The 137,459-nt window shown below is 42.3% G+C and overlaps 1 protein-coding gene across 2 annotated transcripts; it reads right to left on the reverse strand.

Moving 5' to 3' along the window:
• Nucleotides 1-48,339: 48,339 nt before the first annotated feature.
• On the reverse strand, nt 48,340-121,653 carry KLHL3 (kelch like family member 3). 2 transcript variants are annotated; one of them, XM_054977240.1, is made up of 15 exons: nt 121,591-121,653; nt 97,019-97,132; nt 84,834-84,940; nt 78,537-78,658; nt 75,157-75,319; nt 70,897-71,006; nt 67,899-68,015; nt 65,842-65,991; nt 63,032-63,149; nt 62,113-62,310; nt 61,124-61,225; nt 57,270-57,398; nt 54,726-54,866; nt 54,029-54,172; nt 48,340-53,194 (listed from the first exon to the last, which is right to left on the reverse strand). In XM_054977240.1, the coding sequence occupies exons 2-15, from the start codon at nt 97,054-97,056 to the stop codon at nt 53,166-53,168; spliced, it is 1,668 nt and encodes a 555-aa protein (XP_054833215.1). In that variant the 5' UTR covers nt 97,057-97,132; nt 121,591-121,653; the 3' UTR covers nt 48,340-53,165. The 2 variants fall into 2 exon arrangements, with proteins under 2 accessions (XP_054833215.1, XP_054833214.1); XM_054977239.1 differs by lacking the exon at nt 121,591-121,653 and adding an exon at nt 121,335-121,482.
• Between the last annotated feature and the right edge of the window lie 15,806 nt (nt 121,654-137,459).

Raw genomic sequence — 137,459 nt, forward strand, 5'->3', positions numbered from 1 at the left:
TTAAAATGATTTGGGCCATGCAGGAGTGGGTTGGTAAATGATTTATGTGGTTCACTGGAGAGAAATGGAAGGTGATGATTTAAGGCTATGGTGTTTGTCACAGGATTGGTTTAGCAAAAATCTACAGGTGAAAAGGACAAAAGTCATTACATGCTGTTTTCAAAATGCACAGATGTAGCCATTGCTTTGCTATCTAATGCCCCTCTTCTCCTTTTTTAGAGCAAGCAATATGTCATCAATAAAGCATTTGAGCTACTATATTTGCACATCCTAAGGTGTAGTTTCCCTACTGAAAAACGTGTGTGTGTGTGTGTGTATGTGCGTCCGTGCATGTGTTGCCTACAGGGCAGAGATCTTTCTGCCTGTACATGGATATTTACTGTTCAGGATGTGAGCTACTCTGGATCCAGGCCTACCCAGTCTCTATACCCAAAACAGAATACGCAGTCCTACCAATACCACACATGTTATAACATGAACACTGTTTTGTCTGTGGAAACTATACCAGGGATGCCAAAGGGAATAATGTGATAGAGCAGAAGACTGGCTTGCCTTATAAAACCCCCTCAAGCCTGTAGCTGATATCTGGAGTGTGAGGTAGCTTGACAGAGACTAGACGGCTTTTTTCTTTTTGTTTAAAGGAATGTAAATGAAATAGTAGGTGATATTTCAATTATCCTTTTGCCATGGTCAGACTGGAACCTGGTGAGGTTTAGACTGTTGAGGCCTTTGAATCTCAGTCAGAGGAAAAAAGAAACTTATAGCCTGCCCTAATTCATTGGAGGAATGGTGGGATAAAAATGTGATAGACAGAGCTGCAATATGTGCAAATGGCCAGGTGCCTTTATCCTTCCCTGGAGCCTTCCTGTTTCTCAGTTTACTAAGAAGCTGAAGAAAATGAAGCAGGTGGGCCATCACCTCAAGCTTAAGCAGAGAAAAACTTGGAGCATGTAAAATATGTGGATGATTTTCAGTTGCTGCAGCCTGAGAATGTGAACAGATGCAATCTACTACCAGCTGGATCAAGAAAGTGGTAAACACCTTCTGAATTACAGGAGTGTAAAGTCCCTGCCACCTTGAGGTTTTCTACTATCCGGGTGGATTCCCTTGTTTGCTTAGAGTAACCTTGAGGAATGCAGCAGAGCAATTGCCCTGAGAAAAACTTTCTCTAGATTCAAACGATTATACTTCGACTGCAAATATCCCCTTTGGGGGCAAAGTGTTGATTAGATGGTGGCAGTGCAACCACCAAGAAGTCAAAGGGGCACTAATTACCTTAACCTGTTTCAGTCTGGCCTCAGGCCCGTTTTTGGAATAGAAAGTGACTTGTTCATCCTGATAATTTTCTCTAGCAGAGATACTGTCTGCAGCCATGTTGATTCTCCTGGTTCTCTTGGCAGCCTTCAGTGCCATCAACAATTCTATGCCCCTGCACTGGCTAGCTAAGATGGCGATGCATGCCACTGCACTCTGATCATACCTAGTGGGACGATTCCAGAGGGCTGCTGTTGCTGCTTAACTTTATGTCATTTGTGCTGCAGCATCCTATATCCCCCATATTGTTTATCACCTACATGAAATTCTTGAGTGATGCGTCATCTAGTGCCATCAGTATGAACATGACATCTAGTTCCATCCAGCCAATCTGGAAGGGCCAAGGGCTCCCCACAGGACAGGGGCTGTTTCAACCTTGGGGACAGCAGGGTCTTGGTTTGGCAGCTGGCCTTCCACCAGTGTCTCAGAGTCTCTCTACACATGACATCTTACACAAGAATGCTCAAGTGTAGGGAGACGCAATGCTAGCTGGAAGCGTAGTTTTAAAAGAAAGAGCCAAACACTCTGTCAATTTCACCTCTTTACAGAGCAGGCAAGGATCACTCCTCAGATGGTTTGTTAATTTCCTCTTCACCTCCCCAAAGGCTTTGACAATTTCACCTCCCCTATGGAGAGGCAAAGAGGAAATTAACAAACCTTCTGAGGAACAATGGTCTGTCCCCAGATAATTAAAAGGGAGATCAAGGAGTTTGAGAAGATAAAAGGGAAACTGTCGTACAAGACCCGATCTAACTGGTTAGTGGCATATACTATATATGCTGGAGTAATTATGCAAGTGCAGCCTGCTAGAGGCCCAGCTTTAAGGAAATACATAGACAAAATTCATAGCATGTTTGCAGAATATGCTGGCCCAGCAAGGCATGATGTTCAGGATGTGAGCTACTCTGGATCCAGGCCTTCCCAGTGTTACCCAAATTGCTATACACGTGGAGGAGGCCCTGTAACAAGCAAAGGCATCCCCTTGCTGGCCCAATACAAGCATGTGTATTGCAAGGTATTTAAAACAATATTTTGGGATCTTTAACCAATGTTTACCAAGGTTCAGATCTAATCACTAGGGGAAATGAGCACTCTTAAAATGAAAAGGATTTTAAAGAGAGATTTCAAAGCAGCAAACTAAAAACCTTTTCCTAGCAGCTACCTGTTTAAAAGGGAAGGGGGGGCTGAGAGCATATTGACCATCCTGTAGAATATAGACATCCTGTAGAGTCCTGATGTGAAGGGCAGAAGAGTAGGGTGTAGAGACAGAGACCAGCTTGTGTCTCCAAGGAACCTGTACTACACGGGGGCAGTAGCTGGAAAAACTGCTGCAAAGTATAGGGGATTCAGCGGTGGAGAGTGCTCTCAAGTCAGAGATGATTTATGGCAACTCCTGGTGGGATTTTCATGGCAAGAGATTAACAGAGGTGGTTTGCCATTGCCTGCTTCTGCAACCCTGGTCTTCGTTGTAGGTCTCCCATCCAATTACTAACCAAGGCTGACCCTGCTTAGCTTCTGAGATCTGATGAGATCAGGCTTATCTGGGCTATTCAGGTCAGGGAATTGGGGATTCATGGGCTATATTTATAGTACAGATGTTCATAATCTAGACTGTGCTAGTTATAAGATGGGGGCAATGATAAGTGAATAAAAGACTGAAGTGACAGATGTCTGTCTCTGGGAAGAAGATGTGTCTTTGATAATGCATGATATTGAAAAGGGAAGTTTTCCTGGTTTACATAAAAAGTAAAAATCCTTCCTGGAGAAGGTTTGGAGAAACAGAGCCCTAAGGCTGGGTGAATAACAAGATTAAAGAGAGGGCAGAAATCTTCCTGTACAGTCACAAAGATAAGGGGAGGAACTAGCTGGAGCCAGTCTATTGCTCATTGTCTTGGAGACCAGGGTTATTCATTACAGTCAAATTATTCAGGGAGGAGGCTCCAAAGTCCTTGGGGAGAATGGCTGTCTGGCTTAATCAGCATGAGGTGGGCTTTAGGTCTGCAGGTCTGCAGGTCTGCATTTCGCTGCTGCTGTTTAACAACTCTCTGTCTCTTCATTGTCCTTGGCTGGCTTGCTGCTGCTTAATGGGCTAGCTTAACTCAGCAGAGCACATTCTCCATTTTCTAGATCTTAGCCCATTTTAGAACCTAAGGGGAGGCCCAAAATGCCCCCCCTTAAGACAAGGGTCCAGGGGCTTCACAAGGATAGGGAGAATCAAAAGTTATGGGCTCAGTGTACAGATCCTGCATAGAATCATAGGGTTAGAAGATACCTCTAGGGTCATCTAGTCCAACCCCTGCACAATGCAGGAAATTCACAACTACCCCTCTCCCGACTGCCCCTGTGACCTCTGCCCAGAAGATGGCAAAACACTTCCAAGATTCCTAGCTAACTGGCCTGTGGAAAATTGCCACCTGACCCCAAGGAGGCGATCGGCACCACTCTGGGCATATAAAAAGGGCCACAAGAACTAAGCACTGATATAACCATTTCTGCCCTCTCCCTCATGATCTGCCCAGGTTCACAGAATCAGCATTGCTGTCAGATGGCCAACTAGCCTCTGCTTAAAAACCTCCAAAATAGGAGAGCTCACCACCTCCTGGGAAAGCCTGTTCCACTGAGGGACCGCTCTAACTGTCAGGAGCAATAGCTTGAGCGATAGATGGGTGATATGTGAACACTGACACCTGCTTTCCAAAGATCTGAGTGAAGCCTCACAGAGTCCTGTAGATAAACAATGGGTTCAAGCCCACCTTGTCTGTTGGTGCTTCAATGGGGGAGGTAGATATTGTGAATAGCAACACGACTTTTGATGTCTGGCAGCCCCCATCCAAGTTCCATAAGCTTCAAAATTTAAGGGCTTCTAGGGAGGTGCAGGGGATTGAGGTGGGTCCAGGAAGAAAGGCACCTGTGATTTAGGGCTTAGTAAGAATTCCAACACCAATTAAACTGGTTTCCCTGTTACACTTATTGCAGCTTATCCCAATTGGATTGATGTATTGTATTGGACCTTTTCTGAAGGTTTTAGGATCCTATTTAATGGAATAAGGATGCATTGTATGGCCTAGAAACTTAAACTAGTTGCAGGCTTGGAACAGGTAGTTAAGAGTAACTTAGCTAAGGAGATTAAGGAAGATGGGGTGGCTGGCCCCTTTAAGGAGCTGCCTGTGTCAACTTTATTGGTTTCCCCATTGGGAATTGTCCCTAAGAAGGCCCCAGGTGAATATAGGCCAACTCACCATTTATCATCTCAAGAGGTAGATCAGTCAATTATGGTATCCCTGAAGAATTGGCCATGGTTAAGTACACTTCTTTTGATAATTCAGTTCAGATGGTGCAATGTTGTTGTAAAGGGATCGTATTGGGCAAGTGTGACATTAAGTCCACTTTCCATTTATTTCTGATCCAGCCTGAGGTCTTTGATCTTCTTGGTTTTGTTTTTGAAGGGGAATTTCATGTTGATAAAGCCTTACCAATGGGATGCTCAATGTCTTACACTGCCTTTGAGTGATTTAATACATTCCTAAAGTGGACAATCAGAGGTCAGGCACATCTAGGGTGGTTCATTGCCTCAATGACTACCTATTTTCTGGAAGAGTACATTCAAACAAATGTGAACACATTATGAGGCATTTTCTTTTCTCAGCATTGAAACTGATACTGAACAACAGCTTTTTATGTTACCAGGTGAGAAGGTAAGATAATTACTGGAGTTAGTTGAAAAGGCAGGGAGGAACCAAAGGAAGACCCCGTGTGACCTTCAAAGTCTCATAGGACACTTGAACTTTGCCTGCAGAGTGGCTGGCCCAGGTAGGGTTTTTGTGAAACAGTGTTGTGATGCACTAAAGGGGATATCCCTTCCCCATAACCACATATGAGTCTTAGGGTCTATGAAGGCTGATTTGTTCATATGATAAGAGTATTTAGTAGGCTATAATGAAGTTTCCTTTTGGAGACAGGATAAGCACCTTGGGATTTGGAGTTTTTTTCCAGGGTAGATGGGGAAAGACTTCTCAAACTGCCCTTTCATGGCTTACCAGTCAGGAGAGTTGGGATTGGGTGCCCCGGGGCTGGAGCTTCATCTATTCAAACCCTAGAGTTTGCCAGTACAGAGGAAGAATGATGGAATAATACACTCTTCTTGACAATACATTAGCATGCAGGCCATGAAAAGCATTTGGTGGATTAAGGCTGCCTCACACTTGAAGCTAGGGTGGGTTTACCCATTAACATTAGCATGCTGTGACAGCCTGTTAGGTAGATGACTACACCAATCATTATGTATTAATAAGAGTCAGATCAGTTTCATAAATGAATCCCTGCCGGACCCGATTTTGTGAGTGGCATCTTTATTTTGGAGGTGACGGGACAGTAGCAGCTCCTGCCCTCAGCAGCTTAGGAGCTGCTTTTGCCTCATCTCCTTTCCAAATAAGGAAGATGCTAAACTTGTTTTGGGGGACAGGCTGGGAGGCTGGGCTTCCTGCCAATCAAGGGTGAAGAGCAAGCAAGCCTTATAAGTTTTCTTCCCCCCTGTAACAGCACATGCACATGCATTCAGAGCTGCCCACCCATCCCAGTGTTTTGGCAAGGAAGAAGTAGCTGGTCACTTAGGGCCCAAGCGGGAAATTTTTGGAGCCTTTCAGCTTGGCCAAAAAAGGATTCTTTTTTGTCTGCTTTGCCACTTTGCTGAGGCAGGGTGTTTCTAATTAGGCCTCTGATTGGTTGGAAAAGTGAACGTTTTTCCTTAAGGGACCATGGTGAGCACCCTGAAGCATCTTATGATGTGGGGAGGCTTCCCAAATTGACCTCTCAGGGCTTGCCAGTCAGGGGGGTTAGGAAGGGGTACCCTTGGGGCTGCACCCAGGGCTTTTTTTCTGGGAAAAGAGGTGGTGGAACTCAGGACCACACAATGACGTCACTTTGGGTCAGCTGGAACAAGGGGGAGTTTTTTAAAGTTTAAATCACCCTTGGCGAAAATGGTCACATGGCCGGCGGCACCACCCCAATCTCCAGGGGGAGATCAGGGGGCGGGGCCACCAGCCATGTGACCATTTTCAAGAGGTGTCAGAACTCCATTCCACCGCGTTCCTGCTGAAAAAAAGCTCTGGCTGCACCTATTTGAACCCTAATGTTTGCCAGCATAGGGGGAGGGTGTGGAGTAACAGCCTCTCTCAGCATACATTAGTATGCAGACCATGAAAAGTAATTGGTAGATTAAGGCCACTTCATTCTTGGAACCAGGGTGGGCTTGCCTGTTAATGTTGGCATGCCTCTGACAGCTTGTTAGGTAGGTGCCTGCACTGAAGTTTGGGTATTAATAAAGGTCAGATCAATTTAATAAATAAATTTAAGTAGAACCCAATTTTGTGTGTGGTGTCTGGGGGTGGGAAATTTAGTATGGGTTGGATGCTATAAGTTTGTTCAGCTAGTGCCAGCACATTTCTCCAGTGCAAGGAGCATCCCAGTAGTATAAAAGGCTCTTTTGCTGGCACATGACGCTCTTGTGTCGGCAGAGCATTCCTTGTAACAGTGCTATGTACTGGCACTAGTTAAAAGAGATAGCAGAATTATTTGTTCATGATTATTAAGAGCTAGCATACAAATATATACAACAAAAATGTATGGAGCATCTCAATGAAAGTGAATTATACCATAGACTATACAGGATCACAATGGTCTAATGAAGAATCTCATAAATCAATTAAGTCATTTACCTTTGATCAAATACAAATTAAACTTGGTGCCATGCTGGCAGAAAAAGGTAAGAGAGACTTACAGTGAAATCCTAAGCAAAGTTACTCCAGTCTAAGCCCATTGATTTCAATTGGCTTAGACTGGAGTAACTCTGCTTATGATTTCACTATTAAAGGCATTGTTGATCTTATGATTTTGTATCTGAATAAAATGTTTACTAGTCCATATTATTGTAACAGAAATGCAACACTTCCAGAAAATACTGGATTTCTATATTGCATCGGTCAGTTTCTGCAAATTCAGATAAATCTAAAGATTTCCAGAGAAGGAATATGTTGGAAGATTCATAGTCCAATCCTATAAAAGCTCTTTAGCTGATAAGAAGCAAACAGAATTTAGTGTATGGGTGTGTGTGCTTTGGCTAGAACAGCTAAAAGCATCATCCTAAACTGGGCAAGTGGTACAAAGCTGTCAGTTTACCAATCCAGGCAATTTTTCAATCTATGTAATAACCCTCCGTACCCACCCACCCCCAAATATACAAAAGTGCATGCAATACTCTGCAGCAGTCATCAGAAATGAGTTGTTCTTATTATTAAAATAGCTAGAGGGATGATAGTAGATAAGAGAGTTCTAATTACAAAAATTGCTTTGTAGAGAAAATGTATTCTCTTACGTATGTAAAGGCTTGTGGCAGCAGAAGAAATAATTAACACTGTTACTGATTTTTGTAATATGTGTGTGTGTGATTACCATGTCAAAATGAGAGGAGGGAGAATAGGCAAGCATGGAATGCTCTTGAACTTCCTGCAATGGACCAACATGGTAAATACCATTTTGGCGGGGGTGGGGACCATATTTTCTACAAAATGTTCTTGAGTTCCATTTGTAACCTTTTTTTATACAACCCAACTCTGTATTGATGTTTGGATTTAAGACGCTGGCCTCTCTATGGCAGCAGGGAGAAGTCTAGAGTTTTCATCCATGTGTCAGGCTATGGGTGATAGGTTATGGTAGACAGGTCCCTGTACCATTGCAACAAGAAGTCCAAGCTCTTGGTTAAATGGTTTTATTCAGAAATCCAATCACTTCCATATATATATATATATATATATATATATATATATATATATATATCCATAGAATTACTCAGAGGCAGGAAAGCATCTAAGCAGTACATGCTTCCTTGATAGGAATAGAAACTTGAAGAATGTACAGCTCTAAATATCCAATCATTTCCCCCCCCCTCCCACTTAGACCACAGGTTTCCACAGGAAAGGGTCTGGGAATTTCTTCTAGAGTTTATACATCAGCCTAGACAGGACAAAAGGCATAAGAGTAAACTGTAACATTTCAGACAGTACAACATCACTTCTGTGAGCTTCAAAGAAAAGAGATAAGACAGCTGTGTTCTCAGCTAGACATGGGCATGAACAGAAAAAAAATGAACATGGTGTTCGTTGTTCGTTGCCATCCATGAACAACGAACAACAAATATTGATGAACATGACCTGTTCACGAACATGTTTGTTGTTCATTGTTCATGGGAGCTGGCAAGCTCTCCTCAATCCATCAAGATCCCTACCGCACCACTCCCAGAAACCCTACCTGAGCAGACAGCAGGAAATGTACCAATAATAAATACTAACTTGAAGAGGTAGATCTCTATCCCACCACACACAAAGAAAATTCAAGCTCCAATGCACTCTCCCTGTCTCTCTCTCAAAATGCCAACCATAAATGTCTCTCCCTCTTCACTGTCTGCAAAATCAGAGCTGGGAGCCCCCTCCCCCTGGTCTTTGCTTCCTTGTAACAAATTTGGAGCTCCACACTTGAAAGGAAGACCTGCCTATCAAGCTAAATTGGGCTTTGATTGGGGTTTCCAGGGCAACAACAGGAGTTCAGGCAGAGTTCAGGCAGTCCCTGCCTCCGGGTGCCAAGGGAATTGATTGCAGGTGCCAAACTGTCTGGCTTGATGAACAGCAACGAACGAGGCTTGCAATGACCACCTGTTCGTTTAGAGTTTGTTTAGAATGGGGCCTCACGAACAGCTTGTTCGCGAACAGCTGATTGGAATGTTCGTGGCTTTTTTTAGTTCGTGTTGCTGTTCGTGCCCATCTCTATTTTCAGCTTCTCAGGCTGCTTGAGAAATGAAAGTGATGGTTAGAGCATTTGCAAAATGAAATTAAAGTACAGCATTAGCAATGGTTCACCACGTAGAACAATGACATGGATATAGGGGTACAGACATGACACCATGTAAAACTTCTCACAGATAGAAAAATAGCACATTAGAGAGAATTTTTCTAGTTCAGCCTTCTCTGAAATGCCAACTCTCTGGATGTGCAGGGAGTTATTTTATTGAGAGGAAATCAATTATACATGAGATTCTCCAAGTGATAGAATGAAGATGTAAAGTTCAGGAAAAGCTGTGCCACATTCTACTGCATGTGTAGGTGGCTTTTGTCCCACTAGTAGCATAGCGGCTAAGTAGTCAGGTTACAAATCAGCACTCTGCTGGTTCAAAACTCACTACTGGCTTGAGCTCAGCAGTTGGCCTTGGGTAAGCCGTTCCTCTCAGAGTTTCTATACACAAGACACAGTACACAAGGATGCTCAAGTGAAGCGAAGCACAGTGTTGCCCGGGAAGCCGAGTTCTTGAAAAGACAGATCTACAGAGCAAATATCGCTGCTCAGAGGGTTTGTTTATTTCCACTCCACCTCCCAGAAGGGGAGGTGAAATTGACAGAGCTGATGCTGGACACGAAACTTTAAGATCTATATATATCTTAGTGAAATACCTCTGGCTTCTGGGTGAGGAGGACTGTTCTCTGGAATGACGGGGGAGGGATGCCTCCCTCAGCACAAGATGGCTCACCCCCGGCCCACTACATTAATCAACCCATCGTGGGCTTCCTTCTTTCACTTTCTAATGGCTTTGGTAAGCCCCTTAGGAAAAGCTGGAAGAAAGGTGCTGTTCCTTCTCTGCTTCTCTCCTGCCGGGGCAGGAGATTAGGGAGCATTCAGGAGTAACTTATCTGCCTCCAGGGATTTGGAGCAGGTGAGGTCCCCCTTCCCTGTTTTTCAGAGCTAGTCCACATGCGGCTGTGGCCTGAAGAGGAGGGAAAATTGACAGAGCCTTCAGGGAGGCGAAGAGGAAATAAACAAACCCTCTGAGGAGTGATCTTGCAGTGTTTGCTCTAAAGAGGTGCAAATGACAGAGCCTTCTAATTTGTCTTTTTACACTACAATTCCCAGCTAACATTGTGTCTCCCTTCACGTCAGCATCCTTGTGTACTGTGTCTCATGTATAGAGACTCTCAGCCTCAGCTGTATTGTAGGGATAATAACAACACTGATTAGTGCTCTGAGTATGGCCCCAATCTGTCTAGAAGAGCAGGATAGAAACACAGTTATTGTTTGTTGTTGTTGTTACTTGCCAAAGCCTGAATTCAACCTATGGCAGAACAGACATCACATAACCATTGTACTACAGGCTGAAAGGCTGGAAATTGGCCCATAATTAGCTTTAATCCAATAAATTAGTTCACTTGGTCTAAAAAGGAACAAGAGCCTGTGGTCCACAATCATTTGATCAACATATTTAACCTTTAGCTAATTTAGTTCAATTGATTTCAATAGTATCAGAGTGGTTTTGATGCATATAATCCAACTGTACTGATTTTTGAATCACATTGTAAAACACTACTAATCACATGCTACAAAATAGGAGGATGACCAGTAAAACAAAGCATAAATCCATCATCAGATCCATTAACATGATGAATAATTCCACTCTACCACAGGTCAAAACCTCCCAGCAAGACATTTTGATCACCAACATTTCAAAACCTATCTTTTCCAAGGAGCAGGGCAAGTTAAACATCAAACAAAATAAAATTTAAAAGTGAAATCATTAACAGCCTTGAACAGATGAGAGTAAGGGCCTTTTGAATCACTGAATAAAATATCATGATTGTGTAATTCAAGGGATTTGAGAACCCCATGTAAACCTACAAACACAAGTAAGACTTGGTCTGTCTTCCTACTGAGACGATGGGTGGGCTCGGTCCCTGCTAGAAAAATGGAAGAGAAAGAACCACTTCATATGCAGATTGGCAATTCTTAATTTATTCCTTGAATAATTTTTTTTTAGTGCTTGATTTTTTTACTCTAGATTAGACATGGGCACAAACCAAAAAAATTTAACGAACCAGCGGTTCGCGGTTCAGTGCAGACAACAATCCCGAGATCGCAAACCGCAACAAACATTTTCCGTTGCTGAATCTGTTTGTGGTTCGCGGTTCGTGGGGCACGGAATGGCCCCCATGGCACTTAGAGAACCCATATTCCTGGGGAGTCTTTTGCAGTCTCTCCTACAGCCATCACCCAAGATTGGACAAGATTGCAAAAGGGATCTTGGAGTTATACCCTCTTCAATCCAAGGCCCCCAGGAAATTCCCACTTGACACAATTAGAGCCACCGGTTGACGTTGGCCCGGTGTACAGAAGGTGGGTGTTGACAGAGGCCACCGGGCCTGGCGGCCACGGGGATACAGCAACAAGCCACCTCCCCTTTAGTGGGTGAGGGGTCTGGCTGCTCGCTGGCGGCACCCCCCCCCCCCATGTGCCCAGCCACCAGGCCAATGAGGAGTGCGCTGGAATTCCCGGCATGGGTGGGAGAGGACATGTCTTTTGGACAGGGGCCTGATCCCCCAGCAAGCGAGGGTCTTCACCTGAGAGTCCCACTGAGGAGCAGTGCAGCAGCAGCTGACAGCACCCACCTTCCTGCCTTGCCAGAAACGATGGGAGGGAGAGAAGATGTCGTTAGGAGGGGTCGGAGTGCTCCAGAGAGGGACAGGTCGAAAAACGGTCTGTGAAGCTGGAAGATCCCAACAGCCGCGAGGCCTCCTCCGAGGATCCCACTGAGGAACTCTGCGGCAGCAGGCAGCATCAACCACCTTCTTGCCTTTGCAGAAAGGATGGAATAGGACAGGACCAGAGTGGTCGTTGGGAGGGGACTCAGTGTTCCGCAGAGGGCGAGGTGAGAAGAGGGACCATGTACTTGTGTAGGAGAGGAGGGCCAAGCCCAAGGCTTCCTGGCCGCATTGCGCAGCAGGACCAGTATGGAGGGACCCCACATCCACCCTGAAGGAGTGTGCAGACTGCTGTGGCAGAGGCTTGTCTGCTCCCCCTGTGTCACAGTGGAGTCTGTCGCCAGCATCACTCACCTTCCTGCCTTCGCGGAAAGGATGTGACTGGTCATGGTGGCATTACCCATTCCCCCCTGCTCAGAGGGGGCAGCAGGTGCCCATGGAAAGGGGGGGTACCATGTGGTGCCACGCTAACACCAGCAACAGCAGCAGAGCTGCTCCTCATGGCAGAAAGCGGCATCAGCTCGCAGCACCACACCTTCCTGCCTTCGCGGAAAGGACATGACTGGTCATAGCGGCATTGCCCATTCACCCCTGCCCAGAGGAGACAGCTGCTGCAGTTTGTAGGGGCCACTGTGACATACAATCTTATGTGCAACAGTAGTTGATTGGTCCCTCGTGGCCCAAAGCATCATACAGAACCCACCGTCCGGCCTTCACGGAAAGGGTGTGAAGGCGAGGGACCCATTCCCCCCTGCTCAGAGGGAGCAGCAAGTGCCCATGGAAAGGGGGGGTACCGTGCGGTGCCACACTAACACCAGCAACAGCAGCAGAGCTGCCCCTTGTGCCCAAAAGCAGCAGCGACAGACTTCAACCACCTTCCTGCCTTCATGGAAAGGACACATGACTGGTCATGGCATTACCCATTCCACCCATGCACAGAGAGGACAGCAGGTGCACATGGATAGGAGTGCACCATGCAGCTCAAACCTGTCAAGCTCAGCAAAAGCTTCTGAGCTGCCCCTCGGGGTCAAAAGCGGTGGCAGCAGACAGCACCCAACTTCCTGCCCTCATGGAAAGGGTGGGAGGGACCCATTCCCCCCTGCTCAGAGGGGACACCAGGTACCATGGAAGGGGGGGTACCATATGGTGCCACTCTCACATTGGCAACAGCAGCAGAGCTGTTCCTCGTGCCCTAAAACAGCAGCGGCAGACCTCAACCACCTTCCTGCCTTCGCAGAAAGGACGGGATGGGAAAGACAGGAGAGGTTGGGAGGCATCTGAGCAGATCCAGAGAGGGAGAGGTGTGAAGAGGGAACGGGAACTTGTCTGGGAGAGGAGGGCAAAGGGTCACCAGCCATGGAAGCAGCCCCAAGAACTGAGGGAGGCTTGAGCCCGCTGTGGACAAGCTGGGCCGGCTACAACCCCAGGGTGGCTCAGAGCCCGGGTAGGTCCAGGTCCACAGGAGGGTGCCCCAGTAGGTTGAGGTTCACCTTGATGAATGTCAACATGTCCACCAGGTCCGGGTGCAGATGTGCACGGCAGGGACAGAGGAGGTCTCCCAGGTGGGAGAACACCCTCTTGCTCTGCACACTGGTGGGAGGGCAGGACAGGATGTTGGTGGCGATGATGGACAGGTACGGCCGTCAGTGTTCCTTGCCCAATACTGCAACAGATTGGAATGGGGGGGGGTTGGTGGGCTCAGAAAGGTACTCGCGCACCATGGCCCCTGCCGAGTCCTCCACTGAGAGGGACGCGCCCACCGTGCAGCAGCCAACCATGCAGCTCTTCCCTAGCATGGCTCTTCCCTAGCATGGCTCTCTTCCCACCTCCTCACCGTCACCCTCCTCCTCCTCCATCGCCTGCCCCTCGCCGCTGCCCAGTTCCTTCTCTCCTGCCCTCTGTCTCTGGAAATGGAGCACTGCTCTGCAGAGCTCCTTTTTCCAGTGCTGCATCTGACCCACCTGCGTGGCGATGCTGCCCTTGATGCGAGAGTCACAGAGGGAGGCCAATTGGTATGGCGCCTTGCAGCGTAGAGGATGCAGGCGTTCAGCAACGCAGGCCTGGATCCTCCAGACAGAGTCCTGGACCTTGGGGAGCAGCTCTTGCCTTGCTGGAGCTCCTGGGCCAGAAACTGGTTGACGCCATGGATCAGAGTGAGGACCTTACCCAGGCTGGCCTGGTAGGAGCACAAGAGCTCTGTGGCATCCTTGAAGGGTTTCAGGATCCGGGACATCTGGGCAAGGACTCTCCAGTCCATGGAGCTGAGGCTCAACTCCTCTCCCCTCCTTGGCACATCCGAAGAGGACAGGATGTCTTGCAATGGGCCCTTCTGCTCCACCAGACGACATATCATGTCATAGGTGGAGTTCCAGAGGGTGGGCAGGTCCGGGAAAAGTTGGTGCTTGGGGTCCCCTCCCTCCCCCTGCCTCTGGAACAGCTCACGGAAAGAGTTTATGCTGCAGGAGAAGTGGGAAGCGATGCGATGACAAATGTCCAGCAGATTGCACGTCTGCAAGGTTCCCTCATCCCAGCTGTCCCTCGGCTTGCTCCCCAGCCAGAGCATGTCCCACATCATGAGGTGCAGCTTGTGCGCCATGCACACCAGGCCCAGGAGGGATGCCTCTTTCAGGGCTGCCAACATGTTGGCTCCTGCGTCCATCACCATGAAGCCATGGACAAACGCTTCCACCCTGGACGTCCACTCCCTCAGAGCCACCTTGATGGTGGTGGCGATGTTCTTCCCAGTGTGGACCTGAAGAAGAACCACCCTGTAGCCCGGGGTCAAGCTGGGCACCTTTTTACGGCTGCCAGATCTTGGCCTGGGGAGGTGGAGGTCCTCTGGTTGCCACCAGTGGGCGGTGATGGCAAGGTACCCGTGATGGCAGCCGCTCCACAGGTTGGCCGCGAAGTGTACTGTTCTGCCTTGGGTGGCCGACAGGTCTCTGCGCACCATGTCTCACACTGCCTCGTACAGGGTGGGCACGACTTGACACCCAACGGTGCGCTGTGATGGCATGGAGAACCATGGGGCAAAGTGCTGGAGCAGCAGTTGGAAGCCCACGCCCTCCACGACCGATAGGGGGAAGCCTTGCAGGGCAATAGTCTGCGCCACCACACGAATGCCCGCCTCCTGAGCCCTTGACCTCACCCTTTTCAGCGGTGCCACCCCTGACTGCGATGGAACAACTTCCCCCAAGGCGGCCTGCCTGACCCTTCCGCTCCCACCAGCCGCACCCTTGAGGCAAGGCTTCTTGCTCAGGGCACATTCCAGACACCTTCCCATCGAGCCCGGATCAGACGAGCTGGTGGCCCTCGGTCTCCCCCCAATGGATGTTATGCTGGCCGAGGGCGGAGACCACAGTCTCGGGTAGTGCCTCTTCAGGTGCCGAGTCAGGGCCGTCGATGACAGGTGCTTCGGGCCATTGCCCCTGCGCACCAGGCCCTCACACACACAGCACCGCACCACACGGGGGTCAGTAAGAAGGGACCAAAAGTGCCTCCAAACTTTGAGGTTGAACCGTGGCCCACTAATGGTTCCAGGGGAGAGAGGACGAAGGGTTGCTGCTGGATGTGCCACAGAGCTGGCAATGGAAGATGGAGTGCTGGGTGGACTGCAGGCAAGGACAGCACCACCGGTAGTTTGGGATGGGGATGGGCTGGGTGTTTCCTCAAACTCCAACCATTCCTCCAAGGATCCCTCGGCCTCCTCCTCCCCAAAAATGTTCAGGAGTTCCTCTTCCACCGCCGGCAAGAGCTCTTCGGCCTCCTCCACAGCTGCAACTGGTGGTTTTTGGGGAGCAGGAGTCTCTGCTGCTCCAGAGTCCTGCACAGCACCGCTTCCCGTGCTGCAACTGGTACAATCTCTGCACTTCCCCCCACAACCACTCTTGTCCCCCACCCAAAGCCTCATTGTGCCAGCAAACAACAATTGAGGAGAAGAAAGGAGATGACACTGTGAACCCTCAGCCGAGGTGCCCACTGAGCTTGGCCCCAGGGCCTGACAGCAGCCCTGGCACCAGAGGGAGGGAGGGACTAGAGCCCTAGCCCACCACTCCCACAGACCTGAACAGATCAGGCACTAATGTGAGCCCTCAGCTGAGGTACCCACCGAGCTTGGCCCCAGGGCCTGGCAGCAGCCCAAGCACCAGAGGGAAGGAGGGACTAGAGCCCTAGCCCACCACTCCCAAAGACCTGACCCGATCAGGCACTGATCAATAATCAATATGAGTCCTCAGCCAAGGTGCCCACTGAGCTTGGCCCCAGAGCCAGGCAGCAGCCCTGGAACCAGAGGAGATAGATCCCTATCCACCAAATCCAAGCTAAATTATACTCTCAGTCTCTCTCCCCAAAGGTTAGCAAGTGGCAAGCAAGAGCTCTGTCCCACTCCACTGCTCTCTGAAAGTGAAACCCAGCCTGGGAGCTCACGGCAATTTATAAGCACAGGTCCCATTGAGCAATGCAGAGGTCTGTGTTTGGCCATCAGAGCTGCCTATCAGGGTTTGCAGGGATGAGATTCGAGTGCCCATGGCTACAGAACACCCTCTTCCCCCTCCCTCCCCTGGGTGTCTTCTCCCAACTTGTAACTGCTTTGCAGCTCCGTAGTTGGAAGGAAGACCTGCCGATCAAGGTAAGCTGGGCTTCCATTTGGGTTTCCAGGGCGACAGAAGGAGCGCAGACAGAGTTCAGGCATTCCTCCGGCTCCGTTGCCAGGGGAATTGATTGCTGGCACCTGACTGTCTGCCTTCCCGAACCGCAGCTGAACACACCAAACCAGGCCTCTCCCGAACGCTGGTTCATTGGCCATGGATGATCACAAACTGCCAGATTGTGATCGCCATTTTTGTGGGGTTTTGAAGTTCATGATGCGGTTCGTGCCCATCTCTACTCTAGATCATGCATCCTTGGCAGTGAGGCTGCTTTGCAGTTGCTTACAGAGTTTACAGGATGGAAAAAAACACTACACATGGGGATGGCTAGGAAGTCCTGGAGGCAGGCCGAAGACTGGCAGTGGCTGCTCTGACTTGGCAGATGTGAGAATCCGAGACCGATGCGGAGTGGTCAGTGGCTTGGAAGAAGGCTCCTTTTGTCACTTGGCTACAGACACTGCAGCTTTTTGCACAAAGTTCAAAAATGAGAAAAATTTGGCCTCTGTGTTGGGAAGCAATTGAGTTGATGAACTTAGGACCCCTGGCCCTGCGAGGGGTTCTCTACATCCTGTTTGCAACGTTTGGCTGCCAGGTCCACGTTTTGTGCCTTTCGGATGTGCCAGTAGAGGTCTCCAGACGGAGTGTAGCTCTGCATGAAGTAGTGGCCTTCGTAGGGGTGCTCCTGTATGCCTTCTTTGCTGCACAGGACATCCAAAAGAAAAACAGAGTGAGAAATTAGCACTTTTAGAATTGATCTCCCTCTTGGAAAAAACTGATTTTCCAGACATCTTTGTTCTAGTCAGTTTTACATCCACTGAAGTTTCCAAAACAACCATGTTACCAACTAAAGTGAGCATTCCAAGAACTAAGCCAAAGTGAGATCACTAGATCAAAGTCAAGCTTTTGGAAGTACTGCTCTGATTCCCTTTGCAGAACTTTTAAGAGTTATCTTAATCAGATGAGCAGGCCTTGGAAGGCTGAGCTGTTCACAAGACCAAAATTTGGACATGATGGAAGAAGAACGATTGCTGTGTAAAACTCCATCACTTCTCCTCCTAGCTCCACCAGTACCAGTATGAATGACAGCTTCCTCTGCCCTTACTGCCTTTATTGGCTGCTGCCGCTTGCAGGGATGGGTGCTCAAACCACATGTTTTATATTACTAGATTTTACCAGGGGAGGATGATAATGCTGGCTTTGGTACTAGGTATGCATCTTCAGCAATGTCTAGTTTCAGCCTAACTGTATAGGTTTAGGGAAGTTCGTTGATTAATTCCTAACAGCTTCTCTCTACTAACCAAGAACTACTTTATAATTTAAAATTCCATTTTAATCTACCGGTCAGGCTTAGGACTTAATAACATGAACTATATGAAATGTTTTTACTTTTTGCAAGCATTTATGAATATGATCTGAATGAATGCAAATATTAAAATATCTTCCCCAATCTTCTTGTGTTTACCCTCTATTATGGATGAAGTACAAGATACACAGGTGCCAGTGACTTTAGGATCAGAGAAGTAGTTGAAGTCTTTAATTTTAGCTGCTTTCAGATGTCATGAACAAACAGATTTTTTGTGATAGGCACAAACCAGGTTTGTTGCTGTGCTTGCATGCTCCCGTCTTCTCCTCCCACACATTGAGCATGATTGGAGATCTCCTGCATTCAGAAGCCTTCAATCAAAATACAGTTTGCTTTGACATCCAAATGTGGGTTCCTGACAAACTGGTGTTTTTCTTTTAAGCCACCAGATTCTGGTTTGTGAGGAAATAAAACAAACCCATTTGTAGTAACACTGGCTTTCAGATGAAGTTGGATTGAAGGCTTCAGGTATTCTCTGTAAATGAAGAAAGGGAGCACATGTGCATGGAACAAGCCACAATTGCATCTATCATGGACACACCTGTGTTTGTTCTGAGTGCAGCCTTAAGTGTACAATATTGGGTGCAGAATTTAGCTTCCTATCTCAATTTAATTCTTTTAAACATGCACTATTTTCCAGTCCTTATGGAATGCTATATTGGGTTGTGTGTACAGGCAATATGCCTAGTGAAATCTCAGAAAGTAAGGTGGCCAAAGAAATAGGTTTTCAGGGCCTTATCTTTCTGCTCCTTCATTCAATAAGCCAAAACTGAATAAATTATGCAAAATAATGAAATCCAATGAATTAAGTTTACATTATGTGTTAACCAAATGGCTACCCAAGTTTGTTCCCTGACCTCTAGAGGCATCCTCCAAGTATGTCCAGAATGCAAACCAACACAACACTACTGAGTGAACTATTGTACTAGGTTCTTTCCTGTGTATACCAGGATCCACACACTACTTACAAAGGAAAGGAAGATCTCATAACTCTCTTAAATGGCAAATTTCTTTTAGGGAATTAACATCATCAGACAAACTTCAAAAGAACTCTTGACCTTCTCTGGTATAAAAATGTTTACTAACTCAAGATAGATATATACAGGAACAACAATGAGAGCAATAAATAACCAACAACCATTACAACAAACACAGAACAAGAAGACCAATCTACAGTTTTCCATTCACCAGGTAGAGAGAATTTCCACTTCTGACCTCTAAGATCTAACATGAGGCATAGTCAAAATAACATACAGCATCAACAAAATGGTTACTAAGGCAAAGAGTAATAAAAATACCACTAGAAAAAATGTAAGCAAAGTAATATAAAACCACTAGAAAAATATAAGAAAAAATAGGAATGGTGACCTGCAGGCTTTTGAAAGCTAGGGTAAGTCCTTTTCCACCATATACTAAACAGATGAGCTCAAATTGTTATTTATGTCACGTGGGTGTTTCTGTCCTTAATGTGTAAATGTGGATGCAAAATAAAACCATATAACCTGTCCTGAGCAGATGACAATTGGGTGGACTTCTCTATTTTTACTGATGGTAATTCAAATATGGTAGGAGAAAGTAAAAAAGAAAATTCAGCATGGTAGGTGCCACACGCCCTAACCTGGATAAACCCACAGAGTTCAGCTTTTTGTAACAAGATGTTTTGCGGTTATATAACAATATTTTACCTTTTAAAAAAAAATCAGAGTACTCAGAATTTAGTTTGTGAACCAAAGCTCTTTGTTACAGCTCACTGGCTTTTTAAAAAATCCCAAGATGTCGTTATCAATCTGATTAGAGGCAGCTAACATTTGGACCCAAATACACATTACGCTGCAGCTACTATTGATACCCTGATGGTCCCCGCTCTATTTCAAAGTACTACCTGAAGGGGGTGCTTTTTGGTGGAAGTGGTTATGCTTAACCTTTCTGGTGTATGTTATATGCCATCAGGACACTTCTGACTTATGGTGACTCTAGGAATGAATGCCCTCCAAAATGTCATATCGTTAACAGCCTTGCTCAGGTCTTGCAAACTGGAGGCTGTGGCTTCGTTTATTGAGTCAATCCATCTCATGTTTGGTCTTTCTCTGTTCCTACTGCCTTCCAATTTTCCTAGCATTATTTTTCCAGTGTCTTGTCATACCAAAGTACAATAGCATTAGCTTTGTCGTATTAGCTTCCAGAGAGAATCCAGGCTTGATTTGATCTAGAACCCACTTAGCTGTCTTTTTGGGACTCCATGGTATCTGTCAAACTCTCCTCCACCACTGCATTTCAAATGAATCAATTTTCCTCCTCTCTACTTTCTTCATTGTCTCGCTTTCACATCCATACATAGTAATGGGGATACCATAGTATGAATTATCTTGATGTCAGTCCACAGAAAGACATCCTTATGCTTAAGGATCTTTTCTAGTTCCCTCATAGCTGATCTTCGAGGTCTCAATCTTCTTCTGCTTTCTTGGTTGCAGTCTCCCTTTTGGTTTATGATTGAGCCAAAGAATAGAAAATCCTGAACAATTTTGATTTCTTCATTGTCAGCCTTAAAGTTGCATAACTCTTCAGCAGTCATTACTTTTGTCTTCTGATGTTCACCGGTAATCCTGCTTTTACACTTTCTCCTTTAACATTCATCAGTAGTCGTTTCAAGACTTTATTGTTTTCTGCCAGTAATATGCTGTCATTTGCATATGTCAAATTGTTAATGTGCACTCCATTTTCAACAAGATCTAATCCAGCTCTCGTTATGATATGTTCTGCACATAGGTTGAACAGATAGGGTGATAATATGCATCATTGTCTGAAACCTTTGCCAATTAGAAACCATTCTGTTTCCCCAAATTCTGTCCTAACGGTAGCCTCTTGTCCAGAATGCAGATTGTGCATCAGCACAATCAAATGTAGCACATCCATTTCTTTTAAAATTTTCATGATCCACACAGTCAAAGGTTTTACTTTCCTTCTCTAGTACTTTTACCCTTAAATGCCCTCCCCCAGTTGCTTTTACTTAAATAACCATTTCGGAGGGATGGAGGTAGGAAGTTTCAGAATAAAAGCAACTGGTAATGGAAAATTAAAACATCTTCCCAGTTCCTTCTTAGATGAAACTTCCTCCCTGCTAAGTATCCTTAGCAATAGAGAGGGGGACATTGAGGAATCACTGTATCTGACTGTAGAATAATGAACATTTTGGCCTCAAGCTTATTTTTGATCAAGATATTCCAGAGGCAATATCCCAAAAATTATTTTGTGATAACAAATGGCCGCATAACCATAATATTCAAGTTGTGGCTCACATGCAAGTTTGTTCAGACAATATTAAGCAAGCATACATGGCAGGCACATAAAAGTAGATTTTCTCAGTGTTTCATATACAAATACAAATAAACAGGTTAAATGTTAGCGTGTGTACAACTAATTTGCAGAAATCGTGCATCCTCAGCATAGAGAACAGAAATCAGGCTAAGAATCTAGCTGCATAAAACAGGAGGGAAAATACACTTTTCTAATGGTTTATATTTCTAAAATACTACATTATGCAGTTAAGAAATAATGAGACAAAGGAGAATGAAACTGGAAGCAAATCTTTTACCGAGAAACCTGGATGAAGGAAGGGCTAAATTCCTGGAGGTATGTATAGTGAGCTTCTTAAGAAAACATGAAGGATGGGTAGAACTGCATCACTGTCTCTTCAAGAACAAAAACCAGAGTTTGGCATATTGAAACCAGACTCCTAAATGTTAACGATTTCAGTTCTCGACCACCATTGTGGCTTCCCCACCTGGATGGCATATCATTGTGATCCGTGATGTAGTCTTGTCCAGAACCAAACACATCTCTTTTTAAGACTTGCAAATACTGTCTAAAAATGAATCAGCCCCAACAATGCAAATTACAGATATAACATTGAAGCACAGCAGGTTAGCCACTAATTAATGTCAATTGCCTGTGATTCTGTAGTTCATGATGTATTTCAGGAATGGTCCTTGATGCAGAGTGCCTTGCCTACTGCTGTTAGGACAATAGTAACTCTAACTCAGTGGTTCGCAACCTTTTTGAGTATTAGTACCCCTTTTTAATGTCAAATAGTTTCACTGACCCCCACAGGATAGTAGTTGTACTGTTAGTATCTGCTGCTTGAGAAAATGCATAATGACAAAAAGCTTCTATGATTTCAGTAATGCTTTTAAAGAGATTTTATTTATTTAAAACATCTGTATGCTGCCTTTCAACCCAAATAGAATCCCCAAGGTAATGAACATTTTAAAAGTTTAAAAAACATTTTAAACAATTTCAATTTAAAATAACATTTATAATATTATTAAAATAATTCAGTAAACACATACACACAAACAACACCAGGAGGAGAGCCAACAACAGTACCAAGAGTAAGCCAAATGAAAGTCTTTGTCCACTGGCAGAAGAGGGGGACAGACAAATCTTCTTGGGGAGGGAGTTTCATAATTTTGGTGCCCCAACTGAGAAGGCCTTTTCTCAGGTTGCCACCAGTCTAGCTGAAGCAGGGTTTCCAAAGGTGACCAGAGTAAACAGGTAGGTCCATATGGGAGAAAGTGGTCCTTAAGACATGCTGTCACCAGGCCATATAGAGCTTTAAAGGTCAATACCAGCACCTTGAATTGGGCTCAGAAGCAAATTGGAGGCCAGCATAGATGGAACAAGATGGGAGTGATATGGTCTAGTCATCATTCTGGCTGCAGCATTCTGTATCAACAGAAGCTTCTGGGCAGTCTTCAAGGGCAGCCCCATGCAGATTACATTGCAGTAATGTTACCACAGCATTTACTGCAGTGGCCAGAGCTTTCCTACCTAGGAAGGGCTTAGCTAGCTAACCAGCTGAAGCTTGTGAAAGGCACCCCTGGTAACCACAGACATATGGTCATCCAAAAAGAGGCCTGAGTCCAGCAGGATCCCCAAGCTATAAACCTGCTGCTTTGGGAGTGTGCAATTATTTATTTATTATTTATTTATTTTATTTGACTTATATCCTGCCCTCCCCACGAATGGGCTCAGGGCAGCTCACATCATAATTAAAACACAATAAATTAATAGTCAACTTTAAAAACAGATTTAAAGTTAATAGTCAACTTTAAAAACAGATTAAAATACTCTGGCACCATTATATATAGGCAACATCCCATCTATAACAGGAGATAACCCATTTCATGAGTCAGACCTTACCCCCACCAGTAACACTTCCATTTTGTTGGGATTACGTTTTGGCTTTTTAGTCCTTCTCATTCCAGAACTTCCTCCAGGCACCTGTTCACAGTTTCCATGGCCTCCATGAGATCTGCTGGTAGTGTGAGATAGAGCTCTATATCATCTGCATATTGTTGGGGGTCAGGGCCACCATGGAGGCAAGCCCAGGTAGGGGGAGGAAGAAACTTGCATGCTGGATGGGCTTCTTCCAATAATTCCTCCCCCACCCCCGGGTTCCTGGCCCACAGTTTAGGAACCATTGCTCTGATTTTTTCATAACCAACTATTATCATATGCAAATATGAGGGGGAGAAAAATCTCATAAGCAATATGTGATTAAATAGTTAAAAGCAAAATAACTGAGAAACAAGGAAAACTGTACCTGAACTATTCACTCCTCCTGCCCCCTTGATTGAATGACGCAGCTATTGTGTGCTGATGCCATCTTGTGGTGAACAGGTCAGAAGCAGGAGACACCTACTGCCATCAAGCAGGAAAGGACTGGATCTATTCCTACCCTGTGCCCTATGAGAAGTTAAGGATATCAGCTGACTGATAAATTTAATCAAAAATGACCAGCTAATATTTTAACCTGGTCAGATATTCCATAGAGCCAATAATGTCCATGTGTTTTTAATTGAATCATAGCGACATCTGATAGCAAAGTTAGTATGAAGGGCCCTTGCTCTCCATCTCTACAGAATTCCATGTATATGCATGCACATGTAGGTATACACTTCATATACACTTCATTTAGGTACAAGCATTTTATATCATGCAGTACAGCCAAAGCCACATTTTTAAAAATTTCATATACATTGCAAGTTTTATTTAACTTATTTTTAAACACAATTTGCAGTCACTTAATTCCAAGACAACTCTGACCTGGATAGCCCAGGCAAGTCTGTCCTTGCCACATCGCAGAAGCTAAACAGGTTCTGCCTTGGTTAGTTATTGGATGGAAGACCTCCAATGAAGACCATAGTTGCAGAGGCAGACAATAGCAAACCACCTCTGTTAGTCTCTTGCCATGAAAACTCCACCAGGCAATCTCCACCACCACCAATTCCAAGATAAAAGCACAAATAATTCCTCAATAATTTTGTTATCTCATTATCAGAACATTGTTAGCTACTCCTCTGTGTCTCTGGGAGATTTCTTCTTCTTGCCTCCTGGCTTCCAAAGGGGAAGGATGTATTTCTCAGAGCCTCCTGCCATGAAGGCCTCATCCACAGACCCATCTGCAGCCTCACCACTGGACTATTCTGGCTATGGTATTTATAAGGAAAGTGACTCTTTAGATTAGGACTCTTTCTTTCTAATCCAAGATATTGCCACGAATGGAATCTACCTCAATAAACTGTAAATTCTATCTTTCTACAGTTTGATTGCCTGAGGATTAATTACTGCATGTTTAGAAAAATGCTTCTGACTAAGTAATGAAATATAACTATTTCTAATAGTAATATCTCTCCACCATTCTATTATCTGTAGCTGTGATGTAGCTTTTGCTTCTCTGCCTGGTATATTGGCCTGTCCATGCATCTGGTTGACTACAGTATGCTGGACTAGATGGACCAGTGATGCAGTCTTATGTTCTTATCAAAAGATAAAAACTTACTGATGGTAAGATCCAAACAAGATAAATATTCCAGTTCATTCCATCGAATGCCAATTTCAGTCCAGCCATTCCTGCTGAACAAAAATAGGACAATCTTGCAATATTTCCAGAAGATGCTGAGGTTTCAAGACCGTTAAAGACTGTAATCTTGAATCCATGGCCATTGCTTTCATTTAAAAGCTATTGTTCTGATAGCTGCGCTGTATGTTTACCTTTTAGGCCACATAAGATGAAACAAGTCCAGTATATTTATCCCACTGGGGCAAATAGCTGAGGGAGAGAGAAGGATGTTGGGAGAAGGGAAGGTGGGAAGGGCCACCTCAGTGACATAGTTCCATTTACAGAAGTTTCAATATAGCCCTCTGTCAACTACCCCAAGATGAAACAGAATAATTTCATGTCACCTACAACTTACTGCAACCTTGGATTAATCCCTTTATGGTAAAATCATTTCAGGATGAAATGAGTCATCTCAGATTCACTTATAAAGTAAGAAAGACCAAAATCTCCTGAAAGATACCTGCTTTGCCGGTTTGTATCCTGGCAGCAGGTTTGTATCCTGGCTGCCCAGTAGTAGCAGCATAGAACAGATTGCACAGAATGCCAACTAATGGCATGAAATGTGACACAATTTCCTTTCTCCCAGAATGCCTCATTTATGATCTGCAACTAGGACAATGATGCCCACAGAAAGTCACTGACAGTGCTGTGCTTCATTGCTTTCCACTTCTGATTTACTGTCATTGGCAATCATTCCAATGTGACTAAACTCTGCACATTACTAGTGAAGCAGAACCACCAGCACACATGGTGTGCCTTGCCTTTGGCTCCTTACATGGCAGATATTGTGACAGTTGCTTCATTCACAAAGGAAGTCAAGACAAAGATAAATGAGGAAAACTCAACCACTGCAGCAGCAATCTTTCCTTCTCATCTACTCTTCCAGAAGGATATTTATTGGAAGTCAGAGAGAAGAAAAGGGCCCATTTTCATACATAATTCCTTTTTAGATACAGTCTATACCTATAGAGGGGGAGAAAGTTAGGTTAATATTTTCTTCATAAGGATTTAAATCAGCAGTGTTTTTATTAATTGCTTCTGGATACCTTTTATTGCATATAAATTTTAAAATGCCACGGTGGGAATTTCAGTCCTCCAACAGACCAGCTATAGCTGCACTTGAAATTCTTGATAATCAGCCTCCAGGCATACCACTCATTTTGCTACTTATACCTTCATTATCAGTTGACTCATTAATCATACCCTTCGCTCGTACAACTGGGTGAGTAGCCAAGGCAGCACACAAAAGAAAAAAAGACAAGAAATCTATTTTCTTCAAACACTGAATTATAAAAGGAACCTCCTTCCATCACTAGGACTCTTTAAAAACATTATTTAAAAGTTTTAAAACCATTGTTTCATTACTTTTAGGGGCTTCATTAAACCCAACTCCATGTGCAATGTTTGTTGTGAGTACAAAGCATCATTAGTGGGGTAGGAAAGGAAGCTTTTATGTAAATGATCCGAATTCAAAACAAATGTTGTGAAGAAGCATATGCAATAATATCACTCACCTGTAAACCTGACAGACCTACACTGCAGCAGACTCAAAATAATAATGACTGCCAGTCAGTATGAATAAGTACCTTAGAGCTGAAGCAAGCACTTAGATTCCACACCTGTCAACCTGAATTTTATTCACATTCATGCACTGAGAAGTCCTAAAACTTGAGCAGATGATGGGGAATAATTACTATAGAAAGCTTCGAACAGCCCAACCCTATGTATGGTTACTCAGAGGTAATGTCCGCTAATTTCTTCTCACAGTATAAGATTGCAGACTAAAATGTCAAGAACTACAGCAAAAGCATGCAGCAGGACTATTTATTTAGCAAATATATATATTTTACATATCAAAGGGAATTCATGTTTTTTGACCTGGAAGTACTAATCACACGTTAGGAAGGGCCTTTTGCAGTTATAAAGTAAGGATACATTCTGCACATGCTTAGAGGTGTTACTTTTCTCAGCTTCCAGTGCTGAAATCTAGTTGATAATTAGAGATGGGCACGAACAGCAATATAAAAAAAAAAGCCACGAACAGCCCAATTGCTGTTCACGAACAAACTGTTCATGAGGCCCCATTCTAAACGAACTGGTGGTTGTTGCAAGCCTCGTTCGTTGCTGTTTGTTTCTGTTCCTCAAGCCAGACAGTCTGGCACCTGCAATCAATTCCCTTGGCAACTTAGGCAGGGATTGTCTGAACTCTGTCTCTGAACTCCTGCTGTTGCCCTGGAAACCCCAATCTAAGCCCAATTTAGCTTGATAGGCAGGTCTTCCTTTCAAGTGTGGAGTTCCAAATTTGTTACAAGGGAGAAAAGAGCAGGGGGGAGGGGGGCTCCCAGCTCTGGCTTAGTTTGCAGACAGTGGAGAGGGAGAGAGTTGCTGTTGGCATTTTGAAAGAGTGCATTGGAGCTTAAATTTTCTTTGTGTGTGGTGGGATAGGGATCTACCCCTTCAAGTTCCAGGGCTGCAGCCAGGCTCTGGGGCCAAGCTGTTATTTATTATTGGTACCTTTCCTGGTGCCTGCTCAGGTCAGATTTCTGGGAGTGGTACAGTAGGGATCTTGACTTGGATGATGGCTGGAGGAGAGCCTGCGGACCCCCATGAACAGCCAACCACGAACATGTTCATGAACAGGGCCATGTTCGTGGTTGTTCATGAGTTCCTGTTCGTGGATGGCAATGAACAACGAACATCATGTTCAGGTTTTTTTTCTGTTCATGCCCATCTCTATTGATAATTTCACTCAGAGCTTGTGTAAAGAAAAAAACCCACTGGTCCAGGAGACTCAATAAAATCAGGGATTACATTTCCAATCCTTAAAGAACACCCCTGAGCACTCTTGGGGTGGCGTGACAAAGTCACTCCTAGGAAGTGACATTGTCATGCCACCCCAGGAGCGTGCCTGGGAGCCCCATTCCTGCAACTTGCTCCCCAGCAAGGTGAGTGGGGGGGGCAGATGATGGATGTGGGACTACCCCCACAGGGTGACTTAGGATCCCAACTTAGTTCAGAGACTGGGGAAAATAAACCTCTAGCTTTGTTGGACATTAACTGAGAGTCAGGCTTTCAAGGAAGAAATCCTTCCCCTCTGCACTGCTGAGTCTCCATTAAAGTTACAAAGGTAGCTGGAACAAACCAGTATGGGAATGGGTTCAGGTTGAAGCCAAGGATGAGGCCCCACCTGGAGTATTGTGTGTAATTCTGGAGGCTTCGTTTAAAAAAAGATGGGGACAAATTGGAATGGGTGCAGAGGAGAGCAACCAGGATGATCAGGTGCCTGGAGACCAAGCCCTTCAAGGAAAGATTGAGGGAGGGACTTGTGAATGTTCAATTTGGAGAAGAGGAAGCTGAAGGAAAACACAATTGCTTTCTTTAACTATTTCAAAGACTGTCACTTAGGAGAGGGAAGAGAGCTGTTTCTATTGGCAACAGAGGATAGGACTCAAAACAATGGGTTTAAACTACAAGAGGAAAGATGCCAAACTGAATATTATAGGAAAAAAATTCTTCATGTTAAGAGTAATTCAGCAGTGGAATCATCTACCTAGGGTAGGTTCCCCCTCATTGGTAGTCTTCAAGGAGTGGCTGGACACATACTTGTCAGGGATGCTTTAGGCTGTTCCTGCATTGGGCAGGGGGTTGGTTGGACTAGATTATTTGTAAGACCCTTTCCAACTCTTTGATTCTATGATCAAAGCAACACCATATATTTATAAGGAATATTTTCTTTATCATAAGCGTGCATAAAAGGATATGTTTTGGGAGGTGTGTAAAAAGATAGATAAAACACAAAAGATCTAACTAAATCTAACACTTAACATACCCGGAAACATTTCTTGCCATTCTAAGGCATAATGGTAAGTGTAACACAGAATTTTTAGTCAGCCTCAAAGTTTCAAGGTCTGAGGCATCAAACCAAAGATACAGTCCAAGGATGAGATGACACCCACAAGGTACCTCAAATAGACCCCCTCCCCCCCAAAAAAGGACAGAGGAAGAAGCAAGAACTGCCTTTCCCAATTTATTCCAATTGCCTACCAACCTAGGACGATAACCAATCAGTGTCCCAGAACTGAATGTGAGGTTGTCATTTTGCAGTTATGCCAAGCCCACATGACATTACCATGAGCACCTACCATGGTCTCCTGGGAACCGCAGCTGGGTCAAACAAGTTTAAATGGTTGGAATGTTTGGTCTTGCCTTTAACCTTGCAGGTTTCAGCAAGAGCACCTGTGCCACAAGCAAGCTTCTATGGATTCACTCTCACAATGACATCAATTACCCACAATTCATACAGACTCTGATCCATTCCTTTTCAGCTTGATCCTGAATTCTTTGCCTGTGGATTAGACATGGACTCTTAAGCTTCCTTACTTTTTCCAGACACCTGCCTGGCCCAGAACTTTTATCAGGAAAAATGAGTTAGCAGATGTGTCAAATAGCATTTTCCATCAACATGTTTTACAGCAGCTTTGCTTTATGGCATTTTTATGGCAGTTGATTCAGCAAGAAACAAACTTATTTTCATTCCACTTCATCTCAAGCCCAAAGATAAAGTGGAATATAGGTAAGTGTTTTATAATTTCTTCAGTTGACAATTTGCCCTGGATCTTCCAGATCATTCTCACGAAACAAATAATACCTACTTCAACATAGAAGTGTCTGCCTGGTTCTTACAGAACAATAGTACCTCTGCCTTGACTGTTCTAAGGCACCAAGAGAGGATGCTACCCCATGCCTCTCATTCCAGACTTCTACTGGGCATTTATCTACAAGCTGTAAGGCAAAAACAGAATGCCACTGGCTGCCACAGGTGCTCAAGGGCATGAGTGGCAGGAAGAGACAGAGCATGGCATATCACCTCTTTTGGTGGGTCAAAGCGATAAACAGCATCCTTTGGACAAGGATGCAGCAGCCCTAAAGAAAATGCCTGCCTGTCCATGTGCAGCTGAGCCTGCAATTTAAGTCTTGAAGTACATGAAGTTTCTCTTTCTTTATATGATGTAGAGGATATTTCCTATTCAGACTCTATATCCATTTCAAGCCTCCATATTTGCTGCAGCAGACTTAGTAAAATAATGCTACAGGAGGCTGAAGAATGAAATAAACCGCTTAACACTGCAGAACTCATTTTACAAACTTGCTACTCACATACTACTGGCCGTACATTTAATACCCAGTGTGTGTTCTCTAAAACCCCTCTCATAACACATTTTGGTTCCCATTTTTATTGCACCTGTTAACAAGGAAGAAAATACCAGCTAGGCTCCAGAATAATGTTGCTTAAAGCATAGAGATATAAGGAAAGGTGAGCAGTGGACAGTACTATGCGTTGTAATTTCTTTCGGTTCTGTAAAGTAGTTTTAAAAATCTAGCATTAAACCGTTTTTAGTTATTTATGTAAAGCAATTACTAGTGGCTTTTCAGTTCCTTTAGGAAACCAGATGTCGTGCATGTATAAGGCATGATTTTAAAAATAATCTAAAATAATTTTTCCCAGCATTTGTTTTCACTTACTTAAGCTTAAAGAAAGTAGGAGAGCTGGATGGTTCAGGTTACATTCTATTTAAATTTGATTTTTTTAAAAATATTGAGTTTACAGTGACAAATTATGCTAAAGCTTCAAATTGTCCCTCACATATCTCCCAGTATTAACCATGCTGAACCAGTGAAGTCTCTAGCAGAAACAGAATTTCAGCAGTATTACTGTTAAATTCCAAGTTTCTGGACCACTTCTCCATGCTGAGTCCACTGAGTTCTCTCAAAGCCCATATAATTTTATTTCCAAATCATGCCATCTTCCAAAACTATGCAATATCTTGCCAATTTTCATCAGCCCCTCCTAAAATTACTGTCCCCCGCCCAGCCCTGTTTCCATATGGTGTCACCTCCAATTTGCAAATTAACAGTTCTGCCAGGACAAATGTCAGAATTTAATACAAGTAATTCCCTTTTTTTACAGATGATTATAAACAGGAGACGTATAAATACTTCACAACTCACATAATGGAAGGACAGGCTCGAAAGGAGCTAACGGTTCATTCTCTCAAAAGCCGCATTAGTGGCACTCAGCAGGATAGATAGTTATTTAAAAGATTAATATTCACATCTGCAGACTATGAAGATGTCATTATCACACCGTTTCTTTCCCCTGTGGTGCCTCCATCTTTCTGTTGACTCTGTTGGCAATTCTCCGTTTTTCAGCTGCTTGTTTTCATTTCTGCAGAAACGCACACACGCATACGCACACATCTCTCTAGCAAGCACCACTTCATATAAACGGAGGCCATTAAGCTAATCTCCTGCTCATCATGGAGCCCTTTCCAGTTTGATAGCCTTTATTATTGTTATATGATATCATCAAGTATATTATGTATTTTTAATCAGATTGGTTATTTTTGTTAAACATCCTAAGCCAAATTTGAGGACTGGGGGGGTGGGAACCTATGACAACTTTTTCTGGTGACTGGTTTTCCAATTCTGAAACATTCCAGATGTCTTAGGGGCAAATGAGTGAATGCTGAACAAATTGTTAGTGGTCACACTTGCCCTCAAAATATTAAAAAGGCTTATGAATATGGCTATGCCATAAGCCCCTTCTCTAAATGTGTTTCAGACACAAAATACTGCCCAAGCAGGCAGAAATATGGAAGCCAGATCCCACCCTGGAGGTGGAATGTTCTTAGCATGTGAGAGGACAGGCAAGGCCCGCTCTCAGCCCCCACGCCCCAGAAACGTGCAAAGATTAAGTCAAAGTGTCCTCCCGGAGTTCATCGCAACACACCCTACTGATTTTCCCTTATCCACTCTCCTATTCACAAGAGACTCAGGGAGCTGAAAGCCTCACCCACCCATACTTTGCAGATCATCAATCATCACTGAGAACTTTTACTTCTGCTCGGAAAGACTTTATCAAACCTTTCTAGTTTATTATCTCACCCTGGAGACAGCTTCCCAATCTTTTGCCTGGGGTGAACCACCATTAAGTCTTTGTTTTGTGACAGAAGATGCAATCTTGCCCCTGGGTATGTTCCACAGTATAATTGGACTACCCTTCCACCATAGTTGTATGCATGCTCTCAGATCCAGCATCCACCCTTGAACTTCCATTCGAGCTCTTCCACCTTGGTGTGCTGGTCACTCAGTACTCTCTCCAGTGCTCTCTCCCTCTCCCAGATGCCCTGTTCTGGATGGTAGCTATCACCTAAATCCCTCAAACTCTATCAAATTTTCATCACTGCTTTCTAGCCAGTTTGGTGTAGAGGTTAAGAGCAGCAGGATTCTAATCTGGAGAACCAAGTTTGATTCCCCAGTCCTCCACTTGTAGCCAGCTGGGTGTCCTTGGGTCAGCCACAGCTTGTCCAGAGCTCTCTCAGCCCCACCCACCTCACAGAATGATTGTTGTGGGGATAAATAACATATTGAGCCTTTTAGGGATCAGCAGGCTGTAAATAACTTAAAATAACTTTTTCTATCATTCTAATCCTTTAGAAATTGCCAGGGGTTGGATTTGAGGGCCAAAACCTCACAAGATGCAGGGGATCTCTATTCGGACCCCAGTATATGTGTTGTAGTTGAAAAAAAGGGCCACTGTGGGTCAAGGCCATGATGCTGGAAAGGGGTTTCTTCCCCCCCACCCCCCATTAGAAATGCCCTTCCCCATCTGCTTTTAGCTGTAGGATATAAATAAAAGCCTGCGCTTGGAGTATTTTAATGACTTTTCAAAGATTATTATTGATTTTATGGTTTAGTGATTAATTCACTGTGTTTTATGAATGTTGTTAGCCGCCCTGAGCCCATTTGTGGGGATTGTCCTGAAGGGCAGTATATAAATCAAATGTTATTGTTATTATAATATAGTTAGCTTTGAATGTGTGCTGTGTGTGTTTTTGTGTGCTGTTGATTTTTATTATTTTCAATTAAAAAAACCTTTTGATTCAAACCTTTGTCTGGTTATTAGAAGAATTCTCTAGCCGGGATAATCCTCGTATACATAGGTGGAGATCCCGAAGTTACCCCCTTTCACTGCCTCTCCTTGCACACTAATTCCCACAATTTGCCAGGAGACCTCATTGGGTAACAAGATCACCTAGAGTTTATTAAACTTTAAATTTCAGCCATGTGGAGCTCTCATGGAGAGTAGAGTATGACACACAGAGAATGTTATTCTTTCCGTGTGCTGTTTTGCCATCTGAATCTCCATTTGCCTTAAGGCTGGTCTTATATAAGTTCCTATATTGTTCTCTCTGTGCTGCCAGGAGGTCGAAGTAATGTGGAGAAAAGGATTAAGTCCATCCTCCTTCCTTCCCACCATGGCATGGCCTTAAACCAAATGGCTACAATTAAAGGTTGAAAACTGAAGCCGGTGGAAGATCCATTCACAAATCTCCAGCCATCATGTCTAGTTTGGCCCTCACCACACAATCCTTTTGTTTAACAATATTTATATTCCATTTACCTTTTTTCTCCATTTTCATGGACAATAGACAGCAGGCCTGAATCCCATGCTTCTACCATTTGTGAGACAAGTAGAAATATAAGTAAAGTTTGAGGAAGCTTCACCTGTTGAACCTCTTTGTGCCACTATTAAACAAGTAATTAAACAAGTGCCACTAGTAAACAAGTCTTGCCAAGAAAAGGTAAGAAAATTAATTTCAACAGCCACAGAAGACATCGCCTATCTTCAGAAGATGGCCACATTCCAAACTGAACCCGTCTTTTGACCATTTGATGCCTAACGGGGCAGATGGTCCAGATCAGAGTTTCTCCCATTGCAGTGATAGAAAACTGCACTGTTGTATATTGTCCTGCTTCAAAGCTGTTAAAGGACCAGCAGTTCCACCCATATGATTGCCCTTTCTCTGGTTTGTGTAAAGCCAGCCATCCTTGAGAAGGGGACAGCTGGTTTTGTTACTCCTAGTTCCAAATACCACAAGAATTTCTGGTTTCTTACATAGCCTGAGAGGCTTTATATTCACTATGCTAATCGCTTTAAAGAAAATCCCTCCCAAGACCAGAACCATTAAGAAAGTCGTTTTGCGCTTCTAAGCTACATTATAGGATGTTCAGCCTTCAATGCTGGCCAACTAATATTACGCACTATAGAGTACTTTGGATATAGAATAGCACTGCAGAGGCATAATGTTGCTCCCAGCAACAGAAGTGTTTCCAGGAAATTGGGATTGCAATGCAATGTTATCAAATGATTACTGCTGTTGCTCTTCTTCATGGGTGAGCAGTGGGTTGAAACAGATACCCAAGGTCCCAATTTCCAGCAGCCCAAGGGAAAAGAACAAAACTGTAGGAAAATCTACTCTGAACACCCTTGAGCCACAGAATAAAAAGAGGAGGCTATAGGAATCTTTTCTTGGCTGCTCTGCAATCATTACTTCATTCATACTTTCTAGGTCACCTCAGCTATCAAATCTGAGTGTGATAAAAAAAAATAGTGCAGCCTATCCAAAAATCATCTGAGGTTCCCTCACAGGATTTAAAGGGGTGCCTAAGAAAAGGATGGAAACATTTGAAATAACTCTTATGATACAAGACATTAAACAACTTTATTCTACGCTCTCATTGTTAATGGATCTGCTATAATGGAGTTTTAAGTTCCTTTTGACCTTTATCTTAGTAGAAACAATACTAACTTTCTTTGAACAGGTTGAGGAGACCATATTATTGGAAACAGAGGTTAGGAATAAATGTACAATTCTCATAATAGGACAAAGTAAGCAGTGGGGTCTCCCAAGAATCTGTCTTAAGACTGGTACTAATTAAGTAGCTTAGAGGAGATCTGGAAAGGGGGAGGGTAGTAGCTGAGTGGCTATGTTTTTTCAGATAACATCAAATTATTCAAGATAGTGAAAACTAAAGAGACTGTGAAGAGTTCCAAGGGGATTTCTCCAAAATGGGTGAGTGGGCAACAGAATGGTAAGTAAAGTTCAAAGCAGGCAAGTGTAAAGTGATGGACATCGTGGTTTTAAAAAATTCTTTATATATACTGCGATAATAGAAACTGATCAGGAAAGATATCTTGGGGTCATAGTAGACTGTTTAATGAGAACATTGACTCAGTATGTGGCAGGTGTGAAAAAGGCAATTTTATGCTTGGGATTATTAGGGAAAAGATTGAAAATAAAATGACCAGTAGCATAATGCCCTTGTGTACATGTGTGATGCAGCTCTGTGTGGAATGCTGTGTACCACTCTAGTCACCCCATTTAAAATTTTATTGGAGAACTGGAAAAGGTACAGAAAAGGGCAAGCAGGGTTATTAAACAGTTTAGCCTTTCATTGTAGAAAAAGTACTCAAAGAGTTTGAGACTTTTTAGCTTAGAATGGAGTGGAACATGAATGAACTTTCTAATTTATGGGAAAGGATAGGGAACGTTTCCTCCCTCTCTCATAATACTAGAACCTGAGGGCACTAGTAAAGTTGACAGGCAGTAGATTCAGGACAGATTAAAAAAATACTTTTTCACACAATTAGATTATGAATTTACTGTCACAAGATGTTCTAATCATCTGTAGTTTATATGACTTTAGAAGGAAAGTGAACACATTCATGGAAGAGGGCTGTTCACTATTAGCTATGATAGCTAAATGGAACATCCATGTTCAGAGGCAGTACTCCTCTGAACTCCATCTCTTGCGGGGAGACAACAAAGTGAAGCTTTGGGGTCCATGGTTTGCTTATGGACCTTCTGGGGCATCTAGTGGTTAAACTGGGCATCTAGTATTTAAACTGGGAGGCCTGGAATCAAATCTCCATTCAGTCTGGAAGCTCACTGGGTAGCCTTGGGCCACTCACTCTCTCTCAGCCTAACCTACTTCACAGGATTGTTATGATGATAAATGTTTCTTGTAGCAAAAGGCTGAACTGATTGTGAAAAAAGTTGCAATACAGGCCAGCTTCAGAATTAATATGTGGTCTGTGGGGGTGTGAAATGAAACAAATGAGCCAGAAATACACCTGGAAATTGCTGTTTCATTTCATTATAGTAGCTTTCAGAATGGTGAACCAAATCCAAGAAACCAAATTATAACAACACCCTCCCACAAAAAAAATTGTGCGTTTTGTTTCAGCTCTACCTTGCAGTGGTGGCAGTAGCAGCAGGCAGGCAGGCACTGGGCTTGCATGGCAGTGTCTTGTCTTCCTTAATGGCATTCACCAATCAGATCCCTAGGGAAGAGGGCCCTTACGTTATTAACTAACTCTCTTGGTGGAAAGGGAGAATATGCACAATGCACATGAGTGTATCTTTCTTTCCGTGGCTACCTGGGCAATGGCACTGTCTCCCTGCCAATCTCCTTGCAAGAGGAGACCCACCCTGCCTATCTGCTTTGGAAACTCATAGGCTGCGATTCTAAAGTCACTTCTCTATTGAATAACAAACGTTTTTACAGCTGTGGACCTAGCATCTTTAAGCTAGCATATGGTTATCTGGAAAGGCACTAAAGTACCAGTAATCAGTTAGAGGACACATTATATACTTTATCTCTTGAGCTCAGATCACAAACTCTGAGTTTATTAGTTTATCTAACCACACTGTCCATTTGATTTATCTTGTACCTAGAGACTCCATGTCCCTTGGCAGGACAGAGCATGAAATGGCAACCTCTGGTGTCACATGTGACAAGCATTTTGCAGAATAAAAAATGTTACAAAGAAAGTGAAATGTGTTATAATAAACTGGCTACATGAATACAACCCCCTCCTCCCAGATCTCTCCAGAAGAGTCACATTTACACTCTGTTCATGAGATCTAATACCTCATCTTAATATGCGTTGTCTTGCTCAGAGCAATGGCCAAGTTGTTGGAAGGCTGTCTGTGCATGGCTGTGAGAGGATGTTTGTTTTGCCTTTTTCATATAAACATTGATGCAGCATCTAATCAACATAAAACAGGCATATAAACCCCCAAAAGCACAAAAATAGACACAAAAGGATCCTAGGGATCACAAAAAATTACCCATCAAATCCCAGAAACTCCCCCTTAGCGCTGTTCTCGTGAAGCTCATTTGCCACAGACTACATGCTCCTTGGTCTTAAGATGTTATCAGGTTTGTCTGGGACATACAACATTCTGAACCTGCAGGGTAAACACTCCCCTCTTACTTGCTAGTATGTAGTCAGGGGGCATTTTTTTCTGGAGAACGATTTGCCTGAGGGATATGAGTTCCTTGGAGAGGTTGTCAAGGCTTTTACTTCTCTAAGACTCAGGGCCAAGCTACAAGTGACGAATGACACTTGAATGGCAAGTGGATCGAGTGGAGAGCAAGTGGAGGGCAAGTGAACAGGGAGGAATACACTTGCTGTTCAAGTGTCATTCGTCGTCACTTGTAGTTTGGCCCTCAGACTAAGTGTGGGCTTTAGGAAGGTGCTGGTCGATAGATACAACAGGGAGGACTGCAGCGACACAGCAGGTACCGGACCAACCAGCTGGCAAGTGTTTATAGGCCTTTCTCCCACACATGAACTAATGGCCATCTAAAGCAGTAAACCCATAAGTGCATCAAGGCCTCATCCTCCACTGGATATAGTCTCCTGTGATGTGATAATATGGAGTGCAGTTTAGAATCCAAGTGCCCTCCCTCCAAGCTCCTTCCATCTTAAATTCAACTTCACATTTACTTATGCCCACCATGTGAGTGGAACTTCTGTATGGCCAGCAATATTGTCCTTGTTTGGAGGAGGCCAACCAAGAGTATTCAGTGAGATTTGCCTGGATGTCCTGCCAAGTTTCAGCTCCTTTAAAAGTAGAACAGAAAGGAGTTTGCATAGTAATACTGTTCATGGAGCATGGGACCCCACTGGCAGCATGTATGGGACTGTGGCTATAAATGTAGCAGTCAGAAACATTTAAATCCTCTCTTGTTTGGTTCATATATGAAAGAAAGACATTGTCTCTAGCGTGTCTGTCCCCCTTGGAGTGAAGGGCACAAGAACTGTAAGCAAAGCACAATGATGAGGAGTCCCATGTCACTGATGTAAGACCAGCCTCTGCAACCTTAGAGGAAATTGAGAAATCTTTATGCTAGTTGGTCAGAGTTCTGTAGACAGATGCCTCACTGATGGGGCCTCAGCTGGTACTGATGAGGAGCTGTTGCTGACAGCTTCTCTTACAGACAGGAGGCTCCTGTCTGCACAGCAACTGGTGCCAAGGGAAAATGCTGTAGATCTGGAATGGGCCCAACTTTGCAATGCAATGTGTGGACACAGAAGTCATAGCTTTGCACTTTGATGGCAGTATGTGCGGTTAGAAGGGTTAGGAACAGTCCCTTCAATCTGGCCTCAAGTGCAGACTTTCTCTGGTGCCATTTGATAAGGACACAATGTCCAGGTTGGATGAGGTGGCAAGTGCCCAGCCAGAACTTTGGGGAAGGCAGCCTGGACCTTTGAGTGGAAAGTCTGTAAAATGCCAGACAGGGCAGTACTGTACCATGGAAGAATCTGACACAGTTAGAGAAGTGGGCTCTGGGACGGTTGCCAGAATGCACACAGTGGAACCGCTGCTACTACGATTTAATTGCAGAGAATGTGTTGAGGCTCTTTAATGGACTTGTCAAAAACACTTGTGAATTCCCGCATTTCTTTCCTGAAGCCATGAGTGTTATGTCTGGGTGCCTGAGGTTACAAAAGTTTCATCCCCTCTCCAGCTCCAGCCCCTTCCTCATTTTAAGGCTGTATTCCTAGGTACCCATCTCCAGAGGTTAAAAGGAATGTTTTAGCTGTGAATGTTTTAGGCTCTACTGACCTTCTTAGCCCACGGCAATAAAAAAGGAATCTGCTGCCGCCTAACTGCATTCCACTGGGTCCTAAAATGTTCTACAACTTCAAGATAGTAAACAGCCATATAATAGAAACAGCAGTCCTAGCAACACTGTCGGGCAGCAGCCCGTTGGGAAAATGCCTGGTTGCCTAATAGGCCTATTCACGGGAGGTAAATATCCTAATGAAAATAATGTTTCCTGATGATTAAAAACCCCAATGAAATAATGTGTATTGTTGATAACAAACACAATTAATAACTACAATGAATTAGACCCACAAGTTAGCTTGTTACTCTAAAAAAACAAGGCCTAAATACCCCCAAGTTAAGGATCCAGGATGCTAACTCTGCTCAAGGTAGATTCTTTTGTTAGCACCCACAGGCTATGTTCTTATCCAAAAGCTCCCACAACATTTCAGTATACATGCCCTAAGTCTTCCCACTACAAAGGGGCTTACTAGGACAGAATAGTGTGACCGTGGGCAAAAGGTATGGGAGAGAGAGTACTTGGTGGCTTTTGTGGAACCAGCATAAAAAGAATCATAAGCGGCCTGTATGTAAAGTGGTCCTCCTCCTTCCTTCCAGCTTTTTTCATGGCTACAATAGAAAGTTTTCTATTTTGCCACATAGTGGAGCAGTTAAAAACATTCCAAGGTTGACTCTCTCTCCAGAAATGATAAAAGATGAGCAAACACCCCCTCCTCTCTTGAAAGATACATGTTTGGCACTGTGTAGATCTTGGCGTTGGAAAAGGAGTCGGTTTTAAACCAAATAAGGCAAAGGATGCAATTTAGCAATATGATAGGCTACACAATGCTTGCAGAAATCTCACGAGAATAATTGTGTGAAGTGAACGAAACCAGTCAGTGGGTATATAGGTGGCCAAGTGTATGGGAAAACCAATAATTAACCACTGTAAAGTGATGTTCTTAGTGATGTAAGCAAAAGGTATAAAAGATCAGGTATTTCTTTGTCTTACTAGAACATATGGAGGCCTGCTTTGAGGTCGTGTTCTCTATATTGCAATATATAAATCAACTTTTCCAGCCCTTGTTTGTCTCATTCCTTTGTTTCAAATTGGGTCGGGGCAAAGGTGCACAGTTCTTTGTAACACTTAGAAGGTCATGTACTCCTAACTGGGAATGAAAATGTTAACAGCAGGACTTTTGTTCCTATTTAACCAGCTGAAAAACTGGAATACATACACTGGTGTTGACATACAATTGTCAGCTCTGGGTTAAAAAATTCCTGGAGATTAGGGTGGGTCGGTGCGTGGAGCCTGGGGAGGGCCCTCAGCATGGTATAATGACTCAGAGTTAAGCTAGAAGAGACGAATTACATGAGGAGGAGCACGTGAAAGGAGTCACAATGTTAGCTGGGGAGCTGAGTTTTAAACGAGATCTGAAGGCTTTGTTAATTTCCCCTCTCTACAGAGCCAGGGAGATCCCTGCTCAGAGGGTTTGTTTATTTCCTCCTAGCCTCTTAGAAAGGGAGCTGAAACTGACAGAGCCTTGGGAGGCAGAGAGGAAATTAACAAACCCTCCCAGCTGTGATCTCCCTCACTCTGTAGAAAGGGGAAATTGACAAAGCCTTCTGATCTCTTTTGAAACTCAGCTCCCCAGCTAATATTGCGACTCCCTTCACATGCTCCTCCTCTTGTAATCCATCTCTTGTAGCTTGGCTCATAGAATCCACGTTCCAAAGCAGCCATTTTCTCCAGGGCCACTGAACTCAGTTGCCTGGAGATCAGTGGTCATTCCAGGAGATCTCCAGCCACCACCTGGAGGTTAGCAAGCCTAGCACTGCTTCAGGGAGGGGCTGTGGCTCCATTTTGCATTCCACTGTTTTGCACAGAGAAGGTCCTAGGTTCAGTCCCTAGTACCTCCAGTTAAAAGGACCAGGCAACAAGTGATATGACCTGAGACCCTGGAGAGCCACTGCCAGTCAAAGTAGACAATACTGACCTTGATGGACTCATGGTCTGATTCAATATAAGACAGCTTTGTGTGTGCACAGATGTGTGTTCTTATATAAGTCATACTATAAGTTAACAAAGTATCCAGCGTTAGAACCAGTTGGGAGAAACTCTCCCAAAAAATTGGTCTTTGTAAAAATGATAATTCTAGTGCACGCCACTGTTATTATGCTAACCCACAATTAGAGGCTATCATTCAAATTTCTACAAATATGAAATGGTATTTTGAAAAAGAAGCTTTAATCACAACAGCTGTTCATCATGGTATTGTTCCATTGGACTATAGTGACATCCAGTGTCTGATTTTAGATGGCAGTTTGCAAGGCCAAATCCTCTTATCCTTATTTTAGTGTCAATCATTCTTTTCCTGCCACTTATAAACAAGAGAATGAGGAGGATTCTCTTTGTAGGAATTATTAGACTTTTAGATTGATTGCCTTCTAATTAAGTGACATGGAACATTCATTTATCCACCATTAGTTCTTGCTATATGCCCCCCCAAACTAGAAATTTCATTAGATACAAAATATACAGGCATGACAGGGCAAAGCATTGAAAGTGACACCTGGGGGAAATGAAGGGGAAAGACCTGAGGGAAAGCATAGTGCTCTTTGGAAGACCTAACAAAAAATTAAATTCCAAAATGAAAATTACATAGCTGTCAAATTAAACATTTTTTAAACTGAAGCAACAGTCACAGCTTCGGTTTGATGAAAGAAATAAAGCTAACATTAAATTGGAAGCTAATACCATCACCATTATTGACAGTTTAGGATAAATATAAGAGTAAATTAAATTTCTGTATACCTACATTTTCTTCAGTGGTTAAAATCAAACTGTATTTACTCTTTAGATCGCTTTGCTAAATGGGAACTACAGAACTTTTCTGTCACAAGATTTGGTGGTTCATAATAAATGCACTATCCACAAGGAAGCCAGAAGGCTAGTCTTGTGACTTTCTGAGATTATCCCAAACAATGGCTCAGGATAATCCTCAAAATCCATTCTTAAACATTCAAGAAAACTCTAAAAGCATCTCATAGGACAATCAAGTCTCCCTTTCTGAGTTAAGTAACAAAAGATAGGGGCATCTCCTGTGGTTGATTAACCCCAACTCCAGAGGGACTATAAGTATTGAAACCCCTACCCTTCTTCTCAAATAACATGACCAGAATGCCCACAAAAATAAGATTTAATGGACCCCAGTCCCCTCAAATCAGCTAAATTTTCCCCAAAGATCAACCACCTCAACTACATTACAAAACCAGAGCGACAAGACCACACTCACACTCCAAAATCAGGCTCCTCTTTCTACTTTCTCTAGTCCTTATTCAATCTCCCTCTGGGAATTTCACTCCCAGCCACTCACTCCATAACTCTCTCCTTCCTGCCTAGATGACCACCAAACAGCCACCCATCTCTGTCTCTCCCTCCACTTTCCTACCCAGTGGAGGTTCCATCCTCCATGGCCTCTCCTTTAATACTTATCTCCATCCTCCAGCTGACTCACTCCTGCTCTTCATCCCTGAAACTCCCCCAGGAGTTGTTCATGAAGATGCTTTAAGAAAGGGATAATGACTTTACACTGATTTTTAATTAATATTTTATTTTATTAAAACAGAAAAAGGGGATACAGAAAAAAGAGAGCTAAAGGAAGGGGACAAGAAAAATAAATACAAAGCTGTGTGCTAATAGGATTATCAAAGTACAGAGTACAAAAATCTTAACCTTTAAAAGTATTAGCATAATTGGAATTGTTTTATGTATATATTTTCAAATAACACATGCAGAATTCAAACCTATTTCTATTCCTTATCTTTAAAAAAATTAAAATCATTATTCCATTATTACCCCTACCTTATCATTACCTTTTTGTAACAATAAAAACAGTGTTTCATACCTGTAACTGTTGTTCATCTAGGTCTTCCGTGCAGGCACACATGGGACTGCGCACGCGCAGGCCTTCTGACTTCGGTGATTTTTATAGCTCAGAACCACTAGGGGGCATCCCCACCTCCTAACGTGCATGCGCAGCTGTCCTTTCCCACCGAAAAACGGCTCCTAAGAGGCGGGGCGCCCCCGACGTACCCTCAGTCCTCTTTCGCCGCCGACTACAAGGTAAGTACCAAGAGAATTAGCGGGGAAGGAGGGAGGGTATGTGTGACTGCACGGAAGACCAAGATGAACAACAGTTACAGGTATGAAACACTGTTTTTCATCTGCGGTCTTCCTGTGCAGACCCACATGGGAGATTACAAAGCTTAAATACCTGGGTGGTAGGCACAGATGCATCATCACAGGAAGATTGATTGTAGGACGGCTGTACCCACTATCATTTCCTTCCTGTCTAGGACTTCCAGAGCGTAATGCCTGACAAATGTGTTCGCAGAAGCCCAAGTCACAGCTTTACAGATGTCTTGTACAGGGACACCCCTCAGGAGCGCTGATGATGATGCTTGAGACCTGGTGGAGTGAGCATGTATCTCCAAGGGACAAGGTAAGTTAGCACATTTATAACTTAACAGAATAACTTGCGCTACCCAGCGAGCCAAAGTTTGAGGATTGGCTCCTATCCCCTTCTTTGGACCAGCAAAACAAACAAAAAGGTGGGAATCTTTCCGAAAGGGCTTCACCCTATCCAAATAAAAGAGGAGAGCCCTGCGAACATCTAGGGCATGAAGGGATCTCTCTGCCTCTGAAGAGTAATCCTTGAAAAACACAGGTAAAGAAATTTCTTGTGATAGGTGGAATTTGGATACCACTTTGGGTAAAAACTCTATCTTTGTTCTTAGGACCACCTTATCAGGGTGAACACTCAAATAAGGAGGATCACATGAAAGAGCTGCCAACTCGCCCACCCTCCTGCCAGACGTGACAGCCACTAAAAACACTACCTTAAATGAAAGTAAATTCAGAGGGCAAGTAGCTAAAGGTTCAAAGGGCTTGGAAAGAAGCTTGGTCAACACTAGCGGCAACGACCATTGAGGTACTAACACCTGCATTGGGGGAAACAAGTTGTTGAGCCCCTTCAGAAACAGTTTGGATGTGTAATGGGAAAACACAGTCCTTCGACCAACTGGGGGATGGAAGGCAGAAATCGCAGCCATATAAATTTTAACAGAAGAATTTGACAATCCAGATTGTTTAAGCCCCCACAAAAAATCCAGAACCTCGGAGAAGGAGGAGGTCAGAGGGACAACCCCCCGACCCTCGCACCACTCCCTAAACTTGTTCCACTTCAGGGAGTACGACTGCCTAGTGGACAAATGATGGGAGTTCTGGAGTACATGCATTACTCCCTCAGAGAAACCCCGTCCTGAAGAATCAGCCACGCCGTCAGTCTGAGTGTATGTACTCTGTGATGAAGCACCCCCCCCCCCCGGAAAGACAGTAGATCCGGTTGATCTGGGAATTGGTGCATCCGGCTGTGGAGTCTCAGAAGTGCATGAAACCACAGCTGTCGTGGCCAGTAAGGGGTTATCAGAATGGCTGACGTTCTGTCCATCTGGATCTTGGAGATTACCCTGGCTAACGGGGAATGGGGGAAACATATAAAGAAGGCGACCGGACCAAGTTAACTAAAATGCATCCTTGACTCTATACAGATTTTCTATTTTCTTGTTTGTGGCAGGAGTAGAGGCAGGTTTCAGGTTTAATCCTGAAAGGAGTTCCATGAAGCCTTCGATCATGGGGAAGGCAATAGTTGGAGTCGATCCAGAATACATGTGTTTTAGGATCCTTATCCTGGTTCTGAAGAAGCCACCTCAATGTCTAGCGCCTTCGCCATTCTTTGAAAAAGTTCATTGTAGGTGCGAAAATCCTCAGTCGGAGAAGCTTCCTCCGATGGACCAATCACTCCATCAGGCGAAGGAGGGGAGTCATAAGGCCTCTCATAGGGAGTATAAGTGTCATAGTCGGTATCCGAGAAACTGGGGGTCCGTCTAGATTCCCCTGGGGAGCTAGCACGTATAGAAGGTGAGTGAGAGCGTCTCTTGGTTCCATGGTCGGAACCATAGGATCCCTCCCTGTAATAACAATGTCTGGCCGAGTAAGGGCTGTATCTGTCAGCGCGGCGTGATCTCGAACGACCTCTGTCTGTGCGAGAGGAGCGTGAAGACCATGAGTCACGAGAAGGTGGGCGAGGTACTCCCGATGGAGTCGGGGGCTTCTCAATCATAATCACATCTGATTCTCGGGATCTCTCGGATGCCGGGGTTCTCCTAGGGGAAGCTGCGTTCCCAGACTCACGGTGACTCTTTGTAGGTGGATCGGATCCAGAAGCACCATGCTGACTGTGCTGAGGGGTGATAACACTCTCAAGTACTTGTCTGTCTGACTTGGAAGACTGATGCTTCTTCTTTTTCTTCTTCTTTCCCAGACTCACCCCTGGCGGATCCGAAGAGCACTTCGGCTCCGAAGATTTTCGCGAGGTGCTGCGTCGGTCCGACTGCGATCCACTCTGAGGGGTTCTCGGCTCCGATGAGGCCACGGAACTCTCCCTCCTAGACCAATCACCCGACAAGGAGCCTGGTGGTTCTGAAGCAGGTCTCGACCCCGAGATTGGATCCGACGAGATAGGAGCAGTCAGATCCGAGGAGCTCCGAACCAACGTGACCGGACTTGGCGGTCTCGGATCGGTATGTGCAAGAGACTGGCGGGAGCGCGGCAACTTCTCCGAATATTTTGAAGCTGGAGTAGCAGGTTTTCTATGTGGGGGGGATTTACCCATTACAAGTGGGTCAGTTACCGCCATCGTGCGTCGCCATAAATAAGCTTGAAGTCTACCCAACCTTTCTGCCCTGGCCTTCGGAGTGAAGGTGCGGCAGTACTTACATGCCTGTGGGTTGTGGGTTTCCCCCAGACAGTACAGGCATTCGGAATGACCGTCCGATTTTGTCATCTTTCGATCACAAGAGGAACACCTCTTAAATAACGCTTTATCCGACATCTTCCAGATCACGATAAAATGCTTTCAGAAGAGCAGAGCTAGCAAGAACCTCTCAAGTCAGTGGCAAAAGAGGAACTGAGGGTACGTCGGGGGCGCCCCGCCTCTTAGGAGCCATTTTTCAGCGGGAAAGGACGGCCACACATGCATGTTAGGAGGCGGGGACGCCCCCTAGTGGTTCTGAGCTATAAAAATCTCCGAGGTCGGCAGGCCTGCGCATGCGCAGTCCCATGTGGGACCGCACAGGAAGACCACAGATGAACAATGCTGATATCCTAATGCAACGAATTATTGTAACCTTTAAGAGTGTTGGAATATTAGGATTATTAAAGATATATATATTTCAAATAAATAGCACGTGCGGAATTCAAACCTATATCTACTCCTTATCTTAGAAAATAAGTCTTTATTGCCCCTATTTGTCATTATCTTTTACTTATATATTTCTTAACAATAACAACGCTGGCTCTTTACGAGTATTTCAAAATTATCTATCCTATATTTTACTCTACCAGTTATCTTTATTCAACTAATTATCTTACACTCAAATTAAGAAAAATATTAACGTGTAATTATATTCAAATTTAAAGGACTAAAATATTTTTATCAGTTTTATCTATTGTAAGCAAAATAATTTCCCATTTCTCTTCAAATTCTTTAATTGGCCTTCCGTTTATATAACTCATCAGTTTTGCCATCACTGCATATTCTGACATTTTGTATTTCCAAATTTCCTTGGTTGGACATTCTTCTTTCCATTTGCTTGCCGTTACCACTCTTACCTCCTAAACAGTTTATGTAGTGTTCTGGCAACATTATCGGGTATTATTCCAACAACATAGTCTAAGGTTTCATAGCAAAATCAATTTTTAAAATCTCTGAATTTTACACTATTTATTGTATACATTTCCTGTTTTCACTGCACTGTTTTCTAATTTCTGAAACTCATTTTTTTTGTATTTCTTATGTCATGTCTTATACTGTTCCTTCCTATTGCATTGCTAAGCTTTGTAATCCTCCTTGAGGCAAACTATAAAGTATATAAGTAAGATATCCCTTCCAAACACATTTATACAAAGGTTCAAATATCCCATACCTGGTTTAGGCGTGCACTTGTGAAGGTGCACACAAGAATCTCCTTATTCTGCATTGGTACAATGTTAGGAAGAAAAGGTGTCAGATGGATTTTGCAAAAATGGATATAGATGAAGTGCAGAGTTGGAACGGCTTTATGAATTATGAGGATTCATTTTTAGTGGAAGTTTGAATGTACTAAGTGGTTCTTTCTGGAAATATTTATTTATACTAACTTTGAAAAAATAAATTTTAAAAATCTTCACTGGGATGAAGCAAACAACTTACCTGCTGTTCCATTCTACAGAAGATTAAAAATATTCATTTTCTTCCTTCATACATTTTACTTTTCATACTTAGAAATTAATGTGCAGCGCAACTAAGTATATTAATACACTCTTAGTGCCTAAGGAAACAGAGCACATTGTTACTGTTTAGGCCATTACTCTCAATCGGCATTAAACACATGCTTAACCCTCTTCCTGAAATCTATGGTCTTGAAAGTGCATGCTTTGGGTGGGAAGTGCATATCTTTTTCCTGCCTCATAGGCAGCTCTTGAAAACAAAAGATTATCCCCAGCTAATTTACTACTTGGTATATTTGGTTCTTGGAATTTTGTGATGGCTATTGCTTGTGAAATAATCTTGTTGATTAACAGATGTTGGCTCCTTCTGTGTTCACACATCTTTCCAGCCACAGTCAGGGAAAGTAACACGGTTTATACTCACCATAATGTGGTTCCCATGCATTGTACTTTATACTGTTCCACCAGAGTGAATGGCAGTTATTTTCCTAACTGGGGGAAAGTACAAATATGCCCTCAGGAATTAATTCCTAGGGAAAACCCAATTTAAAGCCCATACAGGACTTTAAATAAAGGTCAGTGCCAACACCTTACAATGGGCCCAAAAGCAAATTGGAAGCCAGTATAGACAGAACAAGACTGGAGTGATATGGTTGGTCTCTATTACCCATTCCAGTCAACACTCAGACTGCAGCACTCTGTACCAATTGCAGTTTCTAGTCTTCACAGGCAGCCCCACATAGAACACATTGCAGTAATCTAATCTAGATGTTACCCGGCATGTACCATAGATGCAAGATCTTTCCCACCCAGGAAGGGCTGCAGCTGCTAACTAGTTCTCATAGCCACTACCACCCCAACAGCACCCCCAAGCTATGGACCTGCTCCTTTAGGGGGAGTACAACCCCATCCAGAACAAGAGATATCCCCATTCCTTGATCAAACCTTCCCCCCACCAGTATAGCTGCTGTTTTGTAGGGATTAAGTTTCATCTTGTTAGCCCTCATCCACCCCAAAACAGACTCCAAGCACCTGTTTAGTTTCCATAACTTTCCTAGGTTCTGCTGTAAAGGTGAGAGAGTGCTGAGTGTCAACATATTGGTGACAACTCAACCCAACACTCCGGTGACCTCTCCCCGTGGCTTTATAGCTTTTTCAGCTATAATTGAAATCTTGAAAAAGTTTTTAATGAAGTCTAATTCTAAACTTTGCTGCTGAAACAGGGAACAGAAGTGCCACAAACAAGTTTGTCCCACGGCAGAAAATAGCTATTAATGGGCTAACCTATAGATGGTATGCATACTGTGACCCCAAAAATATAACTACTCCAACCTCATGCACCCTTATTTGAAAGTAAATCCCGCGAAGGAAAATAGGATTTGATCAGGCTGTAAACTTACTTGGATATTAGTATGTTGATTTAATTGATACATGGACCAAAACTACATTTATTCATTTTTATCTCAGTCTATTTTATTTTTTCAAATTGTGTATCCAAGGAGAACTTTTTTACAATCTTGTTAGTCTTAAAACATATTTTATACAATATATTTACAAATAAAACTTCTTAGCATTAATTGCCACTCTACCGCAAAATAAAATAATTTATTATCTTAACAAAAAGATGTATTACTGCATTTTTATTCCCGCACTATGTTTTGAGCAATGCAATATTCTGAAAGTTACAATCCTTATAGGACTCACAGGTAACCCCCTTTAATTATTAAACCAAACCAGTAAATGGCATGACAGTGGAAAAGAATGGTCATGTTCAAAATAGTACTATTTTTTAAATAAAAATTTCACATCATATCCTGATGTTTCAAATAAAGCAACTTGTATTAACTTCTATTTGCCTGTGGGGTAATGAAAAAAATCCAGTATACTTTACGATAAATGTAGCTGTTTGGTTGGCCTCCTAAACAATAGAATGTACAAATACAAATAGTGCAAAAAAGAAAAACTCCCCTTCCCCTGCCCTCTGTTGTGCAATGCTACCTCTTGTCACAGTCGTATACGTATGACCTAGGATCCAGTTGAGCCAAGTGGACTGAAAATTAGCCTTCCTCAAGCCAATTTAAACGAGAAATTCAAACAACAGTAAGCAGTTAATTCTAATGCTTAAAAATACTAGAGCAACAAAAATAGCTTCATTTCCATTTTTTAAAATATAAATATATTGATATGTTTCCAAATACACCTGTACATTGGAACCTGTTCATAAAACCTGTTTGGGCTGTGATCAAAAAGAGCATGCGCACACAAATATCTCCTTTGCATAAGCTAATCACACAGAACTACTACCATCCCCTCTAAGCTGCTCATCAAACCCCGCCAAGGTCAAAAAGCAGATTAGTGATTTACTATGAGAAATTGAAAGGGAAGCCTGAGAAAAATGTTATATTACATATTTGCCATTGGCAGTTTACCTTTGCTCTTGGGTCGAATACCCCACCTGCATTCTGAATGCAGAGAAATTAAGAGTGCATTTTGCAGAGTACTGTGATGGAATCTTGTGTGCTATTTTAAACAGAACACTGAGATAGAAAGCTAATAAAAGAAAATAAATAAGCTTCTGAAAATGAAGGTCTGTGAACCATTTGGATGTACGTGTGCAGCATGGACATACAAGGAGACCTTTGGATACAGTTTTAGGTTTACCCCTTAGGTGTAGGGAATGAAGGTCCTCCTATCTGAACCAAACAAGCCATCCTTTGGAAATTGAAGAACCTACAACTGCCCAGCAATTCCATCAAAGAATATTTGTAGAACTTCAGCCTATGACATCACAAAGGCATATTCTAAGGAAACTGATAAAAATGCTGACAGGATCACCAAACCTAACCCCATTATAAGATGAGCCTCTCTCAGCAGCATTTAGTGTCAAAGCACAATTCTGTTCAGAAATAAAAGACAGAAATTGACTATACACAATAATCATTATTTGGTACTTGAGCTGAACAACCAGCCAAGACATAGATCAACATAAATAATTGATTTAAATTAGATTTTTTTAAAAATTCCAGCAATTCATGATACTATTAAGAGGTAATGGTGCACTGTTAATATTGAGTCCTGCAGCGTTCTTTTAATGAACTGAAGAGGAACTAAAGGATTTCCCCACCTCTTTTTCATGCAAAAATATACAAGCCACCATACACAAATGGCTGATGAGAATTGGGCCTGTGGTGTAAGGATTAGACACTAATCATAATGCCACCAAATAAAAAGGAGATCCAAAACCTCTTTATAATTACCTTACAAAAATAGCTACATTAACATTTGTTAGCTCTAAAGCTATATTTTCAAGCCCTATTAAAAGGCAATTTTTGAAAGGATCTGGCTCAGATGCTTAGAATCAGCATAGTAAAAATATTAAAAATGCACACACAATGTAAGTTATTTTGAAAGCGCTTTAAGGGGCTATTGCAGCTGGTTGGGTGTGTAGCAGTTATTAATATTGCATAGCTGAAAAATGAGGTCACTTGACTTGCATTAGCCCTGCAAGTTTACACATGGGAAGAGTGACATACACCATTTGCTAGTGATATGTGGTTCTAAGCCAAGAACAAAACCATTTAGAGGAGTCCTGACTGTTTATGAACAGACAGCACATTATGTGCTTTTCCAAATTCAATGTGGTGCTGTTATAGAATAAAAGCAAAGACATTCTTAGCACCTCCAATAATCACTATATAGTAGTCCACAGAGTATATCAAGTTAGCTCCAAAATGCACTGCCTGTCAAAGCTGCAATAGGATTGGAATATAGCTTGATGGCCAGGGAAACAGGCAGTTCATTCACTGTCAGTGTATGTTCATCTACATCATCAAATGAAAGGAGGATGGTCTCTTGATGTGTAAATGATTCCAGGGGAACTATTATTGGGGTGGATGTCTCATATTGCCAGTCTACACATTATATTGTCCACATGGAGATCAGTCAAAACACTGATCCTCAGCTATAATTGAAATCTAGACTGAATGTGGGCATGAAACGGAGAACCTCCACACCATCAGACATTCCTGTTGTATGGAATTTGATCCTGGTCTAGAATGCTGAAGAGATGGGAACTGTGGCAGATTTCTGAGGAAGCAGAGTGGAATGTACCATTTCCAATTGCAGATTTGGAACCACCTTTTTGAATGACCCTTAGGTAAAAAGCTTGCTAAATGTATAAATTGGCACATTACAAAGAATGAAATAGCATAACATATCATTTTTATTTATGTGCCAATTCTATCACTTTATCCAGTCATCTCATTTCCTGTTTGTGTAGGCTGAGCTTCATACATGGAGACTGAATGAAGTAGGGTGTGAAAACCTATCTTTAGAAAAGATTATTCGTCTCCTCCCATTCTGCAGAAGCAAGACATTGTAAGAACTGATATTTTTCTCTGAAAAATACAGTTAGCAGACAAGCATCAGGCTCAAATGCAATTTAAAGAGAACATGTAATTTCTATATGGCCCATGCTTAAGAGTATATTTTGAAATATGGTATTTGTGCTTGTGTAGAACAGGTATCATAAAACGTATTACTGCTATTTTAAATCAATCTTTAAAAAAAATCTAATTAATGGATATAAGCCCTTTAAAAATAATCTAGTTGCATCTTTGCATCACTTTTTAAAAGCTACCAGATATATTTTCTTCCTCATTGTTTATATCTGACAAAGATTTTAAGAGAAAAGCTATCTGTATCAGAAATAACTTCAGTGCTCTAATTAAAAAATCTCTCTTGCACATATGGGGAATGGAGGAAGACAAAAGGAATAGAATACTTTTCCTCTTCATTTTTTCACTGAACTTTTTTTGTTGGCTTTATATATGGCAAAAGTAACAACATTAAAACTTTTCAGTGAACAATGATTTCCAGTTTGTTTATTGTTTTAAATATAAAAAAGACTATGGAAGATTTTTTTGATGTGCATGAAGAGATTTAACTGGATGTAGATTTTCTTTTTTTTAAGAAATCTTTTTTCTTTTAAAAAAGAAATGATTAAAAGCTCAAGTAGTTTCTTTACACATATATAATAATGCAAGCTTGGGGAAAAAATAAAGGGGCCACTGCTATAAAAAGTTGTACTAAAAACATCCATATGGTGGAAGCATTAAGACACTTAAAAGCTTCCAGTATAATCTTGGGTAGCTGATATTTGGCCAAATATGCATGAGGTACGTGAGGGTCAATGGATTCCGTTGGTTCAACTTAATTTGGATTTATGATTATTTTCCAGACAGGCTGATGGCCATCCAGCTTGATATTCTGAAGTCCTATTTGCTCAAAGAGACCCCTGAATTTTGGCACACAATGATGACCTCAGCACTTGCCAGGGCTTAGACGCCTCAGTGCTTGATGTAGCTTTCAGAGCCGGGTAGGAATGCCAAACCTGCCACAGAATTCTGGTGCTTCTGGAATTGGTGGCAAACTTGGCTGACATTTCAAAACATACTCTTTCATGGTTTCTAAAAGTCCTTGAAAAACAGATGGACTTTGGATTTTCTGAATTGCTGGTAGAAGGCAAGAGACATAAGATTATGACTTTGAACCATCAGCCTTGAGCAAAATTTATTCTGAAATGGTCAGAAACTCTTCTGAGCACAGTATCCTAGTGGGGTTACTGGTCTTTGGGAAGCTGAAGTATGCTTTCACCCCAGAAAAAGACACTGCCGGGCTTACCTGACCCTATAATACAAAATAGATTTCACTAATGCAGTTCTGTGACGAGGATGAAAAGTCACTCAAGGTACACCTTCAGTGCACTAACTCATACATTTACAGCAGTTGGTATGTGTACACAGGAGGACAAATACAATAAACTGTAAAAGCCAGAGCTTCCAATCTATTTCTTCCAGGTTCTTTTGCTCAGTATTTTAAATTCCAGTCTCAGTAGTAGTTTTCTCTAGCAGGTGTAATAAGTAAATAGAAAATGCTTTCTAAAATGTGTAAGTGTGTATGCAGACTTCAGTAGTGAAGTATTCCAATATACTGTTTCTCCCAGTCCTGGGAAATTCAGTTCAGACTCAGTTCAGGATCCTGGCTGTACATAAAACAGCTGACTGCATCAATAAAAATAAGCAACACCTTATTTTCAGGAACATGTTCACAGCAGGGCTTTCACATTGCTGCACTGCCCACCACTGAGCAAAGGTTGAAGGTCTTAGCATATACTTGTAATGCCATCAAGTGCAATATCAATGTGCTGGTTAAAAGTCAAGTATCAGTATCTTCCAAAAGCCACCAACTAGTCAGGCTTTCATTTCTTTCCCCTGCACTCACTTGAACGTGTGTCACAATGGTTTGTGGATCACTGCAACACCTGCAAGACAATAAAATGTACATTAAGAAACCACATTTACCCTTGAGGAGCTACCTTTGGGAACATTTCACTGTGGACCCATTGCTCTTTATGACAGGTTGTATGTTTTATTTTTGCACCTGCCCCCAGACAGTACATTTTAGGAACATCTGAAACATCACTGCAACTAGGAGACCTGTATTATTTGATGGCTATGGCTGTGTATGATTCATAACTGTTAATGATCTGGAGTGTCTAAAAGTGAACATCCCTTTATTTGGTTATATGCTTTTCATTGTATTCTTTCTTGTTTGTGCCTCTGTAGCTATTCCTTTGTTCAACTATTTAGTAGTAGTAAAACCCCATTAGGAAAGCTGAGTGTCGAGTCTTTAATTCCCCACAAACTGTGTTATAGTAATAGGGAGACAGGCCATCGCTTGTCTTCTGCACCCGCTTCCATTCTCTCACCGAGCTCTTCTTGGCATTCAGCTACAGTGAGGGTCAGCGCCACTCACCAGACCCTGGTATATACAGGAACAGACACCGGTTTATATGTTGTTAACCCTTTTGGTGCCAGTTTGCACTCTGGACATGCTCAGAGGGATGTCTCATAGAGACAGAGGGGGTGGATGCAGGTAGCTATTCAGGTAACAACATAACTTCTGTAAGATTTCTGCTTGTCATGCAGCACTCTGTTAAAAGCAAACAACCTCTTCACCAGTCTGGCTTCACTCATAAGAACAGTTATTAAACAGAGACAAACCCAACCAATAACTACAGACACATACCAGTCATAGAACCTTAAGGAGTTATCTGCTCACATTCTGTTCTGACCTGGTTCAATTTACTGCTTACCTGCATAACTTCTTCCAGTGCTCATGTTGGTTGGTAATAATGTCCATTTATCAGTCACAGGATTATAGTATTCTACTGATGCCAAATTGCAAGAACCATCATCTCCTCCCACCACATAGAGAAGTCCATTGACTGCACACACTCCTATGAATGAAAAAAGTCATTTTAATTCTAGCATTCACGGTCACCTTTCTCAAAGCTATAAAAAATATTATTGATTTTATTATTTATTCTGATGACATGATTTGGTTTTTCTATTGCTGTTGCAGATTTCAGAATGTGAGGGCAAGGCTGAAGAGATGGGCAGGGGGGCACAATAAAAGAAGGGGGGGTAAGAGTCAGGCAACTATACAAAGTACAAAGAAGTCCCTGGTGGCTAAAAACCTTGTGAAATAATTGGTTTCTAAGCCCAAATCTGCACTATATTACAGTATTTTCTATGTGATTCTAAAGCCTAAAGACATGTTATTTTTTTTAAAAGGGTAAGATTCCCTGGAAATCACATTATATGCTAGATTCTAGAGTCCTTGTTGCCAGTTCAGGTACAGATAAGTAAAATACAGAAATTCTTATTTGTTATTCAGACACTATTTCTCCTACTTACAGATCCCTTCAAACCTCCTTGTCATTTGTCAAAGCACAAAAATCTAAATGCTCCTTAAAATGGCAGGTAAAATTGAGACATAATGGCAACTACCTGCATTTCTTCTACACATATTCATGTCGGCCACTTGTTTCCAAGTATTTGTTCCAGGATCATATACTTCCACACTTTTCCTCACCAGAGGACCATCATGTCCTCCTGTAGCATACAACTGTCCACTAAGGACACCGACACCTGTAAAGCAGAGCACACCATTAATCAAGCCTTCATGGCCTAGGCCATTCTCATGAGGCAATGTCAGACAATGCCCTTAGTATAGATTTCAGTTACATATTCAGAGAAATTCTTTTTCTAGGTCAATCTTTTGGCTGACGCACTGAAACAAAAACTCACAGAAGGGCACAAAGTCTTAACATAAAAGGAACACTGCTACCCACATATACAAGTATTAAGACACAGTCCTGTGGGTGTTTATTGGCCTGGAATTTGAGAACATTCACACATCACCATATTACTGACCTTTAATACATTAGGGGGACCAGGGCCGATTCCAGATGACTAACCTTAAGTCGCTTCATGCCGCCCTCTTCCGGATCGCGACGGGGAAAATGCGAAATATCGCGTTTCCTCGCGCGAGTTTTGCGCGACGACGCGCAAAACTCGCGCGAGGAAACGCGATATTTCGCATTTTCCCCATCGCGATCCGGAAGAGGGCGGCATGAAGCGACTTAAGGTTAGTCATCTGGAATCGGCCCAGGTTTCATGACAACAGAGCCAAACTGACTGAACGTACCCCATGGCCATAGAAATCACATACTTCAGAAGCACAACTTGCTGCATTCTCTGCAGAATCTAAAGCTAACCAGCAGAAGGTGGCTTTGGACACAACCACATTATACAGTTTGCCAAGCACACAACTACTTCCTAGTTTGGTTGGTGATGCAAAATCATCACAGCTGAAAGGGAATTTGTGAAAGGAGGATGCAAATACTGGCTTGAATCCACTAGAGATCTCCATGGGTGAAAGGGATTTCTATCCACAACGTGGGACTTCGCCCTCTCCCACTGCTGCATTCTGAAGTCCCGTTTAAATTCTGGGGGGGGGGGTGTCAGAGATCTATCCCCCCTTCCACTCATGGAAATTCTCCAAAGGATCCAAGCCACTGTCTGTGTAATAACCTGCTTTGGATGTCTTCAGCATCCAAATGAACACTAACAGAAGTGAACACTCGTTGGGTGGGCATTGTGGAATTGTCATATACAAAGCCACGCTGAGAGAGTTCTTCCACCAACCATGATCAAGACAAAGCTGAAGAGAAAGCTCTCTATTTTAGTTCATAACCTCTAGATGTTCTTTTCAATTCTGTTTTTCAGTATAACAAAGAGTGAGCTGCACAGGGTGACATCGATCTGGCCCTATGACATGACACTTTCCATACACCGGGGCTGTGGGGGTGCGCTGATGCTGGGAACCATGGGGGGAAGTGTAAGGAAGCATGTAAACAGCCAACATCAATAATGAACAGGAAAAGGAATACACTGACAACAACTGTCTCCTCAGCACCCTTACAGGTATCCTGGGTATTGGCATAAACAATCCTTCTTCCCTCAGTAGCTGCATAATCAATCCTTAGGAGCAGCATCACCATCAAGCTGCAGCCAGAATTCCATCCCATTCACTGTATGGAATCCATAACCAGGATATTTCCTATTCTCACCACAATACAGACCATGCCTGAGGATTAGTGTTGCCAACCTCTAGGTGGGCCCTGGAATTACAACTGATCTCCAGGCAACAGAGTTCATCACCCTGGAGAAAATGGCAGCTTCAAGGGTAGACTCAATGGCATTATACACCTAGCTGAGGTCCCTCCCCAAACTCCTCCCTCCCTGGGTTCCACCCCCAAATCTCCAGGCATTTCACAACCCAGAGTTGACACCCCTAGTGAGGATCCAGAAATACCACTAACACCAGTGACCAGTGTGCATCTAAAAGTCTACAGAGAGATATTCCTGGCATGGGTTGTTTGGATGGGAAAGTTCTACTTGCTCATTTGCTGTCTTGCTGTGCAGTTTTCAAAGGCACAAGCATCCAGCAATCCTATTCCTCTCTTTTATTCAGAACTCTTGTTATGGCTATTGTTGGATAAAAGCTTTGCCTTTTATCCAACTATGAATAGTGGAATGAGTGGCTTCAAGTGCCCGGCTGGAAGGAGTGTGTGAGGTGTGTTCTTTGTTCATTGTAGCACTGTGATTGTAGTGTGCTGTTTCTGATTTTATAACTGTAAGACACTGTGAGTCCTGCAGTGCAGAAGAAAATTATTTCATATAAGTAAGTGGACATTTAATATTGGTCTTGCATCAATATTTTAAGAAATATACATTATGTATAGCGCACAACATTCCCTGCAACTTGACTCCAAGAAGAATTGGTACAGCATGCATTAATTCAAATTTACAGCATGCGTTAATCTCCGCAAGAAAGATGGCAAGAAAGGTAGAACACAAAGAGGTATTTTCTAGTGACTTGAAGCCTATTGATTTCTGAAATAAATGTATACTGTTCGGAGATTTAGTGATGACAAAAGCTGGATGTGCACAAACGGGGGGGGGGGGGGTTGTTGCACTGTAAAATACCTGCACCGCTGCGCCGAGTACTCATATCTGACACATAGTTCCACTCATTTGTAGCTGGGTTATACTGTTCCACTGTACTAAGGCACTGACGTGATGCTCCATCATAACCCCCAACAGCATACAGTTTCCCTAGAGGAAATGAACATGCACCACAGCATATAAACAGGAGCACTTAGAGAACATACATAGAAACATAGTATTTTACAACACATATTTCATCACTGTTGATTTGCACCACTGCAATGAGTCAAAGTGTTCATTGATGATTACCAATACAGGAAAGTTTGTATAAGAGATGCACAGATCAATAAACAAATTGAGAAGATTTTGCTCATTTCTTTTCAAGAAGCCCTAACTAATAGAGAATGTTGCTCCAAATTTTTCCCCTCACAATATGAGAACACATGCTTCTCTCCAATCTATTCCAGATCTTTTAAAGACCTCACTATATCTAATTATCATGTTGTCCCAGAACCTTACCTGATTATACTAAGACATACATACAACATGGCACTAGGGAAACAGCCATACTAGGAGATCTTTGGGGGAAATTACTTGGCTGAGCCTATCATTACCTAAGAATAGTTAGGATTTCTCTGCAGACAGAGCGATATGGGATTTTAAGGACACTGAGGGATGTTTACAGAATGAAGAAAAAGTACCCAGGTTCCTGAAGCAGGGAGACATCTTGAACACTTTCCCCCTGCCCAGCCACCCCCACCCAAAGGTGAAATATTCATGTTGCACTAAATGGAGGTGTTCCTTGTTCCCTTCATGCTACTGTAGCAACTGAAGCTACAGTAGGTCATATCATCAGGCTTCATGACCCCACAGTCTGAGGCCACAGCAACGCATATATTATTTATGATTTATGTTCCCGAAATGTTGCTATTATTGTTGGATCAGAGGAATGCTTGCAGTAAGACTTTTGATAAGGTCCCACATGATATTTTGTTGACAAACTGGTAAGTGTGGTTTGGATGCTGCTACTGTTATGTGGATTTGTAAGTGCTTGTCAATTGTTTCTCATCACCTTGGAGAGGAGTGGCAAGCAGAGTACCACAGGGATCTGTCCTGGGCCCTGTGATGTTCAACATGTTTATATATGACTTGGGTCCCTTTCACACTGCCATTTTAACTGAATTGTTATCTGGGGCTGTGGGGGGGGGCAGTAATTTCAAACTATTTGTGGCCGTTTCAAACAGCACTGTTTTTTCTGGCACTGGAAGTGGCTCTCACTCCCCTCTCCCTTTTACTTTGACAATAAAAGATGAAACAAAAATATCACTATAGTATTGTAATGAGAAGAGTAGTGGGTTCTGTGAATTCCCAGATTTCATTTTTAAAAAGAAAGTCTCTTGCCCCTTCTCCTGCAGAAATAGAAGGAAGGGGAGGCAATAGAGACTAGAAATTCAGAGAACCTGCTACATCTATTGCTACTATCCTACAGCTCTAATCATTATCCATTTAAAAATTAGATTGTGCTGCAAATGGGTAAGAAAATCAGAAGTGCACAGACACTTCAGAACAGAAGGGTTTTTTAAAAAAAGTTTGCTCAACCCTGCATTGCAAATGGGACAAAAGCAGCTTTGTCTGAAAAGGTTTTTTAAAAATCCATTAATAACTGACATCCAAACTGGTTATGTCTGAAATGGCACAAGAAATCCAGTACCAACCGACAGTCAAAATGGCTGGGTGAAAATGATCTTGGATGAAGGAATAGAGGGAATGCTCATTAAATGTGCAGATGATATTAAATTGGAAGGGGAAGACAGAATTAAGATTCAGGATTATCTTGACAGGCTGGAAAACTGGGCTAAAACTAACAAATGAATTTAATCAGAGGTAAACTAAAAGTTCTGGGTTTAGGTAGGAAAAATCAAAGGGATAATTATAGGATGGGAGCATTACATGTGAAAACATTCTTGGGGTATTAGTAGACCACATGCCGAACATGAATCAGCAGTGCGATGCAGCAGTTAAAAAATTGAATATGATTTTGGGCTACATCAAAAAAACTATAGTGTCCAGATCACATGAAATAATGGTATCACTTTAGTCAGGTTAGACCTCACTTGGAGTATGGTATCCAGTTTGGGACACCACGCATAAAGGATGTTAACAAGCTGGAATGTATCCAAAGGAGGGCTCCAAAGATAGTGAAAGGTCTGGAGAGCAAGTCCTGTGAGGAAAGTTTGAAGGAACTGGGTATGCTTAGCTTGGAGAGAAACAACCAAGAGGTAACCACAACCATCTTCAAATATTTGAAAGGATTTTACATAGAGGATGGAAAGGAGTTGTTTCCTACCACCATTTGCCAAAGGTATACCATCCCGGATGACCAGTTGGGGTATCAGCCGACAGCCTCCCACTTAAAGAGTGGATCTACAAGTCAGATGCAGTGATGGGTCGGCTATCAATATTAAAATCTAAGGCAGCTCCTTGGTATAAACTAATCAAATTTGACCATTTAAGATCTCCCTACCTAGCCAGTATTTCTCATTACAACCTCAGAGTGTCTTTCACTGCTCTGCACTTCCAGATGACGCAGACAGCTCTTTTGGCAGGGCGTTATTCTCACACCCCTATGGAACATCGCGCCTGCGTTTGTGGGTTACCTACAGTGAAGAACTTTTCCCACTACCTACTTTACTGTCCATTACATAGTGTACCCAGAGCTAAATTTTTGGCCAGAATCCTATCAGCGATTATCTGACACTGATAATCATGTGTCCTATAGAGTCTCATAGAGCCAAGCTACAAGTGACGCCTGACACAGGTTGGACACTTGTCAGCTTCCCTCAAGTTTTGATGGGAAATGTAGGCATCCTACTCTTGCAGCTGTAATGGAGAGCCAAGCTGTAAAACCAGGATGCCTACATTTCCCATCAAAACTTGAGGGAAGCTGACAAGTGTCCAACATGTATCAGGCGTCACTTGTAGCTTGGCTCTCAGTTTGCACTCACAGCCAAAAAAATAAGATCTAAGGTGGTACTGAATGAGGCTGTTTTGTGACTTCTGGGATAGCTTGGCATACTGCATTGTTTTAATTAATTTTAGTAACCTACACAAACTGTGATAATGGTTTTAATTATTTATTAGTCGATGTTTGGTGAATTGTGATGGCCTATGGCTATAGACAATAAACTCTTTTGACTGAGTTGTTTCCTGTTGCTCTAGAAACAACTGGAATCGTTGGACCAGAACCCATACGTTTAAATTAAACCAAAAAAATTTCAGCTAAACATAAGGGAGAACTGTCTGATAGTTAAAATAGTTAATCAGTGGAACTGGTTTTCTTGAGAGTTCGTGGGCTCTCCTTCATGGATATTTTTAAATACAGACTAGATAGCTATCTGTCAACAATGCAGATTCTATGATTCAGTATAAACTAAGGCAGATTGCAAGAGGAAGGGCAGGAAGGAATGAGCCAGTACTCTGATCTTGTGGCCATTTCCTATATCCCCAGGGTAATGCTGATCGCCACTTTGGTGTCAAGAAGAAATTTTCCTCCAGGCCAGATTGTCCAGGGATCCTGGAGGTTTTTTGCCTTCCTCTGGGCATAGGGCAGTGATGGCTGGGGACATCCCGCGGGGTGGGGGCGTACTGTGCATTTCCATTATACAGGGAGTGGGACTAGATGACCTTTGGGGTTCCTTCCAGCTCTATGATTATACAAAAAGCTGCCTCAGTAATCAATGAGTGTAGCCAACTTTAGCTCAAAAAACCCAAATTTCTTTACAGAATACTTAGTTTCACCGGACTATTTTAAGATGCTGGATTTGCTGTTTTTTAGATGTAACTTTACACCTAATAAAGCTGCTGTGGCTGAAATAGAAGTCTGCTGTTCTTACCTTCCACGACTCCAACTCCAACGCTGCTCCTTCTTGTATTCATGGGTGCCACAAAGAACCACTCATTTGTTTTATAGTTGTAGGCCTCCACAGATGCCAGCCCTATTTTCAAAATGATAACAAAAAGGGGTTTCTGGTTCAGCAGTTGTCCTTTTTATCACAGGCACAGGCATCTTGTCTTAATGGCCCCTTTCCTTCCAAAGAAAAGACAAAACCAAAACAGGCAGACATGTAGCCAGGAAGCTGTCTATCTGAATACTAGGGGCACCCTGGCTTGGTCTGCTGGCTAGTGCCAATAGGCTTACATTGTGGAATCCACACCTGGGAACTGCATCCCAGTTCTTCTCTCAATTTTCTCCAAAATAATGGGTTTTAAAAGCAGCACTTTATAAAGAAGATTGGCTTCTAAAAGCAACAATAACAGATGCAGTTTTCCTGGGTAAATACTGTAGTTCGGTAACACTTCAGGTGAACAAAAATGGAAGTCATGTGTACAAAAAGACAAACACTTCTTCTGAAAGATGGTGCTTACAGTGCTAAAGTGTCCTTTAAACAAACTATATTATATAACAACAACAACATTTGATTTACATATCGCCCTTCGGGACAACTTAACACCCACTCAGAGTGGTTTACAAAGTATGTTATTATTATCCTCACGACAATAACCCTGTGAGGTGGGTGGGGCTAAGAGAGCTGTGACTGACCCAAGGTCACCCAGTTGGCTTCAAGCAGAGGAGTGGGGAATCAAACCCGGTTTTCCAGATTAGACTCCTGCCACTGTTCTTAACCACTACACCAAACTACTTCTGCTGCACACACTTTCCAAAGAGAATATAATTAAAGTAAGACAGAACATAACAAGAAAGCTGTGCAGAGGGCCAGTTTTTCACAACACAGGGAGGTTTGAAATTCAGTAGGGGGAGCTTAGCAAAGACCCACAGGCCTTAGTAAAGTGCTTCAAGGATCAGGACTGCTCAGAAGCCTACCTGTGCTTCCATCAAATCCACCAACAGCATAAAGAAGCTCATTTAGCACTGCAGCTCCTAGAGTGCTTCGTCTTTCTTGCATGCTGGCTATTGACGTCCACTGATCTTTCACGCCATCATATACATCTACTGTTCGGACTCGTAAAGAGCCATTAAAACCTCCCACAGCATAGACTTTACCTGCCATGAATACAACTCCTGTTAAAAAATGAATGGAGAGAGATTTTAGACCAGTTGTGTTTGAAAAGTCTCTCTATCACATTAATTGAGCTTTGGGTGTTTGCAGCCATAAGGAGGCCACCAAAGAATGCTCCATCACAGAAACAGCTTCATGTGGATGCTGTAATCCTCAATCAGTCTATCAAAAAGACTATCATAATACTACAACAGCACTTTCCTGAAGGCTGCTGTCATGGATTCTTCTAATCCAGGAGAAAAAAAATAAGCTTTCAAATGTGATGGCCTGTATACTGAGTGACTATAATGCAGAAAGCCAAAAAGTAATGTGGAACCTAACTGACGGAGCAGAAGGATTTCATAGCAGAGGGGTTTTGGGGGGGAGGGGGGTTGTCGTATATTACACTGAAGAATATCCAGATCTGTCACTCAATAAGGAGCCACTACCAAAGACAACTCCCAGTTTACATTAGCAAGTTATACAGATGTTTCGTTTTTGCATTCATATTGTACATTTTAAGTTACAAACTGAAAACATCTTACAGGTTCCCTTTTTAAAAATGTGTGAAATGGTCCTCAGTGACTACTGAAAATATGTCCATAGACATATTCTAACCATCTCTACTATTTTACATTATGTAGCCTAAATATAGTATTTCATGAAATAGAACATATCAAATGAACCCCATGTAATACATCTTTGGAGATTCTGACTGAGGTCATCGAAGAACAAAAAGGTTACCTGCTCTACATCTCCGAGAAGGAAGCTCAGCTACCTGATCCCATCTTTCCTCTTCAAAGTCATAACACTCCACGCTCCGAATGGCTTTGGGCGCTTGCCCACCCACTACAATCATGACCTTGGTTGAAGGGAAAAAACATTACAGGATAAAAGAAACAAGTACAACCAACAGCAAGCTGGCATTTGGAAAAGAGAAGCCCTCATCTCCCAAAGCTAGCAGACCACACACAGCAAAAACAGAACTCACCCATGAAAAAGCATTTTCTTTTAGAAGCATGGGATATTAGCATGTGTGTAGAATTAAACTTGGAGGAAAACCAAAAAATTGCTGGATAAAACAGCCTTTCGGCACAGACTATGCACTCTAGCTTTCACTGATTATCTAGCATTCTTTGCAAAGGTAATTAGTTCAGATCCCAAAAGAGCTACATTTTCACTAAAATGTGTGATAACATCCTAGAAGTATATGGAACCTCTAAGAACAATAGAAGCACTAGCTATGCTTAAAATCAGGAGAGACTTGTGTTAACATAGGGAGATTAGAATGAAACAAAGATAATGAGGGGGGAAATCAATCCAACAAGCTAACAGGTCTCACATTCACTTATTTTCATGTGTGTATAAAACTTAACTACCTTGAAAATGCCAAGGCCATCAAAGCCCACATCTATCTGCCGCCACAAAGCTCCTTTATAACATGGATGTCCTAGACATTCACTGAGTTAGTCCCCCAGGATAGACACCATTACACAAAGTTTTGAAGATATTCAGGATCTCTAAGCAGGGATGTAACAGCAAAAGCTAACAGGCTTTAGAGTACTCACTCCTTTTTGCTTCCTTTCCACCATTCAGGCCACACAATGCCTCCGACGATGCAAATATCATGGTGGAGACAAATTCATAGCACACAGGACAATTTCAATGGATTCTGAATAGCTGCTAACAGAAAAACTCAGATGGAAAAGCGTTTGCTTGAATCCATCACAGCGCTTTTGTGAAGCGAAGGACTTCCACCTGCAGAACACAACTTTTTTTCTCGCCTGCGCCCTCATTTAGAAACCCTAAATACCCTCCAAAATACTGCTCCCAGGAGGACTGCAGTGGGGAGGGGGAGGCAAGGCAGTTGTACTCCGCTTATGGATATCCTTCTCTCTGTGGAAACGCCCTGGTGGATCCAAGCCAGCAGGTGTCCGAGTTGGAAATCTTTTGGTATGGCATTACTAGAATAGTTTCTGTGGCTACAAAACTATTTGTATGCTAACAAATCTAATCTTCTGCAGGTCAGTTTCATACATTCCCTAATTTGAAAGGTCTATACGCCTGTCCATTTACCATCTATGTGACTTCTGGCACAGTTCAGACACTTAACCTGCTCAAAAATCCTGTTCCTGTTTTATAACATGTTAGATACTTATATTTACTGTTAAAAGATTAGAGATAATATGATAACTGGGTCTTTGGAGTCTTCTACGATTATTCCTATTTCCTAATTACTCTCTCTAGAGCATAAATTAGTGTTTAAACCAAAGTCTTTTATTTACCTATGATGATTTCCTAGCCCCATTACAATGAAAATCCAAATATATAATTTTAGGTGGCTTGGATCAAATAAATGAAAGAAGGAGGGAAGACTGGTACAAAAATGTCTTTTTATAATGATATATAGTAATGGTTATCTATCTTTTCACTCATATCATCTGTCCTTTTCTTATGTTTTGTTTCTGGAATGATTAAGGGATTAACATCCTTGGCTAAAATTTAAGGGATGGGAAATGTGATCTAAGATGAAGTAAACATAATATATACAAAAGAAAAAATGTAAGAAATGAGATAAGAAATAGAGTAAGTGGGGAAAAAAACAAAGAATTTAAATGATTGGAGAGTTTAAAGGGAAGGTTGAGGGTATAAGGGGCGACAGCCGGATATGCAGTGTCTTTCTTTATTTATGGATTGATAGTCATATTGGAAAAAAGAACATTTCCCCCTTGTTTGGAAGTATTGATTATACATGATGATCTTGCACGTGAATCTGTTACTGAAATGGTTTTTTTGTAACTCCCTTCCCCATTACAAAAAATCTAATAAAAAATAATTTATTTAAAAAAATTATTAAAATCCTGTTGTGGTTATAGAGGAGCATATGGAAGCTCTCTCCCCAGCATGCTCATAACACAAAGTACAGTGTGGGTGGTCCATAGAGCTACTCAAAAGGCCAAGCTACAAGTGACAAATGACACTTGAACGGCAAGTGAACAGAGACTCACATGTATTCCTCCCTGTTCACTTGCGCTCCACTGGAGGAATACATGTGAGTCTGTTCACTTGCCGTTCAAGTGTCATTCGTCACTTGTAACCTGGCCCTCACACACAGAAGGCCAACTTGCATTTCTCCCTCTCACCTTAGGGAGGCAGGCATCATACAATTTGGGGGCTCTCCAGCAAAACCTCCTTGGAGAACATCTGCCTCACTGCATTACATTAGGAGCATAGTGGAATGGCATGCATGTGTCCACTCCTCAACCACATCTAAACTGGACCACAATGTCCAATGAGATGGTATGACTGTACATTACATTACAACTCATGCAAGTTCAATTACTTGCAACTCATCTACCACAAAAAGAAGGCAGGGCAGGAGCTATCAGGCAGTACTGGCACACGAAGGCACACATAACCATCTGATGCAGATTTTATACAGGCAGTGGTGTACAGGAATATGGACCGCACTCTGCTAAATATACTGCATTTCTAAGTTTGGGAAATGTACAAACTGTGCCAGGTCTTCCCTCTTTCAAAAAGACTTAGCTTACCTTCGGCAGACTGATGGGTGTCCTTGGTTTTGTTCTAGGATTCTTTATCAGTTGCCTTTGATCCAGAGGAAGTAAGTGATATTTCATGGCCTCAATAAGGAAGTCTTTACACGTATTATTATTCTTGATTAAAGCTTCTTCTTCAACTGTCTGAAAATGTTTTTTAAAAATCAGTACAACAGCTGTCTTTCACTAGTAAAAATAAGTTGTTGGGAGTTTTGAAAGCTCAACAGATGAGTTTAATGTTATGAACGTTTTTTGATGTGGCAGAATTCATAAAGTCTGTGCCACTTTGTCCAGATGACTTCATCACGCCATCTTCATATTTCATTCAGGAGAATAATATTGAAACAGGACAATGATGTTGGCAGCAGACACGACAACTTGATATAGTCAAAACATTTTATTGTACACAAAAACAGCAATTCAATGTTAAAATGCTTATGATAACTGTATTTATTAAAAAAATTAACATAAGGTGCATAATATGTGTAACAACAGATTATTCAGTACTGGATCTTATAGTCTGGGAAACCAATGTTTATTGGAGAAGTATGTTTATATACAGAGGGGCATGAACATACATCAACGTGTTTAATTTATTCTGTCTCTCAGCCAAGGACTTACAATAAAATAGATAAAATAGATAAAAAGTTAATTACAATATCCATTAATAACAATAACTAACATAATATAGTCCAATAGGTAGTAATAACACAAATGGGTCAAAGAACTAGCAGGATGGAAGAGGGAAATTAAAAACAACAATAAACCATATACAAATACAACAAAACTAGCTAACTCAAAGCCTGAGGGAATTAAAATGTCCGGATTCCCAATGCTCGAGAAGCTGGATGCTAAGTGACTATCTGTGGGTTGGAAATTTCATAGTCAAGCTGCCCCTACAGAAAAGGCCTCTCTAACAACTGCCTACCTCTCCTCTGAAGGGGGAAGGGATACATTGAGCAAGGCGTCTATGGAAGAGCTTAATGTTCCACACTGACTCTTAGAGAGTCAAACATGAAGACCTCAGTCAAGAGCAATGGGAAACAGCTCCACAAATACACATTTCTTTCCTGCTCTAAAGTAAGTAATGTAAAAGCATGTGGTGCCTTCCACGTGAACTAAGGGTTGGACCCTTACTAAATTTTCTGCTCATGCAAGGCAATTCTATCAGGGGAACAGAACATTCCTGTCTTCTCCACCTCTGCTGCACCCCACTAATCTCAAAACATTTATTCTGGTGGACAAGTGACTCTCAGGAACAGCATGAGAGGCAAACTGGGGGTCTGCAGCAAGAAGAGGGAATGAAAAGAAATTACCACACCCCTTATGCTTGCAGAAAATTTAATCCAGAACCAACCCTATGGCTAGAATTAATTTGAGCAGACAGTTCCAAACATTATACTTTGGCTAACCAAACAATGCATGGGCTTCAAAAGCAATGGCCATTGGGGTTTCTCTGTCAGCAGCTGCAATGACAAATTATCCCAACCTGTTTTTTAAGCTCTGGGGATTCAAAATACAGTCATGGGGGAAAATTGTACTGTGCATGCAAATGCTACATGCACAACTTTTTGGGTCATGGCCATCTTCCATACACTTGGAGAACTTTCCTTCTGGAACACACTCCCACAGATGTACCAGTGAAACAAGCTCCAAAAAGTGTGACTCCTAAAGACAAATTTCCAAAATTCCTATATCATTTGGACGTTTCATTTCTCACTGGCTACTATGTACAAGTTCAACCCAAGTTCTACCAACCTGTGCTTTCAAATTAAAAAAGGGTTCAAAATATGTCTGCCTAGTACAATGGCGTACATAGAGACAACAGTTGTCCACTGTTCTCTTGATTAAAATCCATTAATAGCTGGCAAGCCGCAACGAAGAGGGCCAGCATTTATATACCCTATTGCATTGTTTATCGAAATGTGCTTGATATTGACTGTACTAATCTCACACTGTGTAATCTGTCTTGAGTCTCAGTGAGAAAGGCAGACTATAAATGACATAAGTAAATAAAATACACATTTTATAGCGTTTTGAAGCTCACTAACCTGTACAAGGTAATCTCTAGGCAAGAGGGGGAGACGAACATGCTCCATCAGCTTTGCCATGTGTTCCAAGCGGGACTCTTTCTCATAATTTATCCAAGAAATGACAGATTCAAACACCTGAACAGAGAGAGAACACAACTAAGTGCAGGGACTTGAACTCACTATGCTGAAGCCAACATAACAAACAGTTTAGCAAACTATGTAATAGGTATGCAGAAAGCAAGGAAAAGAAGAAGATACAAAGGTATCTTAAAAGGAATCTAATTAGTATATTTATGCCAAATGGGTGCTAGGATGCAAATATATATCACTTCAGTTAGCACTTTTATAGCTTCAAATTATACATGAACTTTAAAAATGCAAATGGGGAGATTTTCTGCCCACTCCCCACCAAAAAAACCCCCTGCTTCTAATTAGTTTCATTTTTCTCCACAGTATCAAGCACTAATTTATTATTTTTTAGCACAGTTATATGCTACTCTTCTCCTGTAGCACAGTAGGACTCAAAAAGGTTAATAAACTTCAAAGTCATAGACAATCAAAAATAATATAATCACCCAAAATTTATATACAACAAAAGATCTTTTGCTTCCATCTCTACTATAAAATTCAAAAATGGGGGTATACTATAACAGAGCAAAAAAACCCCAACATGCTACAGACACAACTGATTTCTAAAAAACTGGCAAGCAGCAGACTAAGTTGGCAGCAGCCTCGCCTTTCCCAGGACCAAGAAGCAGGTCTCTGTGTCTTCTTTAGGCGGCAAGTGGTTGTAGCTCTGCAGTGGAATGAAGAGCTGGCAATCTGAAGGCCAAGTCCTCTTTTTTGTATGTTGAAGGAACCATCAAACTTTGTAGTGAATGCGACAAATCTGATCTAGGCTGAGTACAATCGCAGACGCACAGATAGCTACTATCTGCTAGCCAGGGGTCATTTCGTAGAAAAAGAGCTGGAGGAACTCATTAGTATAACTCATTAGCATATGCCATGCCTCTTGCCATCACTGGAAGTGTGTCATTAGTATAACTGATTTGCATATGCACCACCCCCTGACATCACCTATTCTGGCTGTTTTGGACCCAGTCCTGGTTCATTCAGGGCCGAAATTGGGCCCAAAATGGCAAAAAGGGGTTGAAAATGGATGAAAAGGGGCCCAAAATGGTCAGGATCGGGCCGCTGATGAGCGGGAGAGTGATCCGCCACTTGTCAGAGGCCCGATCTAGGCCATTTTAGCCCCGATCCAGGCCGAAACGGGCCCAAAATGGCTGAGAGTCAGGTGGGCGGGGCCACCTGACATGTGACCTCTTTGGGGAACTGCCAGAACTGCGTTCCTATGCGTTCCCCCTCGAAATGAGCCCTGCTGCTAGCACAATTGCTTTGAATAAGGAATGATACTTATAGAGCTCCAGACTGAAAATACATCACCCAAGGTTGCCAAGTTTGCCCACGACATTTTCAAGAGAAGAGGTGCTCTGTTTATTGAGCAAGTAGTGAAACGCAAGGAGTCAGCTGGGACTTAAACAGCCACTGCACTTGTTCACAGAAACACTTCAGTGCTTTTCAAAAACCATACCATCTAACCAGTGTAAATTAGTGATGGGACATTAAATTTAAAGTGGCACTAACTGCATTCTAATCAAGCTTGTGGTATTTTCTTCAAGAGGTTAATTAATTGCTCATTTACTGTGTTTTAAATTGTGCACTTTGACTTGTATGCCTTCTTCGTATCTCCAGCTTCATTAGTAGTTATTAAGATGTGTTCTTTTTCCTATTATACAAATTGCTTAGGTGTTTTAGGTGGGGCATTCTTTAATCTGCATTAAATCTTTCTCGGATATAATTGTTTTTTTTTAATTATTTGGCAGACAGATACTTTATCTCATTTACATTTTATATATTTTTCAGAAATTCCTACTATGTTCTTTACACCCAGGCACAAAAGCGATCATACCGTGTTTCAAAGAAATAAAAACAAACAAGTCAGACAATGACAATATTATGATTTTGTCTTTTCATCTGTAATACACAAATAAAACCTTCAAAGGAAAGTAATGGAAGCTTTAAAATAGAGGAGAATGTTGTAAACCATTTTGTTTCCCGTGTGGAGAAAATTGGGTTATAAATGAAGTAAATAAGCATTTGTCTAATGCATTTGGTTTCATCTTCTTCCTATCCATGACCTCTCTTAAATGTCTGACAATGCCGTCCTAAACAAAGTTACTTTCTTCTAAGCCCCCTAACTTCAAAGAACTTAGATGGGCATTTTCTCTGTAATTGCAAGTTCTAAGGAACATTTTTTTTTAGCTTTTTAAATAGTCTTTGTAGCAGTTTAAGAATGGGAAAAAGTTTTAGAAGTACACTTGGCAGTAATACTCAGCCAGTCTGGCTGAAACACCTATGTGCAGGGCAGAATGATCATGGTTTCCCAGAACATGTCCATACCATAAATTACACGTGTAAATCATTCTGTACGGAGATATTCCATAACGGTTTTCCTTACAGAAGCGCTTTCTGTGCAGCAGGAATAAAAGGTCTGATGCAGCACTCTTCAAAACAAGAGTGATTGGGATTGGTTTCTTTGAGTAATCACACTTATGACATTTATTTTACTTCAGTTTAAATTATTACAAAACCCAGAGTGGCTCAGCATGAGATTTTTGAGCCTCTTGAGCCATGATTGTAGCAGCACACAAATCTCCTAATAAATAGTCACCTGTTTTGTTTCTATTTATTTCTGAAATAGCCATCCTTGTAAGCTTCTACAGGTTGTATTTTTAGAAACATAAAAGTTTGAAAAAGGAACCTTGAATAACAGCAACAACAAAAACAGAGAATCCTCATGGCTCTAGCTGGACACCATCTGCTGCAGAGGGTCAGCCTTTGCTTTGGCTTCCAGGCCTGCGTTGCTGGACTTGTCATCCCACACGCATACCCATGTGCTTGTCTATAATTCTCAAAACAAGGCCTTTCACGGTACAGATTGAACAGCAAACCATACCTTTTCTTCTGACGAAACTGTGAGCTTGTCACTAGATATCAAACTGCAAACTTGGTCCAAGCTAAGGCTGAGAAATTCTTCACCAAGCATCACCTCTGGAAAGTGCTGCTCTGTTCAAAACAATCAGAAGTTAAGAAAAGAGAGATGATACTGAAATTCATGATTTTAATCAAAGAGAAAAGTTAGTAACAATCAACTGTGACCGTTGAACTACCAGCACAAAGTAAAAGGAGAAATCTGCCTGGTAGGAGGGCATGCCTGCAGTGAATCAGCTAGAGAGCAGGGCTTCCCAATCACGTCATCCGTATCTTTGGATTTTACAAAACACATAGTCAAAACCAGTAAGAATTCCTAGATGTGGGGCTGCTTTCTTCCCTGCCCTCCTCTGAAATCTACTAACTTAGAAATTCACACAGGGAAAACTCTTTCCATTTGCCACTCATTAGTCTGTGCCTCTCATCTACCCAAGAGCAAGTATGACATTCTGGTCAGTGATGGTCTAGGACTGCAAGACATGGTTTTAAATCCTCCCTCAGCTCTTAAGCTCAAAGGGTGACTGTGAGCCAGCCAGTCACACATAGTGTCTCTCTGGAGGAGGGCCAAGATTAGAAGGGGTATATGAGATAGTGACAACTAAACAGAGATATTATGGTACTGATTTTATTCCTGCATTTTTGCTGCCAGTGCCATTATGTTCCTTTTGTAAATGCTGCTGTTAAGTGTTTTCTGCATGCACACTTACCAGATTTTCTGGATGTTTGATCTGCGAGGCTCAAATCTGCTTCAGGCCTCTGTAATTCCCCACTTGAAGGAGTAGAACCAAAGTGGTGCCTGTTTTATTTTTTTCTGCACTAGAAAAACACCCCATTTCTGCTGCTGGCTTTCTGGAGAACGTATCAGTTTTGTCAGTTGATCTGCTGAGGAAACTTGCAAGGGTTTTTTTCCCCCTTAAAGGCACCAACATTGCAACTTTGTTGCTTTTAAAAAGTACAGGCACACAGAGGGAAACTTTAAAATATCTAGTGGGATTCAGGGCTCTCTGCAGAGTTTTTATGTTAGCCATATTGCAGCACTTTCCTCCCATTAGTGTGTGTGTGGGGGGGGGGTTGTATTTTAAGACACCAATGCGGGTTCCACATTGGTTACTGTTCAGTAAGTCAGGTTGTAGGGAGATGAAAGTGAGGGCAAAAGGCAGGGCCAGTGTCAGCCCTCACACTAAAGAAATCTGAAGTTTGACTTTGCTGGAAAAAAATATTGGAGTATGTGCACAGGGAGAAAAGCTACAGGAAACCCAGGGAAAGATCAGTTCTGCAGCAGATGCAGCCTTTCTCTGTGCTGAACAGGGGGGGGGGGGGAGTCTGGGAAGCTGTTTGGAGCCTGAATTGGGGCATTTTGACCATGCATACAGAATTCTGGAGAGAAATCAATGCAGTATGAGGCCAGAACCGATGAAAAAGACCTTACTGTAAATCTTAGAAACATTATATCTGTGTCTACCAGCAGATGGCACTCAAAAATGGGCACAGATCTTTGTAGAACCATGAATGAGAGTGTAGCATACAGATCATCTCATCTTTGCATAAATAAATATGTGCATTCCTGATAAAACGTTCATAATTTTACTTACACACTTACACACTGGTAACAAACCCACCCTATTTGCTTCAATGCTTTATCGACAGGCAATTTTGCATTAGGTTACCTCATACATTCCTTCCAATTTCCCCCCTCACTCTCACTTTAACAGGCAGATATTTGACTCAACACAGTTAATGTACAGCCAAAGAACTGTGATAGCATTTTTTGAATGGTATTTCATTAACATTACATATGATGTTGTACTAAAAGGGCCCCACGAAAGCCAATTAAACAACAAATGCAGTTTTTGTAATTGCCCAAAAGCCAAATACAAACTAAATGCAAGAGTTGTCAAGTTAAAGATTAAACGGTCCTAACCAAAAAAAAAATATGACTTTTAAGCACCAGCCATTTTCCCCAAACCAGCTGTTCTTCTGCTAGGCAAGCGCCAAACAAGTGACTGAAAAGGTTTTCTCAGGATTTGAAGATCATTTGAGTCACACCCAAGCTTTTGTACCAGATGGTCTTATTCATTTGCTGTGTTTTAAATCCATCTTTGAGGTCTCAGAAAAGGTGAACTGAGAGTGGGTCTGAAGCGTCAGAGAAAAAGAAAATTACAAGGGGTTTTCCACTTGCCCCCTGGGTCTGCTTTACACCATGTTAAAACAAATGCATGAAACAGATGTGAACTCTAAGCAAGCATGATGACATTTAAAACAGATCTTTAGAGTTATTAGTAAGAGACGAAAAAACAAATTTGCTTCTGTCTTGAATATGAATGTCTGTTCTCCCATTCTTAATTCCTGCCTTCACTTTCCTACCTTGCCTTTCTTCTAGTAGTTTTTAACAGGGTATTGAGTTAGGATGGGTTAGGGAAGGGCAGATGATCACTGGGAAAAGATGGATTTGGAAAACAGGAGTTGATATGGTAGTTTCACAGTTGAAAAACAATACAAATTGTAAATAGAAAAGTGAACTGGTACAACAAATTATAACTCTTATGTTCTGGACTCTTTGCAGTCTGGGATCAGGCCAGGTTATGGGACGTAGATAGCTCTGGTGGCTTTAGTTGATGAGCTTGGTCTGAATATACATAAAGACTTTACATCTTTGTTGCTCTTCCTGGATCTATCTGCAGCTTTTGATACAGTAGATCATGCCATCCTGTTGAGGCATTTGGAGGCAGAAGTAGGTATCACAGGACATGCCTTGGCCTGGTTCAAATCATTATGAAATGAGCTCAAAGGGTTGCTGTTGGTGACCAGCTATAGTCAGTGTGGAAATTATCTTGCAGGCCATCACAAGGTGCAACCTTATCCCATGTTATTCAGCCTCTAGGTAAAGACTTTAGAAGAAATCATTTGTAGCTATGGAATTGATTGTCATCAATAGGCAGATGATACACTATCCAAGTTCCCTGGGGATGCTGTAGAGGCCTTGAGTTGCTGTGTGATAGCAGCACTGCCCCTACAGAAACCCTTTAATGCAGCTACAAAAAAGGCCTTCCAACTCAGGCTAGCCTGGAAGATGGCCCCCTACCCTGACACAGCCAATCTGACCACCAAGATTTATGCCCTGGTAACATCCAGATTAGACTACTGTAACTCACTCTACACAGGTCTCCGTTCAAAACCCATTTGGAGACTTCAGTTGGTACAGAACGCTGCAGCTCGATTATTATCAGGAGCTAGGCAGAGCATGCATATTACTCTCATTCTGCAGTCACGCTGCTGGCTAGTGGCTACCCATCACTTACAAGGCTCAATTCAAGTTTTTGACTACCACATCCAAAGCCTTTCATGGCCTTGGCCCCTCATATCTGCAGGATATCACCTCTCTCACTATGCTCCACCACTGCAGTTTCACCTATCTGAACAGGGTCTTCTGCTAGTTCCACGTGGCAAAAGGGCAAAATCAACAGCTGCCGGTACTTGCACTTTCTCTGTGATGGCCCCCACTTTGTGGAATGGCTGTCCTGATGAGATCAGGAAAGTTTCCACTTTCCTGGCCTTCCACAAACTATGCAAAACTGAATTATTCAAGAGAACTTTTTTACACAGGTATTCGGGCTGTGCTGTAAGGAAATGGCTCAGAGAGATTCTTGTGACTATACTGCTGGTTACTGTCTGCTGATGAAGGTATACTCCTACTGGTTAGTTTCTACATCATTTAATATGTCCTATCAAATTGCTTATGTTTTGTTTCAGTACTGTGATGGTTGTGCATTCAGATTTATGCTTGTATGCAAATTTCAGTCATATATGCCCTATGTTATTATTGAGTGTCCCAGACATTGATTGTATTAATCCTACACTGTGTGATCTGCTTTGAGTCTCAGTGAGAAAGGTGGACTATAAATAAATAAATAAAAACTGAAAGCACTTTGCAGAGCCTGTGCCTTGGTTTATTGGGACAGCAAAGGCAGTGTATAAAGTCCAGAATGGGCATTTAGAGCATTATTGCTCTATAATCATGCAAATAAAAGTATACTTGCACCCAAGTTAAAGTGAACAGTTAATTTTAAAGCATCGTATTCTTAAAGCTTTGGTTCTTTCAATAACCTGCAATTTCATCAAGTTACTTCGTTTTTCCTTCTCTCTCATTCTTTGCTTATGTTGGAGCACAAAACTACACGCCCCCCCCCCCGGCATTGATGTTTCTATATTTTGCTTCTGGGATCACCTGCATAGGCGTTGGCCTGTTGCAACAGTTCAGTGCAAGTATGTACATCTGCAAAGGCGCGGATTCCAAGGCAATTTGTGGGATGAAGTTGAGACTGAAGAAAATCACAGCAGTTTTGTCGGACATCCATTAACTGTAGTAGGCTGGCTGCTGGCAACAACACCTGAAGGGAAAAGAAAGGAAAGCAAGAGTTACCAGTTCAAGGGACAGACGGTGTTCTCTAAGCAGCTGGCTACAGCATTCTTTAAGCAGAGAACAAAACCAAAACAGTTGTTACTGATTCTGAAGCATCGCTGGACAATTAGTATGCATGACAAAAACCAAACATCATGTGAGCAGTTTTCTTTTGGATATTTCTCCTCTACTTTTCCAACAATGAGAGAATAAAAATGCCTTCAGGAAAAGAACAACAGTACACCTTATATATGTCAAAGAAAATTACCTATATCTTCAAATTTTCCAAGAAAGTGAGCAATAGCTGGTGCTTCCAAACAAGGAAGCAATACAACAGGATGCTGTCTCTGTTTGCACATTTTGATCTTTTCCCATACTCAAAAAACCAGTATTTATAATCCCGGAGTATATGATGCACAACATTTGGCCCATTACCCCTAGTGATGTCTTTTTCCAGTATTATATATAAGCCCTGGTGTTGGAGTCCACGTAAAGCTGATTAACTTTGGCCAGTCACTTTCTCTCAGCCTAACCTACTTCAGAGGCTTTCTGAGTGAATAAAATGAAGGCAGGAAGAATCATGTATGTTTTGTTGAGTTCCTTGGAGGAAAGGCAGGATAACAGATGGAGAGAGCTGTTGCTTCACTTGTCCACTTCTCTCCAGAACTTACATTACAAATTAAGTAATTTTGTATATTTGCTAATCAACTGTGGCATATTAATCCTACTCACTCAATACTCACTCAAATGTCATAAAATCATGGTCATGTTATATAATAATAACTGAACATGGAATCACTGTAGCCCTCTTGCTACAGTGACATGAACTCTGCTTGATCATAATAGTCAGCTACCTCAGAAACTCCAAATTTCCACAGCAACATTCTTCTTAATGAGCTCCACTGATACATTAGCAGGAAAAGAATAGCTATACTGGATCTACTACCAGTTCCACAACAATCTGTTTTTTATTAGACAGCAAGCTATTCACATATCTGAAGAATAAAAAATCATTATCAGTGTGTGGCATGTAGACACTCCACCCCAACGTACTGAACAAAGGCCTTGAGGAAAAAAAACAGCCTGAGGCACTGACATTCATTTCTCTGTTAGAGGACTCCTCTCCCATTCTTGTTAGAGAAAGGTAAAAAGGACCCTAATAGAAAAGGTTTATGGTCTCTAATTATTTTCTGTTCTAGATTTCATGTTGATCACTATTAATTTTGTTTTTTCCACCATGAAAAACTATTAATTTTATTCTGCAGGAAATATGACAAAAATGGTCATAATACGGCATGAGCAAGGAGGAAAGTGCGTTTGACCGCTGCCATAACCTACTGCATCCCAAGAGAACAGTAGTAAAAGTGCAACATGCCCTAGGGTGCATTCACTGAACTACTCCAACAAGAAAAAACCAACCCAGCTGGATCACACAGGAAAATTACAAATCAGTAACTTTCTACGAGAGCACTGCAACCCCAATAGGCAACAATAAAACACAGAAAATTAATTAAGCTATGGGTTTCCAAAGTTAGAACAGATCCCTAGAACAGATTAACTGAAAGTAATAATGATTGCTTGCCTTACATCAAGTATCTATGATCTACTTAAATGTCTTGTTTTCCACTAAAATGAACTCAAAAATGTAAGTGCAATTTACACCACTGCTTAGAACAAGCAGGTAATCCACTGTGGTGGCACCTCATTCCAAATCACCAGATGATGTATTGTGAGAAAAGTAATGAGAGTGGGAGAAAGCTTCAAAACCTCATCTGCCGTAACTTCCATACCTTTGAGACTGCTAAAAGATATGAAAAACTGCTGTAGATCTCTGGTCCACTGAATCAGGGCCGGCGCGCCCATTGAGCCAGGTAGGCGGTGGCCTCAGGGTGCGGGGTGCCAGAGGGAGCGCCAGAGGAGGCGCGGGGGGTGGGTGGGAGCATGCCATGGAGCTGCAGCCTCCTAGCCCTCCTGCGCCACCACCAGCACACATACCCGGCCGGGCAAAGCAGCTGCAGGCAGGCGTCTGTGGCGGCACAGGGCAACCAAGCGGGAGAGCTTGGAGGCCACCCGCACACCGTCCCAGCCGCCCGCCACAGCAGTTGGCCCAGTGGCGCGGGCGCATCCGTGATGGTGCATGTGCATGCATGCGTGCATGAGGAGTGTGTGCGTGCGCATGTGTGCATGTGCGCAGGGGCAGCCAGCCAGCTGGCCAGCTGTGAGCGCCGAAAACCCTGGTGCCACTGCTGCACTGAATTGCCCACAATGGTTGGTAGAAATTCTTCAATGTTTCTTCCCAGTCTGCTACCCAAAATCCTTTAAGAAGAGATGACAAGAATCAAACTTGGGAACTTCGGCATGGAAGCTGGTACTCAGAGTGGCAATAGCTGGGAACTGCTAAATCTCAGTATTTCCCTCAAAGGAGGAGACAATTCCCATAGGTGACATAAGCTGTTACAAGTAAAATCTGAACCAGTCAAAATAATACTATATTTTAATAGCTACAGTATTAAAGATTAATTTGAATTTCATTGCTTTTTGTTCTTCCTAATTCCTCTCAGACTCTTCCAGACAACTGAGCTTGCTTAAATAAAATTAAACTGTTTCATTCAAGTTTTACATTGTACACTTCCAAATTGCATGGGGATACTGATTGTATAGGAAAATAGATTTTATTGTTGGTATTTGATTACTCAAATGTTGTTATGAATTCTAACAGTCATTATACATTTTGATCAAATATGAATTTTATGTATGAATTAGGCCCACTCATTTTAAAGGAAAGCATTAGATATGACATGTATAGGTTCCAAAACTGTGAAGTGTAGAGATTCTAACTGTAACATCAGGGAGGGGCCATGGGTCAATGGCAGAACACACACCACGCATGCAGAAGTTCTCAAGTTCAATCCCTGACATCCCCAGTTGAGAAAAAACCCTTTGCCTGGGACCCTAGAGAGCCACTGACAGTCAAAATGCACAAGATAGAGTTATATGGGCCAATGGTCTAACCTGGAATAAGGTGGCTTCATGTGTTCAGTATCAAAGCTAGCGTTCATTTGCAGCATACCTTAAGACTTCCCCAAAACGAAAAACATATTTCAAAAGTATTTTTCAGTACATAATGATGGAGCATTGCCTTAATTTCCAAGCAAATCCATACAGACCTCTATTGATTGCCAGGTAACCTTTTAAGCTCTTCTCACCTGAACATTCTCTTCCGTGACTTCTATCTCAGCTGTATAGATGTAATCAATCAGCTTACTTAACGTCAGCCCATCAACATCTTTGATTTCAATCTTCTTTGCTTTGCTTTCAGTCATATCGCCTAGAATTCAGCAACAAAACTTATATTCATATTTTGAATTTCACTTCTCCTCTTACCTCTCCACATGCTCAGTATGAATATTCTACTCTCCCTTCTTTAAAAGATTAGCACCACCTTCAGAATAATCTAAACAAACTCCATTTTGTCAGGTCCCAAAACGGTTGGTACCACCTCCAAAGCTACATTTAAGGCCTGTTCGGCACTTGAAAGCTTCTCCACCCCAGAACTGAACAGAAATGAGAACTGCTTGCCATAGCTCATAGAACTGAACATGAGAACATGAAATATACTACATTTCAACAGTATGCTTGACAACAAGAGGTCCAGATATATATCTATTCACACACTTCCACAAAGAAAAGTAGAAAGGAGTTTTGTTCTTTTCTATATTCTTAAAAGGAGCAGAAGTGAAGAGGTGGCAAGCTTGTACTCTCTCAACAGGATCCCTTTTTGAGGAAAATTTCACCACAAAGAAAAGGAACTGATAATGGTGCTAATCTTAAGATCCAGCACATGTGTGTTATATAGTCGCATGCTCCTTCTGACCACTTGAAAGTTCCTCAGGCTCTGTTTTCTGTGAAAGCAGCCTCTGAACTAGGAGGCCTACATAAGGGGTAGTCCAGAGTGGGAATGCAATGCGGATTGCACAGCAGCCTCATGCAGACATTCCAATCGCATGGGAACTCACCGTGTGGGAAGGGAGAGCACTGCCTCCATGCAATCACAAGTGGAACTCATGGGATGAATGCACAAAGTTCCTACAGCCACACCCCCGCCCTGTGAACATTACTGGAACACTGCTGATCACAGGGAGAGGGTGTGCATGCAGGTACTTGCTCCACATGTCTGCCCCATGCAAACCCACTCAGTGATCACATGGAACCAGGGGACAGGGACAATATGCTTGTGCCCAGGGCTTCTTTTCAGTGGGAACGTGGTGGAACGGAGTTCCGGCACCTCTTGAAAATGGTCACATGGCCGGTGGCCCCACCCCCTGATCTCCAGACAGGGGAGTTTAGATTGCCCTCTGTGCCGCTGGCGCGGAGGGCATCTAAACTCCTCTCTGTCTGGAGATCAGAGGGCGGGACCACTGGCCATGTGACCATTTTGGCCGAGGGCAATTTAAACTTTAAAAAACTCCCCCCTTGTTCCAGCTGACCCAAAGTGATGTCATTGTGCAGTCCTGAGTTCCACCACTGAGTTCCACCACCTCTTTTCCCAGAAAAAAAGCCCTGCTTGTGCCCTCTTCCTCTCCATGCAGTGAGTACCCACATGATGAGGATGTCTACATAGGTCTAGGGTGTACTTTAGTCCTTTATGCTTTTTATTTGGGGGATGGTTTACAATTTTCTACATGTGAAAAAAAATAGACAGCAGCATAATGAATGTTGCAAATTCATATCATACTGAATTTTGTATTTTAAGTTCTGCCAGTAACCCTGAATACTTTTTAAGATATTGAGCTTTGCTCAATCTTGCGTTAGGATTATCTGAAGGAGCACATTCCACAGATGCTATTTTGAAGGAAAGCAGATTATGGACTTGAAATCGCTTCCCCCCTCCCCTGCCAAGCATACACACAAAGCATTTTCACGCTCTAAGTCATCATGGTTATTCTGCAGCTCTCCGGCAGCTTTTATACGTGGCTCTGTGCTTTCTGCTTGTCTAGGGAGCAGGACCTATGCCATTATTTAATGACAGCTGCCCACCCCTCACTTTAACTACTGAAAGTCCCAGCCTTTGATTTTGGAGCCTTCACAGAATATGCTGACTGCATAGTTTCCAGATGCTGGACTGCGTGAATAGAATCCGGGTTGCATGCCACTAACTGCTAGAGAAAGGATTACGTAATGCTGATAAAGTGCTCTATTTGTAATACATGCACACTGGATCTTGGACAGAAGTTCAACAGAATGGCCCATGCAGTTATTTGAATTTTTTCATGTAGCCATTATTGGTCTAACTGGGCAATGTAATACTCTAGTTTCCCTGAACATTGATTTTTTTCAGGCATTATGTATGATTCCTAAGCAGTCTGAATAAACAACAGCACATTGTAAGTACCCACTACTTACTTTCCACCCCATATTCATTCTTGGGCTTAAACTGATAAACCTCACATTGGCAGAGGAGGGGCATCTTTCTGTTCTACCATAATGGCTCCAATCCAAATTGGGCTCCCCATGGCTGATTTTAAACAAAACTAAAGACACCAGGAGATCCAATCACTGATCTTTCACTTCTCATCTAGTTAAGCCCCTGGAGACATCTGAAAGTCCTTTGTTTTGCAGCCAAAATTTTCTACGTGGTGTACTCTGGTGGATGCTAGCAAGGGCTATGTATACTATGTGTAAAAAAAGAAAAGAATAATAATCAAAATTCTGCACCGTAAAAATCCAAACCCTGCCCTCTGTATAATTTATGTGCAGATATTTGCCTGTTTTGCATAATTTAATTTGCTTCTGTTAGGCGTGACAAGGCTAAAGTACTGTATAAGGCATGGAAGCCCTGCACTACAAAATATACTGCTGAGCCTTACTCTCATCCCATGGTTGGCTTCTGAGGTTTTATCAGGCATTGCCCATATAACATCAAGCCTAAATTCATAGTTTTAAATAGCAGGAAGTTGTTCTTTAAAACAGAAAACAATGGCTAAGATGCTACAGATGCTGAGCTCAGTGTCAACACTGATCTCTACATGGAAACCCTTGTGGAAAGAGTTCGCCTCTCTCTACCTTCCCCCTTCCCTCAAAAGTCTTTACCTGTCCTGAAAATGTTCTAAGAGTCTCAAGAACAAAAAGCACAGTACAAGGTACTGTAGTGAGGTGCCAAAAGAAAAGATTTAATCCAATTCCCTCATCTTTACTGCAGCCCCTTATTGGTGCATATTGTTCCCAAAGACAGAACAAGCAGAAAAGTGCCGAGGGGAGACCTGCTCCATCAAATACTTTCACAAGCTCTTCCTCTGGTTCTAACTCAAGGTAAATGCATAACTGAGGGATACACAGACCCCTTAATAAAGGGACTTGACTGACACATAGCAGCTATGATTGCCCTCTTATTAATTGAAACATTTTGCAGTCTTATGCAAAATTCCATGGGTTGTTAATTCATGGATGCAGCAGCTTGAGGGTGGGCGTCTGAGATCACACAGTGTTTATTTTTGCTGGCTATGAGAAAGAGAGTATCAGGCAAGACTCTCAGAGCTATCTGTGTACTTGAAGCATTCATACATTAACTACATAGTTGCACTTTAGACCAACTAAGTATGAAACCTTCTTAATTCTAGTTTCATTTGGTCAGCAAATAAATCAGCACTGACCTGGCCCAGCCAAAATATCGGCCCAGGATCAATTGGCCTGGCCAAGACAATTGCAAGGCCAATCTTTTTTCCCACATCCCCTTTCCTCTTTTCAATGGAAGAGCTGTGGACAACGTTCCAGTTCCTGTTACTGTAAACAATGATATGACATAAGCTGCATCCCTTTCCAGCTATATTCATATTGGCAAGCTAAGAGGGAAATGGAAGGCTAGAGGGAAAATGTGCCATCACGTGAGGTATTGCTTGGCAATGACAAGGGCGTAATGCTTCCTGCTAATCAAGAAGCATAGAAGATGCCTGCATGGTTGCACTTAACCATTCCATTCCCTTTCCAATATAATCCTTCCTGCCACAGTCGGCATGAATGCAGCTGGAAATAAAATGGTTGTCACACGACCGCATCTTCATTTAAAGCTCCAGTGGGAGAAGAGAAGGATTAGACTCCCAGCCTCTTTTGCACTCAACACGTACTGAGAACCTAACAGTGGCATTTCTGTAGAGAATCTTACCCATAGGCTACCAGTAACTGTACAAGTGTTGCTTACATGTTATCAGGGCTTTTTTTCTGGGAAAAGAGGTGATGGAACTCAGTGGGTTGCCCTCGGCGAAAATGGTCACATGGCTGGTGGCCCCGCCCCCTGATCTCCAGAGAAGGGGAGTTTAGATTGCGCTCCGCACCGCTCGGTGGCGTGGAGGGCAATCTAAATTCCCCTCTGTCTGGAGATCAAGGGGCAGGGCCACCAGCCATGTGACCATTTTCAAGAGGTTCCGGAACTCCATTCCACCGCGTTCCCGCTGAAAAAAAGCCCTGCATGTTATCTTCATTGAGGTCAAAAAGGAAGAAGCACAGCATAACTTACGGACTAATTGCACAGTATGTTATTTAGTGAGTCAGGCCGAGGTTTTCACCTAATCCAACTCAATTTCCCCACAGTGAAATGGCAGCTGCAAGGAACTTGCTTCCCCAGGTGCTGCAGGGCCTGGTTCAGATCGAGATCCCCATGTCCTTTCTCCCCTAGCCAAAACTGGCCTAGGGCACTTTTTGTCCCGGCTTGATTTCTTAAAAATGTATTATGCAGTTTCTCTCTCTAATATTTTCACTCAAGACCAGTTTCCTACAGGTCCCTCACTGTATTATTATCGATTCTTGAATCCCATATGAGGTCTGTTTCAGGTAGGTAGGTAACCATGTTGGTCTGCAGTACAACAGCAGGACTGGAGTCCAGTGGCACCTGGAGACCAACAAGATTTTCAAGGCATGAGATTTCAAGAGCCAAAGCTCCCTTCTTCAGATACGAGGAGCATTGGAGATCCCTGAGCCTTTATATCCCAGTCATGAGATGGGAGGAGTGCAGCAAAGAAGGGAGTCAGGTTGTAAAGGTACAATGCAGCTTGATTAGAGCAGAAGTTAGCATCTGTGGTCTCTATTTAGCCCCAGGATTTTGTTACACATGATGAATTCACACCTCTACTTTGCCATGTATGTATATCTTCCTATTTGTCTAATTAAAAAAATGAATCCTGTCGTACAAAGACTAATAGATTTCCTGGCACATAAACTTTTGTGGACAAAAATTTACTACATCAAATACACATAGTGTATCTCTGTATCATATGCCATCTGGCATATGATACAGAGACAAAAAGTCATAAGCAATGGGATCAACACACAAGAGGTACAGACTGAGACATCTCTATACAAAGTCCAGTTACATTTGGGCTGCCCCTCATACTTGCTTATTTAGACTATTTCTGCACCACCTCTTCAGAGTCCTGCTCAAGGCAACTTACAATTTAAAAATGCAATAAAACACAAGCATCATAAAAACTATCCACAGAACAGAGGCAGGTCATGAAAAAGCTGGTAAGGAAAACCCCTAATTAAAAGCCTGGGTAAAAAAGATGTGTTTTAGACTGGCACCTAAAAAAGTAAAGTAGGCACTAGGCAAGCCTCAAGGGAGCAGGCATTCCAAAAGGGCAAGGTGCCACCACTGAAAAGGCCCTGTTTCTACCAAATGGCACGCTTCTGATAATATATACCAATTTCTATATATGTGCCAATCAAGAGTGTTCTTCAGGCATCTGATGAAATGGGCTCATGGATCTAGACCATGAAAGCCTAAGCCACATGGCTTTTTTGGTTTGTCTACAATAGAATCACCGTTATCTGCTCCAGAATTTGAAGCAACTGTAGTTTTTATTGTGGTTGTAGAAAAAGTATATCTTCCAGAAAAGCAAATCTTCAATAGTAAAAGATTCTGCCAGTATTCAATCATGTAGTTCAGAAAACTTACAAACACTTAAGTTTTTGTAAATTTTCTTAAGAAGGTAGGGTAGCAATTGTTGACAATTCCTTATTCCACTGAAGCTATGTCTTTTTACAAACAAGTTAATAATACTGTCTGCCCAATACTTGCGCCCAAATATGGGTTATGCTCCATGTTGATCCTTATGTTCTCTTTCAGTAGAATTCATAAAGTCTACTAGCAGCAAACACAGCGAGGCCAAGTTATATCATTCAACTTGGTGGCTTTTTACATGAGAAGAAGCAGCCTGCCATAGGGACTGAGCAAATTTCACAGCAAATGGCCAAAACCAAAGGTCTGCAAGTCCTCACTTAAATTTGCCTAACCACTCCATAACAACAGATCACCAGAAATGCTCATGGATGTCTGCTGTTACAGCAATAAACCTTATGTTTGTTCCTACTCCACAGGAATACTTCCATGCAACCAAAGGCTTCTATTTCAATTGTAATGGATGTTGTTGACTGGAAGGAAATGGAGCTGCATCTTAAAAGTTGCATCTCCCACTAGCAGCAGCACAGCACTCTTGCAGGAGGCACTGGGTTACCTGTAAACATTGCACAGAAATATGGACTGCAGGCTGCGAGGACAACACGATGGGCTTCAATTTCAACATCTTCAGCAACAATCACCACATCGCAGAGAAGCCGCTTGCTGTGGAGACACCAAAAGTTATGGTTTTAGAAAGTATTCTCACGTGGATATGTACAAGGCACGCTTAAATAGCATATTTCTGACAAAATATTCACTATCAAGGAAAGTAAGATTGTTTATAAAATTTCCTAGTTTTAAAAATGATGTCCTTGTCCTCTATAATTTTCTCAAATTAGGCAGGTAGAATCTAAAATGTAAACCCTCTTACAGAGAACAGCATGAGGGAGAGAATAAATCAGACCTTGAGATGCAAGATAATATTCTCTTTAAAAGGGAAATTTCTTTCTGCATGTAAATAATTATATAAATCAACATAGTTACTCAAACTTGCTATCACAGGACTATGAAGTAAAACCTGCAGAAAAGGAACACAAAATTCTCACTAGTAGTTTCAAAAGACAGCCAAATCCTCCTCCAATTGACTGCATTAAGGACCCTGATGGACAAGTGTACTTTAATACTGCCTCTGTAACTCTCTCAGTTGTGTGGTTTGAAAAAAAGTATATGTATTTGCATGAGTTATGACAGTATGGGTTACAAGGGGAAGACACAGGTCATTTCCGCACAGGGCTTTTTCACCAATTCTGGCCACATATTTTATTTATTTATTCAATATTTACACCATCCCTGCGAACGGGATCAGGGCTGCTTACAATATAAAATGTACATTAAAACATCATCAAAATATAAAACTAATTTAAGAAACCAAATCCAGGCTCATCTGAAAATACATGGTGGTCGCAGGTGGGGTATGGTGGTCAGAAAGGGGGACAATTTTCTGGCTCTTAACCAAAGACCTGACAGAACATCTCAATTTTACAGGCCCTGCAGAGCTCTAACAGGTCCTGCAGGGCCTGGATCTCTAATGGGAGTGCATTCCACCAGGCTAGAGCCAGAGCAGAAAAGGCCCTGGCCCTTGTCGAGGCCAGACAAACGTCCCTCAGGCTAGAGACCACCAACAGCTGGGGGACATAATGGGGGAGGCAGTCCCACAGGTATGCAGGTCCCAGTCCATAAAGGGCTTTAAACCCTACAACCAACAATCCAGAACTTGATTGGGAGCCAGTGCAACTGGCACAGCACAGGATGGATATGTGCCCTAAATGACGTCTCAGTAAGGACACGTGCTGCTGCATTCTGGACCAGTTGAACTTCAGAGGCAACCCAGTGTACAGCGAGTTACAATAGTCCAGCTGGGAGGTGACTGTTGCATGGATTACCAAAGCCAGGTCCTGGGACAAGAGATAAAGCATCAGTTGCCTGAGATACCAAAGAAGGAAAATGCAGATTTGGCAACAGCTGCGACCTGGGAATTGATTTCTCCCCAGCTTTCTGCACGCATGGTCAAAATACTCCAATTCATTCCCCAAACTCATAGATCCAGAGGAGTTAGCTGTGTTAGTCTGTAGTAGCAAAATAGAAAAGAGTCCAGTAGCACCTTTAAGACTGACCAACTTTACTGTAGCATAAGTTTGTCCTGGAGCAGGCTGTTTCTGGGTCCTAATCTGGCCTGTCGATTTGTTTGCTCACTTCAATAGGTGGGTACTGTAGCCCCAAAAACACTTGTTGTAAATCTCTTAAGTGGGAGTCCCGATCAAGAGCATTGGAGCAGATACTATTGTAATGCAAGATTTGGCTGTAGACAATCAACCGAGTGGTCCAGGATATATGGACTCTATCCTCAGGCCCTATGCCACCAGCACACCCAGCTATTTACAGGACACCACTGACTTTCTCAGGAAAATACAGTCCATTGACAACCTACCAGATGACACCATCCTAGCAACAATGGATGTGGAGGCCTTGTACACCAATATCCCACATGCAGATGGATTGCAAGCCATACGGAATATTATCCCAGACAAAACCACAGCACACCTCACCACTGAACTTTGCCACTTCGTACTCACTCACAATTACTTCAAATTTGGTGACAGCTTATATCTACAGGCTAATTGCACAGCCATGGGCACACGCATGGCACCACAATATGCTAACATATTCATGGCGGACTTGGAGCAACGCTTCCTCAGCTCCCATTCACTGACACCACTCCTGCACTTAAGATTCTTGGATGACAACTTCATCATTTGGACCCATGGGAAGGAAGCCCTTGAGAGAGTTCATCAGGGCTTCAACAACTTTCACCCTACTATCAACCTGAGCCTGGACCACTCTACACAACAGGTACACTTCCTGGACACCACTGTACAACTACATAATGGACAGATAAATACCACCTTATACCGGAAACCCACCGACCGATACTCATATCTACATGCCTCCAGCTACCACCCTAAACATACCACTCGGTCAATTGTCTACAGCCAAGCCTTATGTTACAAAAATATCTTCTCCAATGCTCTTGATTGGGATTTCCACTTAAGAGATTTACAACAAACATTTTGGGGCTACAGTACCCACCTAATGAAGTGAGGAAACAAATCGACAGGGCCAGACTAGGACCCAGAAACAGCCTGCTCCAGGACAAACCTAAAGGAACTAACAACAGAGCACCACTGGTTCTCACCTACAGTTCCCAGCTCAAACTCATCCAACGCATCATCAGTAACCTACAACCCTTTCTGGAAAATGATGCCTCACTCTCACAAGCCCTGGGTGGAAGACCTCTCCTTGCCTACAGACAGCCCCTCAACCTTAAACAACTTCTCACCTACAACCACGAATTGGCTAGCAGAGTCACCAACACAGGTACCAGACCTGCAACAGACCCAGATGCCAACTCTGCCCTCATATCTACCCAGGAAATACAATTACAGGACCCAATGGCGTCAACTACACTATCTCTGGCTCTTACAGCTGCTCATCCTCCAACGGGATATATGCCCTCATGTGCCAACAATGTCCATCTGCTCTGTACATTGGACAAACCAGCCAACCTCTGCGCAAAAGAATAAATGGACACAAATATGACATTAAAAATGGCAACATCCAGAAACCAGTGGGAGAACACTTCAATCTATTAGGACATACCATCAAGGACTTACAGGTCACTGTAGTTCAACAAAAACCTTTCAAAAACAAAATCCAACGGGAAGCTGCTGAATTGGAATTCATATGTAAATTTGACTCAGTCAGGCTTGGATTGAATAGGGACTATGAATGGCTATCTCATTATCAGAAGCAAACTGATCCCATTATCAGAAGCAAACTGATCCCATTATCAGAAGCTACTGATTGCATCTACTCCCCCCTACCCTCTCCACCTATATATCTGACCAGTTTCTTCTTACCCTCCATGTATCTGATGAAGAGAACTGTGATTCTTGAAAGCTTATGCTACAGTAAAGTTAGTTAGTTTTAAAGGTGCTACTGGACTCTAAATCCCCAACCTGTTTCCAAGACTTTTTTGCATCCTGAACAGAGAAAGGCTGCATCTGCCACAGAACTGGTCTTTTCTGTGGCTTTTCTCCCTGTGGACGTGCCCCAATGTTTTTTTTCCCCAAGCAAAGTAAAACTGGGGCTTTTTTGAAGTACAGAATGCTTTCTTCAGTGTGAGACCTGACCCTCACAATATGCTGCAATATGGCTAACATAAAAACTCTGCAGAGAGCCCTGAATCCCACTTGATATTTTAAAGTTTTCTTCGGTGCTTCCTATACTTGTTAGTCCGTTCTTTTTTTGCGTTTTTCAATTTTTTTAAAACAGCAATGTTGCAAAATTGATACCATTAAAAAAAACTTGTAAGTTTCCTCAGCTGATCAACTGAGGACAATGACAAGTCCTCAGCCTATTAACTGAGGACACTGATGTGTTCCCCAGAAAGCCTGCAGCAAAACAGGGTAATTTTTCTAGTGGAGAAAAAAATAAACAGACACCATTTTGGTTTGACCCCTCAAGTGCAGAATTTCAAAGGCTCAATGCAGATCCGATCCTTGCATACTGAATATTCAGAAAACCTGGCGTAAGTATGTATGTAGAAAACACCACAATCAGGACATCTAAAGAGCAAAGGACATTAGCAATCCAAAAATGGAGATTCCATGATACTCAGTATAACACTGCTATTTCTCGATCCAAAAACATATGCAAAACAAGGTTTATAGAGGATATCATAGGGGAGAAGAGGGCTTGGAATATTTTATTATCATTGATTAATTCTGTTTGAATCCAAAGGTCATTTTTCCACTAGTGGAAGGAGGCATAATTTTTGTTGATTCTCCCAACCTACTACAGATTACCATTTAATATACACCCCGAGGAATACATTAATATACACCCTGAGGAATACATTAATATACATTCTGAGGAACCCCCATCCCACAACATTTTAGGAGTTTAGTCTCCTGCAGCAGAAGGAGGGAGGCAAAGAAGTCGTGTTCTATTAGCAGAAAGAGATCTCTCATCCAGACCCAGACCTGCTTGGCTTCTGTATGAACCTGCAAACCTTTGCTTTGCAGATGCTTTAAGTGGATGGTGAATATTAATTAATACAATCTTAAAAGGATGGATTCTAAAATCCATTCCACTTTGCTCTAGCACACAGCATGCATGTTAAAGAAAATTTCAGGATACACGGCTATGAATTTTTTCAAAACAATGAGTAAATTGAGGAACCAAATGTTTAAACATTCCATTTTGACGGCTACTGAGCTGAAGATATTTATATCTGCAGCTCCTGTAAAAAAATTCTCCTCCACAATTAGGTGTAGGTGCCTTAATACCAGAAGCATTCCACTATTGATATTAAAATTTTCAAGTAAATGGGACCAGGAGAGGAGTTTGGTTTTTCTTTTCTTTCCCTGTTTAGCATGCTATTCAAGCAACCTATGGCAAAGCAGTATCTGTGTCAGTTTTGTCTGAGAGCTCTTCTCTCAGCAGAACCTTTCAAAAATTCTCCAGTGCTATGCATACTACTATTAAACCTTTAAGACTGTGCCACGCATGCTAACAATGGGACAGTAGTGTCCACTGCTATTTATATAACCTTTTTCTTCCCTCTGTCCCCATTTAACTTATGTTCTCACTGGTCCCCACTTGTCATTATATATAATACTGCCATAGAATATTGCTTTGGCTAAAAGTAACCCATTTAATTTAACCACAACTTAATTCTACAACAGTTCTATAGCAACAGCAGGTAGCCAAAAGCAGAAATCATCTATAAACACACTAGAGACAGCTGAGGCTTAAGGGCAGCTGTAGTCTTGTATGTTTAGAAGAACATCCTGCACAATGCAAGCCATTAGCTTCCACTAAGAGAGCTGCTCCGTCACTTTCTCCCTCCCATTATCCCTCACTGCACTCAACTTACAAAAGAAATAGTCTAATGTTATATCATCCCAATGTACCTTAAACATAACTGAAGCAACCAAGTGCTCAGGCATACAAATAATTCTATGATGACCGCCTCATGATCTGTAGCAGCGGAAGTGAAAACTCTTTCCACTTTGACCGAATGAAGAGTGAGCAGGATGCTTCACTCTTCCCCACAGAACTCAGGTGCTGTTTAGATATTACAGCAGCAGTGCTGGGCCACTGTTATGCATAATGTCCCCACAGCATTGCATTTAAAGGCTTGTCATCACATGTGGCAGAGCAAACTGCACGTCTTTACAATGGTTGTCCTTCAGGCTAGTTTGGGGACAACCATTGGATAGAAAAAAACAATGCTCAATTGGTGCCATCTATGGCAGCAACATTACGAGCAACAGCATGAGAGAAATTCATGGTGGCTTCCATGTCATTACTGTGCTATCTGAAGAGATTTTGAGCTAGGCGAACCAAAGAGTAACTGCGGAATGCTATACTTTGATCTGGGCCAAACTTTAGTGTGCACAAGTCAAATACATAGTACCACTCTGTAAATTACACTATAATACAAGTGTTTCCAAATGTTTTCAGCCTGGAGGCACATTTGGAATTTTGACACAAGGTTGTGGACACAACCATAAAATGGCCACCACAGGAGGCAGAACCACCCATACAATAGCTGCCACAAAAGGTAGAGCTACTCACAAAGTGTCAAGGAATAAGATTATGGATAACTCTGACAGTAACTCTTCAACATTTCTGGCAGATGCTCTAACTAGACACCTTTTAAAATTATTTTCTTACATGCACATGAAACAAGTATACATATAGAGCTACTACCTAAGAAACCCTCATGTGGAAATATCTGTCTTCATTTTGCAGGCTTCTGATGGACTTATGCAAAAGCAAAAGAAAAATACTTCTCCTGGCTACCAGCTTTACATGAACTCAGTCATTTTTAACCTGCAGTATTATTTGTAATAAAGACTGCTGAAAACGCCTTGCACACATGTACAGTAAGAGAGAGAGATTCTAGCCATATCTTGATAAGAGCATAAATACTTTTGGAAAAGTGAACAAAATTTGATGTAATGACATTATCATTAACTTCCACCTGAATGAGAAAAATACATTCAAATTGGGGAGATCGGATGACTTCAACTTAAGTCCCGTGAGGTACATCAAAAATTTCAACCATGTAGCCCAACTATGTTTAGTCAGAATCAAATCTCACTGTGTTTTTCGAATATCACTCTACTATTTGGGGGTGGAGCTTAGGGAAGGCAGGATTTGGGGAGGAGAAGGACCTCGGTGGGATGTAACGCCAGAGAATACACTGTCCAAAGCAGCTGTTTTCTCCAGGGGAACTGATCTCTGTGTTGTCTGGAGATCAGTTGTAACATACTCATGCATCACATTTCCAAGATGTCTATATTAGGGGTGTGTGCTTCGGGAATCCGATTCGGGTGTTTAACTCGAATCGGGCCGAATTCGGAAAAACTGAAGCAAGGCTTTCCAAAGCAATTTGGAGCAGCCAGAAGCAGTATTTTGCCAGCTGTTTGCATTTGCAAACAGCCAGCAAAGTTCTGTAGCAAATTCAAGCCCCTCATGCTTTCTTAGGGGAGGGGAGGGGGTGAGAAGGAATGAGTGACTCACTCCAACCTCCTCCTAACCCCTCCCATCTTGTAAAAACGGTGGGAAGCTTGAATAAGCTTCAGAACTTTGCTGGCTGTTTGCAACGTAATGCAATGCAATGCAAGCAGCCAGCAAAGTCTGCGGAGATTCCCGCCTAATTTACAGGTTGGGAGGAGTGAGTGAGTGCAAGGGGGAGGAGGGAGGGGGATCAAGGAAGGGAGGGGAGAGTTAAGAGTGTCCAATCCCACTGCTGCATCCTCCTTCCAGCCAATGGATTCTCTGGAAGGAGATGCAACAGGGGATTTAAATTGGAGGCTTGCCTTTTGGCCAGCCCACGATTTTCCTTGGCCTACATAGAAACTTAAGAGTATTTTCACTGGGACTCTCTGTCTCCATTGCTGGCCTGCTGGTGCTGGAGGACTTCACTGAGGAGAGGACTTCACCTGGAGGATTCCTGCCTGCTTGCCTGCCTGCCTGACCATCGCTAGACTGCAGGACTGGTGAGAGAGTCAGTGACTTACAGGGTTTTCTCTGGGGGAGATGTTTTGGGTTGTCTGGGTGGGTGTGGGGAGGGGAAGGGGAGGGATTGTTTTTAAAAAGTTGATTTTAATTAATCTTTATTTTTTGGGGGGAGGGATTCTTGCATCTTTGTTCATGTTGAAGGGTTGGGGGAGGGGTGGGGCAGGTAGGGATGGTGCGAGTGGGGGCCAGCTGATGATGAAGGCTACATCACTGCCTCACAGGTGGTTTCCAGCTCAGCCTGAAGCTGGCAGGGGGTGGGGGGGAGGAACCTCTGCAACCATGCTCCACAAATGCCATTGTGTTGTGCTTGCGGCTAGGTACTGTTCTGCTCTGTGGTGTTTCCCCACTGGCTGAACTGAAAGTCCAGCTACAGGAAATGACAATGGTTCTGCTGGACTAAGTTGCAAGAGTGTCCCCCCTGTCATTTTGGTTTGGGAGGAATGGATGCTTGCCTTCATGGTGTGCCAAGAAATAAACTGTTTTGGAAAGAAACTGTGTGTGTGCTTTTGTGATTCTGTCATGAATGGGCCCCATTCATGCCACTGAGTTGTTGTACCATAGCTGTGCATTGATTGCCAAATGACTTTGCTGTGCCTTGATGTTATATTGCAGTTGTTTTAACCTAACTTCCTTTCACAGGCTTGGGAAAACTGTTATCTCTTCTGAGACTGTCTCAGTCAGCACTGTGGCCTTGGCCACAGGTGTGAGCGCCAGACTTGTTTTGATTTACTGTCTTCATGTATTTTCCCCTGAGATTTCTGTCTGGATTTTTCCCGCCACTGATATGCTAATACGATGGGAAGGGGGAAGATCCCTTTTACCACAGGTCTTTTGCCTTTTATTTATTCCTTCCGACCTCTTGGTCAACTTAGGATCTTTTCTATGGACAATGCTTATTTTTTGGAATAAAGCCTTTCAACCCAGAACTTCAGTGGGCTTGATGTGGGGATCCAGAGGTTTGTCTACCATAGCATAAGGACCTTAGAACTGACAGATTCTCTGGTTTGAAGTAATATGTGGTACTATTGTGTGGGAGACTGTTGTGATGTCTTGTGTTGTTCCTTCATGCTGTGTAACTTAAAGCCAAGAAAGAAATACAGTGGTTTTGTGTGTTTTTGTGATACTCTGGTTTGAAGTAAGCTGAGGTACTATTGTGTGGGAGACTGTTGTGATGTGTCAGACTAGTGTGCCTTTAAAGCTCTAACTGAAAATTAAAGAATATTTTTGAACTTTATTCAATGTGTGTTTGTGTGTTATTCTCTGGTGTGAAGGTTAGTTCCCATCATAGGGAACAATGGGGAGTGGCTGGCCAGCCTGCTCTGGGGGTGGTGGGGGAACTTGGGGAGTGTGTCTGTGGTTCAGGTGTGCTTTCCCTGGGACGAGCTTGCACTCAGAAGTGTGCCCTCCACTGTGGCACCCCTGGCCTGTGCATAATTGCCCTGGGAAAGACAGTTTAAAAGTTCCCATCATAGGGAGCAATGGGGAGTGGCTGACCAGCCTGCTCAGGGGGGGGGGGCTTCCGGGTGCGCATCTTTGAGTCTGTGGGGCTGTTGGGGGGGTAGATTGAAAGGGGGATTACGTCTGTGGCCATGGATGTCACATTCCATGGGTCCCTGCTGTGGAAGTCTAGATATTCCTACAACAGAAACCAATGGAGAGTAGCTGGACAGTTACTGCAGGGGTGGTTAGTTTTTTGTGGGAGGGGGAGTTTGGTTCTGAGAGCTGCTTGGGGTGTGTGTAGTGTAGCCATGCTGTGGCTGCAGCCATTGGCAGCCACAATCTATGTGTTTCTGCTGTGTGGGAGTCTTCCCCACAGAAGAAATAAAATGGTGTGGTGGGAGAACCACTTTTGGGGGGGGGCGTAACATGGCCCTCCAAAGTGCTATCTCCCTGAAACTTGGGGAGGGCATGGTAGGACAGGTAGGAGCAGGTCACCTGAACAGTGGGTGCATTTTGTTTGCAAAATACCACCCCAAGCCACCTAGAAAGCCCCTTTGTTTTTCCCCATAGGGAATAGTGGAGAGTAGAGGAGGATAAGGGCACATTCTTTCAAAGTGCAATCTCCCTGAAACTTGGGGGAGGGTGGGAGGAGAGGTAGAATCAGGTCTCCTGAAAACTGGGTGCATTTTGCTTGCAAAATGCCACTCCAAGCCACCTAGAAAGCCCCCTTGTTTTTCCCCATAGGGAATAATGGAGAGTGGAGGAGGGGGGGCACCTTTTTGGGGAACCATAACATGGCCCCCCGAAGTCCAACCGTTCTGAAACTTGGGGGGTCGTTAGAGGAGAGTTAGAAGGTCCCCACCAAGTTTGTTTTGCTTCGTAAAGAAAATGCCGCCCGCCCCCCCCAGGCTCCCATAAAGCCAGGAGCATGTTCCCCATTGAAAACAACGGCCGAATCTTTAAGAAGCAAACCCGAATCTTCCTGAATCAGGTATCCTGATGCGGCTTGCCACTTCGGAATTCCCTTTATTCCAAATCTTTTCCCGATTTGGGTATTCCGAATCGGGAAACCCGAATCACCCTGGCCCTGCACACCCCTAGTCTATATATAAGGCTTTTGTGCAATCAAACAGAGTTGTGTATGTGTACATAAACACATACGCTTGTTTATACGAAATTACATCTCATTATGTAGCAATTATCTTTAACACATTTTCAGACCATACTCTGACAGCACTGACCCAACAGAGACAAGAAAAAAATTCACAGATTTTTAAACAATACACACTGGACAGGTGTGCCATTAGATGTAGTTCTATGGAAAGATTATATATTGTCAGCCACGTACATGTATACCTTTCTTAATCACAAAAATGAATATTAGTTCTTATAGGACAATTGTTTTTAGGTATCACATCCTGCACTTTCACTGCTTCATGTGATACAAGCTCCTACAGAAGTCTGTCCAACAAGCCCTTTCAAACAAGCCTGCTTTTTGCCAGGTGTAGACACCTATGGCAAAGGTATGTAACTTTTCATTAGCAATTACCATGCTTTGAAACTGACAGCTAGTAGATGTACTGAAAGCACCTTCATTACTACAGTTTTGTAGGGCTTGCAAAGTTGTCCCTTTTGTGGACAAGCGTTTTGGTGGACAGAGTTTTGGTGGACTTTTTTCAAAGAAATGTTCTTCTGCTTAATTGTTTGTTGTTCTATTGGCATCTCCATTTCTTTATGTTGTTCTTACATTGACTGTGCAGTTATGTTTTTATCTACAATTGACTGTAAACCTCTTTAAACCAGGCAAGGTATAAATTCAAAAATATGGACCAGTCAAGGCTTCACGATGCTTAAACACAAAATAATATCGGAATCCAACCATCATACATTTGGCAGAAGGCATGATGGCATGTTCTCCAAGCTAACGTGAACATTTTAATTGGTACGTAGGAGGGCTGACAGTCAAGCAGAATCAAGTGGCACCCTGGCAATTTTTTCTCTCTCTGCAATTAGGTGTAGGTGTAATATTCCATTATTGGTTTTTAAATAGGTTTCCCATGCTGGAAACCATGATTATGTGGAGATTTGTGCCAAGTTAAAAGAAAAGTGCATTGAAGCCATTTTATCTGAGGACAGCTTATGTTAATGAAAAAACATTTTGAAGAAACTAGTAGGAGTGAGGTTGGTGTTTTTTTATAAGCCTAGAAGCAACAGTCATTTGCAAAGGACATAAAATGCAAAAATCTCCAAACTGATCACGGTACTGTTATTTTCTATTAAATGATTTGTAAGTCATTGTGATTCATACCAAAAATGTTCACTCAGTATGGTGCAGTGGCCATGAGTGCCAGACTAAGACCTGGGAGGTTTGAATCCCCACACTGCCCATGGAAGCTTGCTGGGTGACTTTGGGCCAGTCACACTCTCAGCCTAACCTTCCTTACAGAGTTATTTGTGAAGCTAAAATGGAGGAGAAGAAAATGAAGTAAGTGGCTTTGTGTCCCCACTGAGGAGAAAGGTGGCTTACAGATTAAGTAAAATAAAAAATATATCATATGCCACTTAAACATAAACTCCAAAATGGCTCACAATAAAAAAATTTAACAGAGAACATAGCACTCATGAATGATGAATTTGAACAGTCATGGAAGTTAAAAGGTAAAACCAGATGAAACCAAGTAAGAGGCCAAAAAGGTCTAAAAATCTTAATGGAGGGGAGGGGGCTAATACAATGCAAAGAAAGTAAGCAAAAATATTCTACATAACCTGATTACACACTCTCTCTCTCTCTCTCTCTCACACACACACACACACACACCCCAGGAACTGAAAGTATTGAGAACAGCTCTAGCCCGCTGCAGATATTTTCTTTGTAACTTGCTTGCCATCCCCTCCCCCCGCCCCCCACGGCTGGCTTCTGTATCAGACCAGCAAAGTTCTCCAGTGACGGGATCATCTGAACCACAGAAATTCCTTCCACACCAACTTCAGCGGCCCCAATAAAGGGGCAATCCTGATGTGGAAAATGCCTGTGTTGTGTGGAACTTTAAATGCTACTGGAACAATCATGCCTCAAAAGGAAATGCTTTAATCGGCCTTTTGTTTCTATTTGTTAATTAAAACTCAAGCATAAATGCCAGCCAACCAGTTCCAACTAACAAATATGTGATATGTGCAAGATGGTGCAAACAGAACTCATAGAAGTACCTCCTTAATTCATTCATGACTTTGAATGCCTTTCCCATGTGACAAGGATTGATAGTCACAGTTCGCTGGTCCTTATCTCCAGCTGCCTCAGGTGGCTCAGGGCACCGCTTGATGCTGGAGACAAAAAGAGAAAGCAGTGAACATTGATCAGTTTGACTTTATTTTCAAGAACTAAAAAACAGACTGACAAAATATAACAGAACAATTCATACAAAATCACTCTCTCAATCCTGCCATCTATCTCAAATGTTCACAAGTTTTTATCTGGCATACGCAGCTGTCCATATCACATCTGAAAACTGTAATTGAAGTACGCTTTTAAGAACTATGCTGAAGTACATGCCTTCTATGCAACTATGTGAAATATGCATTAAGAATACATGAATAAGTTCTTTGCTGAGCTGAGATCAGTATCTGAAAATACTGAAAGTGGGCTTGTAAAGTCTACATGAGACCTAATATATATAATTCTACCCAATTTCAAAACATTAAGAAAAAATTACATTGTCTTGGATTTAAAATACAAAAGCATAATCACACTGGATTTACAATTGATATATTTACAGCAGCCAAAAAAATTGCTTTGTTAATTCAGGGCCTCCCTGCCAACAGGTCAGAGAGCAAGCTTACATTACAAGAAAGCAAGAACCGCTTTACAAGTATGAACCTTTGAAGTCTTCTGACTGTCATAATCCTTCATCTCCATTTCTGTGAGGGTTGCCAACTCCAGGTTGGGAAATTCCTAGAGATTTGGAGGTGGAACCTTGGGCAGGGTGGGGTTTGGGGAGGGGAAGACCCTCAGCGGGGTATAATGCCATCTAGCCCATCCTCCAAAGCAGCCACTTTCTTCCAGGGAACTGATCTCTGTGGCCTGGAGACCAGTTGTAATTCCAGGAGATCTCCAGGTCCCACCTGGAGCATGACAACTTTAACTCCTCCCACATCAGCACAGATATTGAAAACTTCTCAGTTCACAACAAGCCATAGTTTGTTGTAACTTCTGAACCACTAACTATAGTCTATTTCATGCCTATAGATCAGGATTGCAATCAGGATAAACTATGGGTATAAATTTCCACGATTTTGCTTGTTACATCCAAATGCAGCTTCTACTACGTGGATAAAAAATAGACCATCTACCCTTACCCAATATTTCAGGGCTCTATGAACTGGGCTTTGCGTTTAATCCAAAATGCACAAAGTCACTTGTACTGAAAATATTTTCTTAAACCAAAAGGCTAGTTATAGAACTAAAGGCAATACCATTCCTCCACTTAGCCCCAAAACAAATATAAAATCTTGCCAAACCAGTTCCCTCGTTAAACAAAAAATACATTGAGTGGAAGCACCATCAACTCAGCTGTATGTAAACAACTCCTCAAAGGAGAAAGCTAACCCTACCATTTCCTAAAGACAGATGCCTCTTTTAAACAAGACACCAATCAAAAAAGAAGAATTTACTCATGTGGATACATTCTTGATTGACAGTTGTCACAGTTAAATGGGTCACTTTGCCTGCACTAACAAGATCACTGTATCAAGAATCTGTGGCCTGCAGGTGTAGCAGCTGTGAGGATCTATGTGAAGCTGGGCAGGTAGCTTCATTTTCACTGAGCCTTCATTTCTAGTGCAGTAATGCTGTAAATGGAGGCAAAGTTACCCAGCTTACATGTCATTATTGTGAAAATTGACACATTGGTAAGTTTCTCCATATATCTAACGTTCAACATGGCTCCATCTGCAGACACTTAAATCCAAAGATTACTACAGATACCTAAATCCATAGGCAGACAAGACCAACGTTTCTACAAACTTGAAAAATGCCCTAGATTTGCAGAAAAAAACTGAAATCTTAAAAAAAAAATAGGGGGTTAAAACACACCCAAATAATAGAAGCAGCACCTGTAGCTTTAAGAAATGAATGCCCTCAGCGGCTGTTGCTGGGCAACCATAAAAGTATTACCATCTTTAACCTTGGTTTCTGTCAGTAAAGGGCAGGGACAGAGGTAAGGTAAGGGCCTTTTTCAGGGCTGTTTTAGCTTATGAGTGACGGTTATCGAGGCCAGGCCAGGCAGGCCAGGCACTGGGCAACATGCTACCACCCAACTTGCATGACTCATCCAGACCCAGCTACTTGCTACTGTTCAACAGCAGCCATCCCACAAAAGCCAATGTTGTGTAATGTTTAGAGAGTGTAAGCTCACTGAGTGACCTTGGGCCTGTTACACATTCTTAGCCTACCCTACCTCACAGGGTTGCTGTGAAAATAAACTGGAGAGAATAATGATATAAACTGCTTTGGGTCTCCACCGCAGAGAAAATTGGGGTATAAATGAAGTATATATAAATGACATATAAATATAGCTGAAGATGGGGGCAGATAAAGTTGGTTGGAGGGCAGGAAGGAGAGAAGGAAGCCAAGAAAGGGGAGGATAAGGGGTTTGGCAGGGGGAGACAGAGAGAAATTATGTGGCAAAGGGGATACAGAGGGAAATGAGATGCATGTCCTGGTGGATTGTCAACCATGCAACTGGGCCACAGTTTTCTCTGGTACAGGCTGACAGGGAAAAACGAGGAGGAAAATTCAAAGATGAGGGAAAGATAAAAATAAATTGGACATTGGATGAGAAGGAGAAAAGGAAGCAGGAAAAAGGGCTATGAGGATTTTCAGGGAAGGGCAAGAAGAAACAGTGAGGAAGGGGGAATGAGATGCACTGGTAAATTCTTGCAGGTCCCCCACTTGTACATACTTAACATTTTTAACAAAGATCAGAGACTTCCTGGAGAACCTCTGCTAGAACCCTTCCCAACAACCAACTACCACCAGTCTTTATTAGCATGTATCAAAAATCACATGAAATTTTAAGGGCAAAGGTTAGGTTGAAAGGATTCCAATCTATTGTTCCATCATTTTGGTTTCATTCCAACCATTTCCTACCTCCCCTTTCCCAGAAATATACGTCTGGCCCCAACACTCCTCTGGTGCTAACTCCCCCTCAATCTGATATTGTCCCCTCCCTCCAGTATTCCCCCAGCTCTTCCTTCACCATGCCCCAACTAGTGCTGTAAAATTTCTGGAAATTTTGAAGCCATAGAGAAAAATATTTTCCCTCTCTCACTCTTGAAAATAATGAAAGTTTGGGGGGAAATTTAAACATGTGTATTAAGACTCAGTTAAACTTTTAAGTTTACTGCTTTAACATAAAGCACATTATTTAAAACTATGGGATATTCTGCACAGCATTATTGCATTGGTTCTGGTCCCATACAGCTTTGGTTTATTCACACTATCTTTCACACATTCTCTAGAGCCATAAGTTTGTGCCTCACATTTATCCCAGTTCTTTTGGGATTACTTTTACCCAGATCTTTTTCCAGCAATAAAATTTAGGTCATATTTGTTCATGTGTGTAATGTTTCCTGTGCTTTTGTTGACACCTTCCAATTTCTGCTAACTGGAATGCGACTATGGGAACCCCTGCCCTGTGCTCTTTCCCTCACTTTGGTAATGAGGAATTTCTATCCCTTGTATCAGCAAATTTTCGATTTTTTTAAACACTCCCCTCATAGCAATCTCCCTATTGCTATAAAAAGGTACAAGAGCGCACACTGCTCTTTCCTTGTATTCAGCCTTCACTCTTTACCTTTGTGCTTGGCTCTCTTGATATGCGTTGACCCTTCCTTCCCTCCCCACAGAAAGGAGAATTTTTTTTCTTTGCATAGGCAAGTCTTTGATCTGAGAATGATATATTGCTGTAAGATGTACCTGTGCCATTATATCCAGCAACCCCTCCCGCTTACTATTTTTATTTTTAGTGGAATTTTGATTTGATGGGTTTGGGGGTTATTTGTTATCATTTTTTATTCTGTTGGGGACTGTTGAAAAGTGGCCTGCTTGCCCACTTCATTATTCTCTGCCCGCTAGAAACATTTACATAACTAAACATTAAGTACCATTCACTTGAAAACAACTGACTAAATGGCTGATTTACTCCTCTCAGTTTGCCTGCCATTTGTCAACAGGAAGACTTTTTAAAACCAGTCTGCAGTCCCAAATGTTCACTCTAATATTCAGATGTTCATGTGAAGTCCATTTTTTCACAGGGACAATCTCAACATGATTCCAATGCTAGCAGATTAACAGAGTTGAAAAGTAGGAATAAGTCATATGTGCAGAAAATTCGTAAGTTAGCAAACATTACTGTGGTATTTAGCATATTTAAGAACTTTAACAGTATAAATGTCTTACAGTGCAAATATACGCAATAATAAAGAGAGTGAAAGACTGGTGTATCTATGGTATCTTGCCATCTCAAAGGTAGGCAAAAATAAAAGCTGAACACAGAAATCACAGATTCCCTAGTAAAGAAAAAGTAATTTGTTTGAAAAGGAACACTATCACAGTGATAATAGACTAGCAGCAGATTTAGATATCATTAAACTTCATAACACTGAAAACAATGGACCAGTTACCAGTATATCATCTACAGCATATACACGGAGGACAAAATTAGGCATGTTTAAACAATATATGATTGAAAATATGTTGAATAGGTTTGCAGCATAACTGGAATTATCATTATCTAATGCTGCAGATTCCCTTACAAAAAACAGCTGCAAGTAATTATCACCCAAACTGTTTATCTGGTAACTGGGTTGCTTTCATTTTCCCAGCAACCACAGTGTTTGAAAGCAAAGTTTTCATAGGAAGATATATCAGTGCAGACTTAGAACTACCACTGTGGTGAGGCTTATGTGCTGCAAGACACATCTGTTAAAGTGGTGACATACAAGTTTTGTCCTTATTCAGACAAAACTTGTTTGGGGAAGTTCTATGAAAATTATTGAAGATTATGAAACGTTAGACCTGGGAGCTTGTCTTACTCTCCTCACATTGTGGAGTTCCCCCCACCCCAGTATATCTGTTAAACAAGTGGTTGTTATTGTATTTGTAAACAAGTGGTTGCGATGATGTCTACATTTTGTTAAACCAGTAGAAATGTGCCTATTGCCATATTTTAGCCACGTATACACTATATTGTTTTTTTTCCTATATATACATAAAGTAGAATTTGTAAGCAAATTTGTTGAATACAATACACATTTTTGTGTTTGTATTTTGTAACTGCTTTCTTGAGGTTTAGCCTGTGGCTGTTCCTTCATCCCATTAAACATCATTCCTGCACCTCCAATTTGTATGGTTCTCTTCCTTGCTCACTCTTAAACAGAGTGTTAAACATAAGGGCTTACAGTCTTGTCAAGACTCTTTGGGATCACCAGTACAACTCACAGCAATCAGAACCAGTTCAATTTCCAGGCATGGGTCACCAAACTGGGAGGGGGAGCTTGCATGGATTGGGAGGTGGCAAATGGTGTGACCTGCACTGGCTTACAATTTCCACCAGACCTTCACTTCTGTTGCCAGGGAACAAAACAGACTATAGAGATACTGCATCCTGCCTTGGGAGTCAGCAAAGACAGCACAGGAGAAAGAGCACCCCCATCATTACCTGTGCCACCACTGGACTGAGTACCATTAATTGAAACCCAGGTTGAATTCTTTCCCCAGGTAAGGAAAAGTACTGCCAAGTCTAAGGCAATGCCTGATTGGCTACCAAGCCAAGCCAAGGGCACCACAAAAAGCAAAAGGCTTCTTTTAAAAAGTGGGAAGGTGAACAGAAGGGAGTATATAATCTGGCAAAAGAAATATAAGTTAATAATTAGACATGTGAAGAGCAAACTACTAGAAGAATCAAGACAAGCAATAAACATTTCTTTAAGTATGTCCAGAGCAGGAAACCAGCCACAGAAGCTGTTGGGCCTTTGGATGACCAAGGAATAAAAGGACTGCTGAAGGAAGATGGGGAGATAGCAGAGAAGCTCAATAAATTCTTTGCAACTGTGTTCACTGCAGAAAGTGTGTGGCACATACCCATGCCAAGGCCATGATTTTCAGGAAGCAGGGCTGAAGAACTGAATCAAACTGAGGTGATGAGAAATGAAGGTTGAAACTTATTGGGGAAATTAAAAACCAGTAAGTTTCCAAGTCCTGATGGCATACACCTAGTGTTGCCCATTCCCCTCCTGGCAGGAGAGGGGAGGACCCAGTGCTTATCTTCTAGGTGCCCTCCTGGCACAGCACAAAGATGTCAATTCTGGTAGTGACAACATCATGCAGGCCCCAAGAGCACCTAAATCAGCCCACTGAGAATGACAGGAGTGCTCCTGGGGCCTGCGCAATGATGTCACTCCTGGGAGTGACATCGTCACGTTACACCAGGAGCACACCCCAGGATGCCTGTTCCCCCTCCTTCCCCTCCCCACCAGCTAGGTGAGTGGTGGGGGATGGGAGGCAGCAAACAGGGCATCCCCTGCCCCCGCTGGGGGACTGGCACCCCTACATACACCCAAGAGACGTTAAACAACTCAAATGTGATTTTATTGATCTGCTAACTCATATATGTAACCTATCACTAAAATCAGCCACTGTACCAGAAGATTGGAGAACACCAAATGTTATACTGTTCTTTTAAAAAAGGGTCCAGAAGGAAACCAGTAATTACAAGAGTGTTATCCTAACATCTGTCCTGGGGAAATTAAGAGAACTTATAGGTATATAAGCACACTTGTTATTATCATCATCAACAACAAAGATGGACTTATTAGGTACATAGAGGAACAAAGTCTGCTTAGGGAAAATCAGCATGGTTTAAGGCAAGTCCTACCTCACCAATCTTTTGACATTCCTTGAGAAAATGAACAAGCATGTAGACAAGGGCAATCCAGTAGACATAATTTACTTGAGCGTTCAAAAGGCTTTTGACAAGGTATCTCACCAAAGACTTAACAGTCATGGAATAAGAGGACGGGTCCTCTTACGGATAAAAATTGCTTAAACAACAGGAATCAAAGAGCAGGAATAAATGAACAGTTCTTGCAATGGCAGAAAGTAGGCAGTGAGGTCCCACAAATATTGGTATTGGGGGCAGTGTTAATTAATTTGTTTATAAATGATTTGCAACTGGGAGTGAACAGTATAGTAGCCAAGTTTACAAATGACACAAAACTATTCAGGATGGTGAAAACCAAAACTGACCAGGAAGAGCTCCTGGAGGATCTCCATAAATTAGGTGAGTTGGCTACAATGTGCCAAATGAAGTTCAATGTAGGTAAGCGTAAGGTGAAGCTTGCTGAAACAAAAAAATCCCAGCTTTAAGTGCATGTTTAAACTTGCTAAGATTGAAAGGGAAAGAGACGTTACGGTCATAGTGGATAACTCAATGAAAGTGTCAACTCAGTGTGCCACAGCAGTGAAAAGGCAAACTCTATGCTGAGGATTATTAGGAAAGGGGTTAAAAATAAAAGGGTCAATATTATAATGCCCCGGTATAGCTCTCTGCTGCTGCCTCACTTGGAATACTGTGTGCAGTTCTGGTCTCCATATCTCCAAAAGAACTGCAGAGCTGAAGAAAGTACAGAAGAGGGCAACCAAGATGACTAGGGGGTTGGAACAGTGTTCCTGTGAGGAAAGGCTGAAGAGTCTGGGACTTTTCAGTTTTGAAATGAGATAACTAAGGAAGGACATGATAGAGATTTATAAAATCATGCTTTGGGTAGAAAGGATGGACAGAGATTTTTTTCTCCCTCTCCCATAATTCTAGAACTTGACAGCTTCCAGTGAAGGTGATGGGCAGTAAATTCAGGACAGTCAAAAGGAAATACTTCTTTTCACAATGAGTGATTAAGATGAGGAATTCACTGCCAGAGGATGTAGTAATGGCCACAGGCAGAGACTGCTTTAAAAGAGGATTAGACAGAGTCATGGAGGAGAGGTATAACAGTGGCATATAGCCATGGTGACTGAAGGGAACCTCCACGTTCAGAGTCAGTGAAACTCTGAATAGATGTGCCAGGAGGCAACTTCAAGGGAAGGCCTGAGCCTCTGTGCCCTGTTCTTGGCCCTCCATAGCAACTGGTTAGCCACTGTGTGAGACAGGATGCTGGACTAGATGGACCACTGGCCTGATCCAGCAAGCCTGTTCTAATGTTCTTATTTTATCTTCACACTGAGGTAGGTAGGCTCTCTGTGACTGGCCTAAGGTCACTCTGTCAGCTTTAGTATAGAATGCATTTCAACATGATTCTCACAGATCTTAGTCTGACACTGGTCTGATCCAGTAGGGCTCTCATATTCTTAAGAAGATTCCTGGGATGACAAAATATGGTTGCTGCCAGGGCCAACACAATTTACCACTCCATACAGACTATCAAGCAGTTTTCAAAATTTTTCCTTAATATAGAAAAGGTCTTGACCGTCCAATAGCCCCTACAGTATGTCTCGACTGAAATCTCCTCCCCTCCATTTGCATTAGTATTAATGGAAGATGGCGAGAACAATACTCACAATTTGAAAACATTCCCCATCAAACAGGAAAGGATGGTCTTTGGTCAGTGGAAAACAAGACAGAGATAATGAGGGTATTTTCAATTTGAGGAGGCTAGTGGAGTTTAATATGTGAGAGGATTTTGGAAAGGGCTTGGAGTGGAGGTTGGCTGTTTGGAGCTGGTGTTCAGGCTTTTGTGGAGGTAGAAACTGGCAGCTGAAAGAGGTCCTATTGATGGGATTCTGAGGAAGGTTAGCACAGTGGAGTTGGGGTGGGAAACAGCATTTATAAAAACCTCCAGGTATGTTATTGTCCATCATTTGGGGGGGGGATCATGGGCATCTGGTGAATATGTTTTGCCCACCAACTCAATTGATGCCCTGCTCTAAAGTATGATGGAAGATTGGCACAGCAGGATGGGCACCTGGTTTTCAGAGAGAGAGAGAGTTGCTTGTATACACATTTTAAAATCAGTTTTCATTCAGCACTTCTAATGCTTTGAAAACTTAAAAAGCTTCATTTATTTCTTACTGTGAATTTTTCCTTCTGCTGCCAATATGAATATTCTTAGAACCCACACAAATACTGAATGTACCTTGCCTTGCAAGGTTTTCATTAAAGCCAATGCACAAAACACTTCTTCTTGACCCAATCTTCCCGCTGGTATTCTTAAAAGTAGCAATTTGAAAATCAACAGCTGGGCTCCATTTGTACACCGCTAGCACACAAGCCTGTCTTTCAAAAAGCCTGCCACTTTGAACGCCACAGAACCTAAAGAACTGCCAAGCCAATTTCCAGCCTTGGCTGAGGCAAAGATGCAACAGCATCATCCAGAGAGAGAGGCTGGAAAAAGGCAAGACCAGAACATGACTTTGTGCTGACATGTAGCAATCAGCCTTCTCTGTGGGTGAGTGCTTTGGGGTCACAGTAGCCTTTAATTTGTTGTTTCCCTCACCACACTATGGTGCTTTGGCACACAATTTGTAAACTATTGTAATGTTTATTTCAAAAATGCAATATGTTTTGAACTTTTTAAAGGGGATGATTGCTGCTAGTTGTGCACTCCCCACTTTTCCAAGCAGAGAGAGGTTTTAGCACAGTGCTCTCTGCTTGATTTCCTTTCATATTAGACAGTACTGACCCCCTATTGTATTTCTGTAACATTTGCTTTATCTACAAATTTAAAGGTAGAGCTTGTTGGAGGAAAAAGGCATTCCTCTACGGCAGTAGATTCATTACCCCATATCAGATCCTCAGAGAGATCCTGCATTCTCAAGGGATTTCTCCATCAGCCAACTCACAATTGTCTGTTTCTCTCTTCCTGCCATTCAAACCCTGCCCTTTCATCAAACACACTCTCTCAGGGATCATGGAGCTATCAGGATACCACTTCCCAACAATTAGTGTCCATTAAGGAACCATCCGCCAACTATTGAGCCATTAACCTAACAAAGGTATGGTCACCCAGTAGCAATGACATAATTATTGTAGAACAGGCATACGTTCCCCAGACAAGTACGGCCTTTTTTCCCCTCTGTAAACCACATATATGTACACTCTGACCTGGATAGCCCAGGTAGCCTGATCTCATCAGATCTCAGATGCTAAGCAGGAGTCAGCCTTAGACAGTAATTGGATGGTAAACCTCCAACAAATATCAGGGTTGCAAAGGCAGGCAATGGCAAACCACCTCTGTTAGTCTCTTATCATGAAAACCCTGCTAGGGGTTGCCATAAGTCAGCTATGACCTGAGGGCACTCTCCACCTTCTCTCCATATATATACGTTTAGGTCTGGTTACTACTTTACATGGTACATGGCACATTGTGCCCAGTTAGTTGCACTAGTTATCTGACAACGGTTTACCTTCCCTCTTGGGCACAGATAAAATTTGTTTGGGGAAGTAATAGATTAGCTGATAAAGGGAGGGAACATATATACCTTGAACTAAACAATATCACACTGAGAAAATTGGGGGGGGGGCTGCTAATTTGATCAGAGAAGTTTCAGAGAAAGTGGGGGTGTTAAACTTTCTCACTGCCATTTCCCCAACACAAAGTAAAACAATTTGAGGAACGGGGATGTATCTTGTGTCAAACTCGTATGTCCCTCAGAAGTAAACAGCAACTATTCGGTTTCGTTTTCTCAGCCATGCCGGACGCTCCTCTCGGCTGGTCCGGGAGGAAACGACCGGGCACCCTGACCGGGCGGCTGATCCGCAAGGATTAGCCCCCAGGACTCCCAGGGAGGGAGCCAGGGTCCGGGACGCGGCGGGAAGAACTCCCCGAAATCAATGCGGGGGGGGGAATTGCCCGTTTGTCCCTATGGAGGCCGGCAGACGTGCGTGGCGCCTCGAGTGCCGCCGGGCAACGAGAAACGGCAAATAAAAGAAACAGGCGGAAGCCCGTAAACAAGCGAATCCCTTCTGTTCTACAAGCGTTTGTGAAGGAGAGGTTGATCTGAAGAAGACTCGTTCTTCCCCTTCGTTGAGTTCCAGAATTTTGTTGGCGCCCCCCCCCCAAATGGCAGCAAAGAAGCAAAGTCCCGCTCTCGGTAAGTCAATCTCGGCTACCTTGAAGGGGGAGTCGCTCGAAGAGTTGGTGCGCAGGGCGGTGGTGGAAGCCATAAAACCCTTTGTTGACAAGCTGATCGAAACTGATCAAAGGGTGGGCTTAACTGAAAGCGAAGTGAAAACCATTAAGGCAGCAGCGGGGGGGGGCAGAGAAGTCTGCTCTGGAAAGTGCGTCACTTGTGAAGGCTACAAAAAAGGAGCTGAAGCTGGTTGAGAACCAGCTGATCGGGCTACAGATGGAACGAACGCAGACAATTTTGCGTCTCCAAAACGTGAAAGAGGAGGAAAAAGAGGATCTGTGGGAGGTGGTCTCGGAACTATTGGCGATACCCGCGAGGACGACTAAAGAAGAGGTTAAAAGCGCCATTTTGGAGGTCCGTCGGGCTTCTTCAAAATATGCAACAAAGCGACAGTTGCCTCGTGAGATCATTATTGACTTTTCATCTAAAAAGATTCGGGACACCATCCTATATAACTCATACAATGCGGATTTGGACTTTATGGGTTTGAAAGTCAAGGTTTTGAAGGACGTTCCATTTCTAGTCCGGAAACGGCGTTTTAAATATAAAAAGTTTGCAGCTCTTCTGAGGGACCATGGAATAAAGTACAAATGGTTATTCCCGGAAGGAATATGGTTCAGATATAAAGATCAGGCCTATAAGATATTATCAGAAGATCAACTAAAGGATTTTGAGAATATAAACCCAGAACTCTGCTGCACCGAGAACGAAGAAAAGGAGGAGCCGGAGGGGGGGGAGGAGGAGGAGAGCACCGCAACAGCGGTTGCACAGAGAGAACTGCGTCCGGGACCTAGAAGGGGGAGGAACGTTTAATCAGAATTTGAAAATGTTTATTCTCTGTATGATTAACCACTCCATCATTATCCTATGGAGCTATTTTTGTATTATGACAGTATGAAGGGAAACATTGAAGTGTAGTGTTTAGTGTTTGTAGTTCATTCCCCCCCCCTTTTTCTTTTTTTCTTTTTCCACCCCCCTTTGTCCCTTCCCTCTCCCCTTTCCTTGTGATAGTCTTGTGTAGTGCTGTGTAGTGTTTTGTAGTTATTTAAAAAACAAAAAAAAAGAAGTAAACAGCAACTTACAGAGATGAATTATATCAGCAAATAGCACAAGGAAAGGAAAGAATAAAATGGCCTCAACCTTTGCATCACTTCCCCAACCAAATTAGAAAATCAGCCTAACCACTTTCACTGCTACAATTGGGGGAGGGAGTAATGAAAAATCAGTCACAGATCTCCTGACACAATGCCCACTGTTGTAGCTTTCTGGAAAACATATTCCTTGGATACAAAGCAGAGTTTGATAGAACTGATAAGAACAGGGTATAGGGCCAGTTAAGACTGGGCTTGTTTGGCAATGGCAGTCATTTTGGAAAACGGCCACAAAGGTGATGTTGAATTTGAAATTATTCTTAACATGCTTAAATCATAAACAAATTAACCTCTTTCTAGGAAGTACCATTTCCAAAACTCACACAAACTTATTAGTAAAGATTTTATTCTACTTTTTTTGTAAACATTCAAATAAATGTAAAAAAATACTTGTGTGGCTAAATGAAAACATTAATGAAGCATACTTCAAAAATAGGGTTCCCAGGTCCCTACACCTTCCTGGCAGGAGGCGGGGAACTGGTACTTACTGGGATGCTCCTCTTTGCACCCACGCGATGACATCACTTCCGGAAGTAACGTTGTCACGTTGGCCGCAGAAGTACTCTTGCCAACATCAGCCCCAAATGAAGCACGGAAGCATTCCAGCGGCCAGCGTGATATCACTATCAGAAGTGACGTCATTACATCTGCCAGGAGCACATGCACCATGCCTGTTCCCAGGGTGCCTGCCAGAGGCAGGTGATCTCTGGGTGGCTGGAAACCTCCTGCCGTAAACCGCCAGAAAATTGCCCGCCAATAGCCTGGGATCCCTATTCATAAAGTAAATTTCCAATACAAGGATTCTGGAAAGTTTGATCCAAGGGACCATCTCACTAATAAGAAAGATGGTGTGACTAGAAGTACTTTTAAGTTCCAATAATACATCAACACAGGAGAAACTGTAATTTTGATGTTTCAATAATAATAATAATAATAATTATTATTCCAAGTACTTATTAATTTTGTTAATTTCTTTATAACTTGAGATTCATAAATGAATGGCTTTAGCATTGCTCTTATCTCAAAATAGCATCTGCAGGAAAAAACATACAGCAGTAACATAATTCCAAGTACAGACTGATAGTGTGATTCATCAGTGTAAAAGAAACAAAAAACTTTAAAGCACAGCAAGACTGAAAAAGGGCTTTTCCACTTATAACTTATTCCTGATTTTCTTAGCAGTCAAGCTCTCTCTTTGAATTTTACCGTTGTGGAGTCAGTTTATTGTGTTTTGCACAAAACTTAAATAATCAGGAATTTCAAGTGAGGGTGCTGTCATAATCAGTAGCATCATCAGTGACGTTAGAGTATATATAACCTCTTTTTAATTTTTTGTGCATGCTTATAGTGTTGTATTATTATATTAAATTAAGGTTTGAATTTTTTCAAAAAAAGATTAAAATGAACACATGGGGAAGTCTTTGCATGGGGAAGCCTAAAAGGGGAGCAATTCTGCCACCCATATCTAATCCCCCCACATTTAAACTGGAGAGCCCCACAAGGGCTGAGCTAGAGCTAGAGCTAGGAGGCTGAGTGACACCAGTGGGGAAACAGCCCTCTGTTGTGATGAACTTCAGAGCAAGCAGAGACTATGTGCTTTTCAAACCATGATGCTTTCTCTGATGTCAGAAGTGGTCATATCTTCCCACCCCTCAATTCCCAGAGCTTTTGCATTTTTTAAAAAAACTTGTCATTTTCATAGCATTGTTTTTTTTTAAAGTCTTTAGCCCCTTCCCTTTCAGAGATATATGGGAAAAGGCATATCTTCAGAAGGGAAGGGGCTACAGATTTATTTATTTTAAAAAAATGAAAGCTGGGAATTCAGAGAATCTGTTGCATGTATTTTTACAGCAGTAGGTCAATATAATGTAATGAAAATGATGATTTAAAAAAGATAGAAAACAAAACCAGGGCCGATTCCAGACGGGCACAAATAAAGCGAGTGCTTTCGCTTTTTCAGCGACAGCACTCGTAAAAACCCGCAATTTCCCGTCCCGGCTTACCTGCGGTCCATGGTGCTCGGTTGCGCTATATAAGTGGACGGTGTGAACGCGGTATGGCGGGTTTGCACACTTCTGGACGCTTCATCGCCGCCGAGAGGCCCTCCCCTTTCCCTCCTTCCTTTGCCGGCCGGCCGGCAACAATATTCCCTTAATTATTTTTTTTTTAAACCGGGCGCCATTTGCGCAGTTGCACGTTTGCGCACATCAAACTGCGCAAATGCACACAAATCCACAAATGCACAAAAGCGCACAAACATCGACGCTGCATGTTCACATACTTGCGCGTTTGCACATTTGCGCAAAACACGTAAAAAAAAATTTTAAAAAAAACCCAAAATGCGAACCAATTAAGGCCCCTGACGTCAACTGTGACGGGGAGGAAACAACCAATCCCGGGTACCTCAGTTGGCCGTGCGAACATCCGGAAGCGGGACGGCACGGAACGCTGCGAGACAAAGCGGATGGAGACGAAAGTGAACGTGTGGCCGGTAAGCGATTATTTCCGCAGAAAAACCGCAATTTCTGGCCATCTGGAATCGGCCCAGGATAAGGAAGCTGGGAGGAGTGGTTTGATGATGGTGAATGTCCAATCACTGAAACGTAGGAGATGGGTGGGACAAACAAAACCCAAATAAACATTATGCACAAGGAAAATAATAGATTTAAAACAGACTTCCAGAAAAAGATCAGGGTAAAAGCGGTCTTCAAAGAACCAGAAAAAAGGAGAAACAAAAAAAAACCTGAACCAAAAACAAGAGGCAAAAAAAAAGTGTGCAGAAACCAAGGGGATAAATTGAAGCAATATGAGGCCAGAACCGATGGGGGAGGGGGGCATGCAGAAATCTCCACAGAGTGATCTGAATGTTGTTGCCGATTATGGCTGTGTTGCTCAGTCTACCACGGAGTTATACTTTGTGCTTTGCCTTTTGCAGTAAATTTCAGCTACCCTATTTAACTCAAAGGAAGGCTGGTTTTTCTCCCACGTGCTGTCAAGAAAAGGAGAGGGGCAGTCTCAGATTCACATAAAAGGTACAGTTATGTACCGTAATTTTTTTAAAAAAAACTTTTTTCTATAACTTTTATGGAGATCATTTTACATTCAGGATTGTCATCCCTTCAGGTAAAAATATGAATTCAGTTCTGGTCCAAAGCACAGCATACTCACACAACACAATTTCCACACTTCTGAAGGCAGCACTGACTTTATTAGTCAAGCTGAGGAAACTATTTTCTACAAAACAGTGGAGAACCTATTGTTCTTGTTGGTGTTATAATGCAGGAAAGCATTGTACAAACAGCCCAAAGCATATAAAGAGATTGGATAGGCATGGTCCAAAGAGTCTGGAAAAAGATTTCTAGATAGTCAAAAGAAAGCGCAGATCATCCCAGGAACTGTTTCTCAGTGGGGTAGAGGGGGGAAAGGGCGCTGCTCCCAAACAGAAGGAACAGAGTACTGCCACTAAGAATTATCTGAATCTGCTCTCAGGAGTGTTAATCACTTGCCAGTCACAAAGAGGAGCACAAGCCTCTTTTTTCAGAGAGATTATTATTATTACAGAGCTAGACATATCAAATCTACTCTCTACAAACCCATGTGTGAAGCTATTTGCTGCTATATATAGTCCAGAGCATCTTGGGGCTGCTTAGCTTTGCATTTGTATCAGAACTGACTTCTTCAAGTGCTGAAACAGATAGCAACCAGTGACGGCCTTCTTGTTTGAAGAAATCTTGACCTCACCCTGGCTCAAGCGAGAGGGTGAATTGTGGTCAAAGTCTGACATGGAGAAGCACCTATCAGATTTTACAGGAAAAGCTAACACTTTACACAACAGCAGTTCAGTAGGTAGTGTCTTCTGCCTTAGTGTCTATATTCATTCATGTTTAAACACATCAGGAGATATACCAAGTTGATTTCTTGCCAAATACAGTAAAACAGGATACAGCAAACCAATGAACTTAAATGTTATTTGATGCAGGTTATCACAAAGACAGTCTGAAGAGCATGAGAGCCACAGGTGTGAGATTTAAAGTGATTCAGTCAATACAGCTGCCTGCCAACTGGCCCAACTTAAGGCTGATGAAAAAGACTGAACTGTTCAACTTTCTTGAAAACATAGCAGCAATTGCCTCTTGCAACACATGTGGAAAGCTAGTTATTTCCAATGTCATTTCAACAGGAGGAATGGTGCTCCATGCAACCATGAAGAAAGAGACTCAAAAATAGTTCTCCATGCATGAAATGCTGTTTTGTCCAGGCTGCTGTTTGAGAATCCTGTCAGAACCAATAGTTAATGCTGAATTAGAATTGAAGGATGGAATAATTTCATGAAAACATTCATCAGAACTGAAAAGAATCTTACCTCTCAATAATTTCAGGGATCATCATCAGAAACAGATTTTTAGAACAACTGACAAGAAATATTGCATTCATTCGTCTTTCACGACGTCAGCATATAGCTAAACCTGACTGGCATTATCATGTTCAATATATAATCCTTGATTAGTCTGGATTACCTTGAAGAGGAAAGAAACAGAAAAATGACTGCCAAACCAGCAGCAGAGAGAGGGGTGGGGGAAAACACCAGAAGAATAGCTGCAAAAAATAATGAGATAAGCCAGGACATGTATGTCGACGGGGGAATCACTACCATCATTACAAAAATCAAACCTGAAGAATATTCAGTTCAGCATAACTTTAAACACACAACTGTTCATGGTAGTGTCATGAAACTTGGCAAGGAGAAAATCAAGACCTCACTATTCTTTCATACATGCATTAATTGCAACACTGGGTCATTTTGGAAAGAAAAGAGAAAATCATATTGTGGGATACAGGAACAGCTTTCCAAAATTTCAAAGACACATTAATGCTCTTTCAACAGCAAATAAAAAGGACCTCAAGCAGTGTTTAGACAACAGCAAAGGGTACCCTGAACTGATGTATAACTGCAACAATGATTGCATGTCAGCAAATGAAGAGATGGAGGTAGTGCTTTCACTAGGTAGACCAACTGAATACATTCCACCAATGACTGATGCCTTGCCAAGGGCACTCCCATGAGTACCAGCCACAAGCCTACTCGTGTGGAAGGGGTAGTCACTAGTGAAGAAACAGATTTTTTTCCCTCGATCAGCATGGAGAAATCACAGAAACACAATCTGGAAACCTCATTGGATTAGTCTTCTGTGTGTTCAGGTCTCTTTCCATGAACCAGTACACTGTGGATACATGAAAGCCTGTTCTGGAAACAATTTCTGTCAAAACAACGAATTGCCAATGCACACATCAGCATTCATACATAGATCAACATTATTGATAAAATCATGGTGTGAAGTTCAAATGCATTACGATAATACACATGTGCACCTCATTACAGCTCTTAATGCTGAGATCACATTAGGGCTACTCGTTTTATTTCTTATTTCCATTTTGTTTACAATGTTCACAACAACTTATTCAAAATCCATCATCCAAGTAGCCATTTTGGAAAATGCCATTATTGTTAAAGGCATACCAACTAGAAATGATTGTGTCATTATCAGTTATACTTCCAGTTTCATAATATAACCAGAGAGAGAAACAGAGAATAAGAGAGAGAGAACACTCAATCAACCTTTATAACTGCAGGACTAATCTCTTTCTTGAGAACTTTTAATCAGTAATCTCTAATATTATTCAACCCTTGCAAGAAACAGAATTTTGAACTTAGAAATATTATTCAAATTTCTGCTTTCAGAAATTATTTTAGTTGATTTCATTGCATTTCTTTTGCTATTAAAGATGCTTAATTTTCAAATCAACAGATTTCCCTTTAGCTCCCTGGAGAAGCTGTGGTAGGAAACATGGATATATATGCCGTATCTTGGCAGCCTCTTACCAAGTGTATTATGCTTCTAAAACAATCATAAAGTGAGAGAAATGGTTAAGTAATACATGTCTTGAGTAAATTAACATGAGCTGCCACTAAGAAGCTCAACAAAAGAGTAAAGCTTCTCTTGTTTTATCATCTAGAACAAGCAAAGAATTGTTCCACATTAGAAGAATGAAGATGGAAGTAACTCTGGCAACTGATTTCTAGATATTGCTGGACTATGTATTGTCGAAGGCTTTCACGGCTGGAGAACGATGGTTGTTGTGGGTTTTCCGGGCTGTATTGCCGTGGTCTTGGCATTGTAGTTCCTGACGTTTCGCCAGCAGCTGTGGCTGGCATCTTCAGAGGTGTAGCACCAAAAGACAGAGATCTCTCAGTGTCACTGTGACACTGAGATCTCTCTGTCTTTTAGTGCTACACCTCTGAAGATGCCAGCCACAGCTGCTGGCGAAACGTCAGGAACTACAATGCCAAGACCACGGCAATACAGCCCGGAAAACCCACAACAACCATTATTGCTGGACTGTCAATAAACTTTTATTTGGGGGTTGGTTTTGTTTCTGATCAAGTTTCTCAAGGGAGAAACTTAACATACAAATCTTGGCTCCAGTACCCTCTCTGGATAAATCTATCTTAATGTATCTTAATCCCATTTATTTACCTACTATTTGTAATGGACAAAACAGAAAGATGCAAGGCACAAGCGTTGTCCAAGCAAGCTTTCCACTATGCTACAGTGAAATTATATCGGTAATCAGAAAGCTTCCTTTAAAGAACAATTAAGCACCTCCCTGATTAACTATAATCAAACAGCATAAAGCAGTAACGCTCACAAGCCTGCCTGTCCATGTCTAGCAGTATGTTACAGGGTGAAGCTATCTGCATAGAAGAAATGTGCCAGTTTCTCATAAGTGCCACATGGGACCAAGACTAGTATGGATGTAATGTGTTCCATCACTGGTGCTACTGTCTAACATGCACTACAGCAGAACAATTCCTACAATGCCCTGAAAAACCAAAAGTGTTCAGGTGATCAACACACTTTCCCCCCCTTTCCTCCCTTGGTCACTCTCACTGGCAAGATTGGTCCCTACCCTGAGGAATGTACAGGCTTTTTTTTTTGCTTACATTATCCCATCAAGCACCACCAGAGCTGAGGTAACATCATAGCTAAGAGACTGAGCTATGGAACAGGAACTCCTGGATTTGAATCTCTACCATGAACTACTAGGTAACCTCAGGCAAGCTACTCTCTCAGCTCAAAGTATAGCGAACAATTAGTGGAAGAGGAGGAGAATAATAATGGCCGACTATTCAGAGCTCCTTTAAGGAGTGCAACAATATAATGTGTCTGAAGTGGTTCAAAATAAATGCTAACTTATATTATTTATGTTATGTTAATAGCACTGCACTAAAAACAACATTTTTTTCAGAATCCTGGTTCCAGCCAACTCTGTTGCAAAGTGAAGATGCATAGAGTACTTGGGTTTCTAAAACTTCTTTCCATCTACTACCGGAAAGAAAACAAACGTATCTCTTCGGTTCATTCCACCTCCTCTTGTAATCCATTTCCTGCCTGTTCTGCCATCTATTTCCCACAAACAAGAGCAACAGGAAAAACCTGCCATGATTAGTCAGAAGTGCATCTCCTTCACAAGTATGCTCAGGATCTCAGCCTATACTTTTAAGCATCTCATAGCACAGCACAGAAGCTAACTCAGACACAGGGATCCATCTCTCTCGGAAATCAGCAGAAAATCCATTAGTCATCAAAAGTCCTCAAAATATTTCAGTCTCTCCAAGCTTTAAATCTGCTAAGGTTGTTCTTACCATCTCCCTTCTAGCACTTTTTACAATTTTAGTTTTCACAAATTCTGTGCTCATCGTTCACTGGATTTTAAGTGATGCTTAGTGAAAGTGCTGCCCATTAAATGTGATCCCCCATCCTGAAGTCCAGACACATAAAAATGTAACAAGTTTCCTTCCTTCTCACAATCACGGATCATCAGGAACAATGCAGAGACCAGAATCTCCATTCCTCACAGATTCCAAACTTTGAGCAACTCCAACCAGGGCCTTGTTTTGTATCTTTGTAAGACAAAGCTGGCTGAATCATATAGACAGCCTTCTCAGTGGTAGTGATGGCAACACACTTTCTCTGTTGTGGCCTCCACCCGCCTGACAAGGTTAGAAGGAGTCCCACTCTCCTGGCTTTCTGCAAACTATGCAAAACTGATTTTTTTCTGGGGGGCTTTTTTACACAGATAATAGGGTTGTACTGAAATGAAATGATCCAGAAAGATGCTTTGACAAAGATATAAGAACTGTGAACAATGCTGCTATGTTCTGTCTGTTCTGCATCATTTAACATCATGTTTACATGTTTATGCTTTAGGCTTGCCAGCCCCCTACCTAGGGCAGGAGATGCCCCACCTCACTTGCTGCCCCATGGCCTTGCTCACCTGGCTGGCAGTGGGGAGGACACTGGGGAGGAGAAGCATATGCATGCTCCTGCACTCTCCCATTGCACTGGAAAATGACATCATTTTCCAGCATGACTGAAGAGCTGTGGGTCCAAACAAGCAGTCTTAAATTAATCTGGCTTCAGCACGACCTGCAGTTCCCCAGTCACACTAGAAAATGTTATCATTTTCCAGTGCAACACAGGAACGTGCATGCTTCACATGTGAGAGATAAGTACCCTCCCCAATTTGGCCCCTGGGGAACCTGGCAGTCTTATTATGCTTTGTTTCCACTCCATTGCAGATTTTTGTTTGTTTTCAGATTTCTGCAATGCAAACTCTATTGCACAGTTTTTGGGATGCCCCATCCTGTTGATTGTATTTGACTTATACTATGTAATCTGTCTGGAGAAAGGTGGACTATAAATCACGTAAATAAATTAATATGGAAAGCTCTCTCTTGGATACACTGCACATATAACACTGGTACTGCACCAGCTGCGTTGGTTACCAGTGCAGTACCAGATCAGATTCAAGGTTTTGGTACTAACCTATAAAGCCCTATGTGGACTGGGACCAGCATATCTACGGGATCATCTCTCCCCTTATGAGCTCCGGAGGATGCTTCAGTCCAATGATAAACAGCTGCTACTGGTCCCTGGCCCCAGGGAGGCTCGTTTAGTGTTGACCAGAGCCAGGGCCTTTTCGGTCCTGGCTCCAACCTGGTGGAACACTCTGTCTAAAGAGATCAGGGCCCGGCCAGATTTGCTATCCTTCCACTGGGCCTATAAGACAGCTGTTCCACCAGGCATATGGTTGACGCTCTGGGCCTCCCTGCCGGCCACCTAGAGAAAGCTGTGCCCCTACAAAGGATATCTACCACCTAGCCTTTGCCATATATTTCTGGAGGTGGTTGGGTGGTGGTTGCTGGTGAAATCTGCTGCCATATGTTTTTTAAAACCTGCTGCTGTATTGCTTGTTGTGTCTGTTCTTTTTTAAATATTTAAGATGTTTTATTGGTTTTAAAGATATTGTATTTTATATTATTGTATTAATTAGAATCCGCCCTGAGCCTGCTGGTGTGGGGAGGGCGGAATACAAATCGAATAAAATAAAATAAAAATAAATAAATATTCATCCTCATCCTTGTGGGCATTTCTACAAGGTGTTTAGGAAAAACCTTCACTCTTTTTTAGATGGTCACATTTATTTTCTGCCTTTCCCTTCTTTTGTGTTTTTAATATCTGTATTGAGGATTTTTTAATTTGATTGTTAATGTTATTCAGTTTAAGTGTTGCTCCATGATATAGTACATTCTTACCCTCTTGGAAGGTAAAATAAAAAAAGATCCCATCGAGTTCAATAGGACTAATTTCCAAGTGTAAGCACACTGAATTGCAGCTTTAAAGTAAAACTGGAAGCAGAGCTCCTTCAAATTACCTGACAGTAACCAATATCACAATCGCATGTGTCTACTTCATCCATGTGTAGCAAAGCCTTAAAGGGTTTTTTTTTCCCTTACAGCATTTTGGTTCACAATGTGAAAAGGAAATGTTCAGCATTTCCTGTTTTCAAGATAACAAAACTGTTGGGAGTTTGTTTTGGTCATTGTTTCAAACAGTTTGCGACCTAACACAATGAAGTCACAAGCCGCTTAAGAAAAAAGAAATGTACTTTGTCTAACAAAACACTGATGTGACCTCCAACCACAGTGTACTTGTAAAGATGATAAAATCACCTTAGCTGAGCATCACAGAAATTGCAAGTAAACAATGCAATTTAAAAAGCAAGGTTCCATTACAATGTATCAATACTATAATTATCACTGTTTGCCTCATCATCTGCCATAAGTTTCAGGTCACTGGGGGTTTTTTTCTTGCTTTAAAGGATGCATATGTAAAATCTTCACAATGGACCTGTAAATGTTTTACATTCTTGTTAGTTAAAGTGCTTGGGAATTGCCAGCATGTGGCAGTTAAGATTTAAAAGATCTGAAATAAACACCAGAAACTGGATATAAGAGAGGGTGGAAACTGTATTTTGTAATGTTCTAACACATGCCAGTTTACCACTGAGCTACAAACATACATTCACTACCTAACTGTAACAGATTTCTAGAAAGTGATGGGGACTATCATGGGGCAACAGTGCATCGTGTGATCAATACTGCAATGACTTGATCATATCAAATCCTACTATGTTACCTTACAAGGAATGATTTGGCCATACTTATCCATATATAATTTCATCTAGTATGGGCTACTGCAACATGCTCTATGTGAAGAAGCTCCTAGCAATTCAGAAGTTTCAGCTTGTGCAAAATGCCACAGTAAAGTGGCTTGCAGGTACAAGTTTATTATGCCAATTTTAAAAGCGCTGCCTTGGTTCCCAATTTTCTTCTGAGCACAATTCAACAAGCTGGTTAAAACCTCTAAAGCCCTAAAGGGTCTCAGGCCTAGGTATCTGAAAGACCATTCTCTGTAGGAATGTGTGTGCCAATTAAGAGCTTCATCCAGCTCACTAGCTGGAGCTCTTTGAGTGGGCTTCACAAACAGAGTTGTTGATTTTTTTCCCTATGATGGTGCCCAGATTATGGAACTCCCTCCCCATGAAAGCTCACCCATATATTTATTGCACAAAACAGAGTGTGGCATATATAGCTTAGATTAAACAAAGCAGCATTACAGTAAAACATAGCTATGAGCCATTGTGGAATATTTTGACAGAAAGGCAGAAAAGTATTTTAAACAAAAATAAATACTGCACAATCAAAGAGATGATGAGACGGTAACAGGTGAACATCAAGAAGCCATAGGTAAGTCATATGCAGCCACTACCTGACTGTCTGAATACTCAACTATTCCCAAGATAATTCAGTCAGCAGCTGGGGGCATGGAAATCCCAGGTGCAAGAATAAATTTCTGGCGCCCTACCCCAGGAAAGCAGATTGCGTAAATCAACCTTGTGTTATTCTATAAAAATTCTAAAGCGTTTCTATAGCAACCTTTTGGCTACTCCCACACGTAGGCTCCCTGCACTTTTGAGTTCATGAAGCCCATAACAAGTTAGCCTTTCACCCATATGTTACTACTGTGCCAAGGAACCAAAGAGGCATGTGTCTGTGGATTGGAAAGTGAATTCCACCACAACCCGCGTGGGCGGGACGGGAAGACAGAAATCCATATACCAGTCTCAGGTGCTGAATGTAATCTCTGTTCTTCTATTGTAACGCCTGGCCGGCCACTGCCGAGCGCACGCAACTACCTCTGCTCACCATCTTTATGAAACTCAAAACAAGCTTTTCCAAAGTTAAAAAGCCTCGTCGCGGCGACAAAACAACATTTTCTCCAGCAGCTGCCTTTTCAAATCAGGTTATTGTAAGCCCCAAACAACTCCAGGTCGGATGCGTGCAAAAGGGTTCGCGATTATCAAAACAGAGAGCGAGAGAAACGGAAGGAGGGAGGGCGAGACTTTTAAGCGGGGGCCACCGGAGACAGGAAGTAGAGGGGCGCGCCGCAGAAGCGGCGAAGGGGGTTTCCCTGGTGAAGGAGCCGCCCGGAGCAAGCATCACCCCCAGCACAGGAGCGTGACAGCTCGCAAGGAGCAGTGGCCGGCCGGGGGGCCGCCGGGGGCCGTGACGGAGCAAGACTCAAACGCAAGAACCCGCGTCGCCGAGAAGGTGACAGCCAACTTCGGAGGGATGCGAAGGTCCTTCCCTCCACTCGCCGGCGGCAAGCTCGGCATGCCCTGCCCTGCCCTGCCCTGCCCTGCCCTGCCGTCCCCTCTCCGCTCACACAAAGGCGCCGGCACTCTTCGAGCACGCCCCAACACACACTTCCCGACCAGCACGAACCTTTCGTCGTCCATTGTACGCAGCCCGAGCGGAGCTTGAACTCTGCATGCACCTGGCCTCCAGTCCCCCAGCGCCGCTCCGTCTCCCGCCCCTGGCCGGGGTCCGGCGAGCTGGAGGCTTAATCAGCGCCTGTGATTCAGCATGGCTGCAGTCGGGTCCCCCCTCCCTTCTCTGTCGAGCGCCGCTTCCTCTCGCTCCTTCCTAAAGCAACAGCGGCCGCTTAACGTAGCGGCAGCGGCAGCAGCACGCTCCTTACCCAGAGCTCCCCGCTGCCGCTCTTGCTCCAGCCTCGGCAGCCCACTCCCTGCTCCCTCTTCCTCCTCCCGCTCCAAGCTGGCTACTCCGTCTCCCGGCAACAGCAGCTGTGGGCAGAGGTATATGGCACCGCCCCAGCTGCTGCATTTGCACAGTGCATCCTCCGGGCTCTCTAAGAACATACACGCACCAACAGGGATTTAGCAAGGGGAAGAGCCCTTCTTGCTCCCAGAAAGGACAACGTTTCCCTAATGGGCTGTGCATCACTTATTTAGATTCCTATCCCATTCAAGGGCTATGGGGAGGCAGCAATATACTTAATACAGACATTTTCTAAGTTATATTACTTTTAACTAACATTATGCCTCTGCTACCACAGTGTCAGCACCAGAACAGTGGTCTAGGCAGGTCTGCTTTTTAGAAAGGCCTGCTGCTACTGTGTATGGGTACGAAGCAAGGGCACCATGCCTTCAGCCTCTCCTCACAGGAGCAGCAGGATGGTGAGGCAGGGTTGCTCAATGGTGATGATAATTTTGATGACAGGCCCTTGGGCTATACAAGGCTCTGCACCAGTCAGGTCATAACTTGGGCTCTTCCTGTCATGTTGCTCTGACCTCACAGGAATGTGATATCATGTGACTTCCTGTCAGCTGCTAGCAGTTGATTGTGACCCTTGCTGCCATGGTTAAATAGGCTCCTGATCTGCAAATCATGAAAACCACTGTGTTAGAACAGAAATATTTAGGCAGAGATAATACTGCTGGTGTTAGGACAACAGTATTCATTAATGGACAGCAAGAGTTAAGCCTGTAGGTATATTGTGTAATCACAGTGAGAAAGGTGGGCTATAAAAAAATAAATATCCCACTGGAAGTACCCCCACCTAATTTTTTAAAAACATACTTTTGAGCGGCGACAGCTTCATTTTTAAAAAATAAGATCTTGTTTTTAGAATAATATCTTTTTTATGTTGCAGTGTGCCCCTATAAGTGACAATATTCCAGACCACTCACTTTTCCTAATCCAGCTCTGCTTCTCAAGTCTTCCCCTGATTAGTTTTTTCCTCCCATGATCACGGGGGTATCCAGCCATCCACAGCCTTTACAAAATAGGACTTTACTGCTTCCTCATATTGCTGCAGCCCACTGAACCACCTCCAATTTTGTTTCTGGGGGTTCCCCTTTTACCCAGTTGTGCTACCTCACTTCTTTGTTTGAGCACTCAAACTACAATTTGGCTAATACAAATAAAATTATATATTCCTAGGCATGACTACTAGGAACCATGTCGCCCTGAACTTAGTGAGACTTGCAAGAAAACATGTCTAGGATTATGCGCTAGTGGAACTTAATTTACCAGTGCCAACTAACTCCATAACTACTGGTGATGGACTGTAACCCTCTCTTCAGTTACATATGGTATGTCAAACTTTAGATGGTTTTCTTGCCTTAGACAGTTCTTTACCTACATTGTTTTGTTTATTAGAAATCCGTTTGAATTGGTTTTTATTGTATTTAGTAAGCCACCTGCTCTTTGATTTTTTTTTTCATATTTTGTAATCCAACTGAAGTGTCAGTGACAAAAATGGACAAGAGAAGTTTAATTTTAATAATAATAGTAATAATAACAACACAGTAGAAATGCTCTGCTCTACTACGTATTGGGTCCCAAGAGCTACCACAGGATGGTACCAAGGAGCTGTGAAGTCCCTTGTTCAAATCTAACATCAGTTGATAATTAACAAAATGGCCTTAAGCAAGCCCCTTTCTCTCTGCCTCAGTTTCCCATGTGAAATAAGGTTATAATATCCATCCTCAAGGAGTCAGGATTCAATACGTTTTTGTGCAAATACATTTTGGTCCTAGGGTTTCCATTCTCCCAGTGGGGACAGAGGATCCCTCTGCCACCACTCACCTGGCCAGCGGGGGGAGGAGGCAGGGGGACAGGCCTTCAGGGTGCACTCCGTGTGATGCAACAACTTCACTCCCAGGACTGATGCCATTACACAAGCCCGGAAGCATGAACGTACAATGAAGGGAGACAGGGTGTGACAAGGACCTGGCAACCCTAATTGATCCTTTTACATACACCTTTCTTAACATGGGCCCTAATTAAATCCATCTGCCATTATGACATTTTAACTAGCTGTGTTGCAGTAAATTTTATCCAGATCTTTTCCTGATAGTTTTAGTACATTTCTATTGACATTTGTTTGAAACTGCTTAGCAATATGGGTTCCAGTACCACCCATTATTTACTCTACTATATTCCTTCCATAGTGGAATATTTTATTCATCAGAAATAGATGTCTATGTAAGCTTAGTTCTTCATGTTGACTGTAACTAACATCAGAAATCCAGGACAAATATTACCATCACCAACTAGCTAATTACAATCTTAGCTTTATTGAATTTACACATTTAGCTAGCGGGGAGGGCGGGTTAAAAATAAAATAAATAAATAAAGTAGGATCTGTTCCTGTGTGTGAGAAAGACTGATCCAGAGCCACTTAAGGGAAGCATGAAAGTATCCTTTGTGTCCGTCCTCCCCAACTCCCTTGATGAAACCTAAACCAGTGGGAAATTTTGCTAGAATGTCCATACATTTCTATTCCTTACTAGTGAAGCAAGGTTTGTGTTATGATCCTAAACAGAGCTACTCAGGAGTTCAATTGAAATCATTAGGCATAACTTCCTAGAAAGCGTCACAGGGAATGTGTTTAGGCTGTTAAACAGAGCTTGAGAAGGCATTCCGAGAGGGCTCAAAACAAAGCATGTCCTTACCACTTGCCCATGTTTGCTAACTTTTTATAATCTCTTTCAGGTTCCTGCTACTATTTTCTGGCTGTGCTTTTAAGTTACATGTCAGACAAATTCAGCAAGCAAATATTCTGAAAAAAAATCAGTGACAGCAAAATCTGCACCTACTGCATTTCAGTTAAAGGCACTAGAGCACGCCAGCTTTTTAAAAATGGGGCAACTACAACAAACCAGGCTGAACCCTTGGGATGAATAGCAAGAGGACAGTATTTTCATACACACTTTTTTTTCTTTCTTCCAATTATGAGGCATGGAAGGTAGGTCTGTAGGGCAAAGGGGCGGCCCTATGCCATCCCATAGGAGCTCATAATTTCTGTATGTATATCATTTATTTAGTACATTTTCCTTCATCCTTCCTCCAAGAAGCTGATGCTGATAAACATTTCCCCCTTCCCCATTTTATCCTTAAAAGAAGTTTGTATGGCTAGCCAAGGTCAACCTGGAAGCTTCATGGCAGGATAGAGATTTGGACTCATTTCTCCCAAATCCATCATCTAACTGCTCTATACTACAGCAGCTTTGAATTTAATTTATATTTAATACAGATTCCACTGAGACAGAGTGAAAGCTCCTGCTAAACACAGAGAAAACACTATCTTGTGAAGTATTAACTGAAAACATTGTCCTACGAATGTCCTACCTAAAGATTGTCAAATCCAGACTCAAGGAAGAAACCTGGGCTTTTAAGAAGTACAAAAGTTTTTAAAGTTACATCTTTTCCTAGTACTCCAGTACTTTATTGATAAAAGCCATAACTGGCAAAAAATGTCCCCTCTGTATCTCCTAGAGCACTAACCTTCAGCCTATGATTCAGAATCCCCATGTGGGTTATGAGCTATAGAGCCATCTTTGGGAGGGGGGGGTGCCTTTTGGAAGAACCTGTTACTAATACACACAGAGAACAAGGTGTCCGTTTTCCTTTCAGTCTTTGCACATATGCCCTGAGAGTAATAGCTAAAGTAACTCAGTAGTGGAAAGGATTCCTTCATGGCTGAGCCTTGGCTCATTCCTCATAACAGTACATTTCCCATTGCTCAGCTTCTGCTCCTGTCCTCTCTTGACCTGTTGCCCACAAACCTAGCCTTGACACTAGTAAATTCTGCCCCCTCTCTGTCATGTGACTTTATATCCTATGCTTGCTTCTTAGTGGGTCCCAGGTCTGGAAAGGTTGAAGACCACTGTTATAGAGGCTATATCAGCTCTGCCAAAACCTGACCAAGACACTATAAATGTCTCTTAGACTTCACAAATAAATTTACATAGAAAGTATGATGTTTTCCCTTGCGACTTCGATTAATAAGAGAAACTTCCACTGTGAATTAAAACACATAAAAATCCAACTCTTCAGACCTGCACTGTCAGCAGGTAAATGGTTAGTTAGTGATGCCTGATCTATTGCATTGCCCAGTATATGAAGTCAATAGATCTCACCTTTATAATTAAGAAATTTGACATTTCTTGATTACATTAATCTGCTACTGAATTTGGTGGTTTACATTGTTTGTTTTTGAATTGTTTATACCAATACTATAATCTTCCACCTGAATATTTATTCGATGATTTTAGTAATCCTCTAACTCTAGATACTAGTATAGAATGCATTCTTTCTGCCCACAGTGCATCACTTTGTCATGGCCTCCAACAGGTGTCAAACATAGGACTACACGTTTAAAGGTTACAGCATGTAATTTTCTATCCAGGGCAACATACACTTCTTTCCCACTTTTTGGTAAAAGGCTTTTTGCCTTCCAAGCAGATGGAGAGAGAAGCTTCCCACCCAGTTCTCATCTGATCACCCAGAGAAGCAACAAAAATTCTCTTCAGTATATGTTTTGCTTTCTTTCCACATCAAAGTTATTGTAAGTAACTTTGCATACTTTAAATAGAAAAGAAACATTTGTAAAGTTTGTCATTTTATCTCTTTCTCCAAAGAGCTCTGCAAACAAATAGTTCTCATTTTATTTATTTATGTATTTCTGCCGTTATTTATTTATTTATTTGAACCATCAAGTCCCTAGACCACAAACCAGGGCTCATTTTGAGGGGAAACGCACAGGAACACAGTTCTGGCAGTTCCCCAAAGAGGTCACATGTCAGGTGGCCCTGCCCACCTGACTCTCAGCCATTTTGGGCCCATTTCAGCCTGGATTGGGGCTGAAACAGCCCGGATCGGGCCTCTGACAGGTGGTGGATCACTCTCCCACTCAGCAGTGGCCTGATCCTGACCATTTTGGGCCCCTTTTGGGCCCTGAATGGCCAGGATTGGGTCCAAAACAGCCAGGATAGGTGATGTCAGGGGGTGTGGCACATGCAAATCAATTATGCGAATGACACACTTCTGGTGATGACAAGGGGCATAGCATATGCTAATGAGTTCCTCCAGCTCTTTTTCTATATGCTAATGAGTTCCTCCAGCTCTTTTTCTATGAAATGACCCCTGACATAAACCATTTCTTCTAGCCACAACACCAGCTTCTGTTCAGCTTCTTATGTCATGTGTAACTGCCAAGACGTTGGTAACAGAACAAAACTTGCCATTTCTGACAGATACAATCACTGCATTAGCTGTTTATGTGTCAGTCATTACAATGTCTCAGAAATATACAGAGCAGGTTTTCTGGCACCATTCTTCTTGGACAAGTGCCACTGTGATGCCCAAAGCCCTGGTAGCTACAGAAGCAAGTCCAGTAGTACTGACGGCTTCCAAATTAAGCATCATTCCAACACTTCAGAAGGATTCCAGCCTCTTCTTGAGGTAGAAACAGCAGCCCTGGTGCATGCTGAAAGGAGTAGGTTCTGCCCTGTTATAGCATAATAAGATGATGGTCATAAAACTACCCTTTGATCTTGATTTGGAGCTCCCTTCTTTATGTCAGAAGATAGAGTTCTGACTCTCAAAAGCTCATACTCTGAAAATCTTCTTGGTCTCTTAAGGTGCCACTGGACTCAAACCCTGCTGTCAATGACTTACTGTATTTACAGTTAAATCCTAATCAGAGTTACTCCAGCCTAAACCCATTGAAATCAGCGGTCTTAGGCTGGAGTAACTCTTATTAGGATTTCACTCTTAGATTCTGATGGCAATGTTAGAAGTGCAACAAGAGCAGTCCAGGGCTCAGGAACATCACACTTCCATTCAGTTCACCTGTGATATTTTTAAAAGTCTCTGAAATTAAGTTAGAAACTATGGTGCTCTTCAAAACTAACATGTTGTGTCGACAAGTCCTCCACAGGATAACAAAAACTATTCCCCCAACAATGCAACTTGTTCTTTTCACAGAGCACTTGGCCTTGAAGATCTTCCTCAACAGAACTAAGGTAACAATCCATATTTACAGAGCTGGCACCAGCATACCATGAGGTGGGGCAGCTGCCAAGACCCAAGGCTTCGAGGAGGACCCACTGCTGCCAGCACTGGACAAAACTCTTGCTGTTGGTATCTGCCACTACAGAGACCCATTGCACTGTATGAGAAGAGCATGCTGTATGGATTGACTCATGAAGTGATCCCTTAAACCGCCCCTGAAGAAGTCCAGCCGATGAAACACCAAGTCCTGTTGCTGGCCCTGTGTTGGGTGGAAGGGTTCCTTGCCCTGGAGGGCAGTGTGGCTTTCTGGCATCACCTACAGAAGGAAAGAGATAAGACTTTACTATACTCATTTTGACTTTTGTGGATACTTACCTTGGACATTTACTGTCTGAATGGTCTTCTCACATCTTCCTCTTAGCTGCTTTGAAGGAAAAAGGATAAAACAGATAGTAGATTTTCAGTAAAGACTGTACCCTTTTGCAGCTGGCAATATCTGGTTTGGCGGTTTCATATTGTTTACATAGCATGATCTGTATTTGTAAGCACTTTCATACTTATGAATTCATTTAATTAGAGCATCAGTTACTTTAAATATATTAGAAAACACTATTTATATCCATATTTATTACTTGACTGTTTTTTCTCCTCCTGTTGTGGTTCTACTGTAGGCCAACATGGCTAACCACCGAAAGACATGTTTTTCATTATTTAAAACACCAGTATTTTCATTACCAGATAGTTGTAACCCTGTACATGTCATTAAGCTGAAACACTTTTTTTCATAATATATTTCTATAACAGCATGACAAAGGGATTAGAATTCCAGACTAGGATCTGGTAGACACAGGTTCAAATCCCCACTGTGCCATGGAAGCTTGTGGGGTAATCTTGGGAGAGTTACAAGTTTAACCTAACTTACCATATAAGGATAAAATGGAGGAGAATAGAACAATGCATGGTGTTTTAGGTTCCCATTGGGGAGAAATATGGGGTATAATTGGAGTAAATAACCATCTAGGTTGCAAGGCTCTACTGTAGTCTACTGTTTAGTTTGGTAATGTGCTTATGCAAACAAAATTGCACCCATAGAGCCAAGAACACAAGAAGAGCCCTTCTGGATCAGACCAATGGTCCAACTATTACAGCATTCTGTCTCACACAGTGGCCAACCAGTTGCTATGGAGGGACAACAACAGGGCATAGAGGCCAAGGCCTTCCCCTGACGTTGCCTCCTGGCGCTGGTATTCAGGGATTTATGCCTCTAAATGTGGAGGTTCCCTTTAGTCACTGCAGCTAGTTGCTGCTGATAGACCTCTTCATGAATCTGTCTGTGTCTATAGCTGTCACTACATCTTCTGGCTGCAATTTTCGCATTTTAATCATCTGCTGTGTAGAGAAGTATTTCCTTTCGTTGGTCCTGAATCTACTGCCCATCAGCTTCATTGAATGCTCTCGTTCTAATATTTGGGGCGAGAGAAAACATTCTATCCACTTTCTCTACCCTGTGTATAATTTTATAAACCTCTATCATGCTTCCCATTAGTTGTCTCTTCCAGACTCTTCAGCCTTCAAGTGTCCAAGGCACTGCCTGGCCAGAAGGGATGTCAGCTGGGCGGAAGCCTGGAAAACTGGAAGCCAGAATATGAGTCAGAGGCGGTTGACTGGCACAGCTCTAGAAAGCACAAGAGCCCATTAATCTGAGCTTCAGTTAAATTTAGGAATCTCCTTGAAAAATACCCGCTTTTTTATTTCTGGCGATATTTGTATCCAGGGGCTAAGGAATATTCTTATTATTCAGCCCATCACGATGTGCATACTCGGATTGATTATCTCTTAGTATCTCAGGGTCTCTTATCAGGGTTGAAATCAGCCAGCTTGAGCCCAAAGTTGCTTACGGACCACTCCTGGATTCACTGTTCTATGTATTGGGGGGAAGAAAGCCTTTTGGATAAGTCATGGTCATTTAATACAATGTTTTTGAATAGACAAGATCTTAGAGATCAGATTGACCGTGAATTGAAATTTTACTTCGAATCAAATAAAGTCTGCAGATATTTTAGATGCTGTATTGTCGAAGGCTTTCACGGCCGGAGAACGATGGTTGTTGTGGGTTTTCCGGGCTGTATTGCTGTGGTCTTGGCATTGTAGTTCCTGACGTTTCGCCAGCAGCTGTGGCTGGCATCTGAAGATCTGAAGGCATCTGAAGATGCCAGCCACAGCTGCTGGTGAAACGTCAGGAACTACAATGCCAAGACCACGGCAATACAGCCCGGAAAACCCACAACAACCATTTTAGATGCTATTTATTGGGATACGATGAAGGCAACTATTCGAGGGCGGCTGATATCAATGGCATTAAAAACAAAGAACAAAAATTAGAGAACACATTATTGCTAACATAACTAGGTTAGAACAGGAACACAAACTAAAAGGGGGGGGGACTTATCAAAAATTGTTAGCTGAACGCAGATTGCTTGATATCTTTGATTCACAATGGGTTCAAAAACAACTCAATTTTACGAAACAGAAATAGTGGACCCACTCTCCAAAGTCATTAAAGCTACTGGCCTGGAGAGCCAAGAAGGAGATGAAATCCCGTCATATTCAGGGCTTGTTAGATTCTAAGAAAGTAAAAAAACATTCTTCCAGGGAGATAGTGAATATCTTTGCAGAGTACTACTCAAAATTATATTCATCCTCGAGGCCCAAGGAACAAGCAATTGAGGATTTCCCCCCCTCTAATACTTTCTTCTCCACCTTATCTGACTCGGATAGAAGCCTTATGGATAATCCCATAACCCCACAGGAAATCTTAGATTCTATTAAAAATTTGAGGGTCAGTTCAGCCCCTGGGACTGACGGTTTCAGAGCCGAATTTTATAAAGCATTTTCTGCCTGTTTACTAGTCCCTTTAACCAATGCATGTAATGAGATCCTTCAGAATGGAGATATTCCTCCCTCATAGAGAACAACGTCTATTGTTCCTATTGCAAAGGAAGGTAAAGATGCTTCAGATCCAGCATCATACCGTCCAATAGCATTGTTAAATACAGATTATAAAATCTTTACCTCTATACTGGCCAATCGTCTAAAGAAAATTGTCGAGAAGCTAATTAAACCAGATCAAACGGGTTTTATGCCCAATAGAAATCTAACAGATAATGTGAGGAGGAGGATGAATATTATGAATTTTTGTAATACTCAACAATTAGAGGCAGTTGTACTGAGTCTCGATATGGCCAAAGCTTTTGATTCTATAGAAAAGTCATATTTTCTTTCCCTTTTTCATCATACAGGATTTGGTCCAAGGTTTCTCTGTACTCTGCAAGCTCTTTATTCATCCACTCAAGTCCAAGTTAAGGCAAACAATCCAAAGTCTGGTTTATTTAATATAGAGGTACCCATCAGGGTTGTCTGCTTTCCCCCCTCCTTTTTGCACTTGCTGTGGAGCCATTGGCAGAAGCCCTAAGGCAAAATCCTCTGATCCATGGTATTAAGGTGGGGAATAAAGAACATAAGGTTTCACTTTATGCTGACGATGTTTTAATTTTTACCTCTCTACCAGTTGACTCTTTAGAATAAATGTCGCAGACCTTACACTTGTTCAGTTCGATCTCAGGTTTAACAGTTAATCAATCGAAATCAGAGTTGTTTTCCATTAATCTAACACTTAGTTCAGTAGCTAGGTTACAAACACGATTTACATTCAAATGGGTTACTAATGAGATATCTAGGAGTTTATATCCCTGTATGCTTGAATGATGTCGTTCAAGTAAATTTCAATGAACTTTTAAAATCCGTGTTGATCCTATTTTCTAAATGGAAAAAACAAAGTTAATCATGGTTTGATATGATCTCATTGGTTAAATCTCTTATTCTCCCTAAGTTTCTGTCTCTGTTCCGATCCCTCCCAGTTAAAATACATCCAAGGAAAATACAGCTTTGGCAAAGGGCTCTCAAAGAGTTTATTTGGTCTGGTTGCAAACCAAGAGTTGGGTTCCGGACATTACATCAGCCCTCAGGTTTAGGTGGTCTGAATGTCCCAGACCTGTCTTTATATCATGCTGCCTCTTCTTTGGCTCCATCGATTCAGGCTTTAAGACTGAACCCAGCAGAAGCCTGGATCTCTGTAGAAAGTTTTTCTTCACCACTTTCCTTACCAGTAACCATCTGGTCCTCAGCTAAAAACAGGCCAGTTATGACTTCTTCCAACTCCCTATTAGACAACATGCTGAAAACCTGGGATAAATATAGGAAAATCTTAGCTCCAGGTATCTCTCCCCTAACATCTTTCATTAACCAAGAGTGGTTCCCCCCAGGAAAGGATTTCAGTGAGTTTAGGGAATGGAAAGACTCTGGGATATTGTTGATTACTAACTGGATTGAAAATGGGACAATTCTGGAAAAATCTATAGTGGAAGAAAGGTTCAGAATTAGGATATCTTGGTTTAGATATCTTCAGCTGAAACATCTGTTTACCAAGCTGATCAAGTCCAAGGATTTGCTTCGGCCTCTAACTCCTTTTGAGGAAATGATTTGGAATGGGGAAGATGGTAAACAGGGTAGGATTTCAACCCTTTACAAATTATTATTAAGGGTGATACATAAAGACCTTCTGCCATACAAAAAAAATGGTCTGATTCTTTAAAACGGGTTATCTCGGAATCTGATTGGAAACATATATGGAATTCCCCTTCCAACAAATCTAGTTGTTGGAATATTAAACTCCAATTTTACAAGCTGCTGTCCAATTGGTATTTAACACCACATAAACTGAATCAGATGAACAGGTTGGTGAGCCCTCTGTGTTGGAGATCTTGCAAGCAGGAAGGCACGACCCTACATATGTGGTGGGAATGCCATTTTGTTCAGGAATTTTGGAGAGTGGTTCATGAAGAGATATTCAACATGATGGGTCTTTCGTTGCCATACTCCCCAGAATTTTTCCTATTGGATTTTTGGCACAACTCTGTGGTGGATAGGAATACCAGATCTTTTGTCTCAATATTAGTTGCCTCTGCTCGTCTTGTCATTGCTGGGAATTGGAAATCCCTCAAAGGCCCATTGATAAAAAAATGGTATCAGAAAATCTGGGAGCAATATTTGATGGGTAGGATTATGCATAATCTGTTTTTTGGGAACTTGCATATGGCAGTCCCCCTTTATTTGAATACGATGAAATATGGAAACCATTTTAGATGTTTTAAATGCCAAAGAAGTAACTCGCCCCAATGCAACAAAGTTTAAATGCTTGTTTATTGTAATTCTTGGGTTTTTAACTATTTGCCAAGAGCGGTTTTGATAATGTCTTTTATGGCTTAGTTTTAATCCCTTTCTTGTTTGTACTGTACGGTTTTATCATTTCTTGTATTAAATTTGGATTAAAAAAAAAGAGGCGGTTGACTGACTGATAGCCCCTCCACTCCTGAGAGATGCAAAGATAACGAGGTTTCCTAAGAAAACCCTTGTCTAATCCCATCATTGCTCTGCTACACTTCCCCTCTCCCACTTATCCTGATCAAAGCTGTTAAACAAACCTGATAGCTTTACCACCCAATGCTTACTAGGTCATCAAGCAATATTTTCACCTATATTCTATCCCAGATAGTCACTTCGAGCCTCTCCCAACTTCTTGTTCTACCTCCAGATAAACCATTAAGCCATTGTTAAGCCATAAACCGTAACTGGGCTCCCCAGCCATGTGTTTTGTGTGTGTGTGTTGGGATCTGCCATACAACCCCAAATCCGTTTGGGCTTCTCTTCTTGTGAAACAGTTTTTCTGCTGCCCCTGTGAACCTCTGTCTTTAAGACTGGTAACTATCACCCTGCTTTCTCCCCTTTTCCTGTCTGATTTTCTTAGTTAGCCTTGTATGTGTGCTGTGTGGTTTTCTGTACATTCACCTTTTTATTTCTCTTTAATAAAAAAATGTTGGCTGAACATCTGCCTAAATTATTTAAGAGTTCTCTTAGGGAACAATCCCCGTAAACATTGGTGGAATTTCTTGTTACCCCCTCTCTTGCCTTCTCAAACCTAATTCCCCCAACGAATTAAGGAGACCTCCTATAATGCCTCTTTCACAGTCAGTTTCAGCAAGTTCAGATTCTTAACACTGAGATTTTTTGTTCCAGTGTGCATCACCTTACACTTACCCACATTGAACTTTATTTTCCACATTGTTGTCCACTCTCAGTTTGTAGAAATAATTTTGGAGCTCTTCTCAGTCAGCCTTAGTTTTCACCATCCTGAATAATTTGGGGTCATTTGTAAACTTGGCCACTACACTGCTCACCCCCAGTTCCAGACCATTTATGAGCAAACTAAATAGCGCTGGACCCAATACCAATCCTCGTGGGACCCCACTGCTTATTTCTCTCCATTGCGAGAACTGTCCATTTATTCATACTATATATTACCTCTCATTTAACCAATTTTTAATCTGTAAAAGGACTTAAACTTACTCATGAATCTTTGATGAGGTTCCTTGTCAAAAGCTTTTGAAAGTCCAAGTAAATAATATCTACAGGGTCACAATTATCTACATATTTGCTCACTTTCTCTAAGAACTCCAAAAGATTGCTGAGGCATGACTTCCCTTTGCAGAAGCCATGCTGATTTTCCTCAGCAGGCTTTGTTCCTGTGGGCCTATTAATTCTATCTTTGATTAGTTTCTACTAATAAGCCTAGGACAGACATTAGGCTAACTGGCCTGTAATTTCTGGTTCTCCATTGAACCCACTTTTAAAAATTGCTGTAATATTTGCAACTCTCCAGTCTTCTGGTATAGTGGCTAATTTTAGTGACAAGTTACACATACTGGTTAGTAGATGACTTCCCTAAGAACCTTCAGGGTGTATGCTGTCAGGACCTGAAGACTTACTAGGTTTAATTTCCACAATATATTTAAGTTCATCTGTCATCACTTCAATTTGAATCAATTCGTTAAAGTTCCTTCTTCAAAATAGCAGCAAGCGAGCTGGGAATGTGACCACACCTTCCGGAGTGAACACTGATGCAAAGAGCAAGATTCAGGACTAGTAGCATTTTAAAAGACCAACTAGATTTCCAGGGTATGAGCTTTCAAGAGTCTAGTTGGTCTTTATGGTGATACCGGACCCAAATCTTGCTCTTCTACTGCAGTCCAACCCATCTAAAACTGATTCAAAGCTTTTCTGCCATCATCTCCCCATATCCTCTAGCAATCCTCTTATTCCTTGGTCATCCAAAGGTCCAACTGCTTCCCTGGCTGGTTTCCTGCTCTGGATATATTTTAAGGAAAATGCTTATCTTAATGCTTTTAGCAATCTAGTCTTCAAATTCTCTTTTCGTATGCTAATTATTAATGTGCACTTCTTTTTGTTCTCCCTTCTTTCACTTCATTAGGGCAGACCTTCCACTTTTTAAAAGAAACCTTTTTGCCTTTTATGTCTTCCATGACTTGGGTAATTAATCATGCAGGAAACCTTTTAGACTTGGCAGAACTTTTCCTAACTAGGGGGATCCATTCTATCCAGGTATCAATGAGTGTGATTTCAAATAGCTTACAAGCATCTTCTAGGGTAGGGGTCTCCAAGGTAGTGCCCATGGGCACCATTGCACCTGTCAACAACTTTCCTGTTTTTAGAAAGCGAGTGGGACCAGGTGAGATTTTTGCCAAACATGGTTTCTGATTGGCCATTTGAGATTTGATTGGCTGTGCAGATTTTTAAAAACATCGCTTTGGTAGAAGCTATTTCCACCCCACAAGGATCTTCACTGTGTGACTGAAGGTAAGCTGCAGCAGCCATTTTGTGGCTGGCTCCACTTACTGCAGCAGCCATTTTGTTGTTGTGCTCACCACAGCATCAGAATTCCAAATGTGCCCATGGGCTCAAAAAGGTTGGGGACCCCTGCTCTAGGGATTTCTCTTGTGTTTCTCCTTCAGCTTCAATTTAACTATTCCCCTCATTTTTGTAAACTTAGGGGCAGCTTTCCATTGATGTGAATACCAAACTTAACAGCAATGTAGTCACTGCACCCATTTGGTGCCAAACATCCTGCACAAGGTCTGGAGCCTCACTCAAAACTAAGTCCAAAATAATTACCCCTTTGGTTGGCTCTGTGACCAGCTGTTCCACTGCACAATCATGTTTAGGAATCTCATTTCTACATAACTTGAGCATATTTACCCAGTCAATGTGAAGGTAGATGAAATAACCCAGTTTCACATTATTTCCTTTAGCCACCTCCCTTATTTCCTTCACCTCAAGATCAGCCTCAAGGTTTGATCAGGTGGGCAATAGTACACCCCTACGTTTAAGTAATCATTATGGCCCAGTATTTCCACCCATACAACTTCTGCTGAGTTCATTCGCTAATATTTTCTAATTTATTTGACTCTGTATCACAATGCAACTCCTCCCCCAAGACATCCCATCCTGTTCTGCCTATAGAGCTTAGACCCAGAGATGCCTGTATCCCATTGATTTCCCCATTTGTTTCTGAGACACTCAAAATATCTAAATTGCTGTTAAGCACCAAGCACTCCTGCTCTTAAATCTGGGCTCAGAGGCTTCTAACACTGGCATAAACACTTATGTTTCTGCCTCCAACAGCCCATGTCTCCCTGGGTCCTTTTGTCTCCACACGGGGTCCTCCTTTGCCATCCTACTCTCACTCCCACATTGTGTTGTACTCTTACCAGTATTCAGAAGCTCCCCAGCTCCATTTGGCTTTCACTCTAGAATTAGTTTTAAAGGTGTTGTATCACCTTTTTGATATTAGTCTTGGGAGTATCACTTCGATTAGGAAGTATATGCATAAATTGGGTGCAGATCCAACTACAACTTTTCTCAGCTTGTACTCTGTTGCTTTCAAGAAGCACTCAACTATGAAGGCACATTATGGCTATAATCATTATTAGTCATGCTTTTAGCTATACACATTAGGATAGGAGCATACTGTTTTTGCAGTTGCTGAACCAAGCATACTAGAGTATTTTAATTAGTGAAAGGCACACAAAGTATAACTAAAGAGCTGAAAATTCAGGTGTTCGTCTTGCTTATCTAAGCATATGAAAGGAATAAAAGCAAGAATACAAATTTAGTGTACAACTTAAACTGATTTGCCTCTGCTTTCTAGAAGTACTTCCATTTTGAAAATTATTTGTCACCCCCTACTGGATAATGGTACAATAAACCTTCACCATGCTTCCAACAGCAGCCTTTAATACCTAAACATTTTAGACTTAAAGACAAGAACTGTTAAAACAAAATTAGTAATAATCCTGCATGTTAATCAGATTAGAAGTTCCAGAGTTGTAACCTGGAGAAAAATTCTAACAATGGTTTGACAGAAACTCATGAGGTTATCTTAACAGATCCCTGGGCTGGATCAAAGAATTGAGTATCATACCTACATAGAATTAACAGTGGGGTCTGTACTCCAACTTTACTGTACTGATTCTGAGCTTCACAAAGTGAACAAAGTTTTTATACTACATTGAAGAATTTGAGTAAAACCAATATCCATGTAGATTAGTTCTATTGTAGGCCTAGGCATATATAATTAGTTTCCTGTAATAACTGCACTTATATACCACTCTTCTAGATAGATTAGTGCCCCACTCTGAATAAACAAAGTAGCCATATTGATTCATGGAAAAATATTCCCCCTCCCCACAAAAAAATTTGCAGTACTTTTGCTTTCAGAATTCCTTCCTTAAAGAGTCTGATTTAGTTGTGGGGGCAAGTTTAACACATTAT

Source organism: Eublepharis macularius, chromosome 4 (assembly GCF_028583425.1).
Source record: "Eublepharis macularius isolate TG4126 chromosome 4, MPM_Emac_v1.0, whole genome shotgun sequence".
NCBI lineage: Eukaryota > Metazoa > Chordata > Lepidosauria > Squamata > Eublepharidae > Eublepharis > Eublepharis macularius.

Bases quoted from the DNA above. Each gene is read 5' to 3' on its own strand.
- KLHL3 (XM_054977239.1), bottom strand. The intron at 63,150-65,841 runs GTAAGCTAAGTC...CCTTCAACCAAG, and splicing joins CACCCATCAGTCTGCCGAAG to GTCATGATTGTAGTGGGTGG. The intron at 57,399-61,123 runs GTAAGAACAGCA...CATTTCCTCTAG, and splicing joins TGGAGTTGGAGTCGTGGAAG to GGAAACTGTATGCTGTTGGG.